Source organism: Pipistrellus kuhlii, unplaced genomic scaffold, assembly GCF_014108245.1.
Source record: "Pipistrellus kuhlii isolate mPipKuh1 unplaced genomic scaffold, mPipKuh1.p scaffold_m20_p_1, whole genome shotgun sequence".
Classification (NCBI taxonomy): Eukaryota; Metazoa; Chordata; class Mammalia; order Chiroptera; family Vespertilionidae; genus Pipistrellus; species Pipistrellus kuhlii.
Genome location: NW_023425404.1, coordinates 47,118,081 through 47,230,084, shown reverse-complemented (window position 1 = coordinate 47,230,084; position 112,004 = coordinate 47,118,081). Strand labels below are relative to the sequence as shown.

The following is a 112,004-nucleotide window of genomic DNA, read 5'->3' as shown; positions in this document are numbered from 1 at the left end:
CTCAATTTTTATCCACAAACACTACTTTCAAGTTTTTATTTTCTGAAGATATCATTTACATTGGTTTTTATTTGTTCCTTTGCTTTATGCGATAAAACATTACAAGTTTCCTGTTTGATAAACATTTCCCTTTTTTTTTTTTTTTTTTTGACAGAACCACAATTTTGTTGAGAGTAGCAATGTGCCTAGTAAAATAGGAGGCCATAGGACAAGTTGTAAAACCAAATATGCTACAAATTCTAGTACAGTCTTTCCCAGTAAATTCTTTGCATTCCTTTTTTTCTGCAGAAGATCCCTCTTGAAACCATGAGGCAATAGTTTTGAGGACAAAAGCTACAAGCTACTGATGACAGATCATTAGTTTAGGAGATTAAAACATTGATGACCTCATAGAACCATTGTATAAGCCCTGGATTATTAATATCCAAACTTCTTGTTTTGAGAGAAAAATTATCCCTGTTGCCTTTAGGCATTGCCACTGGGTTTGTTACCTCACTTTTATAAAACGGAACCAAATCCAAAAAATCTACACTTTTGCAGCTCTTTTTCACAAGGGTCACACCACTCTTTCTGGCTACTTATGAGCCCAATTTGTTAGGAGAAATGATTTTTCAATAGTATGCAAATATTATACATTCTTTGTGGTATATTGTAGATTAGTAGGCTGAAATTGTTTCATGCCATTACATTTCAATTCACAAACTGTTTGAATATGCAAAAATATACACATAAATATGTATTTAAACAAACTTTATAAGGTGTATTTCCATGGTTTTCATGTCTTACTTTAGTCAGCAGAAAAAGAAATAAAGCTTTGGATCAAGTCAAACAATATACATATTTCATGTAGGATTTAATGCTCAAACACTTACATGTTTACCACAATAACTTGTAGGGCTGGGGGAGCAAAGGTCTAGGAGTAATGGCTAGATTTTAGGAGAGCAACAAGAAAAGCCCAGAGGGAGTAGAAGAAAGGAGATAATAAAGATCAGAGCAGAAATAAATTATATATATATATATATATATATATATATATATATATATATATATGATCAATGAAACCAAGAGCTGGTTCTTTGAAAGGAAAAACAAGATTGATGAACCTCTAGCCAGACTCACCATGAAGCAAAGAGAGAGGAATCAAATAAAATCAGAAATGAGAGAGGTGAAATAACAACAGAACCCACAGAAATACAAAGGTTTGTTAAAAAATACTATGAACAACTTTATTCCAACAAACCTAGAGGAAATGGACATATTCCTAGAAAAATATAACCTTCCAAAACTCAATCAGGAAGAATCTAAAAATCTCAATAGGCCAATAACTATGAGGAAATTGAGGCAGTCATCAAAAAACTTCCAGCAAACAAAAGCCCAGGGCCAGATGGCTTCACAGGGGAGTTTTATCAAATATTGAGGAAAAAATAAAACCTATCCTCCTCAGACTATTCCAAAAAATTCAAGAGGAAGGAATACTTCCAAGCTCATTCTAAGAAACATTACCCTAATACCAAAACCAGATAAAGACAACAAAATGGAAGAGAATTACAGGCCAATATCACTCATGAATATAGATGCCAATATCCTCAACAAAATTCTAGCAAATCTGACCCAGCATTACATCAGAAAGATCATATACCATGACCAAGTAGGATTTATCCCGGGGATGCAAGGATGGTACAATATCCACAAATCAATAAATGTGATACATCATATAAAGAAATTGAGAGATAAAAATCACATAGTCATATCAACTTATGCAGAAAAAGCATTTGACAAAATCCAGCACCCTTTCTTGATAAAAACCCTCAGCAAATGGGAATAGAGGGATCAGACCTCAACATAATATAAGCCTTGTGTGACAAACTCACAGCCAACATCATACTCAATGTGCAAAAACTAAAACCATTTCACCTAAGCACAGAATTAGACAGGGATGCCCACTTTTACCACTCCTAGTTCTGGAAGTGGTAGCCATAAAGCAATTAAACAAGATGAAGAAATAAAAGGTATTCAAATTGAAAAGAAGACATAAAACTGTCATTATTTGTAGATGACATAATACTATACTTAGAAAACACTAAAGACTCCATCAAGTAATTATTAGACTTAACAAATGAACTCAGCAATGTAGCTGGATACAAAATTAACGGAAAGAAATCTATGGCATTTTTACACACAAATAGTGAACTTACAGAAAGAGAGATTTAAAAACAATAATCCCATTTACCATAGCATCAAAAAAATTAAGATATCTAGGAATAAACTTAAGAAAGTAAAAGACCTGTACTTAGAAAACTATAAGACACAGAAAAAGAGTTAAAGAAAGACACAAACAGATGGAAGAACATACCGTGTTCATGGACTGGTAGAATCAACATCATTAAAATATCCATACTACCCAAAACAATCTATAGATTCAATGCACACCCCATTAAAATACCAACAGCATAGTTCACAAACCTACACTGAACTCTCCAAAAATTCATCTGGAATAAAAAAAGACCCCGAATAGCTGCAGCTATCCTGAGAAAGAAGAACAAAGTAGGAGGGATCTCAATACCAGATTTCAAGTTGTACTACAAAGCCACTGTCCTCAAAACAGCCTAGTACTGGCCTAAGAACAGACATACAGATCAATGGAATAGAATAGAGAACCCAGAAATCAAACCACTATGCTCAATTAATCATTTGACAAAGGAGGCATGAACATACAATGGAGTCAAGACAGTCTCTTCAATAAATGGTGTTGGAAAAATTGGACAGATACTTGCAAAAAAAAAAAAAAAAAAAGAAACTAGTCCACCAACTTACACCATACACAAAAATTAACTCAAAATGGATACAGGACTTAAACGTAAAACAGGGAACTATAAAAATACTATAGGAATTCACAGGTAGCAAAATCTCAGACATATAACAAAGCAATATAATCACTGATACAGCTCCTAGGGCAATGGAAACTAAAGAGAAAATAAACAAATGGGACTACATCAAAATAAAAAGCCTCTGTACAGCAAAAGAAACCATCAACAAAATAACAAGAAAGCCCATTGCATGGGAGAAGATATTTGCTAATGTTATCACCGATAAGGATTTAATTTCCAACACTTACAGGGATTGCATACAATTTAACAAAAGAAAGATAAACAACCCGATCAAAAAGTAGGCAAGGACCTAAATAGATACTTTTTGAAAGAAGATGGAAAGAAGGCCAAGGGTCATATGAAAACATGCTCAAAGTCACTAATCATTCCAGAGATGCAAATCAAAATGACAATGCGGTACTATCTCACACCTGTCAGAATAGCTATCATCAACAAATCAACAAACAAGTGCTGGCGAGGATGCAGAGAAAAAGGAACCTTCATGCACTGCTGGTGGGAATGCAAACTGGTGCAGCCACTGTGGAGAACAGCATGGAGTTTCCTCAAAAAAACGAAAAATGGAACTACCATTTGACCCAGTGATCCCACTTCTAGGAATACGTCCCAAAAAGACTAGAAACACCAATCAGAAAGGATATATATACCCTTATGTTCATAGCAGCACAATTTACCATAGCTAAGATTTGGAAACAACCTAACTGCCCATGTAGATGAGTGAATTAAAAAACTGTGATACATCTACACAATGGAATACTATGGTAAAAAAGAAAGAATTCTTACTGTTTGCAACAGCATGAATAGAACTGGATAATATTATTCTAAGCAAAATAAGCCAATCAGAGAAAGATAAATACACATGATCTCACTCATTTGTGGAATATAATGAACAAAGTATACTGATGAACAAAAACAAATCAGAGACAGGAAGCATCGATCAGACCCTCAAACCTCAGTAGGAAGGTAGGGAAGGGTGGGGATGAAGGGGAGAGATCAACCAAAGGACTTGTATGCATGCATATAAGCCTAATCAATGGACACAGACACCAACAGGGTGAGGGCATGAGTGGGCAGGTGGGAAGCAATGGAAGGATAAGGACACATATGTAATATCTTAATCAATAAACAAAACAAAACAAAAAGTTATGGTGGGGAGGGATCACAGGGAACCAGCACCATCTTTGTTGCCTGTGGCAGTAAGTCCCAAACTTTTCTTATACCCAAAAGCTACTGGCATAACATCTCATCTCGTCAGCCATTTGCTAATACCTACAAGATTACTGCTGCAGACATGAATGGTTTCTCTTTGTCTTCCTCCTCTAAAAATCTGCGCCAGCACCTACCTCCTCTCAGTGAGTTTAAGTTGGAATGGTGGTGGCAATCTAGTTTGAGAAAGGTTTAATAAAAGGGAGAGCTTCTAAGGATAAGGAGGATGCTGAGCATCAAGAACTAATATTTGGCACAGACTAAAATACAAAGGAAAGAATTACTACATTCATTCATTCATTCATTGTGTCTGTTAGATTTAGGAATGCCTGCACTTCGAAATAAGGTTAAGTATGTAAAAACACTTATAAATTATGTTATTTTCTTGGCTCTACCAACAAATCTTAACTTTGAGTTCCCCCTAGATAGCCTTCAGATTCCCAAGGAGACTGCATGGTAGATGTCAAGGTAGATGGTCTGACAACCCCAACGTCACTGAAGAACTGTGTCCATTTACTCCCACCTATATATTTCTGCAACTGGCCTCCTGGTATTTCTGGAAACTAGTTCAAAAACATTTCTGGGACATCAAACCTTATTCTTCCCCACTGTTTATTAATTTGCACATCATCTAAAGTTTCTATTGATAGAACAGTCCTATAAGAAGAACTGTATATTGTATACAAAATACAATGTAAAAAATTATTAAAATTAACCAGTCCTCAGAAAATTCTTTGAACTATCTCCATAAAACCTTCATATTTTAAATATTCTTTTATGAAATAGCCACTAACTTCAACTTTTTAAATACTGCCTTGTAGGTAGCTGAAAGATAAGACCCTTTTGTAGTCTTTCCAATTGTTTTCTATAGTTGCCCAAAGTGACATTGTATCTTACTACATACTCATTCAGTTTAATTTTGCTTAAAATATGAGAGGTGTGAGTTTTATCTGACTAGCTTAGTTTTAGACATCTGATATCAAATATGCAAGTGTTTCATCCTTGACAATACACACATTCCTGGGGGAAAACACACACCTCATGTTCTAAAAAATAATGCCCTAAAAATAACTGGTACCAAAACCCGTTTGGCTCAGTGGATAGGGCATTGGCCTGCAGACTGAAAGGTCCCAGGTTCCATTCCCGTCAAGGGCACGTACCTTGGTTGTGGGCACATCCCCAGTGGGGGTTGTGCAGAAAAGACAAGACAAGCTCTGACCAAGATAAACATCTTTGCTAAACACATCTGATAAAGGCCATATATCCAAAATATACAAAGAACTCTTAATACTCAATGATAAGAAAACAAACCAAAGAACTTACAGCATATATAAATAGCCCAGGGACACAGACAATAGAATGATGAAGGTCTGGGGCAGGGGACTGGGGTAGTCTAGAGGGTGTCAATGGTGGGAGAGGGAGACATATGTAATACTTTCAACAATAAAGATTTAATTTAAAAAAAAAAAGAAAAAGTAAACAAACCACCAATTAAAAGGTGGGAAAAGATCTGGACAGATACCTCACCAAGGATATACAGATGGATGATAAGGATAAGATGTCCAATATTTTACACCATTAGGGAATCAAAACAAACACAGCAAAGTGATACCACTACATAGCTACTAGAATGGCTAAAATCTAAAGCACTGCATCACCAAATGCTGATGAGGAATGCAAAGCAACAGGAACTCTTATTTATTGCTGGTAGGAATGTAAAATGGTATAGCCTCTTTGAAACACAGTATTGCTGTTTTTTTTTTTGTTGTTGTTGTTGTTGTTGTTGTTTTTATAAAGCTTAACATACTTTTACCATTTAATCCAGCAATCATACCCTTAGTTATTTACCAAAATGAATTGAAATTTATGTTCACACAAAACTTCCACATGAATGGTTACAGTATCTTTAGTCATAATTTCCCAAAATTGGGAGCAACCAAGACATGCTTCAATAGGTTAATGTTGAAACTGCAGTATACCCAAGCAATGGAGTATTATGAAGCAATGAAAAAATGAGCTATCAAGCCACGCAAAGTTGTAGAAACACCATAACTGCATACTGCTCAGTAAAAAATGCCAGTCTGATAAGATAACAGAGTCTACATGACTCTATACTTACATTCTGGGAAAGACAAAATTATAGCTACAATAAAAAGATCAGTGGTGTCCAGAGGCTGGCTGGGGGATGGAGGGAGGAAAAGAATGAATAAGTGGAGCACAGGAAATACCTAGGGAGGTAAAACTATTTTTACACAACACTACGAAAACCTGTAAACTAAACACAAAGAGTGAACTTTAATTAAACTATGAACTGTATTTAATAATTATAAGGTACCAATATTGCTTCATTAATTGTAACACATGCATGTACTAATGCAAGATGTTAATAACAGAAGAAACTATGGGGTAAGTAAGAGAAAAGAGGTATATGGGAACTTTCTGTGGATTTTTCTGTAATCCTAAAGCTATTCTAAAAAATAAAAAATAAAAATAAATAAAAATTCATTCAATTAAAAAGAAAGTAGAAAATATTTAGGAAAAAAATCATGTTGAGGAAACATCCATTGTAAAACCCCTACAACTTCACAACCAGAGGCATTACAAAACACTCTTTACAAACCTAATGAAAATACTACCATAGTTAAAAGTGAAAAGTTAAAAACACACATGCTAATATACAGAACTTTACAAAGTAAGCTGAAAGAATAATGAAGTTAAGAAAGAATGATGAAAAGTATAAGGAAAGTTTGCATTATGAAAATAAGGACAAATGCACAAAGATCAGGAAAGCTGTTCAATATGCATTTCAAGACAGCATGTGGGGAAAAACAAAACAAAACAAAAAAAAAAAAAAAAAAAAAAAAAAAAAAAAAAAAAAAAAAGCATGTGGCAAAATTGAGCCAAGAGGAATGAGTAGAGGATGGGCACAACCTATAGAACTGCTTTCCTCCACAGCTTACTACATTCAGCTGGGGTGAGGGTTAAGCTGCTTTTACTGGGAAGTCAAAACACTAATGTTCTGGAGAACATCATGTATAAACCAATTGATTTCCTACTTGCCAGTAACTGATTAATATTACAGAAACATAGACCATAGCAGAATAAACTGCTTTTGTTTCCCTGTTTCTTTAACCCAGCAAAATAACTTAAACCAATTAAATATATTATACTGTAGTTATGGCTTACACATTCTTGGAGATTGTGCCCAAGGTACCTTATAATACTCATTAGATTCAACAGTAAATATAACACAGGGTTTGAAGTGCACTTTACATGAATCAATTTAAGGTTTGGGAGCACTAAAATTAAAACCAATTAAATAAAACATCATAGATCACTCTGAATTGTAATATTTAGTACCTTTTTCTTTGCAGAAAAGTTTACCAGCAAAATATAACATCTCATTGTCAGTGAGTCTCATCAAATAGACAGTGGTAGATCATTATCTACACCAAAGTGTCATAATGCTCAATTCACTTATGATTCCACTTAGATAATTTCTTCTCTGTTGACAAAAATCCCACATAGACATTTTCTAATCAAATCCATCCTATTACTGTACATCCTAGTTCAGCACATTCAGTATTGGCTACTTTGTAGAGATCAGGTGGTACAATGACCACATCTAATTTCCAAGGAAATCCAAGGGGGGAAAACAACAACAAAAAAAAATGGATGGTTCAAAAAACAAGTCTTTAAGTCTGTCAATACTTAGTTGCAAAATTAGGAATGAGAGATGGATCATTCATTTATAGCAGAAATTTTTAAACCACTCCTTGCTTTACTTTGGTATTATACAAATGGACTTCGAGGGGCCCATGAATGCCTTGAGTTGTAAGCAAAATTATCTGCATCTGTGTAGTTTTAGGTAGAGGGCATGTATTTCTTATTGGAACTTCAAAATCATTCTTGATCTTTCAAGAATATTAAAGCTGTGTATGTAGAAAAAAGTATGGGTAGCTTCAAATGAAACTCAAAATATGCAAATATATATTTAAAAAGCAGTTGACTTTTGGATATAGTTAATTCTCTAATTCCACCTAAAGCTAAATAAGCATAGGATTAATTTTTACATGTTTATCACAAAAGTAATTTATATTTGTCTTTAATCATTTTTTAATTTTTTTATTCAAAAGTTTTAATATCTAACATTTGAGTAAATACATCCTCTATAATAAAGAGCTAATATGCTAATTAGACCAAACAACCAAATGACCTTCCAGATGTCCTTCAGGACAACCTTCTGGACGAAGCTGGGGCTGTGAGGGCTGAGCCCCTTACTCAAATTTCATGCATCAAGCCTCTAGTTTCAAATAGAAAGGCACAACAACATTAAAACATTTTAACTCAGAAAGAATAACCAAACTTCAGTCAGACAGATTTCCATGAAAAGCTGAAGGTAACATGATGGCCTAATAAGTTCAAGGGATGATCCCACTATAGAAAATGAGAGCAAGAAGTCAACTGGAGCTAGGATAGCAAGAATTCATAACAAGCACAGTTTTCCTTTCAAAAGAACTCTGAGCTGGCTTGTCAGAGGAAATTCTTGCTTTCAGTTCCTTTGTAATACCCTCATTCGAGAATATATTCATTATAGTAAAGCTGTCATGTTCCTCAAATTTCTAAAGTTACCATGTCTTCTAACAAGGTAGATAATTAACATTTCTACTCTCTGACAAAAAAAAATTTTTTTTTGTCATATAAGGGACACTGTTTATAATGTAGAGAAGGAGAAACAGGAAAACAAAATGTTTGGAAATAAAGCTGATTGGTAGTTATATGAATTGAAATTTTCTCCTATTAGCTTATTAGTTAGTTATTATAAATTAGATTTTACCTTCATAGCTATCTAGATGATTATTTTTTCTATATTTTAGAGGCATAATAAATTCTTGGAGTGGGGACCATACATCAACAATAGAACTATATATTTTAGTATCTTATTCAAAACAAATTTATAAAACTTCCCTCTGTTATTCTATAGTCAAAAACTTTGGCCAAAAAGTAGAGAAATGAATGTGTTTATTTACTGACTTCATTTTCTTATTTTATGAGGACATTTACATGTCCTTATATATAGTTACTAATTTGTAGTTGTTAATTTGACTCTGACATCCCTGGTAACTAAAAGAAAATGGCAAATGGAATCAATTACTTGATACAATACATTGTATAAAAAAGAGAACCACACTACTTACCTCTTTTAAGTGAGTAGGAGGGTTGTGAAAGTTCAATTCATGAAATTAATATTGAAAGAAATGTTTTTTGGAGGAATATCATAAAAAATAGGAAGTCTTTATAACAATCCTGTAGTTTTTATAAGCTGATATTATTTTATATAGAATATTTGTGTATAAGCTGAAAGTGTAATGCACAGCACAGTAAAGGCTATTCTGTCTGGGGAATGTCTAGACAATGCTACCCACATATTTATCTTTCTAATAACCTTGATTGCCCCAAAAAATAAACAATGGACTATCCAGGAGTATATGTTAACTACATGTTCTGTAGAAGAGCATTCAAATATTTCATATCTTTCAACAACTATTTTCTTTTTTTAAAAAAAATATTTTAATAGATTTTTTAGAGAGGGGAAGGGAGAGGAATAGAGAGATGGAAACATTAATAAGAGAAAACATTGATTGGCTGCCTCCTGCACGCCATTCTCTATTTCCATGCCATGATCTGCAATCACCCATTGGCTTTTCAAGCCCACCTCAAGGAAGCGGGACTAAGTTACATGATTCTACTGTTGATGTATGGGCCCCACTCCAAGAATTTATTATGATTGGAGACCCAGTAGGAGATCGAGCCTGCAACCCGGTCATGTAACCTGACTGGGACTTCTTGGTTCATGGGTCCATGCTCAACCACTGAACTACACCATCTGGATCCTTTCAACAGCTTTTATTGGCAGCAAACATTGGTAAGAATTTAAAATACAGGCATTCTGGGATTTACTCTATTCTTCATTACTGTTTTTCATAACTTCTTTGGCAATAGAGATTAAAATATAAATTACTAATCTCTATGCTTCTATAGAACTTTGTAGAAATTGTCAAGTTATTGTGCAATGTATCTTATCAAGGGCAAATACCAAATCTCATCTATCTTTGTGTCCCAGCATCTAGCAAAGAAAATGGAACTTAGGGGATTTTTTAATCCATTATGCTTTCCTGAGTAAGCCACTTTGCAGACTTTTCAGAGATCACCTTTGTTCAGATAATTTTAAAAAGGTCAAGGTCATGCACCCACTGTGACCAAGAAACCTAATTTATAGTCAAACTTTCCTTTGGCATCAATTCAAAATCATTAACTAAAAGCATTGCATCAACTGATGGAGGTGTTGATTTTTTTTAAATACCAGAAAACCATCCAGAGGAACCTTCAAAATATAATAGATAAACATTCACTCAAATGATCTATGAAACAATGGCTATATCCCACTTTCTAAACTTGGTAAGAACATCTCTCTATATATTTAAATTATATTTGACACAGATTTTTAAAAATCAGTGTCATGAGCATTTATTATAGAGCCATATTTAAAGTCATAAATTATAAGTCAAGGTCTTCAATCATAATAAATTCTTGGAGTGTGGCCCATATATCAGCAGTAGAATTATGTAACTTAGTCCTGCTTCATTGAACTGGGCTTGAAAAGAGAATGGGTGATTGAAAATCATAGTATGGAAATAGTGGAGTAAAGTATATAGCCTGTGTTCAGACATGTGAAAATCAATCAAATTCATAAAGTTTGTTGTTAGTATTGTACAAAATGGTTAACCCCTGCATTTACATGAGTAGACTATTCTTGCAACAGTCTGGAAACATATATAGAATAACAGAGGGAAGAAAATAACCTCCTTTCCCATACTCTGTAAGTGACTGCATTTCCAGAATATGATATCTCTAGCTCTTTGCTACTTGAAACATGGCTCTGAGGCTAGCAACGTCCAGCATCCCCTGGGATATTGTTCAAAAATGCAGAACCTGAGACCCAACTTCACATTTGCTGAATGGGGACGTGCATTTTAGCAATATCTCCAGGGGATTCATATTCATACTAAATTTCAAGAGGCACTACTTTAGTACTTAGTACCAAAAAATAAGGATTTAGTGAGCTTTAAAAAAAAGTCAAAATCATAGCTTGATCATGTTATTGGAAGAAGATACTCCTATTTTTTTTGCCTTTGGTGGGCAGTCAATTCACCTATATTATAGAGCATTTACTACTTTTAAATGAAAAATAATAGTCTTTTTGTTTTTAATGAAGTATTTTATGAACTCCCAGTTATACATTGCCCATATTTTGCAAGACCCTAAAATTTTTTAAATTAGTAAACACTCCAAATGACCACAAAGTTTGTCTTCCCTTTATTATTAAACAATAACACTCCTTTACAGTGTTTTATTTTTACATGAACGATGACCCAATTCTGTATTTATATTCTCCCCATACTCTGACAATTTAATTACCCATAAGGTCAATAATTCATGTTTAGGAAATCTACAGGTGCTCACAACTTGTAGGTTCTGGATATATTATCCAAACTTGAATAGAATTGGAATGTTCTAGCTGAATCTGGAGAACAACAAGAATGAGATGAGAAATTTGGTTTTGTTTTGCTTTCAATGTGGTTTGGGCTGAGATTCTTTAACATTGTTTAGAAACGCGCCTCAAAACCATATTGGAGTTTCTTCAGAGCTCCCCTCGCTGGGAATCTTCTTAAGTGGGAGCTAGGTTTTACTACGCAATGCTTCAGCACTACGGACAGCGCCTGGGCACTTACTCGTGAGGAAGGGAGGGGATCCGGTTGGGTTTGCGTAGTGGAGAATACCGGGGATCAGGGGGAAAATAACCCCAAATGCCGCATGCAGTCCCCCGGTTAAAGCTCTCACTCGCGTCTTTTCCGTATTGGAGGAGAAGAAAGACGTAAGGATTTGGAGCCCTTACAAACACCCACACTCGCGCGCGCGCAGCAAATATTAGCACACTGCTACATCGAAGAAATTCAGGCACATTTTCCTGCAAACACACACTCGCGCGCGCGCGCACACACACAAGTACTTGGCGGGCGCCCGCGGCTCCTGCCTCCCGCTGACAGATACATTTTCACAGGTAGGCCAGGAGAGCGCCAACCACGGACCTGTGACTGACTCCACGCAGGTTCCCGGGACATGCCTTTTACATTACCGCTGAGCAGATCAGCGAACACAGACAAACCTGCCAACATTTAAGTCTACTCGCTGGATTTCATCTCCATGGCAACAAGCATGGAAGGTGAGACAACCCTGGCCAAGAAGTAACTTTCTCCCCCTACCCACCGCATTCACTGAAGGATTCCAGGGCAGGTCCAGATGAGGAAGAAGCATGTCCTCATCCTCTTGTGTTTCTGAAGCTAGGAAGAGGGAGAGGAGGTGGGGGAAAGGAGCCTGCAGGTTTGGTGAGTTCGAATTCTAAAGGAGGAAGAGCACTGATGCTGCTGCTGCTGCAGCTGCAGCTGTTGCTGCCAAAAAGAAAAAGCAACACAAAACAAAAGAGCACGTATGTGTGCAGTTTGCTGATGCTTCTCCCATGTTGTGTAGATTTCTGTGCTTCTCCAGTCCAGTATTTGTCCAAAGAGTACAGGAGACAAACAAGGCAAAATGATTACGATAGTCTAGGTTTCTCCAGTGAGACATTTTGAGGATTTTAGACTAGGTTTTCAGTGCTTTGAGAAGGAACGAATATCAGAGTCCTTGAGGAATCAGCCAATGATTCTCTTAAGAAGGGAATTTTCTTAAGGTTGAAATCTGAAAATTAAGGGGAGGGGTTGTTCTGGCAGATCCCAAGGTTTGGGATCCCTGGGAAGGCCTGAAACGTATGCACTTCATCATGATGAAGACATCTGGGTTTGTAATTTAAGGTTTTCCTTTGATTACAACATATTCCATTCCTCATGATTAACTAGCTCTGTGCAGATGTAGCCTCAATAATGTTTCATTTTACCTCTTTAGCTTTAATGGGATTTAATAACCTTGTTATATGGGGGGAGGGCCTGTACGTGTGTGTATGAGAGGATTCATTATTTCTTAAGCTTGGGTTTTCTTATATGTCTCATGTTATGAAATTGTGAATGTTCATATTATTGCCATTAGAGATTATCCTATCTAATGACCAATATCAAAATACTTTTCACCCAGAAACATCATATTCCACTATAATAGCTGTTATTTCAGATTTCCTGCTTGGAATATCATTAATAGATCAATAAATGGGGGGAAACCTGTTGATTAAAATAAAATACAGGAGATTCTTTATTTTTGATGGGCACATACTTTTCAATATTGGTTCTGCAATTGCACATGCTGCATGAAAACTAAATAACTATCTGTTTCTGAAAAATAAATTTTATACCTCCAATCAGTAAACTTATTTCATAGAAGAAATAAGCATCACACATAACAGTAATGTTTATAAAATGCTATATATCAGGTATAAAAATACTGTTATCTTTGTTTGACTACTAACGATGGTATGATTTGTAAGGCTTAACATAGAAATATTTTATTTGTTGATTAATAGCTACAAGACAACTCAGTGAGATTCGGGCCTTGTGATATCTACAGGTATAGCCTTGGCCCACTCCTAATACTTGTCAGGACTTAGAGATTGCAGTTTCTGACAATTTCCATGAAGGAAATGACATTTTCAACTCAATTATTCATTTCTAAAGGTGCCTAAATACTTATTCCAGTGAATATGGCTTGAGGCAATATTTTATCATTTGCAGTAGTACTATAAAATTGTATTTAAATGCTTTAATCATAATATATATAGACCCCGCCCGATATTTAAACTGTACAATAATGATAATTTTACCCATTTTTTGTTGTTGTTGTGTAGCATGTTTAAAATAACTTTGCCACACAATTTTAACATTCTACTCCCTTTTGGAAATTTTATTTATTAACTATTTTTTCTCATAAAAATTTATTCATGGTTTTGTAATTTCATAGTCTAAAATTTTGTCTTTTTGCACTTATGTACTATTTCCCACTAAAACAGATTCCTTTTGAGGTAGGCATTAAAATGACTGTTGTGCAGCAAGAAGAACATGCTGATTTATTTTTATTTGCTTTCCAATCTCTTCCGGGGATTAGAGAAACTGAAACTATATTATTTATCCAGAGTTGTTGAGTAACTTTTGATACTTATTCGTTATGATGAAATCAGTGTTATAACTGAAGACTTCTATTTATTTTAATAATACCTAGTTATTACCATTGATTTCATGTTATATTATTATCTATACCAATAGAAAGGTGCAAAGCTCAGCCCTAGCTGGTTTGGCTCAGTGGATAGAGTGCTGGCCTGTGGACTGAAGAGTCTGGGGTATAATTCTAGTCAAGGGCACATGCCCAGGTTGCAGGCTCAGTCCCCAGTAGAGGGGTGTGCAGGAGGCAGCCAATCAATGATTTTTCCCCCCATCATCATTGGTGTTTCTGTCTCTCTCTCCTTCTCCCTTCCTCTCTGAAATAAATAAAAATATATTTAAAAAAAGAAAGAAATGTGCAAAGCGCAGCATACTTAGCAGTATATTCTCAAATACTTTAAGACTTGGTGTTGAAATGACACCAAGTTCTTTCACATTGTTCATTTCACAGAGCAAGAAAAATGGAAAGTTTGGATAAAGATTTGAAAAATTTAGGCCTGAAAATAGTAGTATTTCAACTACTATGTATATGGCTTAAATTACCAAGACCTTCTATTTGCTAAAGATAATGTTAGGCAATTGCTTAATAGTTTACTTACTTGCTTGTGTAGACACAGCCTAGAACAATGGCCAGACTTTCTTCAACCTTGAATACCACACTTTCAGTTACTCTTCTTGACTGGTGTTTTGTTTTCACTTTTAATAAAAGGTAGAATTTTAGGGCTAATGTACAAGTCTAAGTTCTTCCTTTTAAGATATTTGCCAAACATCTGTCTTTCTCATCCCAGCATTTTTTTTTTATTAAAAATGGGAATGTCATAGTTCTTTTGAACAACAAGTGAATTTACTCAGCTCTATTTTTTAAAAACTGAATATACAGTATAATCATATCCTAATTCTTGAAAGTACTTTGTCTGATAATCTCAGCTTCTGTACTTTTAACTTTTGTACAAATAAAACTCCTTTTCTGTCAAGTTTCCTTTAGGGCCTGACCCCATTTTCTCTTTACCCACCACTCCTAAGCCTTCTTCAGTTTAGTGTCCTTCCTGGACATTCAACTGAAAATTTTAAATGATGAAACAATTCTTAATGGCAGTGTCCTTTTTTTCAGTTCCCATTACCACTGCAGAATTTGACACAGTTTAGCCACACCTGATAGACCATCTGGCCTCCTTTGTTCCAGGGGAACTTCCTACTACAGATTTCCTTGTTTTTCTGATCATTCCGTATATGACTCTACAAACAGATATGATTTTCTCCTCATAAGAGAATTGTTTGTTGAGGTTCTTTCCTAGGCTTCTTCCTTCTTCAATCTTTCTAGTCCCTGCAAATAGAACCTTAACTGAATTACAACAAAATCGCCTTCTAGATCAATCCAGAACAAGTAGATCCCAGAGGATCACACTTCATATATTTGAATACATCTATGCAGCTATGTTCTTTCTTTCTTCTTCTTCTTCTTTTTTTTTTAATATATTTTATTGATTTTTTACAGAGAGGAAGGAGAGGAATAGAAAGCTAGAAACATCGATGAGAGAGAAACATCGACCAGTTGCCTCTTGCACACCCCCTATTGGGAATGTGCCCGCAACCAAGGTACATGCCCTTGACGGGAATCGAACCTGGGACCTTTCAGTCTGCAGGCTGATGCTCTCTATCCACTGAGCCAAACTGGTTTCGGCCTATGTTCTTTCTTGATCTTTTTTTTTCCTAGGCAAAACTCTTAAATTTTGATCTGTGAAGTTTTGATGCTTCTATGTATTTGACTCCCTCCATCCAGGATGCATTCTTTTACACAAACTTTACTTGATAATAGGCCCTTAAGATATTCTCCCCACTGGAAATTTTATGCTGGACAAAATGATCTGGATTAATTTATTCAAAACTGTCTATTAAAATGTCTAATGTGTGCCACTAATTCACTAAGTTCAGAAAAAAAACTCTTCATTTGCTTTCTAAATTTATACTTTGCTCATATTTTCTTTATTTTGGTTAATGAAAACACTGTCTCCTAATATATGGTGACAGGAGATTTGATTTTGGGTGGTGGGCACATGGTGCAATATACAGATCTTATAACATAGTAACCCACACCTGAAACCTATATGTTCATGTTACCAAAGTCACTCAATCAATTTTTTTTTTTTTAAGAAAACTCTTTCAAGTGTCCAGCTTTAATAAAATGGAATCACCTTGATGCCTCTCTTTTCATGGCCCACTATACTAGTTGCCTAATTCTATCCTTCATCCTATATATTAAAAGGCTAATATGCAAATTGTCCCTTGGACCAGGAGTTCGACCAGGAGGCAGGCCTGATCCCTCCCAACTGTCCTCCCCTGTAGGTCTGGTCCCACCCAACTGTCCTCTCCTGCCAGCCTGGTGCCCCCCAATTTTCCTCCCCTGAAGACCTGATCACCCTCAACTGTCCTCCCTTGCAGGCCTAGTCTCTCCCAACTACCCACCGCTGCCAGCCGTCTTGTGGTTGCCATCTTGTGTCCACGTGGGGGCAGCCATCTTTGACCACATGGGGATGGCCATTTTGTGTGTTGGGGTGATGGTCAATTTGCATATTACTCTTTTATTAGATAGGATGTTAGACAAATTATAATATAAAATATGAGTTTTTTATCTTTAATAGGAAGATACCTTGTTTTATTTTTTTTTCAATTACCATTCATCTTTAACATTATTTTGCATTAGTTTCAAATAAACAGCAGAGTGGTTAGACTATCATATGCTTTACAAAGTATTCCCCCTGATTTTTTCAGTACCCACCTGGTACCATTCAAAGATATTACAATATTATTGACTATAATATATTCCCTATGCTATACTTTAAATCCCTTTGACTACTTTATAATTATTTGTAGAAAGATACAATGTTTTAATTTGTCACAATGTAGTGACAAATGAGTTGAGTGTTTTATTGCTAGCACTAAAAAAAACCTTTGTTTATTTATTTGGTCAATTGGTGGGTTTTAATAAGAATGACAGGGTCTATTGGGTTAATCACTGGCTAAGAGCCAATTTAACAGGGTTTCATTCTTCTAATGAGCCCGCTTCTCTGTCTACATTATGATTTGATTAATTGATTCTAAAGGTAATTAATTTAATTAACATTAAGACATCAAATGAGAAAATTGTTTTGCTTCAATTCAATATACACTTTTAGTTTTGTTTTTTTTTTACCAACACTTTTGTTGTAATTTCAGAATCTCAGAATAGTAGACGCTTAGGTGTGGGATCTGGTTGGGAGGGAACTGAGGGGCTTGCCTTGAAGCTACATTTTTATAGGAACCATGCTGTTTAATTTGAATTTTATGTTTATTTAGGGTGTTCTGAAAGCTAATAGAGATCGTGGAAAAATGGCTAATAATCCACATTTACTGCTGCTTGTTTCCGGCATGCTGCTATGCTGGATACTGCACTTATAAATAAAATTTTAAAAGTACAATTTCTCTCTTTAACAAATTGAGATTTAGTGTGTGAAGTAGTTGTAGAAAAGAAAATACATGAACATAAGTCTAAAAGCTAAGGAAGGAAAAACAGAGAAGACATTAAAAGTATCAGAATCATCTGGCCAGTGTAGTACAGTGGCTGAGCATTGATCTATGAACCAGGAGATCATTTTTTGATTCCCAGTCAGGGCACAATCCCCAGTAGGGGGAATGCAGGAGGCAGCTGATCAATGATTCTCCTTCATCATTGATGTTTCTTTTTATCTCTCTCTTCCTCTTACTTCCTCTTTCTGAAGTCAAGAAAAAGAAAAAGATCAATATCTGTATCAGACAAAATGGCACTAGAGATAGGACTTGTAACATGGACCTCAGAGAATGTGACCACCTCACACTCTATAATTATATGTGGTTATATCTACACATGCAAAAAAAAAAAAAAATAGATGACAATGCAGGTCAAAGAAGCAGTGACTTTACCTCACAATGCTTTTGATTAAAAGATTTTAAGATTAATTATTTGAATATTTATCTTCATACTTAATTTTTAAAAAATATTTTTTTAACCTATTTTAGAGAAAAAGTAATGAAAAGAGAGGTGAAGAGAGAAAAAGAGAGAGAGAGAGAGAGGGGGAAAGAGAAAGAGAGAGGAGAGGAGAGGAGAGAAGAGGAGAGGAGAGGAGAGGAGAGGAGAGGAGAGGAGAGGAGAGGAGAGGAGAGGAGAGGAGAGGAGAGGAGATAAAACATTGATGGGCTGCTTCCTGCATGCCCCCTACTGGATGAAGCCCACACTCCAGGCTTGTGCCCTGACTCGAACCAGCTACCCTTTGGAGCCAGCTAGGGCTATACTTGGTTTTATTTGAGCATATAGAGCTACGGTTTTATGTGTTCACAAAGGCAGTTCTGTAGTTGCTACAATAGAAGTAGCATCTCTAACGCTAATTTGATCCTGATTCGTATCTAATGATGTTTTCAAATGTCTTGTGAGTTAAGTCAAGAGGGCTTGAAAAATGCCAGATTTTATAAAACAATTACCTGCTCAATATCACACATTGATAAAACTAAACTGATTTCAATTTTGTATCTAGGCCAAGAGGTGACTCCAGCTGAAATTCTCAAGAGCCACAAGGATGTGACAGTGAATAATGAGTAGTCCCTACTGTGGCAACTCTTCAGCTAAGATGAGTGTCAACGAAGTATCTGCTTTCTCATTGACTTTGGAGCAAAAAACTGGCTTTGCTTTTGTTGGGATTTTGTGTATTTTCTTGGGACTTCTTATTATCAGATGCTTCAAAATCCTGTTAGACCCGTATAGTAGCATGCCTTCCTCTACATGGGAAGATGAAGTTGAAGAGTTTGATAAAGGGACATTTGAATATGCACTTGCATGACTGTTCCAGCTTCCTGGTTTTTAATGTGCTCTTGGGACACGTGGTAAATACATTTGTAATTACCTTGAGTGTGCTGCTGGAGAGAGGCTCATTTCATTGCCTAAATTCAATAAACATGCGTGGTTAATTTATCCACCTTGCTGTGTAAATGATAAACCATTGTGGGGTTTTCTCACTTTCATCTATCTCCTAATACTGAGGTGTCTAAAGAATACAGTAGAAGGATCCTTCAACCATATATACCATCTTTATTCTTATCTCAAACATCAACCTTAAATCCCTGCTTTCTTTTTGTGCAAATGAACTCTGCTAGAGGCTTCTTGCTTCCGCCCCTCTGCAATGCCACGGTTAGGGTTAGGGTTAGGGTTAGGGTTAGGGTTAGGGTTAGGGTTAGGGTTAGAGTTAGAGTTAGGGTTAGGGTTAGGACACCCTCTCCACACCCCCAACTCCAGCCCACTTAACATTAGAGAATCACTTGTCTTAAACATATGGGACCCCTGGTCCCAAGGATAAATCAAATATGATTTTCCTAGTAATAGCCATTGGTCAAAAATATTCACGGATTAAAAAAAAAATTACAACACTAATACACAAACCTACAAATAGCCACAGACCCTGAAGAACCCCAATTATCACAGTGTTCTGACCCTTCTAATTATTCTCCTTCTGGAATCGCTTACAATAAAACCTCTGAGCTTGAGATCCAAACCAGACCTGCTTCACACTGATACTTCCTCCTCCTCCTTGCCCTTTTTAAATTAAACTTATTGGGGTGACATTGGCTAATGCAACTAAAGTTCAAGTGTGCAATTTTAGGATACATGCATGCCCAACACTCAAAGTCAAATCTCCTTCCATCACCATATACTTGACCCCTCTCCTCTTCACTTCCTCCCCGCCCTCTTTTCTCACTGGTAACCACTGTACTGTTGTCTGTGTCTATGAGTTTTTGTTTGTTTGTCTTGTTTGTCCATTGTTGATTTCAGTTTATATCTCACATATGAGGGAAATCATACGGTGCTTAACTTCTTCTGTCTGATTTATTTCTCTTAGTATGATATGGTACATATAGACCATGGAATACTACAGCCCTAAGAAAAGATGAAATACTGCTATTTGGGGCAACATGGGTGGATCTTGAAAATATCCTTCACTCCTTTTATCAACAGCACACAAAAAGGGAGCTTCCAGCATGACCTACTGGAAAGAGCACTCGTCCAGGAACAAGCAGTTCAGTCTCCGCTCTGCTACCACTTAAGCTGTGTGAGTGGGCTAAATCATCTCATCTCAGTGGACTTCAGTGAGGAGGCTAACTAGAGGATGCTTAATGTCTCTTTCAATCCTAGTGTACTATGAACTCTACAAACATGTCTGGCAACCCAAACATCTGAGATGAATGAGGACTTAAGATGCTATTTAAAAAAAAATTAGGAGCTTAAACTCAGATATATTATTTTTAATATTGGTCTTCCCCAAAACAAGCTTTATGACCTAGATATTTACCTAAAGCAGACTTCTTTCCAACACCTGCAAAACAAGGATAAAGAAGCCCATTCTGCATGTCTTTGTAGGAATGCTAAGAGGACAAGTAACACGATGAACGTGAAAGGAATTTTGAGAACCATAAAACCCAGTTTAAACATACCTTTCTATCATTATTTATTATCCTCACTGGTTATAGTAATAAAGGTTCCCAAACCTTAAAAAGCAATGGTTTAGTGTAAATTATTCAAATGCTCCAGTATTCATTCTCTTCATTTGATAAGTGAAAATATAGAATTCTATAATTCCAAAATCTTTTCCAACTATAAAATTCTGATTCTCCATAATCAATGAATGGAAGAATAGCAGGAGATAAATAAATATAAAAATGTTTGTATCACTTAAGAATACAACACTGCCAAAAAAAAGAATGACTTATAGCCCTAGCTGGTTTGGCTCAATGGATAGAGTGCCAGTCTGCGGACTCAAGGGTCCTGGGTTCTATTCCAGGCAAGGGCATATGGCCAGCTTATGGTCTCATTACCCAGTGGGAGGCATGCAGGAGGCAGCCCATCAATGATTCCCTTTCATCACTGATGTTTCTATCTCTCTCTCTCTCCCTTTCTCTCTGAAATATATATATATATATATATATATATATATATATATATATATATATATATTCTTATATTTACTGAGTTAACACTAAATTAGGTGTTTTCCATTTATTATGTGATTTGATACTTTTATCAATCCTTTGAGTTCAGTATTACTATTTTCACTTTATTATCTCAATTTTATAGGTAGGAAACTGAAGTTGAAAGAGATGAACTTCCCAAGATCACCAATCTAGAGAGTGGTTGTGTTAGAAATTGAACTTGGTCAATCTAATGTCAGTGTCCTTGTTTGGAAACACTCTGCTACACTCCAACACTGTCCTCATACTTCTACAGATCTTACAAATACGGTTACTGCTCAGGCCTATGACCAAGAAATTTAAAACAGAGTCTCAAAAAGATATTTGTACACCCATATTTATAGCAGCATTATTCACAATAGCTAAGATATAGAAACAACCCAAGTGTCCATCAATGGATGAATGGTAATTGTGATAAATATATACAATAGAATACTATTTAGCATTAAAAAAGAAGAGAATTCTGCAATATGCCTAACAACATTACACAGTGAAATAAGCCATTTACAGAAAGGAAAATATTGTGTGATTCCACTTATATGAGGCAATTACTAGTAAAGTAGTCAAAAATCATTAAAAACAAAACAAAAACAGAATGGGAAATAGGGGGGGGGGAGAATGAAGAGTTATTGTTTAATAGGTATATAGGGTTTTTTTGTTTTTGTTTTGTTTTTTTGTCAGATGAAAAGAGTTATGGGGATGGATGGTGGTGATGGTCTCACAATGTGAATGTATTTAATATCATTGAACTTGTACTCAAAGATGATTAAGACAATAAATTTTATGTGAAGTGTATTTTATCACAGTAAAAATGCAAAAGCAAAAGCAAACAACGAAAGACTTGCCTAGCACCATATCTGGGACACGGAATGTAATAAATAAGTCCAAAGTACTCCCTTTCTCTCAAGAAGAGAGAGAGAGAGAGAGAGAGAGAGAGAGAGAGAGAGAGAGAGAGAGAGAGAGATAGGTTGGCTCCTGAAAGGGGCAGGTATTGGGGGAACATTTGAAGGAAGGGAGACTGGAGGGGGCAGAAGTAAGTGCAAGTAGGTCCACAGCCTGCCCAAGGCCAGTGAACAGGACTTGTTTTCGGCGTCAGCCTCATTTCAACTGATTTAAATAGCCAGCCCTACCTAGCTGAATCTGAAATGTGACTAATTCCTATACCTGACTACCTTCTATTTGGGGAGTCAGAACTCTTTGTAAAGCAGATAAATCCCTTGTCCCAGTAGCCTTTTGAGAACAGAAGGAGTTATAGGACATGCTTGCAATTCTGTCTCGATAGAACTACAGCCACATACATTAGCCTGACTGATTAGCATAACACTTACCTGACTAAGAGCATCTAAGGGGTTTTACTTAGGTACCTCTAGTCCCCTTTATACAGTCTGGCATCTGTTTCTCCCTATTTTAGTATGCATAGGATCTATCTCACTCTCTACTGATTCACCCCAGAATCTTGGATGTGGCTAAGTAAAAGTCACCAATTGAAAATATCTCCAAAATAGTGAAAGCTAATGTAAGTGCAAACACAAATTGACTCATTTATTCCTCACAATAACTCCACAAGGCTGGTAGCACTATTATCCACAACTGCGTTTTACAGATGAGAAAATAAAGGCAGAAAGAGACTGAGGAACTCGCTAGAGATCACACAGTTAGGAAGAGGCAGGTCAGGATGGGAAGGGAGTATTTTGACTCCAAAGACTTTTCTCATTCCCTGTATCACACCACAGTCATGCTGCTCAGGCAACTGGAACTCACTTGCATAGTTTCGGATAAAACACCAGGAGGACTCATTCAGTCTTCGCAATTGAAAACCATGACAGAAACTGCAGGGAGGAATTGTTTGTGCTGTCTTAATAATTACCACCTCCCAGATGTGAGCCAAACCTCTCCCTCTACAAAACTCAAAATCAGAGTTTGATAAAATGTTTCCCAAAGGGAGACAAAGAGGTCATTTAGCAGTGCCACTGGGAAACTTACCTACAGTTTGATTTCTTCTGGAAATTGTTTTCCTACTACATAGGAATATTTGCAAGAAATCATCAACTGTACTCTCAATCTGCTCACTTCCCATGCAGAGAAGAGTCAAAGTAATAGGTATGATAAGCAAGATAAAATAATCTCATATGGCATTTTCTAGTTACAAAGTATAGAAATTATCTCTGGAGGACTGCATTTTCTGCACATGCCAAACACTAGGAGGTCACTACGAATCATGTGAAATAAGAAGATGGGATTGAATTTATTCAGTTCCAAACAATGAAAGCACTGCTCTTATTTTGTTGGATAATTGATGTTGAGTAACACAACTCCCCTTATGAATTAAAGAAGCTTTATTTTACTTTCTACCTAAAAAGATTAATGGTTTACTCGTAGTTACTATTTGATGTAGTACTTAAGGTTCCTCGGGGCTAATGACTGGGTGGGACCTACTGTATTATTGCAGGCCAATCATTGCTCAGTCATTTCTTTCAAGGAAGATTCTAACCAATCAGAAGAAGGCTAAGATTCTGAGCTGAAAGCTAGGTGCCCCATATATGCCTGGGTGATGCTGAAGCAAGTTACACTTCCTGAGAAAAGACTCCTTGGTGGTGAGTTGAACATTTCCGGGCAGGGTAAAATGCCACTTAATATTATGCATAAAGTAGATTCTGAAGAGTGGAGTAAGGGGGCGAGGATATCAAGGACTATAAAGAGAAGTGGGCTATTCCATAAAAACTGAAGAGACAACAGAGTCACTTAGGATTTCCCCAGGACAGGTCACTTGAAAGTTCAAATTGAAAATTTTTAAATTCAAATAAATATCAATAGTTTTATTAATTTCAGGAGAGAGACAAGTTTTTGTATTGATCTTTCTAAAACTTTCTTGGGAAAGACTAATGTTAAGGTATAAATAAAAGGATATTATTCTAAAGAAAGAATGTGCTTAAGATGGGGTTATACCATGGATTTTGAAAATGATCCAATACTCTGCTTATCTAAAAGTCACATATCAGCTTCTCAGTGAAGATTCAGAATATTTAATTAAGGGGAATCAGAGAAGCATGGTTGTTTAACCTAAGTATCGAATACGACTTTTCTGAAGACTGTGATTGATGTCCTTTTCTGATTAATCATGTGTTATTTTAAAGACTTTATAATAGCATTTGTAAAATAGACAAATTTTTGAGCGAATCAAACATTTAGAAGGCAAGTGAAAAAGCTCATCATTTAGAGGGACATCGTATTGACAGGACATATTTTTAAAATCTACCAAGAATATACTTTAGAAGATTAAATATTTTTAAATTTTACTTATCATTTAATTATATATATATCAATCAAAAGGTACCTTGCAGTTTCAACATTTAGAACTGTCTAAGAACTGTGTTTCAGGCTAAGAATGTTCTCATCAGCTCTTACTGCACTAAATCAGTAGTTATATCTTTTCTTTTTGAATCCAACTGCACGGAATCTAAGCAATTACCACAAACACAGGTAACAGTTTAATGTCTCTATTGGAAACTCAGTTTGCTCAATCCTCTGTTACTTACCATGGGATTTAATTACTCAGGTGATCAAGGTTCCTGGACAGGCACTGTTTAATGAAATTAACTAAAAAATATATGTTTTGTGAAACAACAGTTTCCTCACATCCCCATTTCTACTTAAATACATTTCTATTATTTAATTTTCTTTTTCAATGACAGCTTTAAAGAACAATGTGAAGACTGACTAGAAAATACACCAAGAATCTACTTATTGAGCTCTTCTAACAAAAGCCAGGAGCTCCCTAATGTAAACATATTAGTGTTTATTTTGAGGAGGAGATATATAATTTTTTTTAAAAAGCAATAATAAAGTAAATAGCTGAGTCTCTCTCCTACCCCACCCCCCAAAAAAAAGAAAAATCTAGTTCGAAGATGTCACTGAACAATTCTTCCAATGTATTTCTGGACTCAGCGCCCAGTAATACCAGTCGCTTTCAAGTTAATGTCATAAACGAGGGCCATGAGAGCAGTGCGGCCGCGGATAACAGCGACCCTCCCCATTACGAGGAAACCTCTTTTGGGGAGGAATCCCAGACCAGATTCAGAATCAGCTTTAGGCCTGGGAAACAGGAGTGCTATGACAATTTCCTCCAAAATGGAGAAACCACTAAGACCGATGCTAGTTTTCATGTTTATGACTCTCACACAAACACATACTACCTACAAACCTTTGGCCACAACACCATGGATGCTGTCCCCAAGATCGACTACTATCGCAATACCGGCAGCCTCAGCGGGCCCAAGGCCAATCGTCCCAGCCTGCTTGAAATTCACGAGCAGCTTGCAAAGGTAAGTTTAAGAAAACAAGCAGCTATCCTCCCTGCCTCCTTCAAACGATGTCCTGTTCTTTGAATAGCACTAGGAATGGAGAAGCGTCCAAGGACGAGGTCTGTTCCAAACTGTCCATCTTACTTACACGGCTGTCCCTCGTTCCCAATAAGCAGAAAATACACAAAAGAGTTTCACTCACAGATGTTTGCTGACTGAGGAAAGAAAACCAGAGAATTGACACTGAAAGTTAGGCAATATGTCCCAGCTTGTTTACAATTGCAGTCTACTCGGTTCACACTTGGCTAAACATGTCAAACTGAATACTAAGCTGATTTCACCTTAGGAGGAATGCTTCTACAACAGTTGTAAAAAATAAAATAAAATAAAAATCCCTGGTGCTTGCTGTAGTTAATTCTGTGGTACCAGCCTTTAGTGCATACGGGTATTTTCCCATACTCTTTAAAGAGACAGCAGAGATTTATAAAATTCAACATGTTATCCCTTCCTCTTCAAAGCTTTGCCTGGGGCTCCCGAGTGCACTTAAACATATAAAAGTAACTAAATTAAATTTAAGTACAGAAGCAGCAGAGGTGGCTAAACTTTTTATTATTTAAGGAATATAGCCACAGTTACCAAATCTGCCAGAACCGTAAGGAAGCACTTTTTCTAATCTTGTAGCAAACCATGTGTAAGCTTCGTCGATTTTTTCTTCCATAAACTGCTCTAAGATATGTTGATGTATTTTATCTTCTTGTTCTTCTGGAACACATTTGGGAATGAGTATCATTCCTTGTGGATATAATCACTCTCTAAGAAGAAGAATTAACTGTCACATATCCAAATATAGTTTACTCTTGCCCAAGTGTTGAGATGAGGGGGAAAAAAATTGGTTGGAACAATTTCTTTCATAGTCATGCATTCGTGCAATAATTTTTTTTTTAATTAAAAATTATCACCTACTCTGGGGATTCTAGGAATGCTGATCTCATGAAAGATGCTAATAAAGGTGAAAAGTTCCTTTTAGTTTCTGCTCATCCTTCTTTTTTAAAGGAAACCCATCTGCAGAACGTGTTCCCAGTGGTTGTATAAGGGTCCCTGGCTCTGGGTTCTACAACCAGAGACTGAGTGATTTGGTGGGGGAGGGAGTGAAAGGAGACAGAGCCCATGCTCCTTCCCTCACCAAACCTGACTTGTTCTGTGTACTGTATCTGCAACACTTTGTTATGTGGTTGTTTTCTTTATAGGAATATGATTTAGATTCTCTGAGATATTAATGCTAAATCAAGAGGAGTGAGCAATGTGACAATGTCATACAAAATGACAACTCCCTCAGAAGATTTTTGAGAAGAGGGCAATTTGAAATCAGACCGAGGTGTCACTTTCCTTTTCTACTTGAGGGAAGAGGAGAGGAGAAGAGAAAAAAAGGGAGAGGGAAAAAGGTGAAAGAAGGCTGAGAAAAGAGTGTACAAAGGGTTTCCAAGATGTGAGAGGGGTAGAAAGAGAAATTTAGGGCATTATAAAGAAATTTCAGTTTATTCTGAAGTAGTAAAATGAGCCAAAGTCCTCTTTAAAAAGACCTGAAATTCCATTCCACCACACTCTACAAGATAATTTTTAAAGCTTCTCCTTCATAAAATTGTGATCAAAATTTAAATATTCTCATTCATTCCTTTCCCAACTTACAATAAAAGAAAATAAATTTAACTCTATTAAAAAGGAAATGGAGTAAACTCACATTGTTCTTAGGATTGAAATTCTGGAGAGAAAAGAGTAGAGTATTTATAATTTCTAAAGCTGTAACATGTAAATCTTCATACACAGGAATGAAGATTTCCCTCTAAATAACTCAGAGGGAACGACATTAATTAAACCATCTAGTTCAGTAGAAATGCAATAGCTGCATTTGACAGATGTGATAGCTGGGTTATATTCTTTTTGGAAAGATAAAATGAGACTAAGGACTTAATTTTAACTCAAAGCATTTTTTTTTGTCAGCTACAAAGGAATGGTAAATTAAATAAATTAAAAGTTAGGTTTAGGCCCCATGCCCTGACGAATCATTCTGAATTACCCTATTTCCCCGAAAATAAGACAGTGTCTTATATTAATTTTTTCTCCAAAAGTTGCGCTAGATCTTATTTTCAGGGAATATCTTATCTTCCCAGGCGCTAGATCTTATTTTCGGAGGATGTCTTATTTTCGGGGAAACACGGGTAGTACAGCAATAAGATACTCTTTGTATGGACTTGACCCTTACTTATCTAAGGTACTTCATTTTGATTAAATCATACACAAGTATCCACAGAGCCACTTGGGAGCAGAATTCAAATACAACCACAGCAACTACAGTGGGATGTTAATGCTAAATCAAGAGGAGTTAGCAATGTGGCAATGTCATATAAAATGACAGCTCCCCCAGAAGATAAATTATCCTGTAGCCAGGATCATTGTAGTGTCACTAAAGTTGTAGGGACAAGTCTGCCTCCCCAGATATTCTTTGATTGTAAGACATTAACAGTGCCTTCTTCAATTCACCTCTCTCCTTCCCAGTGTATTTGCCGCTACTATTCCCAGGCTTTTCTCTACCCCACACCCCCAAATAAAAGATGGAGACTTGCAATGTAATGTAATGTAACTCTACTGCCACCTCCTTGTGGTCCTTGACATTTTTTATGGTAGTTTGTCAAATCACAACTAGAGTAAACATTACATGATAATACTTAGATGTGTCACAGATTTTTGTACACACAAAAAAATTGTAAGTGATAGTGTTTACTTAATTTAAAAGTGAAAAGTAATTGACATATTACTTGTTTGGTGATCTTTTTGTATCCATTATTATATTGTTTTAAAAAACCACTTAAGAATGGTACATTTATACTAAATGGCAAGACATATTTAGTCAGAAACCAATTGGATTTTGTGCTAATTGTAATAATTCCCATGTCAGGAAAAAAAAAATACAAGTTTGCCCTAATAAATAAATAAAAAATAAGTTTGAAAGATCTTGTTTTAAGTATCAGTCTTAAGTGAAATTCTAGTAGGAGTACATATTGACAGAATTTGATAGACCAATGATTTGAAATCATAGTTGAAGAAATCTTTTTTATTTTCTGTATAGTAAAGAGTCAAATGCCTATACTGGTGATTATGAATTAATGATTTATAAAAACTCTAATTAAAAGCAGAAAAAAAGAGTCCTATATCCCTTACTTGCTCTGCAGTATCATACAAGCTACATAACTTTAGCTGATCTTGCAAGATGCTTGTGAATACTAATGTTTATATGCATTTAAAGTCTAGCATATTGCCTCCAATGGATAGAAACTCAAAAAATGTTGATAACGATTATGGTAATTTTTATACTAGCTTCTAGCTAATTTAAAATTTTTATTTAAAAAGTAAAATATGCACCGATCTAATATTTAACAAGTACTAAATATATGTAATGAGCTATCCCTTATATAATATAAATCTTTAGTTATTCTCTTCAGGTGAATCATTACTGAGAGTTTCTTATTAATCCTGAAATGTTTTATGCCTATACTAATATATATATATATACCCTCCAATATATATATATACATACATATACATATATATATATATATGTAATTTTCTGTCCATATTCTTCTTTTTAAACATTTATTAGGACATATTTTACACATTCTCTTGCACTCTGTTGTTTTCACTAAAAAATATACTTTGGAGATCGTCCCATATCTAAACATTTATAATGATCATTATATTATACATCTAGCAAAGATTAATTTAGTATTTTTACTTTGTAAAAACAATCTCACTTTTAGTATCCACTGTAATCCACTGTATGGCCATCTTTTCATGAAACTCCTTTTCAGCCTTACTAACTACCATTGTTAGCATTTCAGAAAAAACATAATTACAAAGGAATCAGGAAAATACATAGCCTTTCCATCAAAATCACTGTTCTTATGCCATTGAAATAAATGGTCTATGAAACGTACAAAATACTATAAAAATAAAAATATTATTTTTAAGGAAACCAACTGTTTAGAAACTGATTCTAAACAAAGTCAATAGAATGACTTCATATGTGAGTCATTAGATTGTTAACAACTAAAATAAATTTATGAATAAAAGTATTAAGTGTGACTCTGATATATAATAAACTTTTTACTGAGAATTTTTATATATCAAGCAGAATCCTCACATTTGACAAATTCTCATTCAATCCTTATAACAATTCTTCAAGTTAGGTACTACTATTATTTTTATTTCATAGCCGGTGAAAGTGTTATAAAATCCTATGGACCTTAGAAAACAATCACTTAGAGAACTCAAAACTTCCAAGGTAAAAAAAAAAACACCCGCTTCTTTCCTTTTTTAAAATTTATTTTTATTTATTTTAAAGGCTTATAAGTTGAACCCATGCCTACATGGTTGCAGAGCCCATGCTCTTTATTATATATTTTATCCTCAGCCTTCTCTCCCCTAGCACTTTGCCTCGGCTCATTCCATGGCGATGGAATTTGGTGGAACTCGGCACAAAGAAGAAATCACACCTCAGTCATGATGGGTTGAGCAGGAGACCCCAATTCCTTCTTATTTTGGGGACTGTGCCAAGGCATTTTTGTTGCTTCCCCTACAGAATTAATTGCAGATTTCAATTTTTGTTGTCACCATTAAAAGTATTTATTAGCCGTTTACTTACAAGAGCTTCTATATAAAGTGAGTTAAAGAGATTTTAAAATTTTATAAGTCAAATGGCATTGCTATGGGTAGAAATAAAGGATATGTATCAAGTTAAGCATTAAACCACAGAAGTCGATGTAGAAATGCTTATCTTCTGTAAAAGGACAAACAAAATGTGCAAATGCATTCCCTATAAAATAACTTTTTCTAAATTGTTTCAAAGTTCAAATTTGGAGTTTTAGCTTTCAAATTGGGGCTATTAGAAATATCACCAAGCAAATAAAATGGTAATTAAAATTGAGGCAATAAATGCCTTAATGGCCAGGGATGACCAGAAACAACCCCTAAAATATTTGTTGGAGTTAAACTGCAAATAAGGGCTCATTCTAATAACTGTCGAGTTTATAGTACCCAAAGCCATACCGGGGAGCTCTTAATATTAAAATATTCTATGGGTACAAACAAGCAAAACATATTAATTTTCCATTATAAATTGTTCAGTGATAGTGAGTAGAGTAGGAGTTCCTTTAAAATATACTTAGAAAATACTAAGAATCATTTAATTTCATTTTCTTATTCTGATTTATCATGGTTTATCACATGTAGCTCTAAGTTGGCCCAAGTATCAAAAATATAAGTTAATTTGTGTGTGAGCCATGTGTTTTTCAGGTGTAGTAAAAATACTGTGACTATAAATTGTTTCATTGGTATGAGTTAGAGGCATAGTCTATAGTAACTTCTAGAAAAATTTAAAAAAACACCCTCTTTTATTTCTTTTTTAAAATTTATTTTATTTATAGTTAATTATATCACATTAGTTTCAAGTCTATAACATAGTGATTAGATGTTTATATACCTTATGGTTGATCACCAGAATATTATCCTACAGTTATTACGATATTATTGACTATATATACTACCATATTACATCCTCATGACTAACTTTGGCAGTCAGTACTTAATACCATTTGCCTTTTTCACCCTCCTCCACACCCTCCTATTTAGCAATCATCAATTTGTTCTCTGTATCTATGAGTCTGTTTCTGGTTTGTTTTGTTTATTTTCACAATTTAAAACATTCCCCTTTATCACAAAGGGCTAGAAATGTACATACATAATAATATTGGTTATTAAGATATACAAATGTGCCAAAACTGGTTTGGCTCAGTGTATAGAGAGTCGGCCTGCGGACTGAAAGGTTCCAGATTTGATTCTGGTCAAGGGCATGTACCTTGGTTGCAGGCATATCCCCAGCAGGGGGTGTGCAAGAGGCAGCTGATCAATGATTCTCTCTCATCAATGTTTCTAACTCTCTATCCCTCTCTCTTCCTCTCTGTAAAAAATAAATTAAAAAATACATTATACACACACACACACACACACACACACACACACACACACAGATTTATCTAAAAAAATAAAATAAAAAAGATATACAAATGTGATTAAAAACATGTTGTTGTTTTAATTCTGAAATGAACCTTAGGAATTACCTGGTCCTTAGGAATTAGTTTTAAAACATTCCAGTGATAGCAGTCTGAGAGGTCTAGGGGAATGATATTGGACATATGTTGATAATTGTGGAAGCTGAATGATAGGTACAGGAGATATATTATTCTCAACATTGCATATGTTTAAGAATTTCAATAATAAAAAATATTTTTAAATAATGGGGAGGATAACATGTAGGCTTAAATATTTATATTAAACTAGTTCTCAATGATGGTCTAAAGTTTCTACTATCCCAAGATTAAAGGCTAAAAACTTTAAAACGTATCTAGTCAGAACTTAAAGAATAAGTATGTCAATTTTTTTAAATTTACCCCTTAATCTATATACAGTTGAAGCTTTACTACTTTATTAGTATTAGCAGAGCAAAGTTTGTTATCAGATGGTCTTTCTTTTTAATGCACTTTATTTTACCTTCTCCGAATACTTAATGCACAGGTAAAAACTCCTTAGTAAATAAATAATCATCCCCTAAAGCTATGCAATTTAAAATGCATTTATAAAGGTTGTGGGTCATCATTTATGGTAATGGAGTGTGAACAAACAAATTAACTCTAAGTATGAAGGGAAAAAACTGGTTCCAGGCAGCAAGCATAAAACTTTTATTAGTCTTTGACACGTTGGTCTCAGGAACATGCCTCAGCCACCAACCACCCACAAACCCTCCCCCAAAGTCCTGTTCAGTACTTTATCATCATTGCTGTTTGGGCTTGCAAACAAATCACTTATTAAGAAGAAAAACCAAGTTTTGCTTTGCCATGTCAGAAGAGGATGATGGCAAACATAGAAAAATGAAATTGCCTTCAAGTAAACTACTTCAAAGTAAGATTTTCAGAAAACCCAGTGGATGTATCTTCATTTGCCATACCCAGGAAAAGTTTACTCCCTGGGGGACACCCTGACTAACTACATAGCCCCAATTGTATTCCAAGTCTCCTGGTTTATATGGTGCAGCAGTTTCTCAACTCTGGGAATGAGCAATGGAAATAGATTCTGTATTTATACATTTACTATCAGATCATTAAAGCCAATAGAAGAAATATATACATTGAAGGATTTTTCCCCCTTTAAGGTATAAATATATTTAAAATTTTGAAACTTTAGCAGGTTGAACATATTTACCTAAGGGAGGGTTATACATCCTACATTGACTTCATTTAGGAATAGCTGAGAAAATTATTGCCTTACTAATTTCCATATATGATGATTTCCCTGACATGTCCTATAAAAGATTCTTTTTGCTTTATATAGAAAGATAAGTTGAAGAACTATGAAACTTGACTAGAAGAGCATCAGTCAGAAAGATAGGTTCATATAAGGGAAATATTAATATTCTATTCATCCTTCAACCTACTTTGTAAGATTTTTTTTTTACAGCCATTGGTATTCTCATTAATCCAGATCTAAGGGTCACAGTTACCTTCAGAGTTCATCAGAGAGCAAAGCAATTTCCTGGACCAGACCCTCAAGTTCAGGTACAATCATAAAACATGGGTTTTATTCCCAAGACAGCCTTTGTAAAGCAAGTGATTAAGGCTTTGTCTCATGGGATCTCCAATTAATCCAGGAAAAGGAAATTGCCTTCTCCCTGAATGAGTAACTGCTGATGTCTGGCCATGGGATCTTTTTTTTTTCTAAAGCATATTAACATTTAAATAACAATTTAAAAAATTAATTTATTTTCCAATTATAGTTGACATACAGTATTATATTAGTTTCAGTGTATAACATAGTGCTCAGACATTTATACACCTTATGAAGTGATCACCATCTGACACTATCTATAGTTATTACAATGTTATTGACTATAGTCCTCATGCTGTACTTTGTATCGCCATGACTATTTTTATAATTGGCAATTTGTACTTCTTAATCTGGCCATGGGATCTTGATTATTGACAACTTTCAAAGTTTTTTTCCCCTCAAATTAAGTCAATAAATGAATCTCCTAACTAAATAATCTTTTCAGCTGTCATGGACATTTTAACACATTTCTCAATTCCCTGTTCTCATTGATTTTCCAATTGTGGAAAATGAAAGTTACATTTGACCCTCTCAGCTGCCTTATGTTTGTAGAATCCTTTCAGAGAGAAGTTGAATGTTTTAATCAACTGGAGAACAACCTCAACTGTTTCACCCATCTACCATGTGCGGTTCCACAGCTGTTAACGAATATTTACATTGCAAGTATTAGAAATATGATATTCTGCAGAAATTATGTGTATTTTTTAAATTTAAGAATCCATATCTGAATCCTTGTTATTTTACTAATTTATTTTTACTTTTTTAAAAAAATTAACTACTGAAAAATTGTGACTTACATGCATGACTTGCATTTGTGGCTGGAGTACAGCACCAGGTTCTGCCCTGCTAGTTCAGCCTCTACTTCCATGGACTTTGTTTATCCATATCTTCATTGATGTAAATATATGCTGTTGACTTTCAATTATCTGTGCAAATAGGGATTTAAGGATGCTTAAGATATATATTCCAGGTAATTCATAACTAAATTTTAACTATTAATTTGTATCCTTTTTCATTCAACCTTTCCCCTCCAATAATGTCATTAAATAAAATAATCTGGCTTGCGATTTATTCCTTTTTTCTCCCTTTTGGAATGTGGCCTGTACAAAGGAAAGCGTGAGAAAGGGAATACCCAATAGGGAAGGAAGAGAAAAGAAATAGGAATCAAGAATGGATGAGGAACTAAGTTGTCTGATCTTAAGTGATATATATCATGTGTCCTTCAAGACCCCTTATGGATTCAATATGTTTATCAATAGCCTGATGTGTATGGCCCATAGTTGTCAATGAGGAGAAGGAATCAACACCACCATCTTCTGTTCAGTTTAGTTGACATACAATGACTCTTATTGTACTATATTATATTGGCTACCCAAGTGTCACATTAGTATCATGAAAAAAGTCTTATGTGAGAACAAAATTGGGAAATTCTCACTTACATAGAGAAGTAAAAAAATATGCTGGAAGAAGGAGACAGGAAGTCAAACTCATTTTGAATAAACAGCCTAAATTAGAGCCAGTTTACAGTGTGTAGGCTAATGGTACACCAAAGCTCAAGCAAGAATCCCTGAGCATGGCAAGGGCAAGAACACCAATAGCCCCCAAATTAGGTCCTTATAATTAATATGGAATATTTATTTCATACCAGTTTTATTTTAGGGGTTAGGGGGGAAGCCCTTGTTCAAGACCTCTTAGCTGATAATGTCAGAACATATTCTAAACTTAAATACATTTAAAACATGTAAACAAATAAAGTTGTTCTTTAATAATGATAATTAAGTGCTAAATTAAAAGACTTCCTTAATGGTTTCAAAACTCTTACTGGGAAAGATTGATTTTGGGAAACATAATAGAATATAGTTTAACCGTTAAAGAGTCAGGTAGGTGTCAGGTAGGCTAAATTAAGTATTTGCTTCAGAAGTTAATAAGTCATACCTAAAAGAGAAACCAGGGAGCTGTTCTTGAGAGAAACAGAGCTACCACCTTCCCCAATGAATTCAGAGACTTTCTACTAACGAGGAAGTCTTTTTCAAAGTTAGGCATAGGAAAAATAAACTTAAAAAATAAATAAATAACAATTTTTATGCTATGCCTCATTTCACACTCAGCCAATCTTTCTAATTGTGAGACTTCTCTCCTTTTTACAATACTAATAGCACAGCCTACAGTTCTCAGGCAAAGGCATATCATATCGAAAAGAGATTTTCCTACAGGGAGAACATTCTTGTAGCCATACGATGCCTTTAGACCTTTTTCTTAAAAAGAAAAAAATGTGTACCCATTCAATGAATCTTCTTAAAGATACTCTGACATGAGTAGGGAAGTTTTATCATTATTATTTTATATGAATAAAATGAATCCCAGAGAGAATAATGGAAGGAAGGCCAGGTACTCTTAGTAAGGAAGGTTAACTTTCAGGTCCTCTTATCAAGTCTTCTTAAAGACCCTCATTCACTCTTGATAGACTTTCCTCCTTTTATTGCATCTCATCTTCTCTCCTTTGCTCCTTTTGTATTCTGTGAGGTGATATTCTCACTAGTAGAAGAACTGCAGAGATTGATACCACACCTGTAGTCTTAGTGCCTTCAACTTCCCAGGGCAGAAATTAATTATCTTAGAATGTCTAGAATTATTATTTTTTGTCTAAGAGTTTATGTCCATTGTTTTAACATGCTCTGAAATTTTTATGGAAAAGTGTGTTTGTTGACTGTATGCTATGTTTTTGCTCTCTGTAAAAATGCAGAATGTGGCAGTGGCCCCAGGTTCAACTGACAGGGTTGCTAATGGTGATGGGATGCCTGGAGATGAACAAGATGAAAACAAAGAAGAAGATGATAAATCCGGTGGTGTGAAATTTGGATGGGTGAAAGGTGTGCTGGTGAGAAAGCTCCTCTCTTTACAAATGAGAATGATCCATTCAATGTTCTAGTAGACTGTTAACAAGGCCTGAACACCAGGGTTACAAAGACCTGGTTTGCCGCACTATCACTTCTCATGTCTCTTTCAACACCCTTCCATCTGCAGGTAAGGTGCATGCTGAATATCTGGGGTGTCATGCTCTTCATTCGCCTCTCCTGGATTGTTGGAGAAGCTGGAATCGGTAAGCATGTTTCACCTCTCTTATATAATTTTTTATGTCAATTTTAAGTTCAATGAGCAGTTTGTGTTTACCATTAATGCTGAATGTGAGATGAAGGTCACAGAAGAGCATTTGTACTCTTGCTTTCCTCTTAGACTTGTTTGTCAGAGAGGAAAGGTGAAGCATTAACTCCTGAGAGACTGGAATTTTCCAGTTTGTCAACCAGATAAATGCTCAAGGAAATATTTCTACATTTTCAAAGAGTTTTAGGTGTACAGTTATATAGACACACATTCATATTAAATAATAGTATTTATGTTCGTGACATACTGACATTTATCAGAGTATCCCCCTTATGACTATTGGCAAAACTTCACTACGTAAAAATAACTTGAGGAAAACAAGTGAAAATGTGACCTGACTAATAAAAACGCTGAATTGTTGAACATTTTCCAAAAAAAAATAATTCTGTTCATTTCAGATATCAGCAGTAAGAAAACAAAGGTTAATAAAGTATTGCCAGATGGAAGCGTACGTGATAGATAAAACGATTGAGATCATATATATAACTCTTGCTAATTTTTCTAAATGGAAAATGAATGTTGTTGAAATTATTATGAGTGATTACTTAATGTTTAAATATTATATTCTACTTAAAGTATTATTTCCCGTGGCAAATATTTTTATTGAAAGTATATTAATAAAATTTATATAAAAATGTATTTGAATTTTATCAAAGTTCCTTAATTTAAAGTGATAAAAATTGATAATGGTGTTCTACTCTATATATAGAAAATACATTATGGATTCACTCTTAGGGAAGACTTATAAATCATTAGTATCAAGAACATAGACATTTGGATAGGCTTTCCAACACTATTCCAGAATGTATCTCACTTCTCATTCAAAAGGTGCTTGGTCAATATTTAACACCTTTGCTCCTCAAAACACATTCAGAATCATCAGAAGACTACCCGGAAAAAGAAAGGGCTGGGTTGTAAATTGAAAAACTGGAACCAGTTCCCATAGTTTTTCCATGTTTCATGTTTGGCAACAGGCTGGGTTCCTGACAAAGGGCTGCTTGCTGGCTTTATGATGCATGTCAAATGAGTGCTTACAGCCTCAGGGTTCCAGATAAGTATATGCTGTTCCATGGAAAATCTGCATCTTAACATTGCCAAGTTTTTGCTCCAGGGTTTCATGCAAAATTAGGTTTCTAAGGGCAGTTTAGTAACTTATTGAGATCATCAAGAATCATTACTTTGTTTGGAGGTGTGGGCATAGCCAAGGGCAAAAGTAATTCTTTTTAATGCAATTTATTTAACGTCCATATGTTTGGGCTATAATCTGAACTTTAATCAGATCTTACATTGCTCTTCACAGTCAATCCAGTTTCATGTTTATTGCAACACTGTAAAATAGGAAGAATCCTATCTTCTGCTAAACTGCTTATTATGCTTTCAGGCATCCATCTTGTTTTAATAAAGACCTTTTACTTACACAGTTCAATCCTACTTTAGAAGAGAGAGTTCTACCTAAATGGCTATTAAAATAAGTTTCATACTACCCTTTCTTATAACTCTCAGAGAATAGACTTTAGTGAGCAGTAGAAACATACTACCCTTACTCAGTTTTATTGGCCTTTGCTCTAAACTTAAAGCTAAATGAGTTCATTAAGTCCCATTTGAGTCCCCTTTATTGGGTAAGAAAAGAGAAAATACAAATAGTTTCTTCTTGCTTTGGGGATAGCTTGGAGAAGAAACCTGAATACACTGAGCCCAGACCCTGGGGACAAAGCCAGAAGAAAGCTGGAGCCAGGAGTAGCTAACTGTAGCCCTTAGGTAACCATTCTGGAGTCACGAGTGTTGGCTGTTTTGTCCCAAAAGCAAGTGGTAGAATGAGCCAATAATGCTATCTCCTTGTTCTTCTCTGCCTTGGAGACTCTGGCTGAGGCCAGATAGTTTCCCATAAACTTATCAGGCAGGGAAGAAGGATGTGAAAAGCAGTATGACCAAAAGCAAGTAATTTATACTCTGTGAGGGTCATTTTGTCATCTAAAAATTGAGGAGCTGGACGAACGGTTTCCCAATCATTTCTTTGAAGGTAAATGCTAAAGAATCTTGCTGAATAGCCAAATACCAATTGAGACAGGCTGAGGATAGTGCTATAGTTTTCAGACTGTGTGATGTATAAAAATTAAATGGGATGTTAAGTTTGAAAATTGTAGAATCTCCCTAACCGATTGGGCTCAGTGGATAGAGCATCGGCCTGCCAACTGAAGGGTCCCAGGTTCTATTCTGTCAAGGGCAAGTATCTTGGTTGTGGGCACATCCCCAGTAGGGGGTGTGCAGGAGGCAGCTGATCGATGTTTCTCTCTCATCGATGTTTCTAACTCTATCCTTCTCCCTTCCTCTCTGTAAAAAAAAAAAAAAAAATGTATTTAAAAACAAACAAACAAAACACTGTAGAATCCAGGGATTCACTTTGAAAGATCAAACTCAGTAAGTATGGGCATTTTTTAATAGATGCCCCAGGTATTTTCTGGAGTAGGTGATTAGATGACTGTACTTTGAGAAAACTAGGAACTAAATGTTTTCTACCCTACTTTTTAGCATGGGATTTTATGTTTGTGAGAGAGAAACAAATCCCTCCACTGTTTACCTGAATAAAATTTATTTCAGGAGTTCATACCATTTACAGAAACGTATGCAATGCCAAGAGATAAGTTAAGAATTGTTGGGAAAATAGAGGCAAGGGGAAAATTGGGGTAGGGAAATAAAATCAGAGTAGGTTTAATACCCTGAAATGCAACCTATATGGGTCTGTATAGTTGTTGGGCTGAGCTAAACATTTGCTCAAACTTACTCAAAACAAAGTCAAGAGCAAGAAATCACTTTTAGAGTTTGAGAGGCACAAAGAACTCAGGCTACATAGTGATGAAGAGGTGATGCTCACCCAAGATCCCTGCCATAGATGTAAAAAACGCAGTGCAACTATTCCTTAGAATACCACACTTAAGAATGTAAGGTGCCAAAGCAATATGGTCCAAGTTTGCATGTTTTACTCATAGTTAGCTTCTTCCTACTGCATGTGTAAAATAGCCTAGAGACCTATGCTAGTGCCAGGATGTTCCAGTTTCTTCCCTTAATCTCCCTAGACTTCAATATCTCCTGGGGAACGTCCAGAGAGTTCACAACCTCTCTTGGCTGATAACCCTTCTAATCATTCTTGAAACTTAGAGAGCCTGCCAACACTTTCGGAGGATGGCAAATTGTGGGAAGGCAAATATATGGAGGAACTAATAGAAGATAAGCTTATGTTCCTCTGGTACCAATTCCAGCTGATAATGGTCTAGACTTGTCCCTGGCACCTTTACAAATTTATGCCCTGTGTTTGGGCAAATAGAGGGAAGTATCTGCTTTTCAACTACTTTTAGCTCAAAATAATCCTTAGCTGAGGGCACCCTTGCCTTCCTTTGAATTCTGGTTTACCACTCTCTCCCTCTCATAATCATTGACTTCTGTACCATGAGATCCTGGAGGGCAGCTTTCTTCATTTTATTTGTTCTTTGTATTTCTCATGTTATCTGACACATAGCTGGATAGAGAGTAGGCTTTTAATAAACAATAGCTATTATGGATATTGCGGATCAGATCACAAAGCATTGCCACTGATTGTGGTCTGTGTTCTATGCACAATGCTGGCCACTTCACACATGCATTCTTTCTCATTTCACTGCCATTTTTGGCCCAGAAAATTATTAACTTGTCAGAAGTCACATAGCCAGTACATGAAAGTAGTTCAATTTGGTTCTTTCCATATCACTTATCTGCCAGATGAACAACTTGTTAGATTGTATCTAAGTTCCCACTCCCACACAACCAAATCTACATAAAAAGATAGTTACCTGGAAAGATGAACATTTACTCTTTAGTTATAGTAACAGCTTGGTATTGTATAGGCCAATAACTATGTGTATAAGTGCCTTTAGAACTTCATCATCATCACCAGTGAAAGTTCATGTTAAATTTTGACTAGCCATAGTTGCTTCACTGTGTTCCATTTCACACTCCACATCTCAGCACTTGAGTTTGTAGGATCTATACTACTATTGACAGAAAATTTTAGAACTGAGCACTTACTCTGTGGCAATCGTTAGGCCACCTTGTTAACTCAATTTGGTCCTTTGGTGATTGGCCTAGACTTGCTGGGTTTTATGCAAATGACCTAATGAATTGTTCCACCAGTTAATTGCTTTTATTTTTCCTCTCTCAACTGAGGTCTTGGTGTGATTATCATCGGCTTAGCCGTGACAGTGACTGCTATCACAGGTTTATCCACCTCTGCTATTGCCACAAATGGATATGTCAGAGGAGGTAATTAAACTTGTGACCCGCATGATCATTTGTAAGGTAAAGGCAACACAGGCTCAAATAGTTCACCACTGACCTTTCTGGAGTGTTTTTAAAGGTAATCCAAGTTTCCCCCCAGCCCCTCCTCAGGCAGGAGAGATGCCAGAAGAATGGGGAAGGATTTAACCTTTGTCAACCGCCCAACTCTCTCATTCATTCCTCTCCAGCAAGAGAGAAGGTCAAATGTCATGTTTTCTCTTTTCACAGCCAGGGTAGTTTCTCTCCCAGGACATCAGCAGAAGTCAACTTTTCCTTTCCAGGGCTGCAGTTTAGATTGTGTTTACTTTTGGAAACCATCCTTCATCGTAATGAGCAGTGCTCTGGCTTGATCTGTATGCCAGGCAAACCAGTTTCTCTTTAGCACAAAGGAACTCCATTGTGGCCCACGGCTTGGACATGAAGACTTAAACCAAAGGCAGTATAGTTTGTGGCAATACGGAATCCAAGGAAGAAAAGTAAAATGTGCTATCTTTTATCTTTCATTGCTAACAGGTCTTGGAGTTCTCATAATTCTTCTTTCCACCATGGTAACCTCTATTACTGGGTTGTCAACTTCTGCAATAGCAACTAACGGGTTTGTGCGTGGAGGTAAAATTTCTAAGATATCTAATGCTCTCATCACTTCCTACGGGTAGGCAAAACTTTTTATATACTTTTTTTTTTTTTTAATGGGAACAAGAAAGTAGCCCAATGTTCTTGAAGCCTGGCTAACCCTTTGGATGATCTGGATGCTGAAGGAAATATGAGGTACTGTGAGTAGAGACCTGGCCCACTCGGGCCAGCTGTGGTCTCTTTTCTAATGGACTCTCTGGCACATTGCAGGTCCCAGTTTCCAGATGCTCAACTTCCTTGCTCAAATGTTTTATTTTACAGGCTAGTCTGCACTCCGCTTCCTGTTAATTCCTGGACATGGCTTCAATTTTAAAGTTCAGTACATTTCAGGTGTTTCCTAGACCTTCGTGGAATGTGGTTCTTTAGAACATTTCAGGTTTCTCATCGGGAGACTACTGAATCTTCTGTGACAAGAGGCAGACTGCTGCCTCCTGATGTACTGGGGACTTCTTGAAGTACTGGAGCCAAACACTTTTCTTGGGGGATTTTGCAGGTCTTGGAGTCATCATCATTGGCCTGAGTGTGGTAGTGACAACACTCACAGGTATTTCTATGTCTGCCATTTGCACAAATGGAGTAGTAAGAGGAGGTAAGCTGATTCATTTACTTATGACTGTAAGCTTGGTTATGTAGTAACATCTAGAGTTCATTTAATGTTAGAGGTAAAAATTTTATATTGATAGTCTCCAAAGCCTTCAAATAAGACAACATAACCCAAAATGTAAGGGGTCAAACAATGTTCTTCTCAACTAATATTAAGAGATCTCAGAAAATATTTCTTCAACCCATTTCCAGTGATTGAACATGTTTATAAAGTAGAGAGTGACCAGGTGTCTAGAAAGAAGGCATTTTTTTGTGCCTTCGACAAGCCCTGTTGGCTCTCTCCCAGGTCCCTTCAGCATGGGTCTTCTCCAGTGGCCCAGCTGTCACTGCTGAAACTTCCCACTTTGTCCTCAGAGTTCACCCCAACACTATGCTTCCAGCGTCCAACAGCCGTAAGAAGATCTTTAAAAAGAAAAACAAACAAAACAAAGAGTTTCTTTCAAATTATCCAGGAACAAGCAGGCCTACACAGAAAATGAAATACCTAAAGTTGATCAATGTCCAAACTTCTTTCTTCCAAAACCTTCATTCTGCTTTGGTTCCTCAGGGTTTCTATTTGGTTATCTTACCCAAGTCTCCCCACCCAAGAGCTAAAACACCGTGCTACCCACAACACACCTCCTCTCATAATTTATGTGTGGCTCTCATTTTGACCAAGCCTAAGTAACTGGCTAGCCAAATTATTTAATGTAATATGGAAAAAGGAAATAATGGGTATTTTCCCCACTTAGGTAATAGGTTACATTTTCAGAGAGGGCTTTGACCCCTTAACCCACAGGAGTGACTATAGTGGAGGAAATTCCTTTTCAGTAAAGATAATTTGTTTCGTTTTTAGTTATGTTTGTTCAATGTCATTTCCCTACCAATTCTGTCTACCTCTAAGACAAGCTTAGTATAGGAAGCTATTAATTTACTGTGGTCTGTGATAATACAAGCTATCGAGGTCTCTCAACATCAAATCTTTTTTTACCTTCACTGACAACTCTCAGGACTCTATAAGCAGTTAACTAATCCACTCAGTATTTCATGTGCAAAGAAATACTCAGTCAAATACAGAGCTACCTTTTTAAGGTCCAAGGGAGAAGTAATTGTTCCTCCCTACCTTTATTCCCATTTGTCTCCTCCATACACATAGAGGTATTTGGCAGTAATTATGCCTTCTTGAACTAAAAACATTAAAAAAACAAGTATGATTTATAGAGTTGATAATACATAGAACTATACAAATACCTTTTCACACAGCAAATATGTACCAGACAATTATAACAGAAAGGGAGTTAGAATAACAATGATAAACTTCACCTATGTACTTCATTTTCTGCCTAGCCTGCCTGTTTTTAAAAATTTCAGATATAAAATTTTACTTCAGTTGCATTATTGATTTGAACTTTCCAATGAAATTTTATAAAAGACAAAGCACTTTTTGTAAAGTTTGCTGTATTCTTGTTTGTAACATTTGTGTTTAATTAGGTTTTAATAAATTAGATTTCACTGAGTCAGGATAGCTCTATTGTAGATAATATACAAAGTGCAAGGAAGGTTTAAGTTATTCATTAAGGTGACACAGATTCCTAAAATTATTAAGAAAATATAATCTTTTTATTAGAACAATTAATATTTTACATCTTCTCAGATGTTCAGAATTATTTAGCCATATAAACTAAATCCCTTATACAATAAATAAACTAAATCCCTTAGTGGTTCCTCGTGTCAAGTGTGTTGTTTCTGTTTCAGGTGGGGCCTACTATCTCATCTCCAGGAGCTTAGGGCCAGAGTTCGGTGGGTCTATAGGCTTGATCTTCGCTTTTGCCAATGCAGTGGCTGTTGCTATGTATGTGGTGGGATTTGCTGAGACTGTAGTAGACCTTCTTAAGGTAAGTAAAAGCTCTTCTTTTTTACCCAAGCAAGATAATTTGGCTTAATTTGCTTTTTCAGGGTACTAGGACATATTATTATGGCAAGATGAGAAGAAATAGGTTTATTCTGCAGAATGTGGAACTTTGATATAGTTGAAGGAGCCCTAGGCTTGACATTAAAACTAACTAAACCAGAGCGTTGGCCTGTGGACTGAAGTGTCCCGGGTCAGATTCTGGGCAAGGGCACATGCCTCCATTGCAGGCTCCACCCCAGTCCAGGCCCTGGTCAGGACTTATACAGGAGGCAACCAATTGATGTGTTTCTCTCATATCACTATTTCACTCTTTCCCTCTCTCTTCCACTCTCTAAGAATCAATGGAAATTTATCCTCTGGTGAGGATGAAAAAACAAACAAACACAAATCTGACTTAAAATCCTGACTCTCACATTTACCAGCTGTTGGGCCAATCCCTCTATTCATCTGAATCTTGTTTTCAAAATATTTAACATGGACTAATACTCTTCTATGCATTTCATAGAAATGTGGTACAGATCAAATGAAAGAATATATAATGGGTATTATTAGCAGCAGTAACACAGTAGTCTCACCCTCTTCACTGAGGGTCTGTCCTAAGTCCTCCAGTAGATGCCTGAAACTGCAGACAGCACTAAACCTTACATATTCTATGCTTTTCCTATATATACCTATGATAAAGTTTAATTTATAAATTAAGCACAAGAGATTAACCACAATAACTCAATAAAATAGAAAAATTCTAAGAATACCTTATAATAAACATTACATGAATGTGGTCTCTTTCAAAATACCTTATTGTACTGTAGTCACCTTCTCACTTAAAGGAAGCTCTCTACGACTTTGACTTTGGCATATCTGAATTGCCAGCATCACTACCCTTGCACCGTGAAACCATTAAGTAGAATAGGCTACATGAACACAAGCACCGAGATATCATGATAGTTGATCTGATAACCTAGAAGACTACTGCGTGACTGACAGGCAGGCAGGCAGTGTATACAGCATGAACACACTGGACAAAGGGATGATTCACATCCTAAGTGGGACAGAGCAGACAGCACAAGATTTCATCATGCTGCTCAGTACAGCCCTTAATTTAAAGCTTATGAATTGTTTATTTCTGCAATTTTCCATTTAATACTTTTGGACCATGGTTGGCCATGGGTAACCGAAACTATACAGAGGGAAACCACAGATAAGGGTAGGAGGACTACTGTATTACTATTATTATTATAGGTTTACAAACAGAAAGGAAGTTCAAACATTAGAATAACCCACTGCAGAAAACTAGGCTCCATCTAGGTGGTATATGTGTGTGCATATGAATTAGCTGGTATGTTACCTAACTTTTAGTCCTCTCTCTGTGGTAGTGATAACATGCATTGAATTTAATTGGTAACAGTATATTTATTTAAAAATTAGATAAATAAATGAGTGGGTCATACAGTTCATAAGGTATGCTCTCTTCAAAAGAGTATCATTTGTGTAGTTTATACTTTAATTGAATAAAACTTATATTCCAATATACACTTTGGAAAACACTCATTTTCATTCCTCTAGAATTTCTCTGACACACAAAAATAACTAGCCATTCTTCTGAAACAATACAGGATATGTGTATCTACACATACTTTTACTTATTGCTCTAATAGCTTCTAAAGCTGTGATTAGAATGAATCTCTAGAATGTCCAACTCTAACTTTGGCTATCAAAGGCCAGAAAAAAATAATGTTTTTGGTTTTTTTTTTGGTTTTTAAAAATAAATATCTTATTGATTTTATACAGAGAGTAAGGGAGAGAGAGAGTTAGAAACATCGATGAGAGAGAGTCATCGATCAGCTGCCTCTTGCACACCCCCTACTGGAGATATGCCCAAAACCAAGGTATATGCCCTTGACTGGAATCGAACCCGGGACCTTTCAGTCCCCAAGCCGACGCTCTATCCATTGAGCCAAACCGGTTTCAGCAATGTTTGGTTCTTTATCTTCTCAAATTCATGAGCACTTCATTTTTCCATCATCCTGTATGGCCCGACAGTCGTGTATAGTATCTCATCTTACTGTTAAATAATACAATAAATACACAAGGGGGGAAAATAAAAACTCCATCTCTAACTATTATTGTGATTTTTTCCCTCCCAGGAGAGTGATTCAATGATGGTGGATCCAACCAATGATATCCGGATCATAGGCTCAATCACAGTGGTGATTCTTTTAGGAATTTCAGTGGCTGGAATGGAATGGGAAGCAAAGGTGAATTTCACAAAATGAGGTTGTCAACAACCGATGGTCAGGCCTGGAGCAAGTTGCAGGGACAGAAGGAGGCCCATATTTAAAAAGAATTGCTGTTATTACTTGCTATGGGAAAGTTGCAGTTTAGGCCTAGGTGGAACACTAAGCCCTCCAGGCACTACATCCAGGTGGTCATGACTCATAGCTCACATGTGACATGATTAGATCAGTGCTTTGTCCTTCTTTATGTATCATCACAGTGATACAACTACCACGGTTGGTGCCATCTTCATGCTCAGATCCCTTTATGATCATAGCAATGGTACATGCTGGCAGCATGTGTTTCTCCATCACACCCCTAGTAGCCTCTTTCAAGGTGGTTGTGGGTGCTGAAACTCAAAATAAATGGCAAATGTGTTGAAAGAAGGTAATAGAGACAGAAATGATCATTCTCTAAAATCTAGTACTTCAGTAGCAAATTAGAGGGCATCACAAGCCTTGGAACTTGACAATCCCTGAAAATAAAAAGTAGTAAAACAGTTAGTAAACTTCTAAATGATGGGAAGCTTGTTTTCTGAATGCTTTGTAACTATACAGTGACTGGTCTAATTGAAACTGAACTTATATACTTAGAGATAAGTTACGAGACTACTGGTGCTCATCGGCTATGAAAAGATGGCCAAAGCCTTCCATCTATAGAAAGCAATAGGAAACACTCCTACATGGCACTTATGTATGGATTATGCATTCACATATTAAACAAAAAAACGATTAAGTATTTGTCCTGGGCATTCTGCTAGGCACTGGATATTCAGCCCTGAATAAAACAGGCACAATTTCTACCCTAGTTGAGTACATGGTCTTGAGGATCTGAGTAATAAAGGAGATAACAAGTACATATAACGTGGTAAATTCTAAAAGTACTATGAAGGCAATAAGCAGGGCACTGAGATAGAAAATAATGGGAAACCCACTTTCAATGGCTTTATTCCCTGAGGGTAATGATATAGTTTCATAATATAGGGTAGAAATTAAAGTTCTGCTGTTAAAATGCCTAGATTCAAATCTAGTTTACAACCATATGACCCTTAGTAAGTTGTTTAATTTATTTTCATGACTCAGTTTCTTTTTATCTTTAAATATTGATAATACTACCTACTTTTGAAAGAATACTGATAAAGTTAAATTTGCAGCTGTTATATTGTAAACCCTTGGTGAATGTTAGCTATTATTGATTTAGATCCAGTAGTTAAGAAAAGCCTATCTGAAGAGGTAACTAGGACTGAAAGGATGAGAAGAAGGAAAAAGTTCTGCAAAGAGAAGTGCCTTCTTAGCAGAGGGAACAGCGTGTGGAAATGCCAAGTCAATAAACACCCTGAAATGTATGGGAAACCAAAAATAGACAATTTGGCTGGTCAACTTTGCAGGCTGCTTGTTCTGGGAACACATTGGCAGCCCAACATCAAATACACTAAGTGTCCAGGGAATTCTATGAGTCATTCTGTGTTCTTGTACTTCTGCAGTTAGCACTGGGGATGGGAGGAATCCATGGTGCTCTGCCTAAAAAAGGAATAAGCTCTATTAATATTAATGTTAAAAATTTAGGTTTCACTTACATTCCTGAGGACACTGCAGTAAGTTACCTACATACTACTTAGAATGTTCTTGTAATGTCACTTTCAAGTGTCTAAGCACATATGCCCATTGAAAGTGTAATATGTATGCTCAGGTAAAATAAGGCTTATTAAGATATCATTCCATTAGAATCTATTTATTAACTACTCTGGGCAGTAAAGTCTCACCTGGAATAATGAGTTAGAGTCTTTTGTCAAAGGAACATAACTTTCATGTTTTTGCATGAAATTGTTAAATAAATTTATTTTGGCCTTTTTTTTACTTTGCCATTCCAGGCTCAAGTGATCCTTCTGATCATTCTTCTTATTGCTATTGCAAACTTCTTCATTGGAACAGTCATCCCATCCAACAATGAGAAGAAGTCCAGAGGTTTCTTTAACTACCAAGGTACAGTTGACAAATGAGTTGCTTTGTAATAAATAGCTCTCCGTTGCTCACCTCCATCAGCATCTCTGTAACTGCCACTCCATCCTTGGAATCTCCTTGTGATCCAGGGGAGAGCCAGAGGTTGGATTCAGGAGAGCCAGCGTGAATCTCAACCCTGCTGTTTACCAGTTAGAAGGCTCACCTAACATGTTTGGGTCTCAGATTTTCAGATAAGCTGATAATAACAACTTCCTGAGGGGATTTTTAAAAAGCAAGTAAGATTGTGGATGTGAAAGTGTCTTGAAAACCTTCAGGTGCTAGACAGCTTGTTGCTGTCAGAAGAATAGAAGCAGAATGCACATGCAAAAAAGGAGGAGGAAGCTCAGACCATTGGTTAAACCACTGAGAGCACTGAAGAAAAAAATATTCTTTTTTTTTTTCCCCCCCACTGCTAGACTTCTTTGCATCATAGTTTTTAATAGCATTGCCTGTTAGGTTTTTAGGCATAAAAGACTGTAGGAGTTACTTCCTGTAGCATCTTGAGATAGTGTCACTGAGCATGGAATTTGATTGACTTCTCTCCCCTCTTCTACCCCTCAGATCCACTCTTTCCTAGCTTCCCACTCTAGCTTACTCATGGAGCCACTGCTGAGATTTTACAAAGATTTTCCTTCATTTGCTCACTTGTCAGTATTCATTTTCTTTTTATATGATATCATCTCTTTCTTTCTGATTCTTTTATAAGGATTGACTTGTTTGCTTTGCATGTTAACATCTTTTTCCTTGTTACTCTTTTCCCTCCTTCCACCTCTTGCTGTATTTTTTCTGATGCTATAAATTTTCTTTCCTTATGTTTGCATTATTCCAGATTCTTTTGTTCACATTTTTCATTTTTTTTTGCTTTCTTTTCCTCTTCTTCTAGATTATTTCCTTTTCATTGATGACAACCTGAGGCAATAGTATTAATAATTTGATATAAAGATTTAAAATTCAATCTCAGCAAGGGATGAGTAGATGAGAATATTAACAGCAAAATTGTAAGGTAGTCCCCCCCCCCCCCCAAGGTTTTGCAGTTTTAAAAAAGGCATAGAAAAGAAGTGTGTTGATTAAGGTATTTAAGCATGTGAGAATTAGTTGTATAAGTATAGAAGAGTGTATGTATGTGGTATATTTGACCATGAGAGAATTCTTCATTTCTTCATTTCTCAATTTTCTAAGCAAAATAAGTCAGTAGAAAAAGATAAATATCACATGATCTCACTTATTTGTGGAATATAATGAACAACATAAATTGATGAACAAAAACATATCCAGAGACAGAGAAGCAAGGGAGAGTGGGGGGAAGAGTGAGAGATCAACCAAAGGACCAAAGGACTTGCTTGCATGCATATGTAACCAATGAACATAGACATTAGGAGGGGTGAGGGCACGGGAGGGGGAGTCTAGGAGGGCAATGGAGGGAAAAGGACACATATGTAATACCTTGATCAATAAAGAATTTAAAAAATATTTAAAAAATTGCAGAGCTCTGTTCTAGAGATCTAAAATTTTGTGATATGTATTTGACGTTTGACAAAAATTACCATGAGGTTCATCAGGAGCACACCAACATCATCGTTCAGTTCATTTCATTTAGATGATAGGAACTCATTTGCATTTAGGGCTATAGAAACCAAAGGTCACTTTATCTCCTACTCTGTGAAGAATGTCTAATAATAATTTTCTCATTATTTGTGTTGCAGCATCAATATTTGCAGAAAACTTTGGACCAAGCTTCACAAAAGGAGAAGGTTTCTTCTCGGTCTTTGCCATTTTTTTCCCAGCAGCCACTGGGATTCTTGCAGGTGCCAATATCTCAGGAGACTTGGAGGTATGTTATTTGCTCTGTTTTTGTAGTCCCGGGAGGTGGTGGTGCAGTTGGTAGGCAGCACAAAGAGCTACAGAGATCTCGATAGTGACCATGTTTCTCTACAGCTTTCAAACCATAACATTTCTGTAAGGTTCCCTGATTTTTCAATTATCTTTAAGTGCCAAACTATCCTATTTCGGGTTGTCCTTCCAAAGTCTTATTCAATGACATCAAAAGGCAGAGTAGAGCATGTGTCACATTTCCAACAAAATAAATACAGTGCAGTGAAAAAAAACTATCAGAACCACCACTTCCTCTTTTAAACACATAATGTGTAAGAACATGGAACATTTAAGAAAAACAAACAAGAAACAAAGACAAATTACTTTATTGCTAATGTTGATGTAAAATTTAGGGATACATACACTTGTTTAATTGGTATTTACCCAACACTCATATTTTCTATGTTAACTTCTGTAAGGAGCATTGTATTTGTTAGGATAAGGCTTGAATGTTGTATAAAAGACCATTAATTTTGACTTAAACAAGATAGAAGTTTTTTTAGTGAATAAAAATTTGAATTCATAGCCACTCAGTGGAGTAAGAAAGATCTGCTCCAAAAAGTAGCATAGGAACCCAAATGACCTCCCTGTTTTACCATTCCCTTGGGGATTGCCCTCATCTGCAAGGTCAAAAATTACTGATCATTTCCAAGATCACATTCCAGTCCATCGGAAGAGGAATAGGAAGAAGAGGACAAGCAATTCCTAGACCTTCAATGTATCACTTCTGCTGACATTTAGTCTGAGACCTTTCCTCGTAAAGAAGACTGGCAGATGTGTCCAGCTGGGATGCCATGTGTCCAGATAACATTTTAGCGGGTTCTAGGGTAAAAAGAAGAAGGTGAGAAAGAATATTTGGAGACAAAGACAGTATCTCCCCACCCATACATAAAGTAGAAGGTACAGATTTTACCTTAAGAAATTTATAACCTACTTTGGAAAATAGGAAATGTTTGCAAGAGCCATTAAGAGATATGTATAAGTGAAAACCATAGGCACTGCCAAATGGATTGGAAAATAAAATATTTCCTCCTGGCAGTAACACTTAAGTGTAAACTGAAAGCAATGGCTGAGTATTGACTATTGGTAAGAAATGTACCATAGGCAGAGAAACAAAAGAACAGTCAGGCAAGGGGAAAACTCGGACCAGAAAGGATCTCACACATCTCAACTGGAAAAGCTCTCATGATGCTGGATAACCTTATAAGATAAGGAGAAGCTGTGTGAGAGACCAAGTGAGAGGTGCATGCCCTAGGATATAACTCCATGAAAGTGGGGTTTTGCCTTTGGTTTTGTTCATTGCTGTAACCTCAGAGCTAGTAAAGCTTCCATAAATATTTATTGAGTGAATGAATAAAGGCTTTAGGATTTGTTATATTTAAGGACCACAGTGCCTCGGTAAATTTTTGAGCAGAAATATGGCATAAAAAAAGATTAAGTTGAGGCTCAGAAACATAAAGTTGTTCAAAATTATTCAAGTGGTAAATATCACTGCTTCATGAAACTTAGCGGTGGATGTTGAGCTTCCAGTTTCTCAGATTTGGAAAAGTATCAGATGCCACTGATTTAAGCTTCTATAAACTGCATGTATACATTTGAATGAAAGACTCCTTGCTTTTCTCAGACTCCTTTAAAATAAGTTTTCTATTGAATGCTTAGTAGTCAGTTCAGCTCAGCCAACACTTACTGAGCCTACTTAACCAGGCACCGGGGAAGCAGAGAAGACCTCAGTCCTTCCCTGCAGGAGCTCGTGGTCTAAGGGGGGAGGGGAGGGACATAATTACTCTGAGTCCTAAAAAGCGAAAACAGATCACATGCAAGGTAAAAGAGAAACAGTAGTTACTGTCCCTAAAGAAGTGAAGGAAAGCTTTCAGAGGAAGGACATTCAGTCCAGATTCCAAGGACTTCATTAATAGAACAAGAAGAGAGGGACAATCAAAACAGAAGGAATGGAACATAAGAAGGCACAGGGATAGATGCTATTGATGGGAATTAGTTTACCTGCAGAACAGGGCACACAAGGAAAATATTTGCATCAATATATTAATAAACATTTATAAAGGGCCTTCTCTGTATCCTGGGCACTCTGAAAGTAAGAAGAAAAAAAAAAGATCACTATCTAAAAAGGCAAAACTTACAATTTCTTACTCCTGAGGTAAATGCTAACTTAAGTTAGGGATGCTGTTTTAGTAAAGATTTTTACTTATCTATCAATCTGTACTGAGAAATCACTAAATTTGATTTTTCATGTGAAGGAAATGAAGAGGCTATCTTATGATTTTTAGGGCACAAGTGGTAATAGCATTGCTATAAAAAGGTGTTTGTTTTTTTTTTCCTTTCCATTTAAAAATACTTTGGTGATTTTACTATTAAGCTTAACTTTCAGCATATAACCTCACTTATACTAGTAAATAGAACTCAGAAGTCCTTTAAACTACAGACAATAGAGTTTGGATATTATCCCAAAACTAGCTAGAGACACTAAGGAAGTTAGATAAAGATTAGATATATGTTTTAGAGAACCTGCTATCAGATTGTGAAGGATGGATAGTGTGTTGGAGGCAGGAGGGGGAGAGAAGGAGACTGATAGTAGGGAGACTAGAGGCAAAAGATCAATTAGAAGATATCACAGAAGTCTGGGCAACAGATGACATGGCCTTGAATTAAGGCTATGGCAGAGAATATGGATCAAAAGGGTCAGCTTTTATTAGAGTTAGAAGAGGAAATGAAAAGGATATTTTATTTCACTATATTTTGCGGTTAAAAAAAAAACAACAAAACCCACAAACATTATACATCACAGCCAGTGTACACATACAGAATTTTCCTCAAACAATTCTTTACTGCAAATGCTGTCTTCTGATTATTTTCACATCAGTGCTGTAATAGAATAAAATACAATAGATACATACCCAGAAATCTCCAATCTGATATCCTTCTGCCTTTTCAACCTCAATGGCCAAAAATGAGCTTCTTTTTTTCTCATCTCTTACACCATGCAATCAATTCAGTAGGTTGCACCAGCATGAAATGAACACTCTATTGTATTTTATTCTATTACAGCACTGATGTGAAAATAATCAGAAGACAGCATTTGCAGTAAAGAATTGTTTGAGGAAAATTCTGTATGTGTACACTGGCTGTGATGTATAATGTTTGTGTTTTTTTTACTGCAAAATACAGTAAAATAAAACACCCTTTTCATTTTTTTGAGTTTGGAGCTCTAGAAAGGAGCTAGAGCCATGATTGGCAGACAGAGGTTTGCAGCCACATGGGGCTCTTTGGCCTCTTGAATGTGGCTCTTCCACAAAATACCATGACCTGGGCGAATCTATTTTGAAGAAGTGGCGTTAGAAGAAGTTTAAGTTTAAAAAATTTGGCTCTCAAAAGAAATTTCAATTGTTGTACTGCTGATGTTTGGCTCTGTTGACTAATGAGTTTGCCAACCACTGAGCTAGAGCAAGACTGGAAGCCATGGCATGCATGAGTTCATCCTGGTCTGTGCAAAAGGGAGGAGAGGAGAAAACAAGGCAGCACCAGGGAAACAACATTCAAAATATTGATGGTGGAGAAGGAGTCCTTGAAGAAGGAAGAGAAAAAGCTGCCTCAGACATAGGAGAACCCAAGACAAAGTGGGGTCCCGAAAGCCAAGGGAGAATAATGCTTTGAGAAGTAATATTTCTCTTATCCTTACGTAATCAAAAGCCAGAGTGGTCAAGCATGTTAAGGATGAGAGGTGACAGCATATTGGGAAGTGGCAAAGAAACATCAGTACATATTTCTCTCTGAGTGAAATTTAAAATAATCAAAACATCATGGACTTAGTAAACATTTATTTTTCACACTATGAGAATATGTAAGATGCTACCTCTGCTCACAACCCAGCATTCTTCTAAAGATGGCAGTTAATGAGAGTTGGCACGAAGTTCCTTCCTTAACCTTCTTTTTGTTAACATACTCATTGATAATCTGTAAATATGTGCCTGGGAGATACCCAAGTCTAATCAAGACAGTTAAGATGCACTTTCAGAGATGCAAGATTAGGATAAGGTTGACATATTACAAAAGCAGAAATCCAAAATATGTATCTACTAGAGGCCTGGTGCACGAATTCGTGCATGGGTGGGATCCAGCCGACCCACCCTGATGGGGCCCATTGAACCCAGCTGGCAGGGGGGGAGGGGCTTTGGGCAGTTGGCCAGCCTGCCCCGCCCCTGATTGGGGTGTTGGGGGCTGATCAGGGGCTGACCAGGCCGACTGGTGGCCTGGATCAGGCCAGTTGGCTACTTCAGTGCGAATCATAGTCACTGGTCATTCTGCCATTCTGGTCACTGGGCACATAAATAAATAAATAAATAAATAAATAAATAAATAAATAAATAAGTAAAAAATATCTATGTGCTGCTCAGTTGCACACACTGCCACATCCACTTGGGGAGACAATAGCCTGGAAGGAAGCGGCTGCACATATACGTACTGGACCACCAATTTTCACCCGTGTGCAGCAGAAACACTTAAAGCATGCAGTACCTGACTATTTTTGTCAGGGGCATTGCCTCTTTCTCCTTAGATTGTCAAATAAAAAAATTCCAACAGCCAGCACAACAATAGCTGTCCAGTATGAATGAATCAAAATTATATTCTTTTTTTATTATTATTTTTATTTTTTTTGCAAACTGGAAAAATAATTATTTTGTGGTGTGCCACAGAATTTTAGCAATTAGTGTATGTATGTGTGCAGTGAGGTGAAGAAGGTTGAAAATCATTGCATTGGACAAACCATGTGTGCATATATTCCTGGAAGAGTGGGAAGGAATTAATGACTACAGAGTGACTCCATGGCTATGGCTTCCTCCAGACTGGCTTGATTATGCAGCTGTCAGGTTGAGTCTATAGTCACCAGGAGTTTACCTTTCTGGTGGTTTTGATCAGTGGATTTAAGCTAAAAAACAAAGAAACAAAATAAACCACACTTTTTCTTTAACTGCATTGATTTCTTATTTATATTGATGAGTCTCGTGCCCTCTGGTGGGGGAATGAATACCTATTGAGACTATGCTTCCCTCAATTCAATATTTATTGACTCCTACTGTATTCCAGGCACTGTCCTGTACAATCAATAACTATATTAGAATCTCTATTTAATAATCCCCGTTAAGTTGAATTCAATTATTGTATTTGGAAGTTACGCTGCTTGGAATTGATTATGATATGAGTTAGTCCCTGCAAATAGGATATAAAATGGTATATTATATGTTATGTGAGTTCAGCTCAGTGAATTTTTATACACTTATAAGCAAGAGAAAAGCCCATTTCTGGTAGAAGCTTAAATTTGCCTCTTTATTCATGCCTGCTTCTGGAAATTAAATATCCCCAGTGCAGTCATTCCTGAGTTAGATTCCAAAAGGGAAATTTAAGGGATTAGAGAATTTAGCAGATCAACCTTTGTGCTCAGTCAAAAGTGATTTTTTTTTTAAGGCAAGCTTAAGCTTAGTATAAAACAAACACACAGAGCTATATCGCCAATCTGCTGGGTATGGGTGGATATTTCTCCTAATGATTTCAGGTTTTATGAATTTGCATGGAATTCACAGGAGATAAAGGAGACAGAGAGGCAATAGTGAGTGAACTAACTGGTGTACTTTTCTATAATAACTCCCTCCTGGACAGTTAGAGATCTCTTCTTTTCAGTACAGAATTCTGCAGATTTTTTCATTCACTCTCAGGACATTATCTTTATCCCCAAAAAAACTTGGGCTCACCATTTTGCTATTAGCTTGATCTTTTCTTGAGTACTTGCCTCAGGAAGAGAAGCCTAAAAAATTGAAAATACAGAAATAACTCCTACTGATCTCTGTTTCTTATTCCACCCTGTCTCCTTGTACCTTCACGTTATTTTTTAAAGGATCCCCAAGACGCCATCCCCAGAGGAACCATGCTGGCCATTTTCATCACCACTGTCGCCTACATAGGAGTTGCTATTTGTGTAGGTAAGTTGTAGGTCTCCGATGTTGGTATCTGATGGATTTTCATGTCCAGTGGATTTTCAATAGAACATAAGTATCATATTTTCAAGAAGACAACCATTTTATTTCCCTTGTTAGATACTGGAGGTTTGAATGCAATGAAACTGTAACCCAGGTGTTGCTGGGTCAAGGATAGGGTAGAAGTAATCAGATTGGTCAATTTAATTGAACACAAAGGGTCCCATTTCTCTACTCTAGATGATAAGATTCCTACTGCCAAGGAAGCCATCACTGCCAGCACCCACTCCCTTGCCCTAAGGCAGGTGGGGGACAGCGAAAGAGAAAAGAAGCCAGATGCAAAACGAAACAAAACAAACAACAAAAGCCTTAGGAAATTATGAAAAATATAGAACTAATGATTGTGTCCCCTCCGTGCACTTGCTGTCCTTACTATGGAAATGTCCCTGCTGCTGCTCAGCAGGAAATCAGAATAAGACCCAGCTGCCAGCAGTTACCCAATGAGCAGAAAATATGTGGATTCACTTGCTATTCCTAAGCTGACTCTTGTTCTACCTGCTGCCTGCAGTCACACCTCCTCCTGGTCGGGGTCACTTCACTTGTATGTAATTATTAGAGAGGAAAGAATGTAGAATATTCCGAGAAGAAAACTATTTTCTCTGCTCACTAGGGAATACAGCTCCAGGCTGGATCATTATGGGAATCTGGAGGACAATTTTACCAAAAGGCACATCTCGGTCACCCTCTGTTTACTATGGAGCAAATTGGGAAATACATATGTCCTGAGTTTGGTTTCTAAAGACAAAAAGCAAAATAATTCACTTAGTTGCTTGTTTCTCTCACTGCTTTTTAATTGAGGAAATTGGATAATGTTGTTAATGGCATTATTGTGGCATTTCCAAGCTTAGTTACATGTAAAGAGATTTTATTCCAATGACTTAGTAAATCAACATATTTTTAAATATATTGAAATCACTCAAAGTTAAATTTCCCAAATGGTTTTCTTTCTCAAATCAAGTAAAAATAAAGGAATAAATAAAGTTACAGACCTAACTTCAAAGATTCTTTTAGTTTTTGCTCCTGTTGGATGGAAAATTCTGTGTTTCTATACTTTTCCCAGAATAGAAAGATAGTCATGGGTCCATGGCTTGTCATTAGTGAAAATAATGGTTCATGGCTTTGCTTCATGGGAATTTGGGGAGTTCTATTATGCAGAAGTCAGAATACATGATTTAGAAAAGTCAGCTCAATATAAATAAACAATGCAATGAAGTAAAATCTGGAATGGATCATTCTTGATAACCAGCACCCATAATTTCAAGTGTTTATGCCAAGCTGGCAGACCACTATATTAAAAAACATCTCTGCACTGACTATTTTAAGTGGTTCTTTCGACTTGCAGATTCTATGATTATTAAGTCTTTCCTGGATTTAAAGACTATGGATTGCCCAGGGTTCCCATTAGACCTTACCTACCACAGGACCGCTCTTACAGTTATTCGCAAAGAGTGAGAACTCACCCTGGCTGGAGTTTGAAAAGCAAAAGACAACAGTTTTGCTGGTCAGCATCAGTGTTTATCCTTCAGGTAGTTCAGAAAAGTTTGTATATGTTTCATACCTATGTTCACATATTTCAATAACCTTATTAAATACATAATGTCAGATTATAGTTAGAGAAATTCATAGGGAATATTGACAATTAAAATATATATATATTAAGGATCTTTAAAAGTTTATAACTCCAATTCTGAGAATCTATCCTAGAGAAATATGTTAAGATACAAAAAAAATACATGCATAAAGATGTTCATAGAATATTTATAATAGAAAACAAATGTATGAAAAAAATGGAATAAACTGAGGTAAATATTTGATAGAATATTATTTGACCATTACTATTAACTAAGAAATCTTAATATTTTTATCCCCAAACATTTTATTATTTAAACGATTAAAATTGTATATCCTATATAATAAAAAGTTAACATGCAAATTGATTGAGCTGCAGAACGACCAGTCACTATGACACGCACTGACCAACAGGGAGCAGATGCTCAACACAGGAGCTGCTCCCTGGTGGTTAGTGAGCTCCCACAGGGGGAGCACCACCAGCCAAAAGCCAGGCTTACCATTGGTGAGCACAGCAGCAGTGGTGGGAGCCACTCCTGCCCGAGCTAAAGACCCCTTGGGGGATGTCTGCCTGCCAGCTTAGGCCCACTCCCCAAGAGGGCACAGGCCAGTCTGAGGGAACCCCCTTCGCCCCCCATGCATGAATGTCATGCACCAAGCCTCCAGTCAAGTATAATTGTAACTGTTTAAAATAGTATGCAAGGAATAACATTAGTTGAAAACAAGGGCTTGGTTCTCTTAATTATTGGAATTCAATAATGCCATCCTTTGGTTCTCTCACAAATGAGACAATAAATCCTATTTGAAAAACACCAAACCAATAACACTAAGCCAGAAATCTGAATTGAGTGTAGTACTGTTTTTGCATTTTAAGGGATCAGAAAGTAAGGAATTTCAACCCACAATGGTCTTACAGAGACAAGTAAGAGCTAGGACTGAAATCACCCAAGGTGACGGAAGTGGCAGCCTGCTAGACACAGGGGGTGCCCCAGGCTTCAGAGGATGGGAATCCTCAGGCACCATGTCCTATGAAGCATTGGCAATGATGACAGGATAGTCAATGCACCTGCTCAAATGAAAAACAAAGTATGTTTTCAGAAGAAACCCTAAGGAAAGAGAACTCTTACAAATCTAAAGAAATGACAAGCCACTGTTGTTTCCCCAGGGGCCTGTGTGGTCCGAGATGCCACTGGGAACATGAATGACACCATCATTTCTGGGATGAACTGCAATGGTTCAGCAGCCTGTGGGCTGGGCTATGACTTCTCAAGATGTCAACATGAACCATGTCAGTATGGACTGATGAACAATTTCCAGGTTCGAGCTGCAGTAATTATAACAATCTTGATTGCTGTTGTTTTCATTTTGATAACATCATGTATAATGACACTTCTGACCCTGCAACTGATTGATTAGTGATTGATTCGAATTCTGCAAAGGACAATTGGTGTGAGAGGGAAGGGAAACATACAGGCATACATGTGGCAAATCCAGGGGTTACATTTACTGTGGTCAAAGAGAAGAGGCACTTGTGTGAATTGCACTGCCAGGGAAGGATCACCTCCCGACATTGTGTACCTTCCAGTCAATTGTGCAAGAGTTCATGATGGGGAGGAGAGACAGATTAGTTACCATGGAATGCATTTTCTGCACAGGCTTCGGCTTAGGAACAGCCTCTCTGGTGGTCCTGGAAGACAAGGCCAACAGGGAAATTGTGAGTGGCAGAGAGGCGGCACGGGGGAGGGGATAGATGAGAGGGAGAGACGAGGGAAGTTGGGGAAACTGTAAGACTTGAAACATATTAATTTGTCTAAACAATGAGTGAGCAGAAGGAGAAGCAAATTTGTCATGAAGGCTTCATTCATCTATTTTAACAACCAACAAAGAGAAATTAACTCAGCTGAAGTCATTATTCCAAAATATGATTTAAATGGACAGACTCTCTTCGTGTCTAAGACCTAAAATTGTGATTAATGAGCACAGAAAAAGCAAAGGTTTATAAAGCCTCTAGGCACAGGAAGTCCAAGAAAGACTAATGCCTCAAAGGTCTGGTAAACAGTTGAGTCCCTCCCCAAGCCTTATTAAAACACCACTTTCTGTGAGATAGAATTTCCCATAATGAAGGAAACACACAAAGGACAGAGGGGGCAGATGCTGCCAAAACCCTTGAAACCTCTTTCTTTATTCTTCCCAGTACTTTCTGGATGTATGGTAGTGAGCATTTATTATTTTTATAATCATCAAAAAGGCCATTTCCACCTTGAAAACAACTCGAGAATGAAATGAGCAGGAGATGGAGGAATCTGCTTAGAAGCAATTAGCTTATTAAAGAAATTTCAAAACACAAAAAGTGGAAAGGAAAGCATTTGAATAAAGATATGACTGTTTTTATGTATTTGCTTGTCCATTTGTTTGTTTTTATTGTCCATTGGATGAGTTTCCTGACTTGAACTTCTCTTCTCAAGGTCATGAGCATGGTGTCGGGGTTTGGCCCCCTCATCACGGCTGGCATCTTTTCTGCAACACTCTCCTCGGCCCTGGCCTCCCTTGTCAGCGCTCCCAAAGTGTTCCAGGTGATGCAGAGCATGTGTTTCTCCCCACTGCTGTTGCCACTGAACATGGATCAACCTGAAAGATTCATTCTCACTGGCAATCATTTTCCATCATTTGCTGAAACACTTTAATGTTTGCATCTGGCTCAAATGCTATCAAATAATATCAAGAATGATGAACCTCAGTGTTAACTTGTACCTCATATTGTGTATCATTCCATCTTTTGCCCAGTCTTCTTGTCTGAATCACCCAGGGAAAACGACGGCACATAGATATAAATGATGAGTTTCTCCTCTTCTTTCCATTAGGCTCTATGCAAGGACAACATCTACAAAGCCCTGCAGTTCTTCGCGAAAGGATATGGGAAGAACAACGAGCCGCTGAGAGGATACATCCTCACTTTTGTGATAGCCATGGCGTTCATTCTTATTGGTTAGTAGTGTTCTTGTTCTTACCCAAAGCCAAATAACTCTTCTGTTGCTCATAAGGTTTTCCTTTTAGTTTGAAAAGTTACCTGCTTTATGTTCAATATTCCATTGGGGAATAGAGGAGTCTGTCTATGAGGGAAATGAGAAAACTTTGAGGGAAGAGGGCCTTAAAAGATTTGAGTTGGGCTTTGAACATTCATCTCTTTGAATCTGGGTGTTGGAAATTCATCCACCCAAATATAACTGAATCCATCCCCCAACCTGCCCGTTATTGTCTAATCCCAGAGCCTCCCCCAGCTGCCACTAGTCTTTACATCATCCAGCTCGGAAGCTTGCAGGACAAAGAGTCTGTTCTCAAATGCTGTCCGTTGACCACCTGTGTCAGAAGTTAGATTCAAAATCTCTGGTGACAAGGAATCTGCATTTTTACAAGTTCCTCAAGAGACTCATTAGACCACTAAAATTTGAGAACCATTTAAACTAGATTTAATCTTATCTCCTGCTCCCTAGACACTATAGAAACAGCTACATAATCTTGGAGAGGCACAGGCATTAATGTAACCTGCACATTCCTCACGGATCCCTGAGGCATCACTTTTGCTAGTGAGCTCAGAGGAAAAGAAGCAAGCGGCAGGGATGAGGGTAGCTATGCATAGATGGGCGGAGCCTTTCTCAGCACAGAGATGCCAAAGGCTGAGGGCTCCTCCTTAGCACATAAACTCAGGAAGTGGCTGTAATTCATGAATCCTTGCAAGATTCCCACGAGGTTGAAGATATTTGTTACAAGGTAACAAGGTTTGTTAGATTTAAAAAAAAAAAAACTAAATAAAAAAGTAATTCTGTAGAGATGTTTCAGTTCTATAGTTTAAGTGTTAAGACTTCGAATCATTGCCCTTTTCTGCATTTAAGTGGTCAAATAAACAAAGTTTTAAAAATTGTATAAATAAAAAATCACTCTTTTAGAACAATGCAGATTAGCTTCCAGGTGTGGGCCAGCTATTTTTGCCTACCTCCCTGCTGGCCCCCGTGTTCTAGAGCCACACCCAGCTCCCCCCTGCATTTCCATCACTGAGGTTGATAGACATCCGACATTCAGAGAAACAGGACTATCTCTAAATTACTTCTATCACAACATAAATAATTCAGCTAGGATTAAGTCATACTGGATGTTTAGCTATAGTAGTAAAACATTTTTTTACAAATTTATTTCTCTAGAAATAACTAACAGGCATTCTGAAAGTCAGAGAGAGCAAGTTGAGTACATGCAGAGAGATTTCCAAGTAGGCATTTCTGGAATTTAACTAATCTGGCACCCTGTGCAGCCTGGGCGTGCATAGCAGATACAGAACCCCTGGGATAGCCACAGGGGCTTATCATCTGCCCAATCCCTGAACCCTCTACCCATTCCCACTCAATTTTTTAATTTTTTAATTTTTTTGTAAGTAGGGGTCTTGATTGCCTATTTTCAGATTGGTAGGTTTTCTTGCTTCTTACTGTATGGAAAAGAAGCTCTGGCTAAGAATAGGTCTTAAAATGAATGCAGCCTCAAAGAAAAATCACTAATTTCTGAAACTTTGACAGATGCTAGCTATGGTTTCAGCCTCCAAATAGTCAGGCTTCCAGGCTGCAGCAGCTGTTCAGCCCCTGGTCTCATCACTCAGACGTACATGCTCCTTTCTGCTTTGTTCACAGCGGAGCTGAACACCATCGCGCCCATCATCTCCAACTTCTTCCTGGCCTCATACGCCCTTATTAATTTCTCCTGCTTCCATGCCTCCTACGCCAAATCCCCCGGTAAGTTGACTTCTTAAAATTAAAATAAGCCTAAGCCAACAATGGTTAGTGTCAATGAAGTGAAACGAGTCGGTGAAAGTGCTTAATTTGTGTTGATCTGTTTCCTTATATCCTCGTGGGCAGTGCAATCCACTTTGTTTGGTGAGTTGGGGGGGGGGGGTAACTTGGGCAATAGAAAAAGAGAAACGGGACTATTTGAGCAGTGGCCTTTCTGACCAACCGTAAAGTCAATTTTCTCCCGCGGCAATAAATAATTCATTGCAAGAGAAACCACATTTATTTCAGCGGTAGAAAAACATCACTGTTTATTTCCTCGGTGAAAGTGACCACAGAAGTGGAATAAATGTATATATTTGAAACTTCCTTACTATCAATTTGTTTCCTGCCCACTGTGCTGAAGAGAAGGATGAGTAGCTCCCATAATTACCTGCTGAGAGTAGTCAATGCAGATTCGCAGTGAAGCTGCTGACAGCCCTGCGCTCCCAGACTGTGACTTAAAGTGGAGAAAAATTCACACCCGGGAATCTTCCACCATCTTAGTTACTTATCACCTCTAATTTGCTCCCATTGGCCAATAGGATTTCTCCTGCCTTCCCACCAGAACAGAGACTTGTCATTATCGACCTTCAGAAAGTTCTTCACTATGAGGACTTTCATCCGGGATATAAACACATTGCCACTGTTTTAGGGCCTCCCACAATTGAAAAAGCTGCTGCCAGTAAGACAAAAGGTGGATGGAAGGGGAGCCTTCACCCACCCAAGGCCACTAGGCTCCAGAAAACACTGAGGACTTTGTGTGCCTGTTGTGTTCTCTTCTTTTAAGCAGAGAACAGAAAGTTCTAGTCAGATGATACTGCAAATCATAGAAAGGTGTGCCTCCATGTCATGTTATGCTCATTTTTAATATATATATTTTTATTGATTTTTTTTTTACAGAGAGGAGGAGAGAAGGATAGAGAGCTAGAAATGTCGATGAGGGAGAAACATCGACCAGCTGCCTCTTGCACACCCCCTACTGGGGATGTGCCCGCAACCAACGTACATGCCCTTGACCAGAATCGAACCCGGGACCCTTCAGTCCGCAAACCGACACTCTACCACTGAGCCAAACCGATTTTGGCAATTATGCTCATTTTTAAAGTAATAGAGGTTGCCAGGGGAAAGATTGAAAAGGAAAAAAAGGAAAGAGAAAGAGAGGAAAAATAGGAAAGCACATAGAGGGAACACATAAATACAAAGACCCAGAAATTGAGACTCTCCCCCACCTCTTTTTTTCTCTCCAAACTTCTCTCTCTATTTCATATACATGCATACACACACACACACACACACACACACACACACACACATGCATGCGCACGCATGCACACACACACACGTGCATGCACACACATGCAGACAGCCAGACTTGTAAAATAAGGGCATTCCCAGTGATGTTCTCAAAGTGCTGTATCCATCTGGTGGCCATTTAGGAAACTGCTCCAGAAGACTGAACTCTCCATTGTGTGTTGACCTCTCCAACTTAAAATGCACTTTACCCAGAGACCAGATGTACCCCTCCCGTCAGACCTTCCTCAGCCTGACCTCACCATCTCCCAGCTTCTTTAATTTCAGGGAACTAATAGTAAAACATGGGAAACCCCCTTGCATATATGGACCATGAGAAATATTCTCATTGCAAATGCGAAACATATTAATATATCAGGTTTAAGAAGACATTGCAGACAAATGCCTTCCTCTCTTCCCATTCATTATTATTTCTGAAAGGGCAAGCATCCTCCTCTGGGGGTAAAGGAAGAGCTAGCAGGAAAATAGATTTACTTGATGACAGCTCTGCTTTCTTCATGGGAAAGTAAGCCCATTGTCTTAACCTTTTCTTTCTTGGCCCACCAAGGAATTCCTCCACCCTCCCCACAAGACCCACTTCTCCATCCCTCCTGCCTCCTGTGAACTCCTACTGGCTTAGCTGTGAGATACTCAAGGTGTTGTAGTTTGGAAAGACAATCAGGGGACATGCAGGGAGTCAGGAGGGGCCACGAGAGACACATTTTTCTGTATTTCACAGCATCCTTATTGGTGTAATTACACCTCCATAGGCTAGGGATCCAAGACCACAGAAAACTAATAGCAGAGTTGGAAACTTGACCTAATTCTTCTTTCTATGCTGGGAAGAAACATGTTGCTTGTATTCTGATCATATGCAATGGCATGATGGTGATAGTGTAGATTTTCTTGTGCACATAGATTTGGTTTTCTATTTTCAGGATGGAGACCTGCATATGGGATTTACAACATGTGGGTGTCTCTTTTTGGAGCTGTTTTGTGCTGTGCAGTCATGTTTGTCATCAATTGGTGGGCAGCTGTTATCACCTACATCATTGAGTTCTTCCTCTACATCTATGTGACCTACAAGAAGCCAGGTAAGATATGAAGGACTCTACAGAAGAGGGTTTATAAAGCAGTTTCTAACTACCCCTTAATTCAATAACCAGGTAGTGAGCAGCTCCTTTGTACTTAAGTGTGCCATGTGTATGATGGATATTAATAATATAATGTAATATAACAATAGGCAACTTTGTTGAGCACCTATTATGTATCATGCACTCACAATAATGTTGTATGTTAAGTATTATACCCATTTTACAGATGAAGAAACTGGAGCTCAAAGAGTAGACGATTTGCCAAGGTAATGGTCAGTATCTGATGAAGCTGACATGTTAACTACTGTGTGTATGACACCAAACCCCACAAGCTTCTCATTATATCACTTTCTAATGTGCTAATAAATAAGATATAGTCCCTGTCCTCAAGGAGTTCACACATAAGCAATGAACTATGTAATATAATAAATTAATATAAGTAAGTAAAGTGAAAGTAAAGTGAAAGTGACATGAACAAATTGCTGAGAAAAGGAGAGAATTGGATAGATTGCAGATGGGAGAGTCTGGAGACCACAGAGTCAGGTACTGCGATCCAGTTTCAGGGATCCGCATTCCCGCCCTCCCCCGCCACCTCCCGCAATCCCCTTACTTCCACAAGTAAAGCAGAGAAGGTAGCAACTACCTTGGAGGGGCGTGTTTGTTGCTTATTCTCATTACTTCATGTATTTTTATCAGGTATATTTACATATGGGAAAACTCACCCCTTTTATTTATTCTTCTGGGGTTCAAATAAATCCATCTTTATCGAAGTTATATAGAAATGTGGCTTTAATGGTTTCTTTCCTTTACAATAGGGGTGTCGAACTCTATCAGAGAAGGGGCCAAAATCTAAAATCCAGCCTAAGTCGCGGGCCGAATGGTTTACTGAACAGTCATAAACTGTCATTGTGATGGAAACGCAGCGGAGTGCAGTGATGACAGCGCGGTGCGGGCCACATTGCAAGGCCTGGCGGGACGGATTTGGCCCGCGGGCCTTGTGTTTGACACATGTGCTTTACAATCAAACTGAGACATAAAAATCTTGATAATCTAGCAAGATAATCACAGTGCCCTTGATGAGTTAGGTTAATGCTCATGTGCCTTTTGCCTTTTGATAGCTAATTGAAGAGAACGTTTTGAAAGGATAGCATCCATTATAAACTGGATGGTGGAGTGTTTCTCTCACAATTACCTACTTTGGGTTAAGTATTTTGTAATTGGAATCCCAATGAACTTGAGTGATACTTGCTTCAACTCACACCTTTACATGTACGGTCTATAATTTTTTACAAACCTACAATCATAACCACCACAACAATCAAGACAGAGGGCATTTCCATCATCTCTATAAGTTTCTTGACACTTCTATGTAGGCAATCTTCTCTACAACCTAATCTCTGGCAACCACTGCTGTCCTAATCAGGATATGGTCTTTTAGAGAATATGATATGAAGTCTATTTTATATAGCCTTTGTGCATGTTTCCTTTCACTTGACATAATGCTCTTAGATTCATCCATATGAATGTGTGTATAAGTAATTGTTCCTTTTATTTCTGAGTAGTATTTCATTGTGTAAATATATCTCAAATATCTTAAAAAATCTACTCACCATTTGATGGTCATTGAGTTGTTTTCACCTTGGGGGTGACTATATATAAAGCTTCTATAAACATTCACACACAGGATTATATGTGGACCTATGTTTTCATTCCTCTAAGGGTGAGATTTCTGATTATATAATAATTGTACAATAGATTTAACTTTATAAGAAACTGCTGAAGTGTTTTTCCACAGTAGTATTATTTTCCATTCTTACCAGCAATAAATGAATATACTACTTGTACCATATCCTTGTCAGCACTTAGAATTGTCAGTTGATTTAAGAAAATAATAATAGCATTCTAATAGATGTGAGGTACTATCTTACTGTGGCTTAGCTTGCATTTTCCCAATGACTAATAATGTTGAATGCCTTATTTGCCACTGATATATCTTCTTTGGTTGAGTGTCTCTTTAATTCCTTTGCCCATTTTTGGAAATGTTTTCTTATTATTCAGCTGCAAACATTATTTATAAGTTCTGGGTGCAAATCTTTTACAGTATGTATTTTTCAAATATTACCTATAGGTTTATGACTTGTATTTTTTATTTTTCTTATAGTTTGTTTTGAAGAGCAGACAGTTTTAATTTTCATAAAGTTTAATTTATCACTTTTTTTCTTTTATGGTTTGACTTTTTGCTTCTAACCAAGATATTCTTCCCTAATCCATTGTCACAAACTTCTAGAAATTTTAATGCTTTAAATTTTGAACTTATGTTTTTTATCCATTTTTAGTTAATTTGTGTATATAATGTGAGATATGCTTCAAAGTTCTTTTTTTTTAATATACATTCAATTGACTAGTAGGGTTTTTATAAATATAAATTAAGTTAAGGTAGGTTAAATGCCTGGTGCATAGTCAACACTTAGTCATTTTAATCTTCTTTATCAGAAGATAAGTATCCCCCACCATTTCTGTGACTCTTCAAAGCAAGGCTGGGGCGATGGCTCTGTCTGCCATCCAGAGTGACTCTGTATATTCCATCAGAGGCTTTCTCTTATAAAAATTAGGTAATCCATCTAATATCTAATTTTTTCAAGAAAAAGGCAAAGTATGGTAGTGTTTACCTCCATTATTATGAAGACTAGGTCCTAAAAGACCAAACTAAAATCCTAATAATGATATACCCTCTTCATGGGCACCCAGAAGTAAGAATTACTGAGCTATTTAGTCCTATAACTTCAAATATAAAAATTGTTACACACTATCTGTGTATACAAATGCCCCTTTTTATTCAGCTTAAGAATTTGTGAAGAACCCTTGAATTTATTGATAGGCCAATCATTTTCCCAAGTCTATGGTCTGCAGTGTGGTTATCGCCTAGCCTCACCACCCAGCAGAATTTCGAGGATATAAGCCTTCAAATCTAATCTTTAGTTGAAAAGAGAGGTCTTACTTTGAAGAATTCACAAAATGCTCATAGAAGAACAATGCTCTTTCTAATGTTTTCTAACAATGTTCTCTAATCAGTGCGCTCGACACTGCTGGCACAGCCAGGGAAAATTATAAGAGGGAATCGCTTATAAAAGTTATTTACCATAGACAGAGTGAAGGTCAATACTTTTGATGCCATATTCCTCTTTCATCCACAGATGTGAACTGGGGCTCCTCCACACAGGCTCTTTCCTATGTGAGTGCTTTGGACAATGCTCTGGAACTAACCACAGTGGAAGACCATGTGAAAAATTTCAGGTGAAATTGGCTTCTCTGGTATCCTGGTGGTGTTCCACATTAGAAGTTGCCTTTCTTTATGGGGGACAAATGCACTAGAGTAGTCACATGCTATGGGTATAATCTGAGACCAGGCAGCCATACAAACGACCACATTTTCATGACAGCACCTTCTGTAAACAAGTGTTCCTTCTCTTCCACTCTGAGCTACACCCACCCCCAACTAGAAACCCTCATAGTGCCGAGGGCCACCTTCCATGCATGGGGATACAGAGGTGATCTGAGGTGAGCTAAGTGAGGTTATTTTTGCATCGATGCCCACAAACCTTAATCCTTGGTGCTGTCTTCATTCAACTTAATGCTGTGTGGCTTACTGAATTCTCTTAGAAGAAACCTGTTAAGCTCTTTATTAGATAAATCTTATTTTGAATGGAACCTGGAAACGTAAGTTCTGAAAGGAGAATGAAGGAAAGTACTGGGTGGAAAAGGACAGGCTGGGTTGGGATTTAGGATAGGATAGTGTCCAGAGGAAACAAGACAGGGGGAATCCAAGACCTCTTTTCCTTACTTTACATTTTAGTGCTCACTAACTAAGCTAAGAATATAGAGAGGACAAGATGGGCAGGCAGATGACTCAAGAATTCTGGTGAGAAATCCAAGAAATACATAGAGGAGAGCTGGTTCCATTTTGCCAAGCCTTCTGAACCTGCCATTTCCACCAGGTGATTCTCAGCTCACAGACTTCTTGCAACAGTCATTTCTCACATTTTCTTTTTCTCCACTTCTAGGCCCCAGTGCATTGTCCTAACAGGGGGACCCATGACAAGACCCGCTCTCTTAGATATAACTCACGCCTTCACCAAGAACAGTGGCCTTTGCATCTGCTGTGAAGTCTTTGTGGTAAGAGCCACTTCATCCCAGAAAAGTGCTGCTTCCTTCTTGCTCACCTTTGTGTTATTTTAGGTCAATTGAACGGGTACATGCAGTGAAGGAGAATGGCAAGGCATCTTGGACAATAGCCCTTTTCCTTGGTTCGTAGAGCAAAGACCGTGATCCTGAATTTAAATGAGTGGCTAAAATGTCTTTCTGATTTCATAGGACACCAACTAAAAGTGATAAATATTCCAAATGATGGCCTTTGAGTCAAGAAAAAGAAAGCTGGCCCAGAAATAAATAAAGGAAGTGAAGGCATTTGGAGTCATAACTGTCCACAGAAACATAAAAGGATGAAATGAGCCAGAGGGTGCTATTAACAGATCAACCTAGAAGGAGAGAACCTGACATCATGGCCTTAACTGAGAGCACAGAGAATTCAGATTAGATATTTTTATAAACTTGATAACACTATACATATCTAAGAACCAAAACCAAGTTTTCCACATCTTATATAAACATCACTCATAGCTGAACTAACCCCTTTTTGGTTCAGGAAGTATGCAGTAGACTAAAAGTAACTTTTTGATGGGTTTCCCAAGAAGTATCAAAGTAGACACTAAAATTTTAACCATAATTATTGATTGGTAACCAATCTCTAAAGTGAAGAGAAAGCATTAAAATCATAACAAAATAATAAATCTTAGTCCTCCAAACCAGTCTATCTCTACTTGTATTCCTATACCATTCTCTCCTCTCCTCTCCTCTCCTCTCCTCTCCTCTCCTCTCCTCTCCTCTCCTCTTCTCTTCTCTCTCCCTCTCTCTCTCTTTCTCTCTCTCACACACACATGCACACACACATACATGCACACACATACATGCACATACACACACGGCACACACACCATCAAAAGTCATAGCTACTTCAGTGTATTTTTAGAATAGTTATCTATTCTTCAAAACATTTTCCTATAGTTTTTATTTTCTCTACATAATAGCCTAATAGGGCAGAAAGGAAATGAAGTCTTGTTCTTACTTTACTAATGAGAAAAGTGAGACTCAGAAAAATTAAGTTAATACACAGGGTCAAATGACAAGGAAGGGACAGAGCCAGGATGTCAATCTAGGCCAATCAATTATGCTCTGTGTTATATCATGAGGATAATGCTTTAGCAGACTTATATCCTGAGAGTGTTATTAGAATCAGGTATCACTACCTAAACACCCAATACCTGCCAGTGAATAATAAGGCCGTCAGGAAGCTGTGTAACCCTGGGACCAGTCAACTGTGCCATCATGCAGGGGTTAATTTGTCACATGCCATCATGACCAGCACTTAGCATCTTTTTACACTTGGTAATACTCTAACCACTATATGAAGCTGGTTGGTCATATTATTTTTCCTCTTGGTGCTTATATGATAGAAACTCAAACAATATAACTCAATGCAATTACCCAGTGTGGGGTGAAAGGGATCCTACTGACTACATAAGATTGACAGGTTAAGTAATGACCAACTGTGACTCCAGAGGATTTTAAAAAATCTTATCAAGCACCCTTTTCTCATATTATCAACTTTGGTGCCCTGGATGAGTGGATTTCATTTTGGCCAATATAATATAGGAGTGGGTTTTGATGGAATAAGCAGTTTGGGGTGTTTTTCTTCTCCAGCAATTTAGAGAAAACTTAGTTTAGCAGGCAATAAGATATCTTCAGGGCAGAAGAAATGAACAGAGAGTATAAACAGTCATATATTGGCAAGGGAGGAAAGGTCTTTTTATAGAGACCAAAGATATTGCTTTTAATTAACCCTCTGCTGCTTTGCTGTAATAAAAGAATGTGATACTGGAATGTCATCTCATGTGAAGTAGGTACCTAAGTCTGTGCCTTCCACAGTCTTGGTTGTTTGACATGCATATTGGACCACATTACACATCGCTATGCTGATCTCTTTGAGTCTTGCTCCCAGGTTCTCTTGGGGACAGAAAATAGTTACTGCTGCAGTTAATGACTTTCTAGTTAGTTACTTTCTGTGAGCTCCTGGGGCTGCAGGATGCTGTCAGCATTTTTTCAATATTTTCCATATCATCTTTGCAAAAAATAAAAATAAAAAATAAAAAAAACAGATGGAAGGGGATGTGGAGAAAGTCACCATTAGAAAAAATTTTCTAAATTTTCAGTGGTTGGTGGTTAGACCAACCTTGTGGGGAAGGTTAAATAGTTACAGTGATGGTAAGGGATGATATAATTTAATATTTAATGCTAGGAAGCTGTGCTCATGGGCTTTTGAGTCACACGGTCAAGGTCGGAATCACTGTTTTGCCATCTATAATATTAGCTGAGAGTCCCATGGGCACATAATTTAGTCTCTCTGTAGCCTCAGCTTTCTGCGGGTTGGTGAAAGAATTCTGTAAGATTAGCTTTCTATTGCTCAGCTCAATGGCTGTCAAATAGTAAATGCCCAGTTAATTTGAGTTTTTATTGTTGATATTGTTATTGTCATGATTTTTGTTAATTACCATGGCTGCCATTTTCATTTCAAAAAATATATATCCCCCTTCAATAGAGACCTAAAGCACTCTCTCTTAAGTAAACCATACTGGATCTTGAATTTTTGGGGTATCCAACAGCTTGATCAGGATGGAACAGTGAAACATGTACTCCCACTGGACTAATCACAGGGCAACAGGATCTGTGTCTGTTCCTCTGGGTGGCTTTTAGCTATTTGAAATGCTAGCTTAAAGTGCAATTATACGGTGAGGAAGGGGCAAGGCTCAGAGCTCACTGATGTTTTGATGCTGGTGGGTAGACAGAAAGCATGTGGCTACAGCTGCTATGTCCTACAACCAAGGCATTTCTGAAGGCCTAGATGTCATAGCTCTCAAAGCTGCTGAAATTGATAAGAAGATGATTATTATTACATGATAGCCCACAGCATAGCCTTCCAACTATTCAGCCAGCTCTTACACTCTCCCCTCAGAGCCTCTTCCTTCTCCAGTGACCTTATCCTACTCAGCCTAAAGATTTTATTTGAGGGACCCCAAGCCAAACTTGGGGATCCTTTTTAAGGAATCCAGCTTGACAATTTAAAGTAATGTCTATTTTTCTCCTCTCAATTACCATATAATAAATCAGTGACATACTTATATCCCAAGAGGCTTTTTTTTTACATTCTACTTCTCTTAATAAATAGCTGCTAGCTTTTTTTTTGGTCATAGATGCTTCCATTTATATTTTAAATGAAATAAGCCATTACAGATCAAGCTAACATCCCCTTTATAACCAATTAGCCCCATGACTCTCCTCCCTCTCCAGAGGAAACGCTATCCAAATTTTATTCATATTCTTCTAGTCATTTCACACCTGTGTGCCAAGATGTAAATTTAATTTGATTAATTTTTCTCTCTTTAATATTCTTTAAATCGTGAACATCCTGTCCTTTCCTCTCATTGTAAAAGCAGTTCAAGCATAGATAACCCACTGAAAATTCTCATTCTTTCTCTGCAACATTTTCTTAAACTCAACTTTCCTATCCACTAAGAAGACAATGCATTCACTTGTTAGTGCACTATCCTCCTTAAGTCAATGAGTTTCTATCATGGTGTTAATAAAATAATGACATGATCAAATATAAGAAGAAGGAAAGGATCTATGAATGGGCACTAGGATGCAAGTTGAGATAAAATGTGGATAAATCAGAAAAGAAAAAATTGTTTTTCTCACCAGTCTAACCAGAGCAACAATAAAAGCATAAGCAGAGCAATAGGACTCTCAATGTTTTGAAAAATAAGACTTGGAAAGGACACTGAACTTGGACCAAATTCCCCTATTTAATTCTAAGAATATTGGAATTCCTTTGCAAATTCTTTTTCATAATATTCATTTATTTGAAGTAGTATCACATCAACTTCTCCAGACTAAATAATGATAATTTCTTTATCCTTCTCTCAATAAATGTCAGTTATAATATATTCAAGATGTTTAGGGCTTTTTTGTTCAAATTCTGAATTAATTTATATACTCATATTTTGGATCCTAACTGAGCTAATCTCTATAATATTTTAATAGGGTGGTAAAATTCATTTTTGTGACTATGACATATTTGAATCGTGAATAATTATTTCCCTCTTTGTTAGTTTACTCTTTCCTGACTACATTTGTATTGCAGCCCTGTCTCACATTAATAAGTATGCTAAAAGGATATTATAATTTTTTTAGCCAAGAGAAATTCTGCATGAAATATTTTTATGACTTCTCAGTATGGCAAATTTAGGCATTAAAGTAAATCTCTCTGTCACAGTTAGTGTTTAATCTGGATTTCTGTATTACAAATAGACATGTTACACTGTATTTATTTAAAATAAATGCCAGTTTCCTCAGGGTTTCAAAGTCACTGTGGTGCAACTCAATATATTGATAGTCTGATACCTTTCTTAGCTGTTGGTTTTTCTTCTGTTTCATGGCTGTTGTTATCATTGCATTTACTTGAATGAAATATTTCTTCTGAAATTGATGAGGTTTAGAATGCCCCAGAAGGTCTTGTGGTTCAGGAGGCATTAATCTAGAACCTGAGGGGAATCTGACCCATAATGACATCTTTCTTTAGGCTAAGTCTTCTGGTTTACTAACTACCCTTCCTATATCTTTACCTTCCCCATCTTCATGGAAGGTTCTTGTTCTTTTAAATTTAACGTAAGTCATCCAAACTGTTTTGAGAAGTTGTCACATGTACTAAAAAATATCTGGTAGGAATAAGTACCTGAAGAATCTGATCCCATGTAAATAGAGCCTTGAAGCAGAAGGGACTCCAGAGATCACCTAGTGTTGTGTGATACAAAGTTAATACATGCCACAAATGTAATTTAGACATTTTAGTAGCCAATTTAAAAAGTAAAAACAAAAAACTGGTAAAGTTCATTTTAATAATATGTTTTATTTAATGTAATGTACTCAGAATAGAAAATACAATTGATATAAAATTATAAATGAGATATTTTGCTTTATTTTTCACATGGCTTCAAAATTTAGTGTGTTTTTTTTACATTTCTAGCACAACTCCTTGTTGACCAGCCACATTTCAAATGCTCAATAGTAACATATGATAAGGGCTGTCACAGTGGGCAGTGATAAGTTAGACAATTCCCTTATTCTTTGAAATGTATAATATAATCTGCATCAAAAGAGAACAAATGGCATACCTAGGTATCAGCTAGTCTGTACCAGGGCCAGACCTAACTTGCAACCCTCTTTCATCTCTGTTGTAGAGTTAGATTGAGAGTTTCAATGAGATTATGAGCACTCAGGTAAGATAATAAAATAAATAAATAAATAAATAAAAATCAACTTTGGACAGGCACCTACTATGGTCCAGACTGTATCATGACTATTTAGAACAACCTTGCAAAAGGATAGAGATTGGTATCCCTGTTTTTAGAATATCTAAAAGCTCAGAGATCATCAGTTACCTCCAATGTGGCCACGCTTCGATTTGAAAACCATTCTGTCTGGCGGAAAGCCTGGTGTCTTTTCAATGTATCGAAGCCCTTTCTCTCCAATCTGGGACCCTCTAAGAGTCTGATTGCAAGTGTAGTCTGAGGGTCAGCAGCATTCATGTCCCCAGGAGTTGTTAGAAATGCAGAATTTTTAGTCCTATCCCAGGATGATACACTGCATTTTATCAAGATTACAGCTGTATTGTAAGAAATCTAAGACAAGCCAACAAAATCTGAAATCTCCCCATGAATTGAAATAGTTTCCAAGAAAATAATAGATTTGTTCCCTGTCACCACATGGTAGATATTCAGAAGTAACCCGATTGGATTGATTTGGAATAATGCAAGGGAACGCTAGGTTGGACCTTTAAGGTAGGAGGAACAAGAATAAAATTTTTAGTTAAAATTGAGTTTCCGGAACTCAAATCTTGAAATTACAAAATTCTTCATCTACCATGACAGTACCTGCCCCCTTCTCACATAATCTTTTGTATTCTTCCTATGCCGTAGGTATGTGAGCTTTTGTTCCCACCAGATTCCTTGAGGGAGTGAGAAATGTGGATTTATCTGAGTGGGAGTATGTCAACCTTACAAAGGGGAAAACTGGTGTAGCCATATCCTTATCACAAAAAGCAACCAATGGGCCTAGTAGAATTATCGAGTCCTGGTAGTCCACGGCAGGATTTGCAAATCATCATGCTCTGGTTCCCAAGAGCGCCGTCCATTTCTTGCAATAGGGCTCCTACTTTAACTGGTATTCTTAAAAGAGGCTCTCACTATTGGATCAAAGGTAGACTGTGTATTTATTCTGCCATCACATTTTTTTTGCGTTTTCCTCATGTGCCATGATGCCCTGAGCTCTTTCTGTCATTCAGCACGAGGCAGTTAATTAAGCAGGTATTAACACATCTGACATTCTGGGTAGGAAGTGAAAAATGGGAGCAGAACAGGTCCTCTCCAAAAGGCTGAATCTGCGTGAACCCCCCTTTACGGAGGTGTTTTCCTTCTCCCATTTCTTAACTCAATGGGGCATCGCTAGCTATTTTTGCCTTTCAGAAACAACAGCAGTGCGATGTGTAATAGCCGAGCATCTAACCCATATTTCATTGTGTCATGCAGGGACCGCGCAAGCTGTGTGTTAAAGAGATGAACAGTGGCATGGCGAAAAAGCAGGCCTGGCTTATAAAGAACAAAATCAAGGCATTTTATGCTGCAGTGGCTGCAGATTGTTTCAGGGATGGTGTCCGGAGTCTCCTTCAGGTAAGGCTAGCATTGAAGGAATGAGCACAGAGGCAAAGGACAATTAGCACTCCACGCTAATGAAGCTCCCAGGGCAAATGGACTTGCGCAGTCTAACCTCAGAGATCAGTGCGGATGGTTAAGGAATACATTTTTAATTCCTGGGGATAGATAGGCAAAGCGAAAACAAAAGCAGAGAGGTTCTATTACAATAAACTATGAGTCATACACTGGAAATGGAAAATGAGATTGCCTTTGGTCAACAGCATACATTCTGTCCCCATATTTATTGAAATGCAAATTTGTTCTGTTGGTTGACGACATTCAGGATCCTATTAAAACTTCAAACTATTTTCGCGTCTAATAATGCTCAAGTGAAACATTCTTTTCCTTTTTTCTTTTGCAAATGGTGTGAGGGCAGCTGCTAGGCTAAATAAATGCCTGGTGATCAGGATGAAAAAAATTTCCCTATCCTTTTAAATTATTTCCAGAATGTTGACTAAAATATAATAATGTATGTGGTTCAACACTAAAGCCTACACGTGTCCCATCTTTTCTCACTCATATCTTTTTTCCTCCCCTTCTATAGTAAGTTCATAAATGCTTCCCCTTGTTCTGATCTTCATAATTTGGAGTGCCAGTTTCCTTAAAATAATCCAAGAGACTTTGGCTTTCTAATCATTCTGGCATTAACATAGTTGAATAGCCCTAATTCTACATATACCAAATGAATCATTTAGTTTTCAAAGTGGCCACACAAAGAGGGTCAACATTCTGTACAGCATCCAGATAACTCTGATGCTGGTATAGGCATAAAAGAAAAAATATGGCTCACATTGTAATATTTAAAGATTAAGAGTCTTCGATGCATTCTTTTCTCTAACATTCCTGATGAAAGACCTACTATCCCAAAAGAGCCTCTTTTTATCTGTCATTAATTTGCCAGCCAATGGAAATATAGGTCATTGCAAGATGCTGATTTTCTTTCAGTCTCAAGCTACTTTTCAGTAGCTAATTGTTTAAATATATTGGGAAGGTTACACATTTAATATAAAATTATCTAGAAAATTGGAAAAATAATAAACATTTTCACTGGGAATAGGACAACAAACATAATAAGAACAGGGAGAGAAAAGACATAGGTAGGAAAAACAATTCATATATGAATCCAAAAGGAAAAAAAAGGCAGCGCATAAAGCTTGTTTTCATGAGTTTCTTCAAAGTGGAGTCCAGAGAGGTCATGACAAAGGGCAGGACAAAATGGTAACACAGGGAGGCACTGATAATGATACCATCCTATCTAATGAAAAGGGAATATGCTAATTGACCCTCCCACCATCACAAAGATGACAGCGCCCACAGCCAATAAGGAGGGAATATGCTAATTGCTGTCCCACCCTCAAATATGGTGGTGCCCACAACCAATAAAAAGGGAATATGCTAATTTACTGCCATGCCCCCAAAGATGGCAGCACCCACAGCCATAAGATGGCGGCACCCAGTCTCCTCAGCCCCACCAGAGTGGCAGGTGCGTGGCAAGGCTGGGCCTGACCCCAAGTGGGCCCGGCCACTACATACACCTGCCTCCAGAGTCCCCCAATTCCCTCAGCCCCTCAGCCACTCAGGGATGGCCCAAGGCTCAGGTAACCAGGGCCAGCTGACGTTTGTGCTGATGGCAGTGGCAGCAGCAGAGGTGTGATGGGATTCACCTTACACTGATCACTGGATTGCCTCCCATTCCTGAGGGCTCCTGGACTATGAGAGAGAGCAGGCCCAGGAGTGGGGGAGGGTGGGGAGGGACCCCATATCCAGTGCATGAATTTTTATGCACCAGACCTCTAGTATCAGATAAAGCCTTTTATGCATCTAAGAAATTATGGTATGAATGACCACATCCCCAAACTAATCATGGAAAAGATTACATCCATACTGCCATATATCTGCTCTGGGCCAAATGAGCTATTCTGTTACCTGTACATTTCTAAGAACAATATACCAAATGTGATGGAAGCAAAGCTTATTTTAGGAACCCTTCATCAATGCTTATCTCCTTCTACTTGCTACTATCCTCTCTAAAATTTTCTGTTCTGGTTATTTGTTTCACTATTCTCATAATCCAGAATGCCCTTCCTGCACTTTCACCAATGTGCAAGATATAGGACGAATGTCACCTCTCCCATGAAGCCACCCATGAATCCTCAACTGGAATTTGGGGTTTCTTTATGCTGCCATATGAGTTCCTAGTGCATTTGCACTTGAACTAAAATTATTTGTGAATATCTTGTTTCTTTCACTTTATTCTAAGCTCCTTGAGGCCAAATAATAGGTCTGTTTCACTACCATGCCACAGCACCTAACAAAGTACTTTGTAATTAATAAATGCTCAATAATATTGCTGGATTAAATTTAATTAACTGTCATCTAATGGAGGGAATGAAACTTCTGATATGGAAGATAGCTGTTAATGATGCTGTCACATAAAAGAATTGGGTTCTGGAAGCATAGCTCATTTACTCCTCAATAAATAATGTAGGTAGAAGTTTCAGTAATTTTTGTATATAAGAATTTTCCAAACATGGATTTTATTGCTAATGACATTATGGATGTAACAGGTGGAGATTAGCTTTGAACCACTAAGTTACAGCATGCATGCCAACAGTTAAGTCAACCCTCACTTGATTTTAAATTATTGAACCATTTTAATGAGTGTGTCAGAAGAAATGCAAATGACTGCTAATTTAGAAAAGCTACATTTCTGTCATCTAAAATCCATTTATGGCTGAGATGATTTAGAACTAATCTTTCTATTTTATGCTTGGGTATAGGCATGAAGGACATGCACTAAAATGTAATCTAATCTTCCGAATCATCAGAACATTACTTCAGTGCTCTTTCAGACTTATTTTTCTTTTTTTAAATTTTATTTTATTGTTTAAAGTATTTCAAATAGTAGTACATATGTCTCCTTTTCTCCCCTAATGACCTTTCCCCAGTACATAGCCTCACCCCTCTTTTAACGCCGTGTCCCCCTGCCCCCCCCCCCACCCCCCCAGTGTCAAGCCTTATTTTTCATTTGCCGTGGTGGTTTCCTGGTACAATAAAGATTGCCCATGTGTTTATCTCCTCTGTTTAGGCCTCAGGCTTAGGAAGGATGAAACCAAACACTCTGGTGATTGGATATAAAAGAAACTGGAGGAAAGCTCAGTTAACAGAGATTGAAAACTACGTGGGAATCATACAGTAAGTGATGGCTTTCAAAAGACGTGTTGTTTATAAAGCACTAACCAGGGCAGTACATGACACTGTTATACTAGATTCAATTGCCTGAGAAGAGGACATTCCCCTGGTACTCTGAATTCTTTACCAAAGTGAAAATACTGCCAATGATAGAACTCAAGGGAATCATAGTATCAGAGGAAACAGAATTGGGGGTGGGGGAGGGGAATTTGGTGTCAAAGAAAAGGGTCAGTATTAAGAGTTACAACCTTAAAATCTAGTTATGAAATTAAAAACAAAGGACAGGTGGTTACTAAAGGAATTTTTCTTTCAAAACGACTGGAATCTTGGACTAGCTGGTGTGCCCAATTCAGTCCTTATCTTCTTCTGAGCCTTGGGGAATGTAGTCACTAGCCCAAAGCCTCAGATCTCCCTTTGTTGATTTGATGGTGCCATGTGCCAGTTGCCTCTGCCATGTAGCAGTGTTGGTTAGTGCACAGAAAGTGGGCCTTCAATTGTACGTGACATCTGGTCCTTGAATATTGGGAGAGTCTTGGTTAAAGGTAATAATGATAGTCATTAAAGGATGAGTGGGCACCAGGCTAATGCCCTTCACATGAGCTATCCCATTTAATTCTCACAAGATGACTTTGAAGTAAGCACTACTATTGTTCCCAATTTATAAGAAGAGACATAGACATTAAAACTTAAAACATGCAGAGTTGTGTGTCAGAACTGGAATTGCAACCCAGGATCATCAGAATTCAAAGTTTAACCTCCTGACCACAGGTTATGCTGCCTCAAGAAGTACTTATACATCCTAAGTGTTGCCTGGCTTGCTTCTTGCATAAGCAAAGACAGAAGCTACACTTATGGAGAGGCACAAGGCAACCTTAGTGACCTTTCTAGAACATTGATCCTTTCTTCCCGGCTTGAAAATACTTAGTCAGATTCACCTCAAGGGAGGCAATGTTAGCTATGGTCAGCAGCCATTTTTGTGTCAACAGCTCTGAAAATGGAAGATTTCCTCCGCCCAGGCCTGGCTTCGCTCTGTCTTCATAGCACAGGGTATAGAACATGCCCTGAGATGTCTGAGAAGGCCATAATAAATCCTCACCCATTAGAACAGCATATACTCAGGACTTCTTGTCCCAGGCTATGTCCTCTGGCCCCTGCTAGAATGAGCACCACGTTTGTCATCATTTGGGGGAGATTTAGGCAACATAACTAAAGCATTCTAATATTAGTTCTACTAAAAAAGAAGCACAAGGAAATAATTTTTACCTTCTGAAATTATATGTATTACTGACCAAACAGAAATTCACTTAGCCTTCCTCCTATTGGAAACCCATGCATTAAATGCATTCTCTTGAACAGCATTCTGCAAACATGCAAAGTCCCATGCCACGTGCTGCCATCTGCCTCCTACAGGGGCATTAGGATTTTGCCAGGCTCAACAAACAGCATTTTGATAGGTTTAGATTCATAGTCAGTTGCTGGCCTGACATTCTTGAAAATGGATTTAGATATACTCTCTGTTATCCAGACTTTTCAGTACAATTTCATCTTTATCTTTGGGGGGAAAGAGGAATGTTAGGGAAAGAAATTTTATCTTCATTTTGGGAATGAAAAGAAATATGTAAATCTTAGTCATAGAGTCCATTATTTGATACAAAATCACCTGGAATCATATTCTAACCTCACTATCCCAAACAGTCTAGAAATTTAAAGAGACCAAAATAATCAAACCTAGTAATATTAAGCTGAAGAAACTTCTGACTTTTATACCAAATTAATGATTGATCTTTTGTGTAATAAAGTTCAGCTTTAAAGTGGCTCAAATTGCCGAAACCAGTTTGGCTCAGTGGATAGAGCATCAGCCTGCAGACTGAAAGGACCCGGGTTCGATTCCAATCAAGGGCATGTACCTTGGTTGCAGGCACATCCCCAGTAGGAGTGTGCAAGAGGCAGCTGATCGATGAGTCTCTCTCATCGATGTTCCTAACTCTCTATCCCTCTCTCTTCCTCTCTGTAAAAAATCAATAAAATATATTTTAAAAATAAATAAAAAATAAAAATAAAGTGGGTCAAATTTGTATAGTATAAAATTTAGCTGGCTTGGCAAAGTTAAATGACTTTACTACCATAGCAATGGGTCACTACAGAAGGAAGACAACCTTACAACCATATTGCGTTATATTTCTCTTTCTGACTTTTTAGGTTGTTTGGTTGTATGGCTTGAAGCACATTTTTATTGATATCAGAAAGATATTTTTACAATAGATTAGTACTTTACCATTTTTCTTAGAATAAAAGATTTTAAATACATGTAATATTCTTAAGTATGGTATAAGTTTAATTAGAATCTGTACTAGTTTTTGTTGGCTGCGTTAACAAATTATCTCAAACTTAGTGGCTTAACACCACACAAATATATTAGCTTAAGGTTGTGTGGGTTAACATTCTGAACACTAACTCACTGGGCTAAAATCAAGGTGTGGGCTGAGCTGTATTACCTTCTGAAGGCTCTCGGAGAGACTTTATGGCCTTCCCTTTTCTAGGGTCCACAGGCTGCCCATTGCTCATGACGCTCTTCCTCTATCTTCAAAGCATTTGATGGGTCAAATCCTTCTCACATCACATTACACTAACCGCTTCAGCCTCCCAATTTCACTTTCAAGGCCCTTGGTGATGGCACTGGGCCCACTAGGATAATTCAGAATAATCTCTCCACCTCAAGGTTCTTAATCTAATCACATCTGCAAAGTCCTTTTGCCATGTAGTGACATACTCCACAGGTTCCAGTGATAACAATGTGGATGTCTTTGGGGGTCTGAAATGATCCTGCCTAACACAGAATCCAAATATTTATGTGGAACATGTTGCCTGATTTTAATAATCTAGGACAATTAGGAGATTTATTAGGAATTTACCTTGTGGCAGTTTTACTAGAATGGATCTATTTTGTTAAGTAGAGATCACGTACAGTTTTGCAACCAAAAGCAAATGAGTGTTAGTTAAGTGAAAAGTTGAAGCAGACAGTAGTGAATATGAGGCTGCTGATAAAAGATCCTGATTTTAAAAGCTCTCATTTTCAACATTAAAATATGTGGATCATATTCTATAATCAACAAGGAAGAACTATTGAGAATATTTAAGTGAGAGAATAATGTGGTCAAATTTAGGTTTTTAAATCTCATTTAAAATGAATAGTCATACTATATTGAACACCTTTATGTCATTATTTGAAAATTTAGGTTGACTTTGGCTATTGAAATCTTGTTTGTGTACAGTGAGTTGATCATAACCTGCCTTGTTTTTGAGGGAGGGTGACCCTATGAAAGGGTCCTGGGTCCTGGTCCAAAGAAGATTGGACATAGGGGAGAATTTTAAATGAATTCAAAGGACTCATTGGTTTGCACCATATTGGCGGGCAAAGGTAAAAAACATATTCTACAAGAATGGAGATAAAAGAAAGCCAGGCTCTCTTTCCCTTCCAGATAATCTAATTCCATGTAGTGATGGCACAACAGCCAGCTTCAACAGCTTCATGGGGTTGCCACGAAAAAGCACTGCTTTAAATGGTTTGTTCAAAGTCACTGGTGAAGGCTCCTCAGAGGAACTGGAGACATTTTTAGCATGGAACTTGATGTCAGAAATGTTGTAGGATTCTTCCTCAATAGAATAAAAAGAGATTTGGCTAATAATTTCCAAGGGTCTTTGCTGTCTGAAAATTCTCTGTTCTAAATATTTCAGTGATTTTGTTTGCATTAGAAAATAATAATTTTGCTGAAACCAGTTTGGCTCAGTGGTAGAGTGTCGGCCTGCGGACTGAAGGGTCCCGGGTTCGATTCCGGTCAAGGGCATATACCTTGGTTGTGGTAGGGGGTGTGCAAGAGGCAGCTGGTCAATGTTTCTCTCTCATCGATGTTTCTAGCTCTCTATCTCTCTCTTTTCCTATCTGCAAAAAAATCAATAAAATATATATTAAAAAAAAGAAAATATTTTTTTTAGAATTATGTTACAAGCTCTTAATCAAAATTCTAGTTGATAGTATATTTGAATAAATTGGTTCCAGAGTAAATGAATGAGTTATCTTTACCCAGGATGTGTTTTTTACTGGTATAAAGGGTGGGGTGGGGGGAGAACTAACAGAAAACTATCAACTCTTGGTTGTATTTTAAAGTGAATTTCCTTAATTTAATTACATTAAAATCTTAGAAACAAGTTTAATATTTGTCTAAAGCTTGAAGATTAAAGAGTCATTTAAGTCACTAACTACTTTGCTTCCACTTTCAGCGATGCATTTGATTTTGAGATTGGTGTGGTCATAGTCAGAATCAGCCAAGGCTTTGACATCTCTCAGGTTCTCCAGGTACAAGGTATGTACTTTCTTTATTCAACCAACAAATATTTATTGAGCCTCTACTCCACAGCTGGCATGGAGTTCTGGGTGCTGGGGTTAGACCAGTGCACCAGATGGACAAAACCCTGTAACAGCAGAGCTTACATTCTTATGCTGACCTGAGGTTTATACACTTCTTGTGCTTTCCCCATTGCTAACACAGGTGGCCTTTGTCCTGCTAACCAGAAATATAGAGTACTCCAGGGCTGTCATCAATTATTCTTCTTATCACAAAACCACAAAGCCAGCATCGCTGAAAATAAACACCTTCGGTAAATTAACTTGCCGAATTAATTTCTGCAAGATGTTTCGGAAAAATGAAGATTAATGCTTTCCCTGGAAAACCATGTATTTTGTCTTTAAGAGTCTATGATCTAGTTTACAACTCACATGGAAATGAGCCTGAATGTACCTTGCTATGTGAATCACGAATTTAAGCCAGAGGCAAAAATCGCTAATTCAGATTAGTGACTCTGCTTCTTCTCTAGGACCGTGGGCCCACTTATGCAGGATTTTTTAAATTGACCTGCACAGTTTACTTGACCACAGTTCAACTGAAGCTCACAGTTCACTTGACCCACGCAGTTCAAACCCACGTTGCTCAAGGATCAACTACTTGTTTAGTCTTAAAGTTTAAACATACCCTTTTGTGTATAAAATAAAGAACACATCTAAAAAGTTACTGAAGTATTAGGACAGGATAGTAATCCATGACTTATCTCTTTAACTAAACTTTAAAATGGAGCTCACTGAAGACATGGGCACCAACTCAGGATTTTTTGGGTACCTCTTATGTAGCAGCCATGATGTAGGTTTCAGTACTAGGTACAATAAGATGAGTAAGAGTCTGTGTCCTCAATAGACTCACAGCCTAGTAATGGAAATGATTATGATTAGTGTGATGATGGGTATATTTAGCGGGTATTGTGGGAAAGAGAGAAGAGGCATCTAAAAAGAAGGCTTTCTGGAAGAAATTTCCTTTGTTTTGAGACCTCATGGGTGAGTAGGGTTAACTAGGTAGGCTATGTTGGGGAAGAAAAAAATGAGAGAGTTTGGGGACTAGCATTCCTGGCAAAGAGGAGAGCAGTAGCAAAGGTGGGAAGGTAGGGGGATGTAGAAAAATGCATGGGCAACCAAAAGCAAATGAGTTACTTAAGTGAAAAGCTGAAGCAGACAATAGTGAAATATGAAGCTGCTGATATAAGATCCTGATATTAAAAGACCTCATTTGCCATATTAAAAAAAAATGTGGATCATATTCTGTAAGCAACGAGGAAGAACTATTGAGATTTCAGTGAGAGAGTAATGTGGTCAAGGGTACATACCTTGGTTGCAGGCACATCCCCAGTAGGGGGTGTGCAGGAGGCAGCTGATCGATGTTTCTAACTCTCTATCCCTCTCCCTTTCTGTAAAAAATCAATAAAAAATATATATTTAAAAGAAAAATGTACCCAAGAGATTGGGAAAGATTGAAGGTAAAACATGGGTGGGGGGTGGTTAGGTGGCATACAAGGTCCTGGAGGTACAGGAAGAATCAGGGGATGGGAAGGGATGGAAGAGTTGGCCTGAAGCTTAAGAAAAATGCTTCATCTTCTAAAATTATAGCAAAAGAGGTGAGAATTGATGATGAAGTAAGTGGTTTTTGTAAGAGAGTAGTGATAATTGAGGAGTTGAGGAGGATTGTACACGGTAGTCTTAATTCTTCTTCTGTTTGTTTGTTTGTTTGTTTTTGAAGTTGAAGCAATTTCTCTAGTTTTCCAGTTTTTATCCAGTGACTTTGGTCTCCAGAGTATAGGAGGATCAAGGTTTTGCTGGGTAGGTCCAGCAGAAAAGAAAAGCTTGAGAGAGATTTGAGAGCACTGGTGCCTGATGGGTCCAGATTCTATTTGGCTATTTCATTAATGTCACCATCATAACAGAAGGAAACAGGAGTGGATTAGGTGAATATTCTGATGCAACCATTCTGGTGTATTGTAAGGGAGGAGAAGAAAAAAGAGGAAACTAGGAATCAAGAGTTTGTATAGGGTAGAGAACCATTCACTATCTGATATGTGTACTCTGTGATTATATACAATGAGCTTTAAAAAATGAGAATAGAGTTCATCTTATGCAAAATGTTTTTGTTATCTTCAGCGTTCCTTTTTTTATGCCCCTTTCTCTTTTTATGGACCTTTTATACTTACAGACTAGATACACTAGTTTCCCCTCAGTATTCATGATTAATTTATATATTCCTTCCTAGTTGAACTTAATATCCTAGTAGCAACAATAGTTAACATTTTGAGTATTTACTATGTGCCATGTAGTATGTTTCATGTTCACATATATTACAACATTTATTACCCCAACTATCCTCTGAAGAAAGTATGATCATTGACCTCATCTTACAACTAATGAAACTGAGGCTTACCCAAAATTTACAAGGCTGGTAGTCAGTAGAGCTGAGATTCAAACATGTGCCTGTTTGAAGCACTATCCTACCTTTTAAAAAGGAAAGCCAGAGAGGACAATGACTTACATAAAGAAAGGCAATGGTAAAATCTGAGATATTGAAATGGAACAAGGCCATTTCCACCTATTCCTTCAAAACCCAACATAGGGCCTGCCTGGCTATGATAAGATAGATATAATGTTGAAGATAATTATAAGAACCTTATCTTAAGAGACCTGCTGTGCTGCTAAATTTCTATATTTACTTTAATTTTGCCTGGTTTTTGTGCTATGATGTTTTATCATCTAAACAATGAGTATACAAAATAACGTATTTGTTTTATATGTTACTAGAGGCCCAATCAGGAATTCGTGCATGGGTAAGATCTTGCCAGCCTGGCCCCAATTGGAGGATCGGGGCCGGGCCTGTTGGGAGGAGGAAATGGTGGGAGGTTGGCTGGCTGGCCTGCCCCTATTGGGACTTTGTCAGGGCCAGGCTGGCTGTGGGGAGAGGTCACGAGTGATTGGCTAGCAGGCCCCATCCCCTATTGAGGTGGGGGGGAGCTGATTGAGGGTCAGCGACTGGGAGAGGGGCATGGGATGTTGGCTGGCCAGCACCACCCCTGAACTGGTGTGAGGGAGAGTAATTGGGGGTGGAGCTGACTGGGGGGAGGGGCCACAAGAGGTTGGCCACAGTGGGTATCATAGTGAGTGACTGGTCATTCCGGTCGTTTTGGCGTTAAGGTCACTGGCTTTTTATATATATAAATGTTGATCTCTTCAAGCTGAAAGATGTGATGTAGCTGAAAAAATATGGCTCCCACCCTTCACTGCTCCATCCCCGAAAACGCACCATCAATTTAGTTCTATAAAGCAACATAGAAGCTCATTCTGTATGTAGTATTTCTGAAAGAATCCTGGCAGTGAACTGCATCCCCTTTTAATTTCCCAAGGGAAGTATCTGATTTATATCAAATTTGATGTTTGAAATATTTCTGCTTCTTAGTCAAGGAAGGGAAAATACAGTTGGATGCTAATAAAATAATTAGAAGTACCAATTATCTGGGGTAAACAAAAAACAACATTACACAAATACTACATGAAGAACATGCCGAATAACAGCAGCATAATGATAGAAATTAACTTTACGCCACATTTCCATGCATTGTTTTGAAGTTTATGTAATTTACAACACAACCCTCATATTAGATTTTGAATTGGAAGAAATAAGCTTGTGTTTCATTATATTATACTGTAATATAAGGCTTAATAAGAGCCTGATAAATCTTAAGTATTGCATTATGTTATGTTAATGATTATCTTCATAGCTTTTCCAACACAGGCACCAAGGTGTCATCACACATTATAATTTAAAGGAAATATTAGCAATTCTGAGTGCCCATATACTGTAGTTAATAATGCAGTGAATAGAAATCAGCTTTATAGGTAATTTGCCAGCTAATGACAATCATTTCTATACTGTGTCACAGGCTTATGTGAAGAGAATAACTTTTTGTATAAATAAGATCAATGCTCAAAACACTCTCACTTGCATACTGCAGCAACTCATCCAATACTGGAAGCTGATAGTATCTCTTAATAAATTAATTTATTGCCAACAACACAAAAAACACAGTATTTCATGTTGTTCATTTCTCAGGGGTATTCAGCAAGTTTGCCAACTTCAATAAAAAAGTCCATATTATTCTGGTAGGAACTAAAGTGATGACATGTGATTTGCAATATATTGCGGTCAAGTGTTCCTTGTAAGAGCTGCAGGATTTATGACCATCTCAGAGTGCGGGGATTCTGCTGTGTCTGAGGAAGTGGCTTAGCAAAATAAAGACAGATGGCAGTGTAGTAAATAATTGCTTGATTGGAAGGTGACCACTGTAGGATTGCTTCCTGCCTTCAGTTCAACTAGACTTCACCAGGCTATGGCTCATTGATTCATGTGAGCATTTACAGCTTTGAGTTGATTGACCAAGGAAAGACGCATAATTGAATAATTAATAAAGAAAAAGGATGCTGTGAAGTGGGAGGGATGTCATTCCTCAGGAGGTTCCCCTGTTCTCTCTTCTGTTGTGAGATAACTGACTATTCTCTCTTTTAAAAATTGAAAGGGAATTGTAAAGAGTAAACTCTTGACTGTTTCTAAAAGACATCTTAAAAAAAAAAAAAGACTGAGGATGAAACAGTGGAAGCAATCTTGGCAACTAAATTGAATTTCAAAATATGGTTACTCTAGTTGGTTACCACACAATCCTATATGATAAAAGTCTAATATGCTAAGTATCCAACAGTTCCTTCCACCTTTCAACCAGTTGCTATGATGCACACTGACCACCAGGTGGCAGATGCTCTGACTGGTAGGTTAGCTTGCTGTTGGGGTCTGGCTGAATGGGACTGGGCTAGATGGGCCAGACATGCCCTAGATGAATCCATGCATCAGGTAGTTTCAGCCCAATCCCTGCAGGCCAGGCTGAGGGACCCCACCAGTGCATGAATCTGTGCACCAGTTCTCTAGTCAATTTGTAAAGCACTTGCAAATAGAGTAACTACTATTCAAGTGAGTTGGCATGTGCATGAAGATACAGCTCAATATTCACTCTGTTTTTACTATGAGAAATATTTGGGGCTATGTTTGAACAATTGGTTAGAAACCCACTCAACTGAGAGACCCTAAAGCTTAAGCTTTTTCATCCAACCTCAGGAATTTTCTTCATCTTGGAACGAGAGTAAGGCAAGATTTCTCTCTTCTCTCTCTCTCTCTCTCTCTCTCTCTCTCTCTCTCTCTCTCTCTCTCTCTCATTGTTGCTCTCCAAGATTATGCAGTATGTCCTACCTTCTGTCATACTCCATCAGCGCCTGTTTCCGTATCTTTGTATACAGCATTCATTTCACTTCTTTCAAACACTGTCTTTTATACCTATCCCTTACACACACATTATATGCCCCCATTCCGGCCAACTATCCACTCACTTTTCTCCCTTTATAGAGAAAATACTTTCAAATGTGTTGAACTATATTAACAGCACTGACCTGTTCTTTTATTTCTCAGCAAACTATTCTTGGGTACTTGTTTTGATGGTAGTCGCTAGCAGAAAGGTGTGGGCTCAACTAAAAATGCGAGAGAGGAAGTATGTGAAGTAGAAACATAAGGTCTGAAATCTGACCTTATGGGTTCAAATCCCAGCTTGACCCTTTTTGGCTGTGTGGCCTTAGTCAAATTATTCATCCTCTCTGTGTTTCACTTCACATTTTCAAATTGGAATAATTAGAGTACCTACCTTACAGATTTATTATTTTGCATTAAAATATACAATGGCTTCTAAGTGTTTGGCATTGTACCTGGCACAAAATAAACTCTGAATAAGTGGTGGTAATAAAATATAACCTAAGCTACTCTCTAGGAGTTTGCAATTTAGTGAGGGTAAAATACACATGTATCTTAAAACTATATTCTGTGTCCCACAGTGATAGTTACTGGTATAATAATTTTTAAAAAAAAGGTTGAAGTAAGAGTATGATAGAAATGTAGAGCATTATGTAAATTTCTCTGACTTGGAAATTTGTGGATGGTTTCTTTAAAAAAAAAATGCAGATTGGGTATTCCTTCAACAGGCAGTCAGAGCACATCAGAAGAAGGTTGGTAAAGACTTGGAAGCAGAAAGCTTGGTTCACCAGCTGTGCAACTTTGGACAAATCACTTGAACTGTCTGAACCCAGGTTTCCTTTACATTAAAGTGGGGAGACTATTACCAGCTTTGCCTGCATCCTATTGTAGTACTGGTGTTGGGATCAAATCAGATGCTGGGTGGAAAGGGCTTTGTGAATCCTGAAGTCACAAGGGGAGTCGTGATGGTGGTGGTGGTGGTCGCAGTGATGAAATGAATCATTTTCATTGTCAGCCTCGTGAACATCAGTTTATAGCTATCCGTTCACTCTACCTTGGCTCACCCACTTTATGACTAATGGTCAGCTAGCCAGCATTCCTGTTGAAAGAAATGTGTTGACAAGTCTGCTCTTGATTTCTTATGCAAACAGAGGCCAGCAGTACAGAGCATCAAATATCACTGCTCCTTAGTACTGAAATGAGAAAGGGAGAGAGGGCACAGAAGGGGGCCTCAGATTACCTACAAAGTGAATAATTTAGAATTAATTCTAATAAGAACTCAGTGCCTATTCCAGATGGCCACACGAGCAGATTGCAGCCTTTAGAATAGATTTTGTCTCCATCGTCTTTGAGAGAACTGCCGAATCTGCCTCATTCAAACCGAGTCTGGTTTTGTCTCTCAGGCTGGGAGCGTGCTCTGTCCAGGATGGGCTGTGTACATACCTTCAAGCAAATAGTTGGAGCAGCTCCCGGTGCACTCAGCCAGCTGACTCTGTTACAGAGGAGGATTTATCTTCTCTTCTCCTTTGTCCAAACTAGAGGACAAAGAACATGGCAACTAGTAGCTAATCACGGGGTGTGCTGGAGCCAGTCAAAAAAGGAGAGCAGAGGAACCTCTCCCCACTGCTCCCAAAGAAACTCACAAATGTGCACCTTCCAGCTGACTGCAGAGAGCAGTTACTCTATAGCTGCCCCTGCAGCACCCCAAGAATGTACATGACAGCTGGGGTGGGGGGCTGTCACCCAGGCCAGGATGCTGCCGATGTTGCTACTCTGGGCAGCCTGTCATATGTACCTGTACCGTTAGGGTCTTCTCTTTACAACTGAGGGGCTATAATTTAGAGAATTAACTTGCATTATACCATGTGCCTGAGTGTTCCGGTTCCCCTGAGGATGAAGGGTTAGGGGTTCACAAGACAATTCTTAAATAATAGTAATAAGCCAAAAGCACAAGGTCTTCACCGATGGAAGCATGCAGGATTTGGAATCAAGCAGACCTCTTTGTGGTTGAACACTGTTACTTGCTTATGGGTGACATCATACAAGTTATGCAACCTTTCTGAACCTCACTGTCTTCGTCCACAGATTGAGAATAATCACAGTAACTATCTCAAAGTTGTTGCTGGGGAATAACATGCAGCACAGCCCCCAGCACCTAGAGAGTGTGAGATAAACAGTGACTGCTAGGATAAATCCCGGGCTTTCCAAAATACTCACTTTACTTTGCATGACTAAGTCCATTTCCAGGAGTTGCATAAATCCTCGGCCTAGAGAATGTACTGGTTGCTTTGTTCTGTAAGGAGCTCTGAAGCCCCATGTCAGAACTGTTGTTTATTCTTTTTGCGGTGCCAGGGAAAGGGGAAGGTTACAATTTTCCATTTCACAGACAGAGAATCAGAGGCATAGAGAAAATCAATGACTTGCTTCATGTCACATAAAGCCAGCAGCAGAGCCATAATCGGTCATGACCTCCCCGTGCAATGCAGCCTGTGTTCACCTTTCAAAAGTCAGGGGTAAGCAACTCCTGTCTGAGCTTTAATACCATCGGTCTAATTTCTCAGATTTTCTGTAGCTGCTGGTCTCAAGAACCTTTGAAGCTTTGGGGAAATCACATGGGTGATTTGACCTTAAATCTCATGCCACTGGCAAAAGATTAATTGCTAAGACCTGGAAAGGGGCCAGGCAATTCCGCGCAGCTGAATAACAGCACCGTCTAGGGATTTGCCTGTCCTGACAGATTTAGTTAGTGCATAATTGATAAATCCAGAGTTTGGATAGCTCTGCTTCCCGGATAGATAAGGCAACAGGCTCCGAGGGCTGACATTTACAGAAGCCCTACCAGTATCGCCTATCACTGAATCTCGGTTTTCTGCTCTCTGTCTCGGAACATTGCTCATTTTCTACGGATGTGTTCTTGGCAGACAAGAAGATGAGGGATCTAACAAGAGGGCCACCTTGCCTGCTGTGAGCGAAAAGCCCATCACTCCTTAGCGCTGCCATCTGACTGCTTTTGAAGTCTTTACTTACCTGATCCAGCGGAGGCTGAGGTCAGAGAGTGATGCATAGCAGCGAGGCATGTTTCGTCACCATCAGAATCCAAAAAAGATAAAAGGCAGCCAGTCACAACATCCAACTTTGGATAGTGGACCTAAACCGTGGGCAGGAAATCCTGCACAGCCCGACTCTTATTCCAGACTCGAGTGTCCTGAGACCCTGTTTAGTAATTTGAGATCAGACAGGCACAAGACATCTCAGCTTTTACTTCTTTCGCTTTGGTCACTCCAGAAAGTATTTTGCTGGCCGGGAAGAACTGTTGGTGGATATTGTTCCCTGTCATTTGTATCCAGAGCCCATAACGTTTATTGTAAGATTTGGTTCTCTTTCTTAATTCTTGCTCTCTAGCTTTATGTTTCAGTTCAGGAGGCATTATTGTGTGCCTGATATATAGCCAATATGCTTCTGCAGTTTGGCACTTCCACTGTAAAATATCTGACGCAGTAACTCAGTCAAGAAATAAGTGGCTTTCAGTGTGTAAGATCTTTATGTTCAGTGGGTCTGGCTTTTGGGTTTTTGCCAGAAGTGAGTAAAGATGGCATTAAATAGCCCTTACAAAAAAAACCTAGTGACTTCACATATTATAATTAACACAGAGCTAGTTTCTGGGTAGTTATTATTTTCTGAATATAATTTACTGACATGCATTTCTTTTTAATAATCATTCAGAAAAAAATCATATAATAATCACGTTATTGCATATATTCCACGTTTCATATAAAAGTAATATAGAAGAGTGTTCCTACAAGCTTTCTCTTTCTGAGTTTAGTAAGTGATCGTGTCTTCTCTCACCAGATGAGCTGGAGAAATTAGAACAGGAGAGGCTGGCTTTGGAAGCCACCATCAAAGACAATGAAAGTGAAGAAGGAGCTGGAGGCATCCGAGGCTTGTTTAAAAAAGCTGGCAAGTTGAACATCACAAAGCCAACCTCTAAGAAAGGTAAGTACAGTTACATTTATAAGAAATATTACAAGGTGACCCCTCCTGCAGACTTCAGTATCTACAGGGGTGAGAAGTCACCATCTAAGACATTGGAGGCCTTGACTAAGAACTGAAGACATTTTTTTTTTCAAGAAGAACGTATGGGTGAAAAGCAGAAGCTGTTGTCACTTATCAATAATGCCAAGCCCTTTGTACAATCTTACTGTAAAAACTTTCTTTCAAAATAATATTTGGTGAGGGAGCAGATTGAGTGCCATGAGACAAAATTTCTTAGTAAAATGAAAAATGGTTAAAATTTACAAACCAGCACCCAACCTCACCACACACACACACACACACACACACACACACACCTTGCAGACATTTTAGGTGTTTGAATGAGAGATCCAGCTAGAATTCCAATTTCAAAAAAAGCATCTTTGTCACAGACCAGATTTCTGGACTTTACTGATACTAATTACCTACAGATTTTGGCTCAGTAACGCACTTACATCTGAATATCAGGTATACATCCCAGGAACAGAGGACCAGAAAATGAGAAATCTTGCTATAAATTTCATATAAACAGGTGAATTAAACATCTGATTTTTGATTTTTGAAAATTGCTCTTTCCGTAACAGGGCAGTTTGACGTTAATGAGGTCCACAGCGACCTCTGCTGGTAGAAAATTGGAATGTTAACATTTATTTCTGTCATGCACAAAAAATCCCATAGTTACTGAAATTCACCGGTGTTTTAACTGAGATTTAGCAGGCTTCTGGATTAGGTTGACAGAATCCAGCCTCTGAAGAGGCTATCTCCTACCCTGGGAAAGGTTTTGTTTTGTTTCCTTGTTTTCCTACTTTATCCCAAGGATAAAATTTTATACCGGTAGTATATGCCTTCAAATACTAGAGTTACCCGTGGGTACCTGAACCATTGAATGGGGTATTAAGAGAGCCAAATATGTATTGTCACCCTTATATATACCCATTTTTAGGAAATTATGTGTTTAAATATTAAGTGAGTGGTATATCGGGACTTTAAGGGTGTAACTATTAGAATAAGACCATCTGGATGCTAACTACTATCTTCTTTTCCTTTCCAAATATTTGGTTTATTCATGAGAAGAGTTATCTACCCACTTGCAAAGCAATGTAAAATTCAAAGTCATAGCCCAATACTATTCAGGAGCCGAGAGGGAGCAGGAAAGCATTAATGTACTTATTAATAAAAGGGAGGGAGACTTGTTATTATTCTGCAACCTGTTTCTGCCCCACAATACTTTAGGCAAAAATGTGCTCCTCTGAAAGTCAACATATCTCATTGTTTGGAAAAGCAAAATAATATTATGTTTTATATTCAACACCTAAAATTCAGACACAGCTCTAATGTAGGCCCCTTTACTGCTCCAGGCTTATGTTGGTTAACAACTCTTTGAGTTCTAGATCAAGACCATCTCTGCCTCCAGGTGCTCATACTTGAGTCTCTGGATGCTTTGATATGCATGTAAGTGGGGGCAGAATTTGGTCCATTCCATAAATGCATTTACTTTCTCCCTCAGCAGTCCCAGGGAGATAAAAAACAATATAAGATAATTGCTTCAGAATGGAGAGGCCCAAAACATGAAAACAGCAAAAGACAGAACAAAGGATCTTTAGAACCTCTTAGATCAGAGAGGAAGCTCTGGGCGGCTGTCGGCTCTTCTCTAAGCACCACAGTGACACCGTCTCTTTGAAATAAGCAATAAAGTCACAACTATGAAAGACATGGAAATAAGAAATAATATATACAGTGTAGCAAAGAAACCCCTGCTGGTACAAAGAAACAAGGGTCCGATTCAACCACTGACCTAGTTCCCTAGAACACTTTCATTGTGTCCATATTAGATTGTAAATTGCATTAAATTTTTTTTAAGTATTTTATATGCACCATTAAGTATAGCTCAAGTAAAGAAATTTTCTCTTTCCATATTTCTGGCTTTTTCATTTCATTCACAGAAATTCAAATTGTTCAAATGGCTTCACCTTAGCTTCACAGATTCCTTGAAAAGAAAGCAGAGGAGCAAAGCAGGCTGGCATTAGGACCAAAGGGTCATACAAGGTCAAGGTGCACAGTATCCCTGGCTGCCTTTACAATCCGGGCACTCACGGAATGTACATCAAAACTGCACTCAAGTGAATGCATAGCCTCATGAAGGAATACTTCCAATTCACTGGCTTATTTCTGGAAAACTTGATCACCACATGTTTTTCTTTCAAGTAAATCTGAAAGTATGATTAAATTGAGTTATATTTTGGGGGGAAAAAATCAAGGTTTTTCTTTACAGATAATTTAGCGTTCTTATATGTCTAAGTAATAATTCCACTCTGAGACCAATTACTAAGGATTTGAAAATAATCCACAATGAAAATTATAATCATAAAACCGATATCAAACATGTTGAACTACTAAAGATGATATTACTCTGGGATTCGACCTTTATCTCCCCTTTTCAGAGAAAAGAGCTCACTATTTACCTGTAAGCATAAAAAATAGTTAGGAATGTATGACCCTTTCTCTATTTTCCTGCATAGATTTATTGGAATGTTATTTTGTTTCTTTCCTCAAAAGACTAATAGACATACTACTTTCTCTTTCATCACAGACAGCGGCATTAACACCATCCAGTCCATGCACGTGGGGGAGTTCAACCAGAAGCTGGTGGAAGCCAGCACCCAATTTAAGAAGAAGCAAGGAAAAGGCACGATTGATGTTTGGTGGCTGTTTGATGATGGAGGTAAAATGTTCTGGAATGTACACTAGGGAACAGAATTCCTGTGTTGATAAATTTAACAAACAGCATGGGGAGGTATCTGAAAACGATGCCAGTTAAAGAATAACATTTCTGTGTTCTCCTAAGACCTTAAATGATTTAAGAGCTGTTGGTGTGGGAATGAAAAAAGAGGGAAAGCCATAATTTCCTTTCAGCTGGATGTACTCATCTTTTTTGTCATAATTTACTTTTTTTTTTCAGGGTTAACACTCCTTATCCCCTATATCTTGACTCTCAGAAAAAAATGGAAAGACTGTAAATTAAGAATCTATGTCGGAGGGAAGGTTAACCGCATTGAAGAAGAAAAAATTGCGTAAGTAACTTATCACTTGTGTGTTAGAACATTTTGGATGCTTGTTGTTCCAATACTTGGATTTATAAGAAGTGTACATGTCTTTTGAAGGGCAGCCAATATAAAGACAAAGCTCATGGTAACTTGGTTTTCCGGTCAGTAAGTTATCTGTGCAAGTTTTCTAATCACTGTCTTCCAGTCCATTTACCCACGGCCACAAGTGTCTTCAAAAAGGAGCCTCATCTCAGGTCTTGAATGACAGTGTCATTATCTATACTAACAAAAGAATAATATGCTAATTAGACTGAATAGACTGGACATCTTCCGGATGTTCTTCCGGACAAAAGCACCGCAGCAGCTGCGGGGGCCCCACGGCAAGGCAGCCATTGCAGCTGGCAGTGGCAGCAACAGTGGGGTGATGGGAGTGGCATCTTCCCCTGATCAGTCTGGTCGCCTCCCACAGAGGTGGGCCTAAGCCATCAGTAGGACATCCCCTGAAGGACTCCCGGACTGTGAGAGGGGGCAGGCTGGGCTGGTTGCATGAATTTTCATGCATTGGGCCTCCAGTCTTGTATAATGTTACTGTGTTCTGACTAGTAAGTGTACCCCAGAAAGGAAGCACCTGGAGGAATTTGTGTCCAATAGCTTCTCCTGAGAGACTTGAACTTGTCCATTCCCAGCAGTCGCTCTAGCACAGCTCACTTCAAAGATAACCTGGTCCTCCTCCCAGCCCCGCAACCTCCAAGCTGCAGCACTTGGCCACAGTCACTATATTCATATCTGGATCTCATTTGTAGTTTGGAAGAGTTAGTATTAGTCTGTATCTTTATTCATTTACTCATGAAGTGCTGATGGGTAGTTGTGAGGATAGCAAGAGTGCGGAGAATGTGGTGTGACCGAAGGTCTCTGGAGGAAACCTGAGGTAGGACCTTCAGCAGCCCTCAGTCCCTTGGTGCATGTCCAAATCCCAAGCCCTCCCTGGAACCTACTCCCAGAAATCAAAAAATCATGATGGGCTCTTACTCAGTGATGTTTTTATATTTTCTTCCCCTTCTTAGGAGGTTTGTGTATTTAATTTCTCTTAAAGAGGGCCATAGTAAACTGGAAATGAATATGATGTCTATAACAATTATATTTTCTTAAAGCCTCCAAGTGTCTTATTGGGACAACTGATAAAAGTTGAAACTGGTTAGTGAGTTACATGATAGTATGGTATCAATGTTAAATTTCCTGATTTTAAAAATTGTACTATCTACAAGAGAATGTCTTTGGTAGATATGTGGGGAGGAAGATAGAAAGCAAAAAAGCAAGGAAAAGAAAGAGAAAGAAAGAAAGAAAGAAAGAAAGAAAGAAAGAAAGAGAGGAATAAAAAGAGAAAGAAAGATAGAAAGGTGTAGATATAGGCACAAATAAAGAGAGAAAAGGAAAATAATAAATCAAATGGGGCAGATCATAAACAATTGATGACTCTGGGATTTCTTTACAGTATCCCTGCAATTTTTCTATAACTTCAAAACTATATAAAAATGTTCACTTGCAGGGGGTAAAATCTCTAATATATAAAAATATATTGTCAACTGATGGTTGTCAGCTTCAATTCAATGCCAAAAGGAATCCCAAGTTTGGGGTGTGGAGAAGAAGGAAACTCGATTCAGTGCAAACCGCTCATTGGTGATACAGCACAACTGCCAGGAACAGCACGGCTGTGGAATAGGTCAATAGTGTTACAGCTCAACTCTGAAGCAGCACAGCTGTGGAACAGCATGGTTGTGAGATGGTTGTGGGGTAAGGTGGCCCTGGGGCAAGGAGACTCTGCTCTGCTCCAGTCTGCTCCACCTGCACCTGTGCTGACTTGTTCTATGCCAGGCTGCTCTTCCTACTGTGCTTTGCCTGCTCCAGGGGGACTTCGGTGTTTCAGCTCTAGCTGGGAAAACGAATTATCTGTCTTTGGTGGATAGGGACAGTGCACTCTCCAAGCCAAAGAGGGGAGGACTTTTATAGTACTAGAGAGAAGTTCCCTCCCCTGGTCCCTGATTGGTCTGTCCTCATGCAAATGAGTACTCCAAATCCTCGTAGTTTGATTGGTCCAAAAAGCACAGCCTTGACTAGTCGGAATGGAGCTGCTCTAATAGGTTAGTGAAGATGCTATAGCTATGTAGCTCTGATTGGACTGAGAAAGCTTCAGTCCTAGAGAACCAAGATGGCAGCATAGGTAAACACCTAAACTTGCTGCCTCTCACAACCACATCAAAATTACAACTAAAATGCAGAACAACTACCACCCGGAACTGCAGGAAATCTGGCTGAGTGGAAGTTCCCCAACTAGAGAGGTGAAGAAAGCGTAGTGAGATTGGTAAGAGGTGCAGAGGCACGGAAAGTGCTGGCACCTGATGTGCTACTCTTTTAATCAGGAGAGAGATGCAAGCTCCTGCTTGCACTGAACTCCAGTTCTGGACGAGACTCCGGGGGACCCAGACACATATGGAGAGAAACTGGACTGTCTGGCATTGGTACAGGAACACAAGGGTGGCTTTCTCTCAGAGGTGCTCGCAGCAATCATTGTTCTTTCACAGGGGCATGGGAAGCAGAGAACCAGGGACCTCTCTGGTGTAGGGCTGACTGGAAACCATTGCTGTTTGCTCTGCCCTGGTGCTTCCCAGAGACCCCACCCCACCCGATTTATGATACAACCCCACCCAAGCTGTGCGCATTGACTTTTGCATATGAATAGCCTGTCTTTTCTCTGCCTTAAACCTGTCAAACTATAGCTGGTTCAGAGAGCCCCAGAGCTTCCAAAAGAAGACCCAAGGCCTGGCAGCAGCAGCCAGCCTTGCTTCACAGCTTGGCCTCGCCTGGACACTTCCAAACTCCATACAAAGAGGAGGAATCTGAAGATGTCTCTGTAGCTCCTGCTGGGAAGCCTCAGGCTGTGGCTGACCTTACACCTCCTTGGAGATCCAAGAGCCAGTGTATCCAGTGGTCAGAGTGAGACATCCAGACTACAACTCTTCACATCCATAAAAGATACACTCAAAGGGCAGACTCAGTGAGCACCGAAGCCCCACTGAAGCAAGTCCTGCCCCATAAGGGTGTTTCCTGAACAATATATCTTCTAGTGTAGACACAGCTGGTCAGCACAGCCAATTGGCATGGAGGTCAATTTCTCCCAGTGATACCAACAGCAATCAAGGGTTAACTACAATAAGACTGTGCTAACAGCCCACAAAGGGGTGCACCAAGAGCATCCATCTCAGGTGACTGGGGAGGCTGAACCACTGGGCCTTATAGGACACCAGCACACAAAGCCACTCTATCAACTCAAGGAGGCTTAGCAGCTACCCAGTAAATAGAAACAAACACAGGGAAGCAACCAAAATGCAGAGACAAAGAAACAACTCACAAATGAAAGACATGGAGGAAAGCAAAATACTGAATATAGAGTTCAAAACCAAGTTATAAGGTTACTCAAGAGTCTTCTAGAAACCTCTGAGAAATTTAGTGAGACCCTCAAAAATATGAAAAAGGACCAATCAGAAATTAAGCATACACTGACTGAAATAAAGAATAATATACAGAGATTCAACAGCAGAGTAGAGAATCCCAAGAATCAAGTCAAAGATTTGAAATACGAGGAAACAAAAAGCACCCAAACAGAAAAGCAAAAAGAATCCAAAAATATGAAGACAGTGTAAGGAGCCTCTGGGACAACTTCAAGTGTACCCACATCTGAATTATGAGGTGCCAGAAGAAGAGAGAGAGCAAGATACTGAAAACTTATTTGAAGAAATAATGACAGAAAACTTCCCCTACCTGGTGAAAGAAATAGACTTATAAGTCCAGGAAGCTCAGAGAAACCCCAAACAAGAGGAATCCAAACAGGACCACACCAAGACACATCATACCATATTTTCCAGCGTATAAGACAACTTTTGAAACGAAAAAAAGTCAACCAAAAATTGGGGGCAAAAGACCAAAATTGCACAAAAATTACCTGCAGATCTTGACGGCAAAGTAAGTCTTTTCTTTGAAGTGGGGGGTAGTCTTATACAGCGAATATAGGCCTAAACCTATGTTTTAACTGTAAAATTAGGGGATCATCTTATTTGCCAAAAAATACGGTAATTAAAATGCCAAGGGCAAAAGACAAAGAGAATATTAAAAGCAGCAAAAGAAAAACAGTTAGTTGCCTATAAGGGAGTACCCATATGACTATCAGCTGATTTCTCAACGGAAACTATGCGGGTCAGAAGGGAGTGGTAAGAAATATTCAAAGTGATGAACAGCAAGAACCTACAACCAAGTTTACTCTACCCAGAAAAGCTATCATTTAGAATTAAAGATCAGATAAAGAGCTCTACAGACAAGAAAAAGCTAAAGGAGTTCATCGTTATCAAACCAGTATTATATGAAATGCTGCAGGGTACTCTCTAAGAAGAGGAAGAAGAATAAAAAGATAAAGTTAAAAAATTATGAACAAGTGACAACAAATACCTATCTATCAACAAGTGAACCTAAAATTCAAATGAATAAAAAACTTGATAAACAGAACAGACTGGTGAATATAATAGAATCAGGGGCATGGAAAGGGAGCAGACTGGCAGTTCTCAGGGGAACGGGATTTGGGGGAATTTGGGAAGAGATTGGACAAAGAGCTTACACCTATGGATGAGGTCAGTGGGAGAGGGGAGGCCTGGAGTGGGGTAGGAGCTGGGTGGAGGAGGGCTATGGGGGGGGGGGAAAGAGGAACATTTGTAATAATATGAACAATAAAGATAAGAAAGAAGAAAGAAAGAAAGAAAGAAAGAAAGAAAGAAAGAAAGAAAGAAAGAAAGAAGAAAGTTTCAATCTTACTGGTTGAAATACAATCCCAATAATATCCTTATAAGGCTGGCTCAGATGGCAGGATCACAGTGCAGGCAGGCAGTTCCGTGCAGGAAGCAGGTAGTTCAGTGAAGGCTTTTCCCTGAAGTACAGTTTGTGTGAGAGGGCCTTGCTTAGAAACAGCTGCTAGGCTCTGCTTTTAAATTTAAGCCCAGTTATTCACCAGGAGCCCTTCTTGGTAGGTATCTCTTTTCTTAGGGTCCACAATATAATTATCAATTTGTCAGTCAACTCAGAAAATTATCAGCAAAATAAAAGGCAATAAATGTTAAAACGTGTCCTGTTTTCAAAGGATAATGACACTTGAAGAGCTCTACATTATTTTCCCTGAAACATAAAGGCAGAACTGGGTTTGCTATTTCCAGAGACTGCACATACAGGAATTTCTCTTTGCCTTCAGTGAAATAGCTTGGTCCACACTTCCTATATTCATCAAGTACGATAATGAAAATCAAACACTAACCAAAGCCTTTTCTGAAAACTAAGTGGAAATACAACATGATTGCTTAAACACAAAACTCTTTGATTGAAAAGTAGCTAAATATGGCATGACAAAGTGTGGTTTTTTTTTTCTTATGTTTTCAGAATGGCTTCCCTTCTGAGCAAATTTAGGATAAAATTTGCAGAGATCCATATCATTGGTGACATCAACATGAAGCCAAACAAAGAAAGGTATGAAACATTTAACAAGATCTATTTTTAAAATCTGTGATACTCTCTCATTTTTATCTATTGCAGTGACTTCCTGGTAGGATTTTTTTTTTTTTTTTTTTTTTAAGGGACTTCAAATAAGCACGCGATAGCACCATCAAGTGCATTCTAATGGAAGGAAAAGTTGTGTGGTGAAGATGAGCTTGAGAGGGAGGATTGTAGAAACACAGTTTACTTGGCATTGTATAGAATTGCCCTTCATGTTCTAGGTGTCTATGATGGCAAGATTAGCAGGGAGTACATGCTTAGAGAATTCTAACCTGAGTAGTCAGGGCGATGTTTCATTATTTAACGTTACTGGTGAGGCATCCAGCTGGGGAGCTCCAGCGGAGATGTGGAATCAGCTTGTGTCTTCTTGGCATAATGATAGTACTGGCCCTCCATGGCCATTTGAGCTTTTAGGCACTAAGAATTCAACACTTCAAGCCTCTGAGGGCCCAAAGGCATTCTTTAAAACTATCTGAATCCTGGCAAGGAAATGTATTGGCTCCAAAATTGTAAAATAGCAAAATAGAAATAACTGTTTAAATGTCTTCAAAACATATCATCTCACCCCCCTTTAATTGTTGAATTTGTCACGTCCACGATATTTACAAACAATTTGTAGGTTAGATCTTCACAGGAGTTCCCAGAGATGCAAGAAGATTATCTGTAAATTATAGCTGATTGTAAGTTAAGTGTACTACTTAGAGTGATAAGTTAGCGATTATGTTTTTGATTGTATACAGTTCAAAATCATGTTTATTATTGCATCTGGATGTAATTTTCTGTGTTTGATTTGGTGTGGAATGAGGCCTCCAAGGACTAGAGTAGAGAGAGTCACTAAGGTCTCAGTGTCTCTCAGGTCCTCACCTGTCTGTTAGACCTCTTCTCCTTTCTGTTGACCATCATTTCTTCTTCCTATTCTGGTTGGGTTGCCGTTCCACATTTCTCAAGTCTTCATCCTCTTCCTTATTTTGATTGTTATCCTAAATGAGCTTAATACCTAAAAATCATCCAAATTTAGGATGCATTTTTATTTACTGAACAACCCCCTTGCACTTCATGCTTTTTGAGAGTATTCATGATTCCTCCAAAACTATGTCACTTAAGATGGCTTCACAAAACACCTTAACTATGATGGCTATAATCAATAGGGTCAACCTAGGTTATTACTATGTAATATTTCCTCACATCATATATACCATTAATGCATTCCTATATTTCTATAGTTATAAATACTTAGGAAAAATTAAGAACACATTTATAATTTTCCTTTGTAAGTGGAATTAATATTTTGATATGAACTGGGTTTTCATGCAATCTCTGGTAGTCTTCCACAATGCATTTGAATAATTTTAATTCCTAAGTCATCGCCTCTTGGCATTTGCAGTGATGTGATCAAATGAGCTCATGTATGGATCTAACATAGAAATGTATTCTCCTTCATAATGCAGAAGGTCCAATAGTCCCTAGTATGTGACACTTAGGAATAGGCCAGAACCTGCCAATGCTCTGCAAGTACAGGGCCATCTACTGTTGTCTAAAGGGTAGTCACAGTGTCCCCTACTGACTTTAGATTTTCTGTAAACCCTGGGTACAAATTAGTCACCTACTTATAGCTGAATTCCTCTTGTTGATGTTTGTATTATCAGCAGCTAATGATTGTCCTTATTGATCAACTTATTCCTGTATCTTTGCCTCTTTACCCATTAACATGGTTTTCTCTACCCAAGTCCTATTTCCTTCCCTTCCTTTCAAGCTAGTCTCTGCCATGGTCACCCTCTCATACCCATCATTTCTGTCCTGTCACCGAGAATGTTGATGAACCTCTTCCACTAACCAAGCCTCTTCATTCTTTGATTGCCCAGAATAACTGATCCACTCTTCATCTTACTACCCCTGACCTTTGTACCATAGTTTCTACTTTTCAGGGATTAAACTCGATGAACTGTAGTAAGAAGCAGAGACCCAGGCATTGTTGCTCTGTTCCTGGTATTTAAATTTTATTTTAGACACCATTTTCATTGGTATTTCTTATATAGCCTCTTTATCCTGCAATGAAGATATTCTTTCCCTTTCTCTGGGGAAAAAAAAAAGAATTCATTTTCACAATCTTGGATATTTTTTTCCTGATATTTCAAAGTGTTGAGGAAAATGGAGCAGAAGGGTTGTTCTTACTGGAATTAAAGAACTTTTGCAGTGATGTGCCCTCATATTAAGAGAGGTGTGCTGGAAGCACCATCCTCCTTTCTTCAGACTGGGCTCTAAGTGATGCCATACTACTTTAGAGAGCAGTCACATATCTGGTGTGGGCAATGACTGTTCCAATATTTGAATGCAAATTTTAGAACAAAGAATGGTAATTTAGTAAATCTTACATGTGGCCACTGGTAGCACATCTGGCACTTTTTTTTTTAATCATTTAAAAAGGCCACTCCTCAGTTCAATTAGAGAAAGAGAACTCTTTCTCTAGGCTGATGCAGCCCTGGGCCCAGGGCCCAAAGCTTAGAGCACTTAATTCCAGCTCCCATCTGGGCCTTCTTGGCTGGGCAGTCCTTGTCTACCAATAACAATTATCTCCTGATCACTGGCTTTTTGTTCTTGTTTTTGGTCACAGGATACCAAAAATAGTTTGTCAGCAATTTCCATGTTGAAAGCTGATGTTAGATCCCCTTAAATTGTGTTTAGTAAATCTTTCAACTACCCATAAAACATCAGTAAGTCTTAATGGAGACATTTTATCACAGAAAAATTATCTATAATATGATAGAACAAGGGTGAGAAGGAGTACAAAAGCAAATTTAATGAGAAACTAATTGAGCCAGGAAAAATGGAAAAGCTCTCGTGGTTGGATTTCATTTTTTATTGTATAGACTGAATTAAAAGTCATAGGCCAAAAAGACAACAATCTTTATCTAGAAATCAAAGAGAAACTAGAAGCCATTAACTAGATAATTTAAAGATGCTAGAGTGGTCATAAAAAAAACAGCTAGTACATTAATTGGAAAGAAGAAATCTTATATGAATTAAGGCAAAACTGTACACAATTAAAACAATTTTAAACTTTGTTATTATGAAGAACAAGATGAGGAAGGCAGGGCAGCTAGAAGTTAATTTTTAATTAAATTTATTCTCATTTATTTTTAATAGCATGTAATGCTAGGCCTACTCTACAGTTGATTAAAAATTAGAAGAAAATTAATGTAATAAGAATCAAAATAGAAATCTTGAGCTAGCTTTGGATCACCTTGCTAGAAGATAGAAAATTATTTGCTGGTTTGGCTCAGTGAATAGAGTGCCAGCTTGTGGGTCCCTGGTTCAATTCCAGCCTTGCAGGATGTAACCAATTGATGTGTTTCTCTCACATCAATGTTTCTGTCTTTTCCTCTGTCTCCCACTCTTTCTAAAAATCAATGGAAAATATATATTCGAGTGAGGATTAAAAAAGAAAGAAAATTACAAGCTCATGGGCAAACCTTAAGGTAAAGAAATCAAAGATAAACACAGGCAAAGAGTAGCAAGGGTTCAGAGAAAACTGGGCAAATACAGCCCCATGATAACCTTCTGTGGCACTTTAGCATGTTTCAATTGCATGTAAAAGAATAGAGACTTAAGAAGTAGAAATTATGTTCAGTCAAACATCACTGAAAAATCCAACTGTATTTTGGCTTTCAGGCCAATCTTGGTCTGGAAGGTAAATTTTGCAGCTAAGGACTAATTCTCTTCCATTCTCTCTACTGTACCTTCCATTATGAAATCATCAGTCAAAATTGATTTTGCTAATAAAAATAAGATGGCTGCCCATAGCAACCAGGACTACATCTTTGCTAATTTGTTTTTAGTGAGAAAGGTTGTGTCTTCTCCAGTCATTGAATTCAGGTCATAGGCACCACTTAGGTTATACCAATCTAAGTCACTGCACCAGTTGCCATGGTCAAGTGGAATGCTAGGTCCTTGTTCATCGAGCATGGCTGGGTTATGTGCCCATGCTGACCAACAGCTCTGGTAGAAGGAATAGAAGAATTGTGCTGACTGGCTGATGCTGGGGATGGAGTCATTCCCACCCAGACTATAATGGGAAAGCACAGTATAAATGCTGAGGAGACAGCCAGCAACCTTCATTTCACCTTCTGTTTCTTAGGAAACTAATTTTGAACTGGTCTTTCTGCATCTGGGCTAAGACACAAAGAAAACTCTTATCCTGATCAAAATAGGTGTATGGGGAGCTTAAACAGATAGTCTCTCAGTTACTAATCTCAGTCCTGTAGCTGTGCAGTAAATGAATGCTTTGATTTTACAGGAACTGCACACTTTTCATAGTACTTGCACCCAAATCGTCACATTGACCCTCATACCGGTCCTCATGCCAGCTCTGAAGAGCCATCGTTACCCTCTTTTATAGCCTGGTTACCCATGTCAAGGAGGACAGTGGAAAAACTGGAAGTAGAACCCAGGCTCTGCTCTCCTAGGCCAGCACCTTTGCACTGATTATCACCAAAGATCTCTGAAAGCTTGGCACTGTTTAAATGAACTGCAAGTGGAAGTATTGTGTGGTCGAAAGAATAACAGGGCATATCAATCTTCTTCCTTCCTTGTCATTGTCTACCATTCCAAATAAGCCAACTTCTCAGAAACCTACTGTTTTAAGTATTTTTCCAATCTTCAACTAAGGCACACTGCTAGGCATACATACTCCTTTGTAATCTGTGCACTCTGATCTGAGAATCCCAAATCACCTCAACTGAGGAGATCATTGAACTCATGGCTTTATATTGTTTGTTTGTTTGTTTGTTTAAATATATTTTATTGATTTTTTTACAGATAGGGAGAGTGCCAGAGAGCTAGAAACATCGATGAGAGAGAAACATCGACCAGCTGCCTCCTGCACAACCCCCACCAGGGATGTGCCCCCAAGGAATGTACATGCCCTTGACTGGAATCAAACCTGGGACCCTTTATTCCACAGCCAGACACTTTATCCACTTAGCCAAACCAATTTCGGCCATATTTTGATTTCTTAGCCTAACAAACAGCACATTGAATCTAATTATTACTCATTCCAAAGTTACTAAATTATAAGTAAGCTACTTTATATAAAACAGAAGAAAAGTATTTATATTTGAGATCATCTTAGAATGGCATATTAAAGACAACTACTCTCATAAATTAATAAGCTTTGTTTTGCTGTATCATTTTTTTAAACGGTGTTATTTTCTTTTCTTTTTTAAAAAAAAATATATTTTATTGATTTTTTACAGAGAGGAAGAGAGAGGGATAAAGAGTTAGAAACATCGATGAGAGAGAATCATTGATCAGCTGCCTCTTGCACACCCCCTACTAGGGATGTGCCCACAATCAAAGTACATGCCCTTGACCGGAATTGAACCTGAGACCCTGCAGTCCACAGGCCAATGCTTTAGCCACTGAGCCAAACTGGTTTCGGCTTGCTGTATCATTTTTTAAACTAGATCTTATGAGATTGTTATGAAAGATGAGTGAGATTTTTCAGCAATTTTTAAAATATTCCACAGTGCTGACATACTAGTAGTTTTCTACTAGATGGTTTCTTCTTAATTACTCTAAAATGGCCTCAGGTTTTTAGACATTAAAATATTATTGATTTTTGTTCTTTCTTTTGACATGCACCTAAACAATAGTAATTTGAAAAGCTCAGGCAACAACAGCAGAAAGACAAAGGCTGCATATCTGCAGCCAACATTCGAATAGTTCTATAGCCATTAAACCTGTGGGAGCCCTTGCCTTTCTCCCACCTGCCCAGAGCCTCCTGGGAGTTGCCATGTGGACCGAAGGTGAGGAGGACAGCCCTACCTAAATCCCAAGGAACCTAGTTTATCTCCTACATTAATTCACACAGGTCTTCCATGGAGTCTGTAAAATAAGCTGATGGAAACTCATTTATGGGCTAAAGTGACTACATAACAACTGTGTCTTTGGCTATATATTACTTAGAAAATGTATTTGCGGAATAGTTACTGTCTATGTGTTTGTGTGCTTATACTGCGGACCTAAGACCTAGGAGGTTAACAAGGCCTCAAACCTGTTAAGGCCATTCCTTGGATAGGGAAGCAGTACTATAGTCATGGTTTTACTCACAGCATGTCCCTGGCAAAGATAACTCTTAAAAGATTTGCATGACATGAAGCTCTGATATGCAGCCAGCAGAGCCAGTCAAACTTAGAGTATCTGTGAAATAATGCGTTAGCTTCCCACTGTGAGGCCTCCTTTATACTTCCTATTTCAGCTGGAAAGTCTTTGAAGAGCTGATAGAACCATACCGTCTCCATGAAAGCTGCAAAGATTTAACAACTGCTGAGAAATTAAAGAGAGAAACTCCATGGAAAATCACAGATACAGAACTGGAAGCAATCAAGGAAAAGGTAGACTTGTCTTCCCTAATTTCTACTTTGCTCTCTGTCTGAAAAAGAAAACAGTGGTTGATTTAAAGATTAAGAAGTAATGTATCTGTTATAGGACTTCATTATTTAAGATCCTGCGTTTTTCAAGTGCTTTTCAATTATATTACTGGATATGAGGATTTAGAAAACTTTTTATTCATTTAATATGAAGTCAATTTCTTTTAAAGAAACACGGGTTATTGATATTTTAAAATCTCTTCTCAAGTTGGATTTTATAGAATAAGAGACAGACTCATCAGTCTAACATAATTTAAGATAATGTGTATGCAGAGTAGATAAATTGTAGACACACAATTTGACCAATAACAACGAGTTTTAACCTGATAAAGATAGCGATGAAAACTAGCATAGGGACCTGAGAAAATATGAAATTTGTATAATGAAGCTGAAGGTTGGATCAGGCACACAGGATGGGTATAAAACGCTGAGCTCTTCTAGAAAACCCCACAAGGTGGGAGTTACCCCCATCTGGCCTGCAATGAATGGAGTCATGATGATGAGAAGATGAAAAGGGCAGGGACATGGAATAAAGTAGAAGAATAGGCATTTGAGTTGGATTAGACATTCAAGGGAAAGGACTACAAGGACCTCTAAACTACAAAATGTAAATAAACTACATTAGGAGCTGACGTTGGAACAAATCAGAGCAAGAGATGGTAAAAACCTTTCAAATTTAGGAGAATATTTACTGAGCTAAGAATCATAAACTTTGTGTGTAATAAACTGCCCAATTCTAATAAGGACTTTTCATATAATAGAGCAAATCACATATCTGGAATCACATTTCTGAAACCAGTAAAATATAATAATAATTATATATATTATTACTCTTATCACTGCAAAATAGTTCATTGTAATTATTTTCCCAAGTTAGTCTTTTGGAGGTATTTTAGTTGAAACCAGTTCCCTATGCTGACAAATATCCAAAGAGCTTAAAGAAAGGTAGATTAATGTTTAATCTATAGTCTTAAAATATCAAATTGGTATCAAGATTAGGTTAGTTTTCTTCTTTTTTTCTAGTCCCAGAACTGGCCATTCACATTTTACTGTTATCTTTTTACTGTTATCCATGTGGTGTGCTTTGTTCCCCCCTTAGATTTTAATAAGCCCCTATAGCACAAGGACAGTCTGGTTTTATCCTTTATATTTCCAAAGTTTCTCATGAGTTCTTAAAACACGGTATGTTTCCAAACCTGAATGAAATAAATGTAATGTTTTTGAAAGTGAGGTTTTTCTACTTGTCCATAATTTGAGGTTAGAAGAGAAATTCTTATTCATAATTCTGGGAAAACAGCCCTCAACAAAATCTGAATGTTGTCCACAGAGTTACCGCCAAGTTCGACTGAATGAACTCTTACAGGAGCACTCGAGAGCTGCTAACCTCATAGTCCTGTAAGTAATAGTGCAGGTATTTAACAATATTACAAAGAAATCTTCAGTAAATGGGTTAATGAATTGAAAAGCTCATGCCTATTTAGGTGCCAAGAAAAAAAAAAAAAAGGGGGAACATGTGGGATTTTAGACAGTGCAGGCAAATAAATGCAACCCTAAAACCTAGAAAACTGGGCTCCAGGGGCTTTTGAAGGCCCCACTTGCTTTAAGGTCCAGGGCAGTGCCCACCTAGAACCCGGGCTGCCCCACCAGGCCTGCTTCAGGACCCTGGCCCTGCTTTCCCTGCTAACAAGCTTCATGCCAACCAGCAAGCCTCACAGGCCCCTTCGCTGGGTAGGTGCTCCTGAGGTGTGGCACCCACTGCATGTTCACAAGCCTCCTTGCTATGTAGCGAGAGCCAAGGTGAGACTCTTCACCCCACAAATTTTAGGGGTGCACCTGCTGAAAATATTAATATTCGTTTATCTAAAGATTGATGGCTAAATATGAAGATCTCCAACTATTTCACGTTGATAGCTCATGAACTGGCTCGTATGTACAAAGATACAATAGATAGTATATCTTCAAGCAAGATCTAGCCTGGAGGCCTATCCATTAAAGATATAAAATGGTCTCCTGAACTCAGTGGTTTGATAGCTGGTTTCTAAGGTTTCTCCCAAATATAAGAGCTTTAAACTACTGAGAAAAATCATTTCTGTCAAAAAGGGGGGAGAAGTGTTGGTGGATCATATTTTCGACTTAAAGAGGAGTGAAATTTTATAGTTGTGTTTTGTCTCTACAATGCCTAAGTCTACTGTTCTGCTTTATAGATATTCGTATTATCTGAGAAATACATGGGTGTAATATCTATATTCAAAATAATTTCCCATGACTTCATTTCGGGGAGGAGAGGTATAAAACTTTCAGGACACTGCTTATTAAATCGCTCAGACAACTAGGGATGCTGCTGTCTGTAGTAATTGTCACCTTTGTTTTCTGCTTTTCTCCCATGCCGTCAGGAGCCTTCCGGTGGCAAGAAAGGGATCTATCTCAGATTGGCTGTACATGGCTTGGTTGGAAATCCTCACGAAGAACCTCCCTCCTGTCTTACTGGTCAGAGGAAACCACAAAAATGTCCTGACATTTTACTCTTAAACATGAAAAATTAGAACACAGTTTTACTTAATGCATGGATAATTACAAACCAGACCAGTACTTTAGAGTGTAAATCTGATCTGCGGTTATGCAAACCTCTGAGGACAATATCACAGGATTCTACTTAAACTTTGTCACTATTTTTTTGTTAGTTAATGCGAACTATTTTTTTTTTTTTCTGTCAGCTTAAGGGCAGTGTCAGAGCTATAGGTACACCTTTAAAAAAAAACAAACACAACTTTTGTCATTGCTGATGATAAACAAGAAAATTCAGCGAATGTGTGCTGACTTATGCTCATGAAAAACAGCAGCCTGACTGTCAGCTTCTGCAGGCAGACCTAATCTTCTGTTTGCTTCTAGGCCCCCTCAGAGGCTGCAGCCCCCAGCAGGTTCTCGTTAAATGCTTATTGACAGGCCGGTAGAGTAACAGGGGTGGTTATCAAAGGAAAAGACCAGCCGGGCAGGAAACGTGATTATGCTTGCCCTTCTGAGAGGCTTAGACCTACAAAGAAGATTTGAAAATCAATAGCTGAAAACTTTAAGAAGTACCTGCGTCTACAAAATGTTTAAAGCGGTTACCTAAATAAGGTTATTTAATGTAACACAGATTATATACTTAGAATGATCTGAGCGATCATGGATAGCATACGGCTTCAATTTGCTGCTGACTGAAATGTATATTAGCTGGATTAGAAGGCAGCGCATATTCTAATTAAATGAAACATACTCCATTCTTAATATAGAAACTTTAACTTTTCTTCCTATTAAATATTTTCAAATTTCCACCATAGTATTACTTTGCATATTTTTCTAATTAAGTGGTTAGCACAGATGAAATCTTCATAGATGTCTAGCAATTGAGAACCAACCACCACAAGTTTTCAGACATTATAAAGAAATATATCCTGAATCATTTTCTTAGTTACTTTATATAGTGATTGTGTGGATTTAAAAGAGCAATTAAAATGTGAAGTGGAGAAGCTTGCAAAATTTGAAATATATAAGTACAGATTTTTTTTCCATTCCTATAATACTTAATCACATTGAAAAAACAATGTAATTTTATTTTCTGATGCATGCCTTGATTTTTTTTCTAACATGTTTTGACTTCTTATTCTAACTGATAAAATGTAAGGGAAACAATGAACTTGAAATAAAAATACTGAAATTCATTTGCTTTGGCCCAGGGTTTATTTCTCAGTCACTAAGATGACAGTGCAATGGTGTAGCAGATGTGGGCCTGAAAGTGTCTATTCTGAATCTCATCTGAAGGCTGTCTAAAACTGGGATTTGAGCCAGGACCGGTTTGGCTCAATGGATAGGGCGTCGGCTTAGGGACTGAAGGGTCCCGGGTTCGATTCCGGTCAAGGGCATGTACTTTGGTTGCGGGCAGATCCCCAGTAGGGGATGTGCAAGAGGCAGCTGATCGATGACTCTCTCTCATTGATGTTTCTAACTCTCTATCTCTCTCCCCCTTCCTCTCTGTACAAAATCAATAAAATATATTTAGAAAATAAAAATAAAAAATAAAACAAATAAAACTGGGATTTGAGATAGGACTTCCGGCCTCCACCGGGAAAGATGACCAGGCAAGAATCAGCGAAGCCTCGGCAGCAGGCTCTCCCCATTCCGAGTGTGGGAGCATTGACTTGGCTCAGTCCTGGGTTAGACCCTCTCTTTTGA

The 112,004-nt window shown here is 37.8% G+C and overlaps 2 protein-coding genes across 5 annotated transcripts; both read left to right on the top strand.

Annotated features, from left to right (window-relative positions):
- The first annotated feature begins 11,897 nt into the window (after positions 1-11,897).
- CTXN2 (cortexin 2) lies at positions 11,898-19,303 on the top strand. 2 transcript variants are annotated; one of them, XM_036460942.2, is made up of 2 exons: positions 11,898-12,375; positions 18,835-19,302. In XM_036460942.2, the coding sequence occupies exon 2, from the start codon at positions 18,892-18,894 to the stop codon at positions 19,135-19,137; it is 246 nt and encodes an 81-aa protein (XP_036316835.1). In that variant the 5' UTR covers positions 11,898-12,375; positions 18,835-18,891; the 3' UTR covers positions 19,138-19,302. The 2 variants fall into 2 exon arrangements, with proteins under 2 accessions (XP_036316835.1, XP_036316923.1); XM_036461030.2 differs by lacking the exon at positions 11,898-12,375 and adding an exon at positions 12,386-12,538 and having other exon boundaries at positions 18,835-19,303.
- Positions 19,304-23,775: 4,472 nt separating this feature from the next.
- SLC12A1 (solute carrier family 12 member 1) lies at positions 23,776-111,492 on the top strand. Of its 3 annotated transcripts, none has more exons than XM_036442889.2 (27): positions 23,776-23,910; positions 25,009-25,638; positions 36,071-36,205; positions 36,352-36,427; positions 41,924-42,019; positions 43,768-43,907; positions 46,069-46,179; positions 48,069-48,180; positions 49,902-50,029; positions 55,976-56,060; positions 58,849-59,000; positions 60,149-60,256; positions 60,545-60,668; positions 62,357-62,458; positions 64,723-64,878; positions 68,073-68,172; positions 68,940-69,051; positions 75,636-75,776; positions 78,889-78,995; positions 83,271-83,353; positions 92,552-92,695; positions 95,325-95,456; positions 95,694-95,805; positions 101,251-101,337; positions 107,621-107,756; positions 109,120-109,187; positions 110,186-111,492. In XM_036442889.2, exons 2-27 carry the CDS (start codon positions 25,222-25,224, stop codon positions 110,319-110,321), a joined length of 3,300 nt encoding a protein of 1,099 aa, XP_036298782.1. In that variant the 5' UTR covers positions 23,776-23,910; positions 25,009-25,221; the 3' UTR covers positions 110,322-111,492. The 3 variants fall into 3 exon arrangements, with proteins under 3 accessions (XP_036298782.1, XP_036298773.1, XP_036298788.1); XM_036442880.2 differs by lacking the exon at positions 41,924-42,019 and adding an exon at positions 41,311-41,406; XM_036442895.2 differs by lacking the exon at positions 41,924-42,019 and adding an exon at positions 40,687-40,782.
- Positions 111,493-112,004: the final 512 nt, after the last annotated feature.

Coding starts and splice junctions, on each gene's coding strand:
- CTXN2 (XM_036461030.2), top strand. CDS start 18,892: ATGAGTAGTCCCTACTGTGGCAACTCTTCAGCTAAGATGAGTGTCAAC.
- SLC12A1 (XM_036442889.2), top strand. CDS start 25,222: ATGTCACTGAACAATTCTTCCAATGTATTTCTGGACTCAGCGCCCAGT. Junction 56,061..58,848: donor AGGAGTTGCTATTTGTGTAG/GTAAGTTGTAGG, acceptor TTGTTTCCCCAG/GGGCCTGTGTGGTCCGAGAT. Junction 83,354..92,551: donor TCAGGTTCTCCAGGTACAAG/GTATGTACTTTC, acceptor TTCTCTCACCAG/ATGAGCTGGAGAAATTAGAA.